The sequence below is a fragment of the Arachis ipaensis genome, chromosome B1 (genome assembly GCF_059453495.1).
Source record: "Arachis ipaensis isolate K30076 ecotype BB chromosome B1, ASM5945349v1, whole genome shotgun sequence".
Classification (NCBI taxonomy): domain Eukaryota; kingdom Viridiplantae; phylum Streptophyta; class Magnoliopsida; order Fabales; family Fabaceae; genus Arachis; species Arachis ipaensis.
The window spans coordinates 128,694,575-128,838,753 of record NC_142436.1 but is presented as its reverse complement, the minus strand read 5'-3'; the positions used below and the strand labels follow the sequence as shown (position 1 = coordinate 128,838,753).

At 37.3% G+C, this 144,179-nt stretch overlaps 2 protein-coding genes, 3 non-coding genes and 1 pseudogene across 5 annotated transcripts; 3 read left to right on the top strand and 3 right to left on the bottom strand.

Moving 5' to 3' along the window:
- Positions 1–491, top strand: part of LOC148578348 (protein FAR1-RELATED SEQUENCE 5-like) — a 1,631-nt pseudogene extending 1,140 nt beyond the window's left edge.
- A 79,683-nt stretch (positions 492–80,174) lies between these two features.
- On the top strand, positions 80,175–82,133 carry LOC107633981 (eukaryotic translation initiation factor 5A-2). The gene is made up of 5 exons (XM_016337571.3): positions 80,175–80,692; positions 80,974–81,096; positions 81,224–81,280; positions 81,589–81,663; positions 81,752–82,133. Exons 1-5 carry the CDS (start codon positions 80,570–80,572, stop codon positions 81,854–81,856), a joined length of 483 nt encoding a protein of 160 aa, XP_016193057.1. The 5' UTR covers positions 80,175–80,569; the 3' UTR covers positions 81,857–82,133.
- An 8,883-nt stretch (positions 82,134–91,016) lies between these two features.
- On the bottom strand, positions 91,017–114,279 carry LOC107611190 (uncharacterized). Its single transcript, XM_016313147.2, has 5 exons — positions 113,560–114,279; positions 92,262–92,466; positions 91,887–92,173; positions 91,681–91,693; positions 91,017–91,174 (listed from the first exon to the last, which is right to left on the bottom strand). The coding sequence occupies exons 1-5, from the start codon at positions 114,277–114,279 to the stop codon at positions 91,017–91,019; spliced, it is 1,383 nt and encodes a 460-aa protein (XP_016168633.2).
- LOC148578347 (small nucleolar RNA R71) lies at positions 100,853–100,960 on the bottom strand. Its single transcript, XR_015903328.1, has one exon. It is a non-coding gene; the product is annotated as a small nucleolar RNA R71 (small nucleolar RNA).
- On the bottom strand, positions 106,722–106,829 carry LOC148578346 (small nucleolar RNA R71). The gene has a single exon (XR_015903820.1). It is a non-coding gene; the product is annotated as a small nucleolar RNA R71 (small nucleolar RNA).
- Positions 114,280–137,576: 23,297 nt separating the features above from the next.
- LOC148578345 (small nucleolar RNA R71) lies at positions 137,577–137,684 on the top strand. The gene has a single exon (XR_015904074.1). It is a non-coding gene; the product is annotated as a small nucleolar RNA R71 (small nucleolar RNA).
- The last annotated feature ends 6,495 nt before the right edge of the window (positions 137,685–144,179 follow it).

Here is a 144,179-nt window from a genome sequence, read left to right as displayed (position 1 = left end):
GGAAAATATTAAAAGAGATTAAAAGTGTGGCAGCTTTGGATATTGTGTGGTTTGGTAGTTGTTCAACAACTTCAGAGTACAAGATCATCAAGTATGGAAGACCTGATCATGAGTACATTGTTTTATATGATCAAGATACTCAGAAAATGGTGTGTCAATGTCAAAGATGGGATAGTTATGGCATTCCATGTTCTCATATGTTTTGTGTGATGAAATGGGAACAGATCAAGGAATTGCCAGAAACTCTTGTATTGAAAAGATGGACTAAAGACGTTAAAAAATTTGACAATGATCAAGGTAACATAAATGGAAAACAGGATGAAGAAAGGAGCATTCTGATGCGGATAGGTGCATTATTAGTTGCTAGTTCTCGTATGTTATACTTAGGAGGCAGAAAATTCTCTCATTTTCGCTACACAATGAATGAAATTTGTAGAGTGAAGAAACACTTGGAAGCAAAATTGGAGCAGACTAAACAACTAATGTCATGATATTTTGAGTTAATATGTACGTTTTAACTTTGTTTCTTTATATGAAATTTATACTTTTGTTAATTTTGAACCAATTTTTGTAATTTTATATGAACAGACTCCAATAACTTTTTCTGTGGAGGTGAATGTTAAAAATATACACTTTTGGAGTGAGAAAAAGAATCTACAATTGTCTCAAAAAGATATAAAGTAAAGTCTATAATTCTGGTATGCACATTATTCAATTTAGTATTTAGTATATTTACAATTCAATCATTCTGGAATTATACTATTATGGACTATGTCTTTGTGAAGGTTCAAGTTCTACATTTTTTGGAGGAGATAGCAACCATACTTCTGCTAACTATAAAACTTCCTTATATGGTCCCATTCCCAGTCATATATGGTTGCTACAGGTAATTAAGATTTGTTGTCATTTATCTATCTTATGTTTAGTTTTCAAATAATATTTTCCCATGAATTTATATCTTTTGGGATTTAATAGCATATGAATGATTTAGTTTTTTATTTTGACAGGCTATGCAGAATACACCACAGTCAAATAAGGAGTGATTTTTGAGATTAATATCATGTAATAAACAGCTTTGTAACATGAAAAAAAGTATTTTTGGGACTAAAGACATCGATATTAAAGAAATACAAATATGTTTTGTAAATATTAGCTGAAGAGACTTTTTATTTAGAGACATTAATAAAAGAAAATAATGTAAGTCTATATCTGTAATTAACTGTTCGTGAATATTATTAAATTAATCTTATTTATTATTATTATTATTATTATTATTATTATTATTATTATTATTATTATTATTATTATTATTATTATTATTTGGCCAATAAATCTATCCTTTTATGCTTCATAATTTTTTATTAAGCACATTATATACATAATAAAAAACATATTATTATTAAACAAAAATATTATAGATTAGGACTATATTAAATAATTAATACTAACAACTTAATAGTACTCGGCATTAGTATGACTTTTTTTATAGTTAATGTACTTCATTTTAAAAAAAGAACAAAGAAAAAGTTACATCAAGGACAATATTCCACTGAATAGATTTTGTTAAAACCGAGTTGACATTGGATAAAAATACCTAATTTGATGGATGTAAGTATATAAATAACTAAAAATATTATTTATTTAATTTAGATTTTAGCAGAAATTAATGTTTCTCATATGTTCTATATATATATATATGATCAAATTTACAGAAAAAAATTTTAAAATACAATGATACATAGCTAATACAATAGTAAAAAAACATTTAATTTTTATAAAAAATAATATAATTACATAATAAAATAATTAAATAAACAATAAATATAAGCTTAAAATAATTTCTAATCAGGTTCTATTTGCAATTCTAAATATTTTTGGAGAAATTTTGTAATAAAAAATTTTAGAGTATGGTTTTATTCTTATCCATTAATATAGTACCTTAAATACTAATCCTTTAAAAGTACATCATAGGTCGATAGAAAGTAGATATTTTAATTAAGGATAATTTAATGCATGTGTATATGTAATTATTGTAACACCCTACCACACAGAGTCTTATGCTTAAGTCATAAAACAGAGGTGGCGAGGTATTACGACCTCTAAAAATAAAATTTAGTATATATAGTAGTCTGAAAAATATTTATAACTAGGAGCCTTTGAAGAAAAGGGGTAAATCAAAACTGTTAAATCGAAAAGCGCAATACTCCGATCGATAACGTAAACGAAACAGATATAGGATAAGTGTAAACCCCGCAAAAATCGGTAAATTATTAGTGAATAAATTGAATTTTAATTAGGAAAGATAAAAATGCAAAACTAATATTAAAATAGGATAGAGCTCGTCGAAACGAGAATTTCGATACTAATTTCAAAACTTTGGCCCAAAATCGGACCGGAAGGGCCAAACCAGTTGAACCGGGGCCCAAACCGAGCCCGTGGATCCAACCGGACCCAAACACTTAAATGAAACAGCAGCTTTCTTCTTCCGCATTAGCTGCTGGACGCCATAACAGCAAGGGAGAGGGAAGAAGAACCCTAACCCTCACCATTCCTTCCAACCACCATAACTTCCTCATCCGGGCTCCGATCGCCGCACCGTTCACGGTCACGCGCTCAGCGCGTTGAGCTCTACCTTTCTATCCGAACAATTTCACTGGTAAGTATCCTATTAAGTTCAGAATCTCTATCCCTCTTTCTTTGGTAAACTTGGAAACCTATGGTGTATCTTGTCCAATTTTTGTGTTCTAGGTTCAAGTTAGCTTCCGGAACTTGTGGGCTCAAGCTATTGAGCCTATGGGTATGGTAAGAATACCCTAACCCTAGCTCAATCTTGTATTTATGATGGAAAAACTGAAATTGGAGCATGTATATGTATTAGGTGTAGATTAAGTGGGTATATAAGTATTGGAATTGGCTTGGGAGTAAATGAAAGCTTGTTGGTGATCAAGCTTGGTTTGGGGGCTGTTTTGATTGAGCTTAGAGGGGCTGTAACTTTGATTTGTGAGGCTGCCTTGGGTGAACCAAGTGATCGGCCAAGGTATGGTTTAAGTTTCGCACGTTTAATATTTACGATGTTGTGAAAACTTAGGTTAGAGGAACCCTAGGATAAGTTGAATTTGTTAATGGCATTTAATGAGTAGCTTTGCATTGTTGTTGGTATAATTGTTGATGAACATATGTTGGATTTATGAGGTATTGAGGTTATTAATTGTATGCCCTTGGACTTGCTTATAATGGGTTGTGTTGGTGTTGATATAGAATGATGATTATGGTTGGTGTTTGCTATTGAAGAGTTGTTATGTGAGTGATGGAATATTGTGTGTTAAAGGTTGATATTGCATAAATGGAATGGTATTTGTGAAGGATTGTTTATATATGTACATGTGATATATGCTAAAAATAAGTTGAGATTTTGGCTCATTGGATTGGTTAAAGATAGCTTGAAATGATTGTTGATGAGGTGAGAATGGGTATGTTAACAAATGCATGTTTTATAGGTAAGGAATTATGAATGTGGTGTTGTAAACTTGCAGGTTTTGTGAGTAGAGAATGAGAATTGGTGAAAAATGGGGTTTAGGGTATTTTTGGTAAAATGTGAATTTTGATGAACTTTGGTAGTCCATATCTTGCTCTACAAATTTTGAATAATAATGAGGTTTGTTTTAAATTAAAGAGTGTTTTGTAAGCTTGAAATTGATATAAAGTTTGCGAAAAACCGAATTTTGTAGAGGAAGTTATGGATGCCGGAAAATTGGTGCGAAAAACTGAAATTTTAAAGGTTACAGCAGAACCAGGTTTCCCGATGTGTGCCCACGCACACAGTTGTGCGCGCGCACCCAATAGAAGCAAAAATTTTCCTATGCGTACGCACGCCTCTGTGCACCCGCACACCTAGTATTTTTCATAAAGTGTGCGTACGCACACTCCTGTGCGCACGCACACGCCAGGGCAAGTCTTTTGTTGGTGGCGCCAGCACAGGTGGGGTGCTCGCACAACAAGTAATGTGTGCACATGCACGCATACGTGCGTACACACACGTCCTGCTTTCTTTTTCAAGCTGTGCGCACACACAGGTGTGTGCGTACGCACACGCCCTATTTTTCAGCACCTTTATTTTTCTATTCTAAACATGGTTTTAAACTCTAAAACCCCTACTTTTGCCTTGTTAATCCTAGACCCTACTAGTAAGTTAGTAAATAGCAACAGTTAGGGGGTTTGAGGTAACTTGGGAGTGAAGAAAAAGGTAAAAATGGGGAGAAGTGTAAAAAAAAGGAGTTGTTAATGAATGAGGTTGAACTATAATCGCTTTAATGACTGATTAAATTATTATTATGAATATGAATTGGCTTATGAATAATGATATCTGAGATACGAGTTTTCCTGGGTAAAAATCGTGGCTCGCCACCACGTGTTCCAGGTTGAATCACGATACTCTGTTGACCCTACGTCGTAAGGGTGACCGGGCACGTATAAATTCCCGGGTATGGATAGCCCCCATTGAGTGATTATATGATAAATGAATGTGAACTCTATGCATAGACTCTTGGGGATGCGCGACGGGGGACAGTCTAAGGTTTTCAGACTTGTCGAGTTGGCTGGATAACCGACAGATGGGCCTCATCAGCCATAGGACAGGTATGCATCATATGCATTTGTTTGTGTGACTGCTATGCATTTCCTGGGTTTGCCTAATTGATATATGTCACTTACTATCTGTTATACTTGCTATTTGTACTATCTGCTCACTACTTGTACGTGAACTTGTTTGGTTGCCTGTTTCTATTGCATTCTGAATGATGGAAGGATGGAGGAAACGGAGAAAATGGTTTGGTGTTAGGTTAAGTTTGAACTTGAGTAAGTTAGGTAGAATTAGAACACCTACCTCTATTTATGGCTTCCGGTTAGTACCTAAGTTGGAACTGAATAATGGAGTTCTAGGATTGCCTATGGCATTCTCAGGACCTTATTTATTATACGCGTGGCACTTTTACCATGCTGAGAACCTCCGGTTCTCATTCCATATTGTATTGTTATTTTTCAGATGCAGGTCGAGAGGCTCCTCGCTAGGCGTCTGGATCCTGGAAAGCGAAGTAGTCCTTGGGTGTATTTTGGTTTCTATTTGTATATATGTATATATATGTGTAGCTTACTCTCCAAGTAACTTATGTATGCTGCTCCTCTTAGAGGTTGAGGGAGAGTTAGGAGTTTACTTTGATATTTTGATGTATTTTGGGGACACTTATGTATATTTATATGTATATATATATATCCTCTGGCCAGCCTTAGCTTCGCAGGCTGAGTCAGGGACTAGTTATGCTGTTCCTTGGCTTTCCTTTATCCTTTTGTTTATTGTTTTATCATGTTCCTATTAGGTTTCTTAGCGCGCAAGAAATCCCTTCCTTTAAGCGTTGCGCTTTTCATTTAGCGATTTTTGCTTACCCGTTTTGTTTCAAGGCTCCTAGTATATTGTCTTATTCTCTATTATGTATTTATTTTGCGGTCTAGAGGTCCGTAACACCACATTACCTCTTTTCTACGACTTAAGCGTAAAACTCTGTGTAATAGGGTGTTACAATAAGCTAACATGAGAAGATATACAAAAGAGTAGCAACAATACAGATATCAAGGCTCAGGACTCGGTTTGCGAAGATAACCTGTCTGAGCATAGAAGTATACATACATATATAGAGGGACTATCCAAAATAAAACCCAAAGGACAATATACAGAACCTATTTCTCCAAAATACCTTCTAAGAAGAGTCAATACAGTGTATATATGAATAGTGGAGAATATAAATATCTAAACAAATGTATAAGATCAAAATAAAATCCCGAGAGCTAAGGATCTTCGCCAAAATAGAAGTCTCTAGCATGCCTCAACGAGGAGCCTCACGTCCTGCATCTGAAAACCACAAAATTTGCATGGGTGAGAACCGGAGTTTCTCAGCATGGTAACAATGCCCAAATATCTAACATGTAATGTCCTAAAAAAGCCGAAGGCAATCCTAGAACTTCCAAATTATAATCAAAGTGTGTAAATATAACTAAACCATGAGAAATGAAAACAGGCAACTAACTAATGATCTTCGGTCTAACTAAATATCCCCTTTCCAAAACCTTCAAACCTCCCAACCACCAACAGTGATTCGATATGTAAGCACAATTATATCAAGCAAGGAAATACACAAGTAGGAAGCAAGTAAGACAATTAGGCAATTAGCAAGTAATGATGCAAACAATTAGGCATTCCAAACAAATCACATATAATGCATATGATGTATGCCTGTCCTAGTGGCTGATGAGTCTCATCTGTCGGTTATAAAGCCAATCCGACAAGTCCTGGTAGCTAACCATTGGACTGTCCCTCTGTCGTGCATCCCCAACTCGAGTTATCCATAACATAAATCATAATTCACATCGAACACCCTAAATGGTGTATATTCACGGGGGCGAGCTCATCCGAAACTTTCACAGTGTCCGGCCACACTTATGACATAGGGTCAGTAGAGTATCAAGTTTCCACCTGGAGCACGTGGTGGCTAGCCACTGCTTTCACGTAGGAAAACTCATATCTCAGATAGGTGGAGTGCAACAATTACAATATCAATAATTCAATTCAGCATATATGCATTCAATCTTAGCCATACATTAACATTCATCTCAACCATCCAGCTTACAAAAATCATAATTCATTATCAGCCATAACCATCATCACACACAGCCATTCGGCTCATATCATACTCATCCACTCGACTCATATCATACACAGCACTCCACCACCTTCCTCCATGACTCATATCATCATTAATAATTATAACTCATCATAATATCCCCTTTCTTCATCCACAAGTTACCCTCTTCCCTAGCTTTCTCTTAATCATTAGGCATTTTATATTGACCTAAGGCTTAAAGGATGAAATTGGGGGTTTATAAGCGTGAAACAACATCTCGGAAGGTTACAAGCTTGTTGGAAATGTGAAAGACTTGAAAACAAAAGCTTTAGAAAAGGACAGAGTCGTATGCGTGCGCACGCCCAGAAATATTTTTAAAAAGTGTGCGTGTGCACAGGCTTGTGCGTACGCACAGAAAGTAAAATTTTCATTGTTGAGTGCACGCACAAGGTGTGCTAGTGCCATCAATAGAATGTCATTCCCAACGTGTGCGTACGCACAGAGCTGTGTGTACGCATAGCTTGCAAAAACCTAAATGATTGTGTGCGCGCACGGGGCGTGCTAGCGCCCCCAGCAGAAGCCACTTCCCTGTGTGTGCGTACGCACAAGTGTGTGCGTGCGCACAGGTCCAGAATTCCACAGGGTGTGCGTGAGCACACAAACCAGAAATCACAAATTCTACAGAATTTGCAGAATTCATATTTCAAGCCCAAACTTTCAACGATCATACCTCCTTCCACAAAATTCGAATTTCTACCAAATTTAAACCATTTTAAAGCTTATAAAATTATCTTTCATTTGATATAAAAATCATCAAATTCCAAAAATAGTAGCTCAAGATATGATCCGTTGAAGTTCATCAAAATTCTATTTTTACCAAAACTCATAAATTCCCAATTTCTAAAACATACACTTCCAAATTCATTCAAAACTAACCAAAACTCAACCCTTCCAACATCAAGCATTTTCAAACTCTCATTCAATCATCAACCCACCAATTCTTCCACTTTAGCCAATCTCAATTCAATAATTCAATATTTAATCAACATTACACATTTTCAATTTCCAATCAATGCTCAATTCCATCAATCAATATATATCATTATCACATACAATTTTATATTCATCAACAAGAGCCTTAACTCTACCAACAACTAGGCATACCAACCCATATCACATACAACTTCACATGCCTTACCAATAATTATCACCATTCACAATCATTCTATCATTATCCACATATTTTCAACTTAATCCACATCATCCAACGACCATATCAACATTTTAGAATCCACTAATCACATACACTATGACACAATTTATTTCAACCAATCAACAACATCAATAGTTCAATTCCTATCTTAAGGTCTCTAGCCTAAGTTTTCACACCACATTACATTCTAGAAACAGGAAACCGAAACCATACCTTGGCCGATTCCCGTTCCATCCGGAACACTTCAAATTTTACCTTTTTCTCAACTTCCAATGTCTCAAAGCTCTCAAAATCAGATTTCCAAACACAAAGCTCCTTTCCAAGCTTTCCAAGATATCAATCAAGCTTCAATATGCACATACACACTTCCTAAACCATAATTATGATACCCAAACACAATAACTCAATACCCAATACCTTAAATTCAGAACTCTCACTAGGGTTTGAGATCTCTTACCTTACCCAAGGACCAAGGAGGCAAGAATAAGCCCTCCCCTCAAGTTAATTGGATCCTATAACATCAAAACTAAAAAATCTCAACACTTTACCTACTAAATTTTCGAAATTGAGGGCTGTGAATTCGAAGAGCAAACTGTGGCTTACTGATGTGTGAGCATCTTTCCTACCTTTTCCTAGTGAATTTGCATTTAATTTATAGAGTTTAATCAAGAATTAATTATCTTTTAGCCACTATGGATGCTACTTTGAGTCATGTGCAATTCTGTTTATTTTAGGTAGCATTCGGATGGATTTGATGGAGCTTCCACAGAAAAAGAGAAGAAGGCTATTGACAATTAGATTTTTGAAGGTAAAGAATTTTATAAGAATAATCGCGTTGTAAGTATAGTTTCTAAACCAGCAAAGAATCCTTTCGTACAAAAGTTTTGGTTGTCACAAGTAACAAACCCAATAAAATTTATAACCGAAGTATTTAAACCTCGGGTTGTCTCTCAAGGAATTGCAGGGAAGTATGATTTATTATTGGTTATAAAATTGTATCTTTTTGGGGTTTTTGGAATAAGGAACAAGGAAATAAATTGGCAAGAAAGTAAATTAATTATCATAAAAATCATTGCAAGGTATAAGAACTGAAAATTCCATCCTAGTTATCCTTATTAGGTGTGATGAGAATTGTTTATCGCTCCCACTTAGTTAACCCTTACTAAATAAAGGAAAGTCAAGTGGACTAATCAATTTGATCCTCAAGTCCTAGTCAACTCTTGTGGAAAGACTAGCTTTAGAGGGATCTAAATCAATCAGCGAATTCTAATTTTCAATCAACAGCTGAGTTTGATAACTCAAGTGTCACCAATTACTCAACCAAAGCAAAGGGGGAAAATCTAAATTAAATTGGAAGCATCAATAACATAAAGAGAAGAAAAGCAATCATAAATCTGAAATACCTCAATGTGTATTAATTAAGAAAATCAATCCTAACATGGAATTCATAAACCAATATTGGAAAAATAAACAATTTAAAGTAATAGAATAAATAAAAGTAGAAGAGAAATTAAATTAAAGGAACATTGAACCTGGAATGAAGAAATAACCATAAACTAAGAGAAATCCTAATTCTAAAACCTAAGAGAGAGGAGAGAGCCTCTCTCTCTCTAAAACTACATCTAAAACCTAAAATTGTGAATATAAAAGTTGTCTCTATGAATGAATAGATTCCCCCACTTTATAGCCTCTAATCTGTGTTTTCTAGGCCGAAAACTGGGTCAGAAACAGCCTAGAAATCGCCCCCAGTGATTTCTGATACGTATAGGTCGCTGCAAAGTCACGCGTATGCGTCATCCACACGTACGCGTGGATTGTATTTTTTCCAGGTCACGCATCCGCGTGATCCACGCATCCGCGTCACCTATCTTCAGGACAGTGATGAACTGGTTTTTCTGCCAGTAAAGAATTTTTATAAAATTATAATCGCGTTGCAAGTATAGTTTCTAAACCAGCAAAGAATCCTTTTGTACAAAAACTTGTTTGTCACTAAAGCAAACCCAATAAAATTTATAACCGAAGTATTTAAACCTCGGGTCATCTCTCAAGGAATTGCAGGGAGGTATGATTTATTATTGGTTATGAGAAAAAGTGTATTTTTAGGGGTTTTTGAATTAAAAAACAAGTAAACTAAATGACAAGAAAAATAAATTAATAATTATAAAGACTCTTGGCAAGGTATGAGAACTGGAAATCCCATCCTAGTTATCCTTATCAGGTGTGATGAGAATTGTTTATTGCTCCCACTTAGTTAACCCTTACTAAATAAAGGAAAGTCAAGTGGACTAATCAACTTGATTCCTCAAGTCCTAGTCAACTCCTATGGAAAGACTAGCTTTAGAGGGATCCAAATCAATCAGCAGTTTTCAATTCTCAATCAACTGCTGAGTTTGACAACTCAAGTGTCACCAATTACTCAACCAAAGCCAAAAGGGAAATATCTAAATTATTTATATCATAATTAGAAGAAAGCAATCATAAATCTGAAATACCTCAAATTGTAATGAATCAAATTAAACATAGGAATCCATAAGCCAATTTGGCAACATAAATAATTACCAAGTGAAATAGAGCAACTAAAGTAATAGAGTAAATAAAAGTAGAAGAGAAACATAAATTAAAGGAATATTGAACCTGGATTGAAGAAATAACCATAAAGTAAAAGAAATCCTAATTAAAAAACCTAAGAGAGAAGCTCTTCTCTCTCTAGAAAACTACATCTAAAACCTAAAAATTGTGAATTATGAATATTGTATTAATGAATGAATTGATTTCCCCATTTTATATCCTCTAATCTGTGTTTTCTTGGCCAAAAAATGGGTCAGAAACAGCCCAGAAATCGCTAGGGGCGAATTCTGATCCGTACAGGTCGCTGGTTTTTCTGCAAAACAACGCGTCCGCGTGATTCACGTGTGTGCATCATTTTTCTGTACGGCCATTATAGCGAATTATATATCATTTTGAAGCCCCGGATGTTAGCTTTCTAACACAACTGGAACTGCCTCATTTGAACCTTTGTAGCTCAAGTTATGACCGTTTGAGTGCAAAGAGGTCAGGCTGGACAGCTTAGCAGTTCCTTCAATTTCTCGTATTCCTTCCACTTTTGCATGCTTCCTTTCCATCCTCTAAGCCATTCCTGCTTTGTAATCTCTGAAAACACTTAACACAAATATCAAGGCATCGAATGGTAATAAGAGAGGAAAGATTAGCTAAATTAAGACCAAAGAAACATGTTTTCAATCATAGCACAAGATTAGGAAGAAAAATGTAAAACCGTGCAATTCAATGAATAAGTGTGAGTTTAGTGGACAAAATCCACTCAATTAAGTAGAAGATGTACCACGCAATATTGGTGCATCAGAAAGCTATGGCAAATTATATATCGTTGCGAAGCCCCGGATGTTAGCTTTCCTACGCAACTAGAACCGCCTCATTTGGACCTCTGTAGCTCAAGTTATGGTCGATTTAGTACCAAGAGGTCAGGCTGGACAGCTTTAGCAGTTCCTTCAGCTTCTTGTATTCCTTCCATTTTTGCATGCTTCCTTTCTATCCTCTAAGCCATTCCTTCCCTGTAATCCTTGAAATCACTTAACGCACATATCACGGTATCGAATTGTAATAAGAGAGGATTAATATTAGCAAATATAAGGCCAAAGAAGCATGTTTTCAATCATAGCACAAAATCAGGAAGGAAAACGTAAAACATGCGAATTGTATGAATAAGTGTGAGAATAATAGATAAAATCCACTAGATTAAGCATATGATAAACCCTAAAAATGGGGTTTATCAACCTTCCCACACTTAAACATTAGCATGTCCTCATGCTAAGCTCAAGAGAACTAAAAGAGTGAAGAGGAATGGTAGAGAGTATGAAATGCAACCTATCTATGTGAATACAACTACATGCTAAGATGTTTCTACCTACTTGGTTAAAAGTAAATAAGCCTTTCAAAAACAAATATGAACTGGATTTCACTAACTCAAATCATAAAAATGAAGTACAAATAGACTTGCAAGAAAAAGATAGCTCATGAAAGCCAAGAACAAAGAATCGAGCATCGAACCCTCATTAGAAGTGTATACTCTAATCACTCAAGTGTTTAAGGTTCGACTCTCTCAATTTTCTACTAATCTTGCTTTCTAAGGCTTGTTTTTCTTCTACCAATCAACAAAAGTTTAATGCACAAATACACATATCAAGAGGTCTTTTAAGGGTTGTAATGGGGTTAGGATCAAGGTAGGATTGTATTTGGCCAAGTGGACTAAAATCTGAATCCTTAATTAACTTAAACTTTTCCCACCTAATTTAAGACAATCCATGTAATCACAATACAAAATCTAACTATCCATTAACCATGTTTTCCACATATTCATGCATCCGATTTTGAGTACAGTACATATGCATTGCTTTCACCATTTAAATAAACAAGTTTCTTGGAGAGCAAGCTAAGTGCATAGGTACATATATATATACAATCATAAGCCTAAAAAAACCCAGGGACTACTCTGCTTCAAGATTCAGACGCCTAGCGAGGAGCCTCTCGACCTGCATCTGAAAATAACAACACAGTATGGGGTGAGAACCGGAGGTTCTCAGCATGGTAAAGGTGCCATGCGCATAATAAATAAGGTCCTGGGAATTCCAGAGGCAATCCTAGAACTCCGTCGTACAATTGTAAAATTTAATTACTAAACAGAAGCCATAAATAGGGGTAGGTAATCTAGACCTGCCTAAACTCATTCAATTTCAAACCTAACATAACACCAAACCATTTCACCCTTTCCTCCATCCCTCCGTCATCCATAATTCAGCAGAGACAAGCAACCAAACAAGTTCACACACAAGTAATAAGCAGATAGTGCAAATATCAAGTATAACAGATAGCAGAAGGTATATATTCAATTAGACAAACCCAGGAAATGCATAGCAATCAAAACAAACAAATGCACATGATGCATGCCTGTCCTATGGCTGACGAGGCTCATCTGTCGGTTATCCAGCCAACCCGACAAGTCCGAAAACCTTAGACTGTCCCCATCGCGCATCCCCATGAGTCTATGCATAGATTTCACATTCATTCATCATTCAATTCACTCAATGGGGATTATCCATACCCAGGAATTTATACGTGCCTGGTCACAACGTAGGGTCAATAGAGTATCGAGTTTCGACCTGGAACACATGGTGGCAAGCCACGGTTCTTACCCAGGAAAACTCGTATCTCAGATATCATTATTCATAAGCCATTTCATTTTCATAATCAATAGATAATCTTTTATCCAGCCATGGCATTAAACTTCATTTAACAGTCTCATTTTCTTCATATAACTCATCATTTTTCCTCTTACTTCACCCTCAAGTTATCTTATTTTCCTAGCTTCAACTAGCTACTGGGTTTAGTACCATACCTTAAGTCTAAAAGGGAGAAAATAGAGGTTTAGAAGTGGAAAATCTGGTTTAAAAGGTTAAAATCCAGTTTTGCAGCAAACGGGGGCCACGCGTACGCGTGGGTCATGCGCACACGTGCGTCACGCGTACGCGTGCGTCATGCGTATGCGTGATTATGCGCATTTTCCTCTCACGCACACGCATGGTTGCTCGCGCATGCGTCGTTAAAATGCCACGCCACGCGTACGCGTGGGTCACGCGCACGTGTGGATGGACGTTTTTCCAAAATTGGCAGAATGCCCAGAAAGCTGCTACAAACCAGATTTTGTTATCCTGTAAGCACAGTTTTTATACCAAACTTCCGTCGTCCATAACTTTCTCTACAAAATTCCGTTTTTCTTAAAATTGATATCGTTCAAAAGCTTATAAAACCATCTTTCATTTGAAATAAACCACAATTTCATCCAAAATTTGAGGAGCAAGTTATGGACTTCCAAAATTCACCAAAATTCACTTTTTACCAATCCACATCCAAACCTCATTTTCACCGAAGTCATGTTCCTTACCATCAAAACCTGCACCTCCATTATACAACAAGTTACATTTTATTGATCCTATCCACTATCACATTAATATTCATACCAATTCATAAAACCCATGCATTATTCAAAGAATTCACCCCTTCCAACCATAACTTTCATATCAAAATTCATTAGTCCATTACCTTCATTCATTAACACCATATCATAATTCACCTTCAACTAATAAAACAAGCCATACCACCAAATTCAATTAACTCATATCAACATCATCACCAACCTAACATTAATAATTACAATCACATATATTCAACATTACCAACAACTCATACTCATAAATTCCAATACAACTCAATCATAAATTTATCCTACATCATCACACAACTAATCATTTCATACATTTATCCATTTCAACTTAGCCTTTGGTCCCCTAGCCTAAGTTTTCACAAAACCTTATATGTTAGACACGCGAAACCTAAACCATACCTTGGCTGATCACTTTATTCAATCCAAGGCAGCCTCACAAGCTAGAACACAGCCCCCCAAGCTCAAAGAAACGAGCCACAAACCAAGCTTCAATCACCCATAAGCCTCCAAATACTCACTTTTCACTTCCAATGCATATATATGAACTTAATTCTTACTTAATACACACATATATTACAAACTAAGATTTTACCTAATGGATTCAAAATTAAATTTAAGGTTAGGGAAACCTTACCGCTCCCACACACGTAGCAACTCAAACCCAGTAAGCTCCACAAGCTAAATCGAACATAGAACATCAAAATTGGCAAAATCTCACTATAGGGTTTCAATTTCAAGAATAGAAAGGGGATAGAGATTCTGGAATGAAAATGGAGCTTACCGGTGAAATTAATCCAATAGAAATGTAGAGCTCGACGCGCTGAAATTGTGGCCACGAACGGTGCGGCGATTGGAGCTCAAACAGAGAAGTTATGGTAGTGAGATGATTTGATGAGGGTTAGGGAGTTCTTCTTCCTTCCCAATCTGTTTGGATTCGTTGTGTATGAAATGAGGAAGAAAAAGCTGCTGCTTCTTTTAAGTTATGGGTCCGATTGGACCCACGGGCTCGGTTTGAGTCCCAGTTCAACCGGTTCGGCCCTTCCGGTCCGATTTTGGGCCAAAATTTTCAAAATTAGTATCAAAATTCTCGTTTTGAGGAGATCTATCCTATTTTGATATTAATTTTATATTTTTAATTTTTCTAATTAAAATTCAATTTATTGAATAATTATTTACAGATTTTAGCGGGGTTTACACTCTGGAGGCCCAGAAATCGCCCCCAGCAATTTCCATTAAGTGAGTCACGTGCTGAGACTTGTGCGTATGCACAGGTGTATGCATACGCACACATGCTGATTTTCTTCTTGTGCACGTGCACAGGATGTTGTGCGCACGCACACTTGGCTGTGTGGTTCTTGTGCGTACGCATAGGGGGTTGTGCGCACGCACACTCCAATGTGTGCTTCTCCTTTGTTTTCTTCATTTTTTCTCCCAAATCCCTGCTTTTCTTCCACTCTTATCAAGCCTTTCCAACCTAATACACCTGAAATCACTCATCAAAACCATCAAGGCATCGAATGGGATAAAAGTGGGATAAAAGTGATTAAATTAAGCACAAAATAGCATGTTTTCACAATTAGGCTCAATTTAGGGAGAGAACACAAAAGTATGCTATTTGGGTTAATAAATGTGGGTTTAAGTGATGAAATCCACTCAAATCAAACCAAAATATATCGTCAAATATGGATTCATCAATTTTCCCACACTTAAACAATAGCATGTCCTCATGCTAATCACAATCAAAGGAGAAGGATAAGGAGGGAAAGCAATTTATTAAATGCAACTAACTACATGCATGTAACTATACTAAATGCTATCTATCTACATCTATACTATGGTTCCTATTGAGTTTGGTAAAAACAAATTAAAGAATTCCAATCAATCAAAAATAGAAACTTAGGGTCAAGACAAGAAAATATAGCAATATGATCAATGTCCAAAGATATTTTTTGAAATTTTCAAAATTAATTTCAGCAACTTGCAAGAAGACGAAAAATAAGGGATGGAAACATAGAATTGAGCGATCGAACCCCTCACCAGATGTGTATACACTCTAATCGCTCAGTGTTTAGGGCTTAATCACTAAATTCTCCTTTAATCATGTTTTTCAAAGATTTGCAAGTCATCTAACAATCAACAAATATTTGATGAATGTATGCAAATATCATGAGGTCTTTGGAGGGTTGTAATGGGGCTAGGGTAAGGGTAGGATTATTATGGTTAAGTGGACTAGAAAATTGGATCTTTGATTAGCTCAAGTATCCCACCTAATCCTATATCATCCTATATACATAACAAGACAACCTAACAACCCATTTATCCTCTTTCTCACATTCACTCATGCATTCTCTTTCTCATTCAACCACATATACATCCTTTATTTACATTCTTATTTTCATTTCTTTTTTTTTTCTTATTATTATTATTATTATTATTATTATTATTATTATTATTATTATTATTATTATTATTATTATTATTATTATTATTATTATTTTAAACAAAGTATGTACACCAAATTTTCTTTCTTCTTTTATCATATAAGAGATATGCATATGTTTTAATTAATAGATGCATGAGCGTTTACCCATTTTTCCAAAATTTCTCAATGAAAACCCAAAGTAAACTAACTACCAATGTTTTCCAACAAATTCCCCCCACACTTGATTAACACACACACTCAAACCCAAGCTAATCAAAGATACAATTGATGGACATAATGGTTTTTCACTTATAGCAAATGATGTGTTTAAAATTAGAACAAAGGGAAATTATCAAGGCTAAAAAGTGGTTACAAAGGTAGATGTAAGGATTGGCCATATGGGTTAAGGGAGTTCATTTCAAAAATGGCCTCAATCATACTAAATGCATTCAAAACAACAAATATAGGATATAAAGATTCAAGCAAATCTAAGATCACAATCATAAGAGGAGTATAACACACAAGAACAAAAACTGTGGTTGAAAATGTGCAACCACACAATTAAAGCTCAAATATCACTAAGTATTTTGTTCAAGCTCTTTTCTATTTTCCATAAAAAGAATACTTCAAGCAAGTTCAAAAACAAGTTTCCAAATCTAATCAATGAAACGCCCTAAAAGGGATTTCTTGAAAATTCTTTGTTGTTTTACCAAACTTATTTCCTATACTAGGTAACATGCAAATATCTACCAAGAATAAAACTATAAACAAGCTAAGATATATACAAGCAAACCAAGCAAAATGCAATGAAATACCAACAAATATTCACAAAAGACAAAGCTACTTAAAAACTAGAAATAAATGCAAAGTGTTGAGAAAGAGAGAATTTCCACCCCAAATTTGCAGGTCCTCCCCCATACTTAAACGTTGCACGGTCCTCCGTGCATGCACTCAATCCGGGAGAACGGAACTTGGGGGCTCCACCTTCAGCTGGTGGGCACCGGGGCTTGGGGTTGCTGTATAAACAAATAAACAATAATTGAGGAAAAGGTCATAGAAGTGTGGTATGAGAAAAGGCAATGTGCGTATTCTAAATGCGCATGGTTTAGAACACAACACATTGGTCAATTAAAAACAGAAACCACACAATTAAAAAGGAAATAGCATGTTCCTCAATCAAGTAGTCCTAGGTTACAAGTAAAGAATAAGCAAGAGATTAAAGAACACCAAACCTAGGTAACTGATAAACCCCAATTTCGTGGTTTATCTTGTGCTTATTTTAGGGGATTTTATCACTTTTTCCCACATTTATTCAATGAAATAGCATGGTTTTGTAATTCTCCCTTGAATTGTGCTTAAGTGTAAAAACATGCTTTTTAGGCCCTTAAATTGGTGATTTTAACTCACTTTAATTCTATTCGATGCCTTGATGTGTTTGTTTAGTGATTTCAGGTTCATAAAGGCAAGTATTAGATGGAAGAAATAAGGAGAAAAGCATACAAAGTGGAGAATGCATGAGGAAACAAGAATTGGGAATGCATCGATGGCACGCACGCGTACAAGGCGCGCGCGTGCAGAAGTGGCTTCCCACAGAGACGCGCGCGCGTGCATGTTGCGTACGCGTGGACGAAAAAACAGCCAATCGACGCGCACGCGCACATGGCGTGTACGCGCCGATACTCACACGTGACCCACTTAAAGGCAAAACGCTGGGGAGATTTCTGAGCTGCCCAGGCCCAAATCCAACTTGTTTCTGAGTATATTTCATGCAGAATTGAAGTCCAAGCAAGGGGGAGCAATTAGTTAGTCAACATGAGCCTTTAGTTAGTTTTCTAGAAAGAGAAGCTCCATCTTCTCTCTAGAATTAGGTTAGGTTAGGTTAATTTGTCTTGGATCTTGAATTAATTACTTGATTTCATCTTGTTTCTTTTACAATTTCTCATTTCTACATATTGATTTTCTTAGTTGTAATGTTAATTTCTCATTTTGGTCTCTTGTTTGTTGATGAACATTGTTGGATCTAATCTCCTTTTAATGAAATTTCATGTTTCTATATTTCTTTTACATTGATCTTGCTTACTATTATTGATTTCTCACTTATGATAGTTGTGGGTTTCCTTAATTTTAGCATTTTATGATGTTTACTTTTATTATACATTAGGTGTTTGATATAATGCTTCTTATAGTTTTGAGTAGTTCTCTTGACCCTTGGCCTAGGCTAAGGGGATTGAGTGATCTTGAGTCTTTGAGCTTCATTGAATTGGTAATTCCAGAACCCTTGGGGATCAATTTGATACCCATTGACTCCACCCTACTATTAAGATGATTAGTAGCTAGAGTGGAACTTATGGATTGATGTTGATCAAGCCATTTGACGTGCTCCAAGCCTAGGAGTACTCATTACATACTAAAGGCTTTAGTGAGTAGACTTAATGAGCTTGGTTCCCCTTAATTATCAATGTTTGAATTGTTGACAAGGATAGTGATCTCAAGTACCTAAGTCTTAGCCAAGAGTTCTTTATCTTGCTTCCTTTAATTACTTGCTTAATTTACTTTTTTTTCTTGTTCCTCTTATAACCCAAAACCCCATTGCCCCTTTAGAGTCAATAATTGACCACTTCATTGCAATTCTTTGTGAGACGACCCGGAGTCTAAATACTTCAGTTAATTCTTATTGGGGTTTGTACTTGTGACAAAACCAAATTTTTGATGTGGGAATTGTTTGTTGGTTTAGAACTATGCTTACAACGAAGTTCTTATTTCTATAAGAGAAATTCTAGACCATCGAGCAAATCTTGACTATCAAAATGGCGCCGTTGCCGTGGAGTTGTAATGGTGCTATGTTATTGGCTATCGTATATATTGTGAATAGCTTGAATTTTGGTTTGTTTGTTAGTTTTTGCTAGTGTAGAATTTTGCTCTCTTTGTTTCTTATTAGTCTTTGTTTTTATTTTCTCTTGACACTATGAATTCTCATTCTTTTGGTTATGAGTGTGGTTCAAACTATGTTGTAGGAAATAGAAGCTTCAATGAGGATGTGCATCGAGGATTTGAAAATCAAAGATGGGAGGAGCCCCAAGCTTATGGACAACCTTCTTGGCAACAACCTCCTCCGAACTCTCATGGGTATAATCCTAATCCTAATGCATACCAATCCAATGTGTGTGATGACCCTTATTGTGACTGTCAACCACAACCACCACATGCATATGAACCCCCTCCTCAAGATAGCCCCCCACTATACTCACAAGCCTCATACCACCATTTACCTCCATATGACCCTAGCCCATACCCACCATACCAACCACCATATGAACCATATCTAGAGCCACCACCATTCCAACATCAATACGCCCAAGAACCACAAAGTCCACACATACCACCTCAAGAATTTCACCAATATGAACCACCTTCCAATTACAACAACCTTCCCTCAAACAATGAACCCTCTATTCCACCGCTACCTCCCGATGAAACCTTCATGTTAGAACTGAGAGATCTTGAATCTCGTATCTTAAGGCGATAAGAGGATGATGAATATAAGTTTAAGGAGTTAAGAGCAAGGATGGCTAGCATGGTAGAAGCCGTGAGTCACCTAACATCCCACCTAAGCTCATGCATCCTAAGTACTCCCATTATTGAATGTGAAGAAACAATCAAAGAGCCTAGTAAGGGAGTGAACTTGAAGCTCCATGGTGAGGAAGAAGAGTTAAAGCAAGAAGTGCAACAAGAGGAGAAGGTAGAGATTAGTGGACAAAAGGAAGTAGTGGGTGGATGTTTAGGATATTTTGAGCACATAAAAGAATCTCAAGTTGAAGATCCCTCTTCCACGGAGTTTGGAAGGGATGTTAAAGAGGAGAGTGATGTTGCGAAAGTAGACAGAGAGTTAAAGGAAATTGATCAAGAAGTGGATTCCATCATTAGTAATTTTTTGTCCACATCGATTAATCCCCTTGATGATCTTGTTGAACCTTCTCCCAGTGGACTAGAATACAATGTTGAGGAGGATGTGCAACCTCCAAGGCATATTGTGAGTGAAGAATTGGGAGAAGTGTCCCAAGCAACAAATCCCCTTATATACGATGATTCCGCATCAACATATGACCTTTTCGAGTTTGAAGAGTCCTTCCCCAAGATGCTTAGACTTGATGATGAGGTAGACTTCACTAGACCTCCTATCTATGATGAGAGTGATGGGAAAGAGATAGAAGAAATTAGTGAAGAAGAATGCGAACTTAAGGAAGCTTGGAAAGAGGAGGAACTTGAAAAATCTTTCCAAGTGGTGGAAGCCTCTAGAAGAGGATGAACAGGAGTGGAGTAGGCTTTGTCAAGATCATTGGGAACTCCTCCACCTAGGTTGCCATCCAATCCTTCGTTTGAGTGGGTAAAACTTCTAACTCTCAGCTTTATTATCCCACTTGAATTTGGTTTGCTTGAGACGAATGGCCAACTTAGGGTGCTTTGTGGAATTAAGCGAAAGAGGAAGATGTTTAGTGGTTGGCGTTGTAAATCTAGGCTCATTATGGTTGGAAACTCAAAATTGAAGAGTATAGATTGGTGTGATGCTCAATTAAATGGGTCTAGGAGGATAGTTTGGTGCTTTCATGAGAATTCAGCTTTCTTGTCCCCCGGACAGAATCAAGGCGATCAACTAGAAGATGGGTGCGAAGATAAGATCAGGGACCCTGGATCACAACATGAAAACCAATTTTTAGAGCCCATATCTTAGAGAGAACCTCACCCAAGCTCAGTGAAGATGGTTGGAACTTCTGATGACCGATTGAAGGACAAGCACTCTTGGAGGTTCAAGGATGAGTACAAGCGTAAGCCACCTTGACAAGGAGCCTCCCAAATGTCCAACTTAAGGACTTAAACTAAAAGTGCTTGGTGGGAGACACCCCACCATGGTAAACTCTTTCCATTCTCTTGTAGATATAATGAATGAATGAATTGGGTTCCATTGTATATAGCTTCCTTACCTCCTTAGTATATTTTGCCCTGCTTGCTAAGTTGTTTATACACTCTATGCCTTAATTAGGGATGATTCTTTGAATTTGAGTTTTTGCTTGGATTGCAAGTTTCCTCAAATTGCTTGAAAAATCCCCAAAAATTCAAAAATATGTTTGATTTTGCATTTTAGCTGGTTTTAGAGTCCTAAAGGAGAATAGGAGGATTGTGAGCTCTTCTTGGTACTATTTTAAAAAAAAAACAAACACGCGCAAGCGCACAGAGCGCGCGCACGTCGGTTGTGCATTTTGCACTTTCAGGGCCAAGGACCAGAGAGTTGTGCCACTTTTGGGCCAACTCTGGGCCTTAATCCACGCAGATGCGTACGTGACGCGTCTGCGTCCCTTTGTGTTTCCCTACCTATGCGTAAGTGCACTTGGCGCCTCCGCGTCCCATCATCAATTAACTCATCCACGCTCAAGCGCACAGTGCGCGCGCGCGTCGATGCGTTTTTGCATCACCCAGGCCAAGGACCCGAGAATTATGCCAAGTCTGCGCTAATTTTGCGCCTTTGGCCCAGCTCACCCGCGTGGACGCGCACCGTACGCGTTCGCACCTATTCCCACATCTCCCATCCACGCGCAGGTGCATATGACGCTCCCGCGCCACTTCCTTATTTTCCTATCCATGCGGATGCGCACGGTGTGCGGGCGCATGGATTCAAAATTTCACTTACCCCAGGGATGCGAAAGCCCTAGCATTCGCGTTCCCTCACTCCACCCCATTCCAACGTCTCTTCTCCTTCTCCCTCCTTCACCATCATCTTCTCTGCAAACAACCACCCGGCCACCTCCGGCGACCACGTTCCGCCACCATCAACCGCCGCGCAACCTTCTCACCTTTCCCTCCCTCCTTCTTTCTCTCTTCCTCCATTTCCCACTCGCCCCAACTCCACTGCCATCAACAGCCGCGACCCCATTGTCGTCGGCAAGCCCTCACCGCGACATCAACCTTCGTTCAGCACATGTCTCCTCCATCTTCCTCTCTCCAATCAACTTTCTGTTCTGTTCATTTTCTACTCCCCAGGTCTCTGCTTTTCCCCTGTTTTATTTTAATTCGTTACTACAGCTAGTTAGTTAATTTTTGTTAACTTAGTTTAGTTAGAAATGCATGTTAGTTGATTATGTGGTTAGAGAATCTGAGCTTGATAGTAGATTTAAGTTTGTTTTGAATAATGCTGTTGTTTGGGATGTTGCTGTTCTAATGATTTTCCTGCTTTGTTTGTTGCTGTATGGTTTGCTCCTGTGCTAATTTGGCCTGTTTGATGTTGCTGCATACTGGTTTATTGCTGCTTTGTCTTGCCTGGTTGATGCTGAGTCTTGTTTTAATTTGAACCTAATCACTGGATTCAGTTAGGAGCATTTGTTTGGATTCATGTTGCTTGCTTGTGCAGTGAGAATTTTTGTTGAATGTATAAATTTAAGTTGTCTTTACTGCTGTTTTGTCCCATTTTGAACTCAATCACTTGAATCAAGATACTTAGTTGTTCAAATTCATGTTGAATGCTTGTGATTGGATGATGAATTCAAGAAAAAGAATGTTGCTGGATTGTTCCCTGTTGTTGTTTTGGGTGCTATATTTTTCTCGTTGTTCCGATTTGAGTTTAATCATTGAATTCAATCTGGTTTAAAGTGTTTGAATTTAGATTGCTTGCTTATTGAATGGTTCATTGTCGATGGAGTGATACTGTTTTTCTTGAATTCAAATTGAATTGTCAATTGCTCCACTTCAAGTTTTCGTCTTGTTCTTACTTCAAGACCCTATTGTTGCTGAATTCCTGTTTCATTTTGTTCATGGTGCTGTTCTGGTGCTGTGTTGTAAGCTAGTATTTCTGTACATTGTTTAAAAAAAAGAATGTTGTTTGTTGCTGGCTAGTTTGGTTTAAATTGCTTTTTGATGTTTAGTTGCTGAAGGATTGGCTTATTTCTTTGGATTCATATGAATTCAGACATGATTTCTTGTGTTTTTACTAGTTAATGAATTCATATGGAATCTGAATTGATTGATTGAAATTGGAAAATAGCCAATTTACTGCTGAAATGCTGCCAGATTTTTCCTAACCATGTTTTATGAAATAACATTGTTTTATTTGGTGCAATAAGCTTCTATTTGACGAAATACTGTGTCAATAGAATTTTATTTGCTAAATGGTTTTGGAAACTCCTCAAGAACTTGTTTACAAGTTTTGGTCATGCTTATCATACTCTTTGCTTGTTTATAATGCTGCTTTACTTCTATGCATTGAATAGTTTGAGTGAGTTTTCAGATTGACCATAACTTGAAATTCTTTTAAGATTTTTGTGCCTTTTTTGCATAAACTCACAAGTTTGAAGGTTTTTAATCTATGTGGCTGATTTGATTCATTCTGTTCATACCTAATTTGCATTAAGTCACATAGATCGTGAGATTTTCCATTCTTGTTCCAACTTGTGACTTTTATGCCTCATTGGATTTGGTGTTGAATGTTTCTTGGTTAACTTGTTTTTCAATATTTTGACTTTACCAACACCAATTAAGGCGAGCCTAGTGACCTTTACATTGATTAATGATTTGATCCCCATATACATGCTCTTGTGCAAATTTTCATATTTCATCATCAATGACTAAATGTCCCTCATGATTTTGAGTGTGCTTACCTTTCATACTTTGTGCACTTCTTTTAATTAAGCCAGTAACCGTCATGTCACTAACTTTTGAACCAGTTCTAACTCTAACTTGATTAACCAACTGATTTCTTCCTTTTGTTTGAACATAACTCCTTTACTCATTCTTTTGAATATGGCATTTCTTAGGCTTAATGAACAAAGCATTGTGCAATTGTGGTTTGAATTCTTGGTTTGTGACTTGATTTGAATTCTGAATTTTGTTACTTGCATTCCAAGAATTCTCTTTTCTTCACTCACTTCATGAGTATGTCTTACCTTGAGTGCTATACATCTACTTGGCTAGTTGCTTATATCATATCACATCTATTTTCAGGATGTCAGATAAAGAAAAAGCCATAGCTACTACCTCAAAGAAGAGGAAGCGCTCTAAAGCCTCTACCCCTTCTCCTTATGCCAACTATGCTAAAAATTCGCTGAATGACGTGGAAAAAGAGAATCAATTGTTACCATCTACCAACCCAATCAAGTTTCCCAATCTCTACTGTGAGCTTTGCTTCCCCAAATATCAGAAGACGAACCTGAACATTGAAAAGAAACTGGTCCTTTCCAACGACGTGAGACACGCCATCAATGCCCGTATTCTAGAATTAGGTTTGGATTTTATTGATAGGGATTTGGGGAGGATAAACATTTCGTGGGTGAAAGAATTCTACTACAACTTCTTTCGTGCCACTCTTGATTCAGTCCACCTAAGGGGTATGGAGATCTTGATCACTAAGGCAGCTATTGGGGAGGCATTGCTTTGCCGACCTCGTACTGATGACACATGCGCCTATCAGCAGGCAGAGGTAGCTATCCACTGCATGACCTTTGATTATGAGGCGCTGAAGTGCATGATTGCCACACCGGACGCCCCTTGGGTGATGGATTCTGGGAACAAGAAGCCCAAGGGGATGCTATTCACTTATCTGTTGAGAGAGGCTAAGACTTGGCAGCATATATTCACCCATTATGTCTTGCCCACCACTCACTTTTCAGAGATCCCGATGGATATGCTAGTTCTTATTGGCTGTCATGGAGGAGAAGGAGGTAGACTTCCCCCGGTTGATCAGGCAGAGCATGTGGCGCGCACACATTCGTGGTCTACTGCCATTTCCTACACTGGTCACCAGCATGATTGAGCTAGCCGATGTCCCATGGGAGGACGATGACGTGACACCACCACCCCAGATGATGACGACAAGGAGGTTACTATTCCGTGGGGTGGGTGGGTGCATGAGAAGCCCCCACCCAGACGCCGTTCTCGAGCTAGAATAGTGATGGAGGCAGCTCCACCTTCATCCTCCGCAGCAGCAGCAGGACCCTTCTCTGCTTCAGCAGCCGCAGCACCCTTACCACCACCGCCAGCACCTGAGCCGACATACCTGCTTGTACAACGCCTGTTTCACTTCATGGAGCGCAGCGAGCGTCACATCATGCGACGTCTCGATCGCGTAGACCAGGTGTTTGTATCACAGGGTATTGAGCTACCTCCGCTCCCAGACTCTCCCGCCTCCGATGAGCAGGATCAGGAGGAGGAGCATGTTGAGGAGCCGACTCAGCAGGAGGCACCACCAGAGACACAGGCCACCACAGAGGTTCAGCAGCTCCCTGAGGACTCACAGCCAGTACCACAGCCACAGCCACAGCCTGAGCCTGAGCCACAGCCCGGCGCGACTGTTGACCCCCAGCCCGTGCTTCAGCAGTAGCATCGAGGACGATGCTTCATCCTAAAGTGTGAGGAGGTCACCGTTCGTGACCGGTGGATAGCATTTGTGTGGTGAACTTTCGGATATTTATCTTCTAGTTTCCGCTACTTTATTTCATTTTGCACTTTATCTTTGAGATTACTTTGAGATTATTGTATATATTTGTTATCTTGGGATTACTTTATCTTAGTTGTCACATTTTTGCACCTTAGATGGTATACACTCCATATTTTGGTTGGATTTTTATTATATAGTTGTTTTAGCCCTTTTTGGTTGTGAATTGGAAAAACATTGTGAATTGTTGAAACCTAGTTGACCCCCTTTGTGTATGAAATTTGCTTTGATTGGAAAAAAGGGTAAACTAAGAAATTTTTTTTTTAGTTTTCCAAATCACAACATTGCATTATAATAAGCTTAGTCAATATGATGAAAATTTCCAAAAAATTCATTTCTAGGACATCACCCCAATTGGTTGAAAAAATTTTTTAGGACTTGCCTGAATTATATACTTTGTGGATCATGTTTTGAGCTAAGAACACAAGCATGTAAGTTTTGAGTCTAATTGTGTGGTTACATCATATAACCACTTATTTTCATTCTTGTGTGCATTATTCTCTTCCTATGAGTGTAATCTTTGATTTGTTTGATTCTTTATGTCTATTGTTTTGTGTATACATGCATTTATATGATTGAAGCCATTGTTCAAATAGCTCACTTACCTAAATAGCCAACATTTTATCTTCCATTGTTAGCCAATTTTGAGCCTATACTTAACCCATTTGTTCTTAATTGTAGCACATTACAAGCCTAAGTGAAAAACAATAAATGTCCCTTGTTTGGATCTTTGATTAGCTTAGGCTAGTGAGAGTATTCATCATTAGATTTTGGAAAAGTTGGGTACATTGGGTAGAGATAAAAGCATGTTTTGTAGTTGTGTGAAAATCTTGAGAATTGGGTACACACTTATATATTAATCATGTGTAAACCATATGCATTGATGCTCTTGTACATATTTTAGTAAAAAAAAATTGCAATAAAAAAGGGACAAAATGTCCCAAAGTTTAAAGTTCAATAAATTTAATGCATATGTGTTGTGATCAAAAAGAGAATGCATGAGTGTGTAGAAAAGTGAAGAATATATAGCTAGGTTATTTAGAATTGTATAGGTTGTCATAGGTTAGGTGGAAAGTTTAAGTTAATCAAAGATTCAAATCTCAAGCTCACTTGACCATATGCACCCTACCTTGACCCTAGCCCCATTACAACCTATGAGAAAGTCCTCGTGATATTCGTATGCATGCATAAAGTAATTGTTGATTGTTAGATGAGAAACAAATATCGGAAAGCATGATTAGGGGAGAATTGAGTGAATCAACCCCATACACTTGAGTGCCTAGAGTGGATACACATCCGGTGAGGGTTCGATCGCTCAATTACATGTTTCCACCCATGATCATCTTTTCTTGCAAGTTTGTAAAATCTTTCAATGATTCAATCCAATTGTGGTTTGCTTTGATTGCTATTGCCTTAGCCCTTGTGCTTGCAAGTGTATTCTTGGAGATTGATTTATTTTGACTGAGCCATTATATTCATGTAAATAGGTTGCATATAGATAGATTGCATTTAGTTAGTTTTCATTGAATGAATGTTGATACCCCTTTACTTCTTTCTTGATTTTAGCATGAGGACATGCTTAGTTTAAGTGTGGGGAGATTTGATAAACCCCGATTTCGTGGTTTATCTTGTGCTTATTTTAGGGGATTTTATCACCTTTTCCCACATTTATTCAATGAAATAGCATGGTTTTGTAAGTCTCCCATGAATTGTGCTTAAGTGTAAAAACATGCTTTTTAGGCCCTTAAATTGGTGATTTTAACTCACTTTAATTCCATTCGATGCCTTGATGTGTTTGTTAAGTGATTTCAGGTTCATAAAGGCAAGTATTAGATGGAAGAAATGATGAGAAAAGCATACAAAGTGGAGAATGCATGAAGAAACAAGAATTGGGAATGCATCGATGGGCGCGCACGCGTACAAGGCGCGCATGCGCGCAGAAGTGGCTTCGCATAGAGACGCGCGCGCGTACATGCCGCGTACGTGCGGACGAAGAAATAACTAATCGATGCGCACGCACACATGGCGCGTACGCGCCGATACTCACACGTGACCCACTTAAAAGCAAAACGCTGGGGGCGATTTTTTTGCTGCCCTTTATTATTATTATTATTATTATTATTATTATTATTATTATTATTATTATTATTATTATTATTATTATTATTATTATTATTATCCAAGTTTCCATTATATCCCTTGGCCGAATGACATCTGGGAAAGGAAGAAAGCCACCAACGTGGCTTAGTATGCATACATATAATTTTTAAACTTGACACATATTATGTTAGTCATTAAACATCATTATCAATTTTTGCTTCATTATTTCTTCTTGTCACCGAACCATAATCAAAGGAAATAAGAGAGAGACCGAAGCTTTGCAAGAGAGAACTGAGAGAAAACCGTGAAAAATCTCTAATCTTCTAGTCTCAATTTCTTGCGATTTATAACTCTAATAAAAAAATCTAATCCGATAAAAGTGTTTGTATCTTCCTCCTTTACGTGTTGGCGTTACTTTTGTCCGGTGGAAGTCGACGGTGACGTAGCTCTCCTACTCCTTGAGCTTGGCCAACTGGAGTTCTACGAGGCACGGAGAATTCCAGACGTTTATCCTTTCAGCAGCTCGGTCAGAAAGTTTCTCCGAAATTTCGAGTATTTCGATTACGTACAAAGGTAGGGGATTTATTTTTAAAGATAAACGTTTTTAATTTAGAATGCCTACAAAATTAATTGAATAATTGCAAATATATATATATATATATATAAAATAATAATGTTATTGAGTATGGATTATTGCTGTGAATGTGACTGTTTTCTGATTATTAAGAATTTCGCTGATTTGAGAAAAAGGCTGGTGAATTGTTGAGGAATAGGGAACCCGTAAGGGTGGTTTAGACTGAATTTTAGAGAAAATGCCACCGAAATTTTATAAAATCTGAGGTTTTATTTGAAAAGTTATTTTAAAAGATTTAGTTTTGGAAAATTAAATTATTTGAAATATATTTAGTTTAAGAAAAGATTTACTTTATTTTAAAGTTTGATTTATTAAGAAAAATATAATGTTTTAAACCCAATCTTTTAAGGATAGATTTTGTTTTAAGTAAAGATTTGAGCTCGGTTTATTAAGAAAAGGAATCTCTGCCAGCAGAGAACAAGGATTTAAAGAATATATTAATTAATGAAGTGTCTGCCACAGGAGAGCAGATGTGACATTGTTTGGGCCTTAGTGCCAAATGTAAAGTGGGGACGCCCACACACTGAAAACTGTTTTCCAGATGTACGCTTATTGATTTAGAAAGTCACACTGATGCGGCCTAGCCGTACGACTTATAAGCACACTGATGCATCTGGAAAGCCATATCTGGGACTTGTGCCCGGGTAATGTCGGGAGCGGGTAGGCAACCGACACATGAGCTCATGACCTGCGTTAGGGATAGACATGCATCATGTTGTTTGCACATTTGCATTTGATTGCGCTTGCTTGTCTTATTACTTTGTGATTGTATTGTTTGTCTTGTTGTGACTTGCTTGTACATTGAATTGAATCTCTTGCTTGCACTACTTGTTTGTGAGTGTATTAAAGTGATTACGAGTTGACATTTGACTGAGGATTAACTGTGTGGCTGAGAGACAGAAAATGTGACTAATTTTATATTTAAGTTTTGTTTTGAGTTAAGAGATTTTAAAAGGAGGTAATTAATTATCTAAAGTAGAACCAAGAGTATTTTCAAAGGGTTTGATAAAAACTATATTTTTATTGAGTAAAGTAAATTATTTGCACTTTATTTCATTACTTTTACGGCATTCACATTCCCTACTGAGAACGTGTGGTTTGTTCTCACCCCAAATCTTCCACCCTTTCAGTGACACAGGTTCGGAGATTCAGTAAGAAGCTGCAGACGATTAGTAGATTTACTTGTGATTCCTGTTGTTTTTATAGAGTTCTCTCGTCCTTGTTGCTTTAGGGTTTTTATTTTATCCAGAGGGATAGGTATTGTATTTGAGTTTTACATTGAATTTAATCGTATAACATCTATTATTATTAGTAATTATGTGATTATTATTATTTGAAGATCTTTTGTTATGTGATTTTAATTACTAAAATCTATTTTCTGAAATTTTCTTAAAAACGGAAACGCGATATCGACGTAAAGGCTCAATAGTAAATTTATAATAAAGGAAATCAGGTCCGTAACGCCTTACTTTTGGTACGATCATAACGTGCTAAAAGTTAAGGTATTACATTATGGTATCAGAGCTGTTCGTTCCCGTTAGAGCCTTGGGAATGGACTGACTATGCTTTACTGCACACTCTGAGTGTCTGTCATGCAGTAGGACTTGTCCCACTGACAAGAGTTTGAGTTTCAAATGCATGATTGTCTACTGATTAATTCTGTTAGCCAACTGTTGCATCTCTCATGGTATTAGGTCTGGCCAACTTAATACTAATGATTCATGTATATGGAAACACTAATGGATTATCATAGACGAGATAGAAGTAATAGGTAACGTGAAACATGGGGTTTGAGAATGTTAGAAGTAAAGTTTTAGGAAAACGTATACTCCTTATTCGTGCTAATGAGGTTTGAAGTCATCTCTTCCTTAATTGCTTGTAGTGGAATCCTTTGCTTTGAATCTTTTTCATCTTATATCAATTTTCGAGGACTAAAATGTTTATAAGTGGGATAGGATGTAAGACCCCAAATTTTTAAAAATTAATTTAATAAAATAAAATATAATTTAGTTATTATTGTTATTGTTATTATTGTTATTGTTATCCAAGTTTCCATTGTATCCCTTGGCCGAATGCCATCTGGGAAAGGAAGAAAGCCACCAACGTGGCTTAGTATGCATACATATAATTTATAAACTTGACACATATTATGTTAGTCATTAAACATCATTATGAATTTTTGCTTCATTATTTCTTCTTGTCACCGAACCATAATCAAAGGAAATAAGAGAGAGACCGAAGCTTTGCAAGAGAGAACTGAGAGAGAACCGTGAAAATTCTCTAATCTTCTAGTCTCAATTTTTTGCGATTTATAACTCTAATAAAAAAATCTAATCCGATAAAAGTGTTCGTATCTTCTTCCTTTACGTGTTGGCGTTACTTTTGTTTGGAGGAAGTCGACGGTGACGTAGCTCTCTTACTCCTTGAGCTTGGCCAACTGGAGTTCTACGAGGCACGGAGGATTCCGGACGTTTTTCCTTTCAGCAGCTCGGTCAGAAAGTTTCTCCGGAATTTCGAGTATTTCGATTACGTACGAAGGTAGGGGATTTATTTTTAAAGATAAACGTTTTTAATTTAGAATGCCTACAAAATTAATTGAATAATTGCAAATATATATATATATATATATATATTAATAATAATAATGTTATTGAATATGGATTATTGCTGTGAATGTGACTGTTTTCTGATTATTAAGAATTTCGCTGATTTGAGAAAAAGGCTGGTGAATTGTTGAGGAATAGGGAACCCGTAAGTGTGGTTTAGACCGAATTTTAGAGAAAATGCCGCCGAAATTTTATAAAATCTGAGGTTTTATTTGAAAAGTTATTTTAAAAGATTTGGTTTTGGAAAATTAAATTATTTGAAATATATTTAGTTAAAGAAAATATTTACTTTATTTTAAAGTTTGATTTATTAAGAAAAATATAATGTTTTAAACCTAATCTTTTAAGGAGAGATTTTGTTTTAAGTAAAGATTTGAGCTCGGTTTATTAAGAAAATGAATCTCTGCCACAGGAGAGCAGAGAACAAAGATTTAAAGAATATATTAATTAATGAAGTGTCTGCTACAGGAGAGCAGATGTGACATTGTTCGGGCCTTAGTGCAAAATGTAAAGTGGGGACGCCCACACACTGAGAACTGTTTTTCAGATGTACGCTTATTGATTTGGAAAGTCACACTGATGCGGCCTAGCCGTACGACTTATAAGCACACTGATGCATCTGGAAAGCCATATCTGGGACTTGTGCCCGGGTAATGTCGGGAGCGGGTAGGCAACCGACACATGAGCTCATGGCCTGCGTTAGGGATAGACATGCATCATGTTGTTTGCACATTTGCATTTGATTGCGCTTGCTTGTCTTATTACTTTGTGATGTATTGTTTGTCTTGTTGTAATTTGCTTGTACATTGAATTGAATCTCTTGCTTGCACTACTTGTTTGTGAGTGTATTAAAGTGATTACGAGTTGACATTTGACTGAGGATTAACTATGTGGCTGAGAGACAGAAAATGTGACTAATTTTATATTTAAGTTTTGTTTTGAGTTAAGAGATTTTAAAAGGAGGTAATTAATTATCTAAAGTAGAACCAAGAGTATTTTCAAAGGGTTTGATAAAAACTATATTTTTATTGAGTAAAGTTAATTATTTGTACTTTATTTCATTACTTTTACGGCATTCCCATTCCCTACTGAGAACGTGTGGTTTGTTCTCACCCCAAATCTTCCACCCTTTCAGTGACACAGGTTCGGAGATTCAGTAAGAAGCTGCAGACGATTAGTAGATTTACTTGTGATTCCTGTTATTTTTATAGAGTTCCCTCGTCCTTGTTGCTTTAGGGTTTTTATTTTATCCAGAGGGATAGGTATTGTATTTGAGTTTTACATTGAATTTAACCATATAACATCTATTATTATTAGTAATTATGTGATTATAATTATTTGAAGATCTTTTGTTATGTGATTTTAATTACTAAAATCTATTTTCTGAAATTTTCTTAAAAACGGAAACGCGATATCGACGTAAAGGCTCAATAGTAAATTTATAATAAAGGAAATCAGGTCCGTAACGCCTTACTTTTGGTACGATCATGACGTGCTAAAAGTTAGGGTGTTACATTATGGTATCAGAGCTGTTCGTTCCCGTTAGAGCCTTGGGAATGGACTGACTATGCTTTACTGCACACTCTGAGTGTCTGTCATGCAGTAGGACTTGTCCCACTGACAAGAGTTTGAGTTTCAAATGCATGATTGTCTATTTATTAATTCTGTTAGCCAACTGTTGCATCTCTCATGGTATTAGGTCTGGCCAACTTAATACTAATGATTCATGTATATGGAAACACTAATAGATTATCATAGACGAGATAGAAGTAATAAGTAACGTGAAACATAGGGTTTGAGAACGTTAGAAGTAAAGTTTTAGGAAAACGTATACTCCTTATTCGTGCTAACGAGGTTTGAAGTCATCTCTTCCTTAATTGCTTGTAGTGGAATCCTTTGTTTTGAATCTTTTTCATCTTATATCAATTTTCGAAGACGAAAATTTTTATAAGTGGGGTAGGATGTAAGACCCCAAATTTTCGAAAATTAATTTAATAAAATAAAATTTAATTTAGTTATTATTATTATTATTATTATCCTAGTTTCCATTATATCCCTTGGCCGAATGCCATCTGGGAAAGGAAGAAAGCCACCAACGTGGCTTAGTATGCATACATATAATTTATAAACTTGACACATATTATGTTAGTCATTAAACATCATTATCAATTTTTGCTTCATTATTTCTTCTTGTCACCGAACCATAATCAAAGGAAATAAGAAAGAGACCGAAGCTTTGCAAGAGAGAACTGAGAGAGAACCGTGAAAAATCTCTAATCTTCTGGTCTCAATTTCTTGCGATTTATAACTCTAATAAAAAATCTAATCCGATAAAAGTGTTTGTATCTTCCTCTTTTACGTGTTGGCGTTATTTTTGTCCGGTAGAAGTCGACGGTGACGTAGCTCTCCTACTCCTTGAGCTTGGCCAACTGGAGTTCTACGAGGCACGGAGGATTCCGGACGTTTTTCCTTTCAGCAGCTCGGTCAGAAAGTTTCTCTGGAATTTCGAGTATTTCGATTACGTACGAAGGTAGGGAATTTGTTTTTAAAGATAAACGTTTTTAATTTAGAATGCCTACAAAATTAATTGAATAATTACAAACATATATATATATTAATAATAATAATGTTATTAAGTATGGATTATTGCTGTGAATGTGACTGTTTTCTGATTATTAAGAATTTCGCTGATTTGAGAAAAAGGCTGGTGAATTGTTGAGGAATAGGGAACCCGTAAGGGTGGTTTAGACCGAATTTTAGAGAAAATGCCGCCGAAATTTTATAAAATTTGAGGTTTTATTTGAAAAGTTATTTTAAAAGATTTGGTTTTGGAAAATTAAATTATTTGAAATATATTTAGTTTAAGAAAAGATTTACTTTATTTTAAAGTTTGATTTATTAAGAAAAATATAATGTTTTAAACCTAATCTTTTAAGGAGAGATTTTGTTTTAAGTAAAGATTTAAGCTCGGTTTATTAAGAAAAGGAATCTTTGCCAGCAGAGAACAAGGATTTAAAGAATATATTAATTAATGAAGTGTCTGCCATAGGAGAGCAGATGTGACATTGTTTGGGCCTTAGTGCCAAATGTAAAGTGGGGACGCCCACACACTGAGAACTGTTTTCCAGATGTACGCTTATTGATTTGGAAAGTCACACTGATGCGGCCTAGCCGTACGACTTATAAGCACACTGATGCATCTGGAAAGCCATATCTGGGACTTGTGCCCGGGTAATGTCGGGAGCGGGTAGGCAACCGACACATGAGCTCATGGCCTGCGTTAGGGATAGACATGCATCATGTTGTTTGCACATTTGCATTTTATTGCGCTTGCTTGTCTTATTACTTTGTGATTGTATTGTTTGTCTTGTTGTGACTTGCTTGTACATTGAATTGAATCTCTTGCTTGCACTACTTGTTTGTGAGTGTATTAAAGTGATTACGAGTTGACATTTGACTGAGGATTAACTATGTGGCTGAGAGACAGGAAATGTGACTAATTTTATATTTAAGTTTTGTTTTAAGTTAAGAGATTTTAAAAGGAGGTAATTAATTATCTAAAGTAGAACCAAGAGTATTTTCAAAGGGTTTGATAAAAACTATATTTTTATTAAGTAAAGTTAATTATTTACACTTTATTTCATTACTTTTACGGCATTCACATTCCCTACTGAGAACGTATGGTTTGTTCTCACCCCAAATCTTCCACCCTTTCAGTGACACAGGTTCGGAGATTCAGTAAGAAGCTGCAGACGATTAGTAGATTTACTTGTGATTCCTGTTGTTTTTATAGAGTTCCCTCGTCCTTGTTGCTTTAGGGTTTTTATTTTATCCAGAGGGATAGGTATTGTATTTGAGTTTTACATTGAATTTAATCGTATAACATCTATTATTATTAGTAATTATGTGATTATTATTATTTGAAGATCTTTTGTTATGTGATTTTAATTACTAAAATCTATTTTCTGAAATTTTCTTAAAAACGGAAACGCGATATCGACGTAAAGGAACAATAGTAAATTTATAATAAAGGAAATCAGGTCCGTAACGCCTTACTTTTGGTACGATCATGACGTGCTAAAAGTTAGGGTGTTACACGTACTCTGTCATATTATTCGAGCAAGGATATTTTATTTCGAATAAAAATTCGGATGGAATCCATTCTAGTGAGATAATAAGAATTCCAACCCCCACACCATCTTTGTGCTTCGATCCATCAAAATATAACCTCCAATAATTGACTTCAATGTCGATTACATTTGCCCCCTGGTCATTCAGATTATTCGAATTATCAACAAGAAAATCAACTTTGACCTGACCTTTCACAGCTTTGGCCGAGACATATTGTAAATCAAACTCAGTCAAAGCTAACATCCATTTCCCTAAACGTCCTCGTAACATTGGAAATAACATATATTTGATAAGATCAGTTTGTGCTATAACCTTCATCGATTTAGCTACCATATAACATTTTAATTTCATACAGACATAGTATAAAGATAGACATAATTTTTCTACTGGGGAATACCTTATCTCGATGTTAGTTAAAACTCGACTAAGGTAATAAATTGCCCGTTCATGCCCATTCTCATCATTCTTGGGCTAACATGCACCCAATTGTATTTATAGATGCTACAATGTACAACTTCAAAGGCTCATGTGGACGAACATTCGCCATAATTGGAGCCTTAGATAAATATGCCTTAATCGAATCGAATGCTAGTTGATGCTCATTCGTCCATTCGAACTGTGAGTCATTCTTTAGTTTCACTAAAGAAGCAAACACTCAAGTTTGATAAAAAAGATTCGAAATGAACCTCCTAAGGTAATTCACCTTCCCTAGGAAGGATTGAACTTCTCTTTTCGATTTGGGTGCAGATAAAGCCAATATTGCATCTGCCTTATTCTTATCGATTGCAATTCCCTTTTTATGAACAACAAAACCTAGGAAGTTTTCAGCTGATACCCCAAAGAGACATTTTAAAGGGTTCATTTTCAATCCCTTCTTCCTCAGGGCAACAAATGCTTTTCTTAAATGATCAATATGTTGATTCACCGAAATCGATTTGACCATGACATCATCGATATACACCTCTATAAATTTTCCAATAAATTCATGGAATATAGCATTCATTGCTCGTTGATAAGTAGCATCATCATTTTTCAAACCAAAAGGCATGACTACCCATTCATAAGTGCCTCACGCCCCATGATAACGAAAGGAAGTTTTGGACACATCATCTTTAGCAAGGAAGATTTGGTTATATCCCAAATAACCGTCCATAAAACTTAAAATTTTGTTTCCCGCTACAGATCTGCAATTGGCATAAAATATTCATCCTTCGGAGTAGCATTATTTAAATCTCAAAAATCAATGCATACTCTTAACTTCCCATTCTTCTTCATCACAGGAACAATATTCGAAACCCATTCTTCTTATAGTACGAAGTGTTGATTTTGGGTCTCAAAATATTAATTAGTAAAGGGGCTTTGGAAATCCAGATATTAGGAGATTCCCAGTTGGTTTTGAAACAGTTATCGAAGGAGTTTAAATGCAATAATGAGAAGTTGAAAAAATATTTAACTGCTTGCGAGTTGTTAACCTCCTTTCGAAAAGTTTTCTTGGTTCACATTCTAAGGATTCATAATGAAATTGCTAATGAATTAGCCCAAAGTGCTTCTAGATATAGAATCAGTCCAGAGACTCTCAAAAAATTGTCTAGCATTCATCAAATATTAGTACCTGCGAATGAAAGAGAGGCTTTTTTTGTGGATAAATGGGAAGATGATGATTGGAGAAAGCCTATTGCTGAATATTTAAAAAATCCCAGTATCTTAGTTGAAAGAAAGATAAAATTGCAGGCGATGAGTTTTGTCTTAATGGTCGATGAATTGTATAAGAAAGGAATCGATGAAAGTTTGTCAAGATGTTTAAGTCGAGATGATCAAAATATTGCTTTGAACGAAGTCCATAAAGGGATATATGGTGCCCATCAAGCTGGAAAGAAGATGAAATGGGTGTTATATCGTAATCATGTGTATTGGCCATCTATGATAAAAGATTGTATCGATTATGCAAAGGCATGTCAAGAATGCCAGAAACATGGTTCGATACAACAAATTTCAACATATGAATTGCATTCGATAATAAAACCATGGCCATTTAGAGGTTGGGCTTTGGATTTGATTGGGTCAATTCACCCTCCTTCATTGAAACAACATAAGTTTATCTTGGTAGCAATCGATTACTTCACAAAGTGGGTTGAAGCGGTTCCCCTAATAGAAGTTGGTCAAAATGAAATAATAGATTTCATTGAGGAACATATTATCCATCGATTTGGAATTCCTCAAACATTGAGCACTGATCAAGGAACTATGTTTACTGGTCAACAGATTAAAAATTTTGCAGCCTCGAGGAATATCAATATGGTTACCTCAACTCCTTACTATGCACAGGCTAATGGGCAAGTGGAGGCAGCAAATAAAATTTTGATAAGTTTGATTAAGAAGCATATCGAGAATAAACCCCGAACATGGCATGAAACTTTAAGCCAAGTATTATGGGCTTATCGAAATTCACCAAGGGGGTCAACAAATACTTCACCCTATAAATTGGTTTATGGCCATGACGCGGTGCTACCACAAGAGATTAACTTGAATACTTTAAGAGTATCAAAACAGAATGATTTTTCAGTCGATGATTACTGGAATGCAATGTTTGACGAGTTGAATGAATTGGATTCAGAGCGAATCCTGACACTTGAGAATATGATTCGACAAAAAGAAAGCGTTGCTCGAAGTTATAATCATCGAATAAAAGAAAAGTATTTCAGTATAGGTGAATTGGTTTTAAAAGTTATTTTGCCAATGGAAAAGAAATCGAGATTTCTTGGCAAATGGTCCCATACTTGAGAAGGTCCTTCCAAGTGATAAGAGTGTATTCGGGGAATGCATATCGAATTAAAGATATCGAATCAGGAAATATAATTGATTCGATTAATGGAAAATACTTAAAGCAATATTTTTGTTTGCCAAATTGAAGTTGAGATGCAAAAGTCCGAAGGAAAATAAATTATTACAAATACTGAAATCACTACTGAAATCTTAGAGGAATGGGGTGCCAAGAGTCTTGCCAAGTCTGAGCGTAGTTTGCCCTGTTTTTGTCCAAAGTTAAAATTGTCTCAGCTTGCTTGAACTTTTTAAATTGGACCTTGTCAAGTTGTTTCTTATATTCTTCTTGCTTGGTCTCAATAGAAACAATTTCTTGAATAATTTGTTGTTGTTCTTGCTGGGCAGTGGTCAGAGGTACGGCTATTTCAGCCCGTCTCTCGCGTACTTTGGTAAGCTTTTCATTGATTTGGGCTAACTCTGTTTCGAGCTTTATCTCTTCCTTGTCATAAAAGGCTTGAATAGAGATAGCGTGAGAGATTCTCAGATCGAACTCTTCACGAGAAGCTTTTTTTGGTTGAAGAACAGAGGCACAATTATCTACTTCTGTTGTGATCTTAGCCTCTTCGTTTTTGATCTCTTGGAGTTTATTATGAAAAGCTACACTGTTGTTGGCAAGTTGTTTGAATTGTTGGATTATGGCAGAATACGGAGTAGAAGCCGAAAATTCAAATGGAGAATTCAAAAGATCAGATAAAAGTTGGTTGAGAAGGCCATCTTTGATCCATGTAGCAGGTGGATGATCCAAGAGTTTAAGAAGTGATTGAAGCTGTTCTCGAGTGTCAACATCCAATTCGAATAGAAGACTGGATGAAAATGGTCTAGGAAGTGTTGGTACGGGAACAAGCACTTCATCCTCTTGGATGACTTGATTTAAGACAGAGATCAGGTTAACCAAAGACGCACTTGTAGGTGTAGTAGAAGTGCCCAAGTCTCTAGATTCTTGATCAGGAGGGGGTTTGAAATTCAGCTTGTTGAGGGGGATTGGAGAATCCCTGGGGAGTTTTTAAGACTCTGGATCGAGGCGAATTTGAATTGGTAGTCTCAGCAACTTGAGAGACAGAGTCAGAGTCTGGGGCCACTTGGTTTTCAGCAGAAAGTGCAGCTTGATTGTTGGGTGAGGGTGGTCCAAGGATTTGAGTTTGTGATGGAGAATGTTGTGTATGGTCTTTTGTCAAATCAATCATCTGTGTCTCAGGAGGACGAGGAAAAGCAACTTGTAATGGTTCGAAAAATTCTATAGCTTGAATTGAATCATGAGACGTGGAGTGTCCCAAATCCTGGTGTTGTTACAGAAGTGGTTGATCAGGTGCCACAGGGAATGTGATTGAGTGAGCAACAGTGGTAGGCTGATATAAAGGTACACAGTTATAAGTTTAGATTTATTCTAATTCAAATGAAATATATATAGAAATGATTATGTTACCAGAATACGTCTTGGTTTTTAAATTAACTGAGCACCAGGGTCTGAATCAGCTGTATCCTCTGATTGAGAGGAAGCATCAAGAATGTTCCAGATGGTTTGCTAACTTTCATCAGAGCTTTCACTTGATGGTTGCAAACATAGCTGATGGAAAATCAAAATCAAGAATTGTTAAGTAGATATAATTTTTGAAATCTTCTAATTCGAAGTACATAAGTATATGTGAAATTAGTTACCCTTCTGGAAGTCCTGGTGGGATTCCGTCGGCTTTTGTGTTGTGGTTGTCGAGAAGAGGCTGTGGTGTCAGCTTTTCTTTTTTGAGATTTTTTGGAGAAACCTTCGGCAGTGAGGTTTGTTCGAATGGCAGATTGCTGGATTTCCTCTAAAGTACGACTGTACCTAGAGTAGTAAGTAGTCCACCATTCGAGATAAGACTTGGTGATGTATGAGCTGCGATCATAAACAAGGAAATTGAAATGTTCCCTTTGTTGTTGATTTGTTGATATGATGAAATCAAGTTCAATTTGAGAGGTTAGGGTGATGTGACAAAATGGTTTGTTGTTTCGAGGAAGAGGGGTTAGAATGGCCTGTGAGAAACCCAGTTGCTTAGCTGTGAAGTGAGGAGCGTACAGGATCACTTTTAATTTTTTCTTTTTGTGTTGGGGTAACCCTATAGGGATTACTTGAACATCTAGTAAATTTGCCCAATTCCGATTAGCCAGTTCACTTTCCTCAATATCATGTGGAAAAAGCAAGCGATCAAGCCATGCAGGACCACAATTTCGATGCAAAAAAGGGGCGAAATTGAGGTTTTCATTATAAAAATCTTTGCAAGAATGGAAGAGAGAAAAAACTGTCCAAAATCGGTCTTCGTCCAATTGTGTATCTAGGAAGTTTGGTTTGTAGTCAGCCATTCGAAATCCTTTGATGTGTTGCTTGTCGGTAGCGCCACCTCCAGGTTTTATCATAAACGTTTCGAAGATGGCATTAAGCCATAGTTGGAGAAGCCAGAGGGGACCACCAGTACTGATCAGACAATTGTTTCAGAGACAATGTACAAATTGCCCAAGCTTTTCGAAAACATGACCCAGAAGAAGCTTGGCCAAATTAAGGGTATTTCCTTCGTGAAGAAGAGCGGCCAAAGGAAGGAAAAATTTTGACATCTGTACACTTCGAGAATAGAAGACAATGACATTTAGCCAATAGAATAAAAAGGCTACATGCTCGTCATCTGTGACGGCAGTGCCCTCTTTGCCCATGTGATGAGCAATGAAATCACTATAAGAACTGATAGGGGCAATGTTGTAGTGGCGCTTGGGTTGCATGTCAGGTGTGCAGTCTGGAGGATTGATGGGAAGTCCTGTGATAGTGGCCACATCTAAAAGAGACATACCAATCATTCCACAGGGGAGATGGAAATTGTTAGTTGTCTTGTTCCAAAAATAAGTCACAGCCCCAATCATCCAGGGGAGTGTTGAAGGTGAGAAGTAGGAAAGCCTTAGGAGTTCCTGGATCCCCAGAGCTCCCCAAGCAACACTTTTTGATGGAGCAAGGCGTTGAAGCCAGCTGTAAAATCAGCTCCTTGAGGGTTAATTTTTGGGTTGTTCCTGAAGGGCTTTTGGTTGATGAAAAAGGAGATGTTGATAAACCACTATATCATGGTTTATCTTGTGCTCAATTGAGTGGTTTCATCAAGTCCTTGCATACTTATTCATATGATTTGCATGATTTTTACAATTCCTTCCTAGTTTTGTTCTATGGTTGAAAACTTGCTTCCTAAAGCCTTAATTTGTGTATTTTAAATTCTCCTTTAAAATTTGCAGAGTGCGAGTGCGCGTACCTGACGCGTACGTGTGGATTGGAGTTCTGTAAGACGACGCGTGTGCATGCCTGACGTGTACACATGAAAAGCAAAAATGACGCGTACACGTGACATGCGCGATCTACAGAAATAACAAAAAATGCTGGGGGCGATTTTGGGCTGAGTTTTGACCCAGTTTTCGGCCCAGAAACACAGACTAGAGCCAGAGAACATGCAGAGACTCAACACACATTCTCATTAGCATAGTTTTAGTTTTTTAGATCTGAATCTAGAGAGAAATTACTCTTCCTCTAGGTTTTCTTTCACATTCACATATTCTTAGTTTTATGCTTTTGCTTTGGATACTGAAGAGTCATCACCTCCATTGAAGATATTATTCTAGTTTGTTTCCTTATTCCATTACTATTCCATATTCTTAATTCTTGTTCAGAGTTACAATTGGATTATTTTTAGAATTTATTTATGCAAAGGATTACTTTTACCTTTAATTAATTTGTAGTTATTGTTTATCATGTCTTCCTTTTATTCCCTTTTTAATTCTATGCAAGTAATTTTCATGTCAATGGAGTAGACTGATAAACCCATATTTTATGATATATATTGTGCTCAATTCAAGAGATTTATTCAATCCTTCACCCACTTATTCATGTAAATTGCATGGTTTTACTTTTCCTTCCTTATTATGTGATATATGTGAAATACATGCTTCCTATGCTTTGAAATTATTTATTTTAATCACCCTTTATTACCATTCGATGCCGTGATTTGTGTGTTGAGAAGTTTCAGATCTTCTAAGGCAGGAATGACTTAAAGGATGGAAAGGAAACAAACAAAAATGGAAGGAAAGTACAAAATGGAGTTTTTGAAGAAACTGGCATCAACGCGAACGCATGGACGACGCGGTCGCATGCCCAGTGCGCAAAGGCAACGATGCGAACGCGTGACTGACGCGGACGCGCGCCATGAGTAGAACACAGATGACGCGTACGCATGACCGAAGCGAATGCGTGACAAGGAAAACTCCAGATGACGCGACCGCGTGACCCACGCAGACGCGTGATAGACGCCACGCACCAGAAATTACAGAAAATGCTCCCAGCGATTTCTGAAACCCTTTTTGGCCCAAATCCGAGTCCAGAAGGCACAGATTAGAGGTTATAAAGTGGGAGAATGCATCCATTCAAGGAGAGCTCTCGAATTATTCACTTTTCTTAGTTTAGATATAGTTTTTAGAGAGAGAGGTTCTCTCCTCTCTCTTAGGTTTTAGGATTAGGATTTCTTATTATTTCAGTTTAGTATTCCAACTCTTCATCAGGTTCAATGTTTCTTTTTAATTATTTTCTCAATTTAATTTATGAACTCTTCCATGTTACATATGATTCTCTTAATTAATGTTATTTGAGCTATTTCAGTTTATGATTGCTTTCTTTCATTTATATTACTGTTGCTTCCAATCTGAAGACATTTTTATTCGAGTAAGTTTACCTTTCCCCTTTTGGCCTTGGTTAAGTAATTGGTAACTCATGAGTTATCAAACTCAACGTGATTGATAATTGTTGTCTTTGCTAATTGAATTGAACTTCAATAACTCCAGTCCTTTCTTAGGAATTGACTAGGACCTGAGGATCAAACTAATTGGTCCACTTGGCATTCCCTTGCTTTAGTAAAGGCTAACTAAGTGGGATTAAAACTCAATTCTCATCACCATTGATCAGGATAACTAGGACAGGACTTCCAAACTCTCATACCTTGCCAAGAGTTTATTTTATAGTTATTTATTTATTTTATTTGTCATTTAAATTACTTGTTCGTTACTTTCAAAACCCCCAATTTACAAAACTCATACCAATAATAATAACATACCTCCCTGCAATTCCTTGAGAAGATGACCCGAGGTTTAAATACTTCGGTTATCAATTTTAAAGGGGTTTGTTACTTGTGACAACCAAAACGTTTGTAAGAAAGGACTTTTGTTGGTTTAGAAGCTATACTTACAACGGGAATTTATTCTGAATTCTAGACCACGCAAAAGTTCTCTCTTCAAAATGGCGCCGTTGCCGGGGAGTTGCAAACGTGTGCCTTATTATTGGTTATTCTAAATATTTTTTCTTTTATTTGTTTATTTGTTTTTGTTTTTCCCTTTTTATTTTTATTAGCTACTATGAATTTTCACCCCTCTCGCTTTGAATTTGGTTCTAATATTGTTGAAAGGAACGGAAGTTATAGCAGGAACATGCATCAAGGTCAGAGCAATCAAGGATGGATGGAGCCAAGAGGATCTGATCAATCCTTTAGGCAACAACACCCTCCAAGATATCATGGACGAAGACCACTTTACAATGCATACCAAGCTAATAGATATGGTGGACAACCTTGTAACTACCAACAAGGCCCACCCTGTGCTTATAGACCATCCTCTCAACGTATATTTGAACCACCACACTCACAAGTTCCTTTTCACCATTCACCACCATATGACCCTTATCCACCACAATCCCAATCCAATTACTCCCAAGAACCACCACATTCTTATTTTGAACCCTCTCCCCCAACCAATGAAACCTCACACCCACCCCAACCCCCAGTGAATGACAAACTTCGTGTTCTTCTTCAAGGGCAAGCAAATATAGAAAAGGGCGTACTGGAACTCACTACTGCCGTGACTGAGGTAGTAAATTTAATAGCTTCCCAATATCTAAGAACTCAAGGTACTCCCATGGTTGCATGTGGAGAATCAAAAGAAGAGCATAACATGAAGGAGACACTAGAGACCTTGGTGGACAATGAGGAGCATGGCTTTGTACTGGAACGAGTAGAGGAAGCCATGATAGTTGTAGAGGAGGAAATGGTTGAAGATTTAGGAGATGCTGAACCTCCATGGGAATCAAGAGCCGTAAAGGATTCCGCGGAGAAGTCCGAAATTGGTGCCAAAGAGGACAGTGCACAACCCCCACAGCATATGCCTTGTGAAAAATTGGACGGAACAGACCAAGAAGTTGATTCCATGGGCAGTGACGATCTTGAATCAAGCTCTCCTAGTCACGAACTCACATCCGCAACTGAATTCCTTAAGCCTGAAGAACCTTACCCAAGTGAGTACGAAGGTGACGTCGAGGTAGATTTCTCTCAACCTCCAACATATGACTTAAGTGATGAAGAAGACATAGAAGTCTTTGATCAGGACACAGTTGCAGCTGAAGAATTTTGCAAAGAAGTGGAGGAATTCACAAAAGATTACAAGGGAGTAGAACTTACAGAACCACTGGAAACACCTATCCCAAGGCCATTACCACCTAATACAAGCTTCAAGTGGGTACAATCCTTAACCTTTATCTTTAATTTTCCACTTGAATATGGTTTGCTTGAAACAGATGGCCAGCTTAGAGCTCTCTGCGGCTTTAAGAGTAAGAGGGACATGGCTCATATTCAGAGCTGGTGTACAAGATTCAATAAGGTTCCACGCTTCAATTCAAAGTGCAAGGATTAGTATCAAGTTCAATTGAATGGGTCTCAGAAGACGTTTGGTCATCTTGGTGAGAATACAATTTCTAAACCGCTCGGATGGAAGCATATAAATCAAGACAAAGGCGGATTTAAAAGCAAGGTTTGGGATCCTGGAATCTATTCTGACATTCGTCACCCCGGGAGCCTGAGAACCTGTCTGAAGCTGCTCAAAAGCTTCACTTGCCTAGTTTGGGACCCCGGAGGCTGTTGGCATTCCAAACATTGGTGGAGATTTCTGGATGAATTTAAGCACAAGCCCCCATAACAGGAAGCTCATCTAATGTCCAACTTAAGGACTTTAACTAGAAGTGCTAGGTGGGAGACAACCCACCATGGTATGATCGTTCCTGTTTCCATTTTATTTCGTTTTGTTTATTTTTATATTGTTTTATTTTCATTGAACCTGGATATTATTCGTAAGCATTTGCATTAGCATTACATACTGCATAACTGCATAATTGCATATAAAAAAAAGGGCGTGCGACGCGATCGCATCGCTAAAGCGTTCGCGTCAGTTGTGAAAAACAGCTCCCACGCGTCTGCGTCAATCATGCGAACGCGTGATCTAGAAATCGGCGTAAAAATCCAACGCCCAAAAATCTGGGCTGGAATCGTGCGGCTGTTGTGCGTTTAGCACAAAAGTGCGACGCGAACGCGTCACTTGCAAAACACCCATCCCACGCGAAAGCGTGAGCAACGCGTTCGCGTCGCATGGATTGCACAACACCCCAAAGGAGACAGAGAGTTATGCTGAAACGACGCTGGAATTGTGCGTTTAGCACAATTTCCAGTGATGCGGTCGCATGCCTCACGCGACCGCGTCATTCATCCCTTTACCCATTCCATACGATCGCGTCACTCACGCGATCGCGTCAACCCCTTTCTACCCTAGCCACACGACCGCGTGCCCCTCGCGTTCGCGTAGATTCAAATTCACTAACCCCAGTGACGCGAAACCCTACCCCCATTGCGCCCCACTCTCCTTCCCCAACCCCCTTTGTTCTCTCTCCCTCCTTCCTATGCACCCGCCGCCAACCACCCCTGACCACCGCACCAGCACCGACCACCCAGCCACAACCGCGACGCCCACCCCCTCCTTCTTCCTTCCCTCCCTTTCTTCTCTTTCTCTTCTCTTCAACCCTCCACCACCGTTGCCCCACCGCAGCCAACCACCGCCACACCAACCGCCATCACCGCCGCGCCTACCACCACCACCACCCTCATCCCCATTTTCTTAAACCACCCCCTCCACCGTTAACCCTACCCCCTGCCACCACGAACAGCCACCCACCACCGCACCAACCACCCTGTTCCGCCACCACACCGCCGTGCCCCTCCCAGCACCACCACCACACCCCCGCCATCTTTCTGTTCCCTAGCTTTGTTCATACGCCTACCAGGTTCCGCCGAACGCCATTTTTCTTTCATTTGTAGTTAGTTGCATATGTTTCCAATTATGTTCAAATTAGGCTAGTTAGAGATGCATGTTTGTAGTTGATTCTAGGTGGTTTGGTAGCTAGGATGTGGTTAGTGGTTTTAGGCCTGATTAATTGTGTTGTTCTTGCTACTTGTTTTATCATTTTCGCAATTCTGCTATTGCTGTGATGTTAGTACTGTTCATTTGCTATTCTTTACTGTTTCATGTTGCTTTTTACACTGCTTTTTCATGTTCATATTCCGTATATGTAATTGCAGCTTTACTTTAATTTATATGAACTATTCTGCTTGCTGTTTATTACCCGAGAACATCCAATTTTAGCCAGAATGCTGCCCAATTTTCTGTAAATTATTTTGATATTCATTCATGTTTTGGTTTTGGCAATTTGAATTTGGCACTCCTTAGCTTTTACCAAACCAATTCATGAATGCACGGGCCAGCATTCTTATTCCTCTGTTTTCCCGGTTAATAAATCACATTATTGATGATTAGATTTCACTTTTTCGCTATTTCTATATCTATATAAATCATCACCAACTTGATTTCCTTGCTTGAATATGAGTTGTCTGTTGCTTAAAATTGTGAAATTCTTGTTACTTAGAAACCAATCATCATGCCACTTACTCTGACTTTCTTTTTACTAACTCAATGATTTCCGCTTTCTAACCTCTTTTTCAATTTTACCCACTTTTAACTTTCTAACTTTCCCCTCTGCTTTCTGACTAACTCTTTCAACTTTTTCACTCATGGCATGATTATTGTTGCTCCTAATTAACAAGTATTCCACTCATAAATTATTTTGGATTGTGATTTCTCATCTTAGATTTTTACCTCCGAAACAATCCAAACTATACATTTCTTTAACTCATTTCATAATTCTACTGCTCCTTTGCCACTTTGTGCTTATCTTGTTATTTGCCTACTTGTTTTTCTGCTTTTATTATATCCTAGATTTCTGTTTTTCAGGATGTCTGGCCCTCAAAGAAAGGGAAAAGGAAAGGCAACAACTGGCAAACGGAAAAAAGGTGAACCCTCTATGTCTATCCTGGAGATTATGCATGATGACTCCTGGCGGGAAAAGTACTTTACCTCGCAGGAGAAGGCTGACCAGCTCCTCCCTGCCAATGATCCAATCAAGTTTACAAACCGATACTGTGAGCTGAAGTATCCAGTGTTTGCTACCTCCAGAAATCTGTACCTGGAGAGGACTCTGAAGATTCCCGAAGAACTACAGCAGTACACCTCCGATCAGATCAAACAAAGAGGCTGGTTCTTCTTGGAGAGAAATTTGACAGAGGTCAATGCTTCCTGGGTAAGAGAGTTTTACTGCAATTATTTCAAGACTTCCCTGGATGCAGTGCACCTCAGAGGGAAATAGATACTGGTCACTGAAGAGGCCATTGAGGATATTCTGCGCCTTCAGCCTAAGTCAGATCAGCCTGATGGTTACCAAAAGGCTAAAGAGGATATGAGGTTTCTGAGATTCGACTGGGATGCTGTTAAGGAGAGGATAGCCTTTGACCCTACTGTCCCATGGGTCATGGGTAAGAACACCACAATACCTAAAGGAATCAAGCTTATGTATCTGAATGATGAGGCTCGGCTCTGGCACCAGATCCTGAGCAACTTTGTTATGCCGAGCACTCATGAGACAGAGCTGCCTACCACTATGATCACCCTTCTCTGGTGTGTACTGGAGGGTAAGGACCTGTATTTGCCACGATTAATCCGGCACTTTATGGCCAGGGTCCATGTCAGAGGCACCCTTCCTTTCCCTTACCTGGTCACCCAGCTAGGCCGTCGAGCTGACGTGCCTTGGGAGGATGCTGATGAGAAGCCACCTGCTGCGGACTGCAAGAAGATTATCCCTCACGGCAGGAAGTTTCGGGCTTTAGGCTATACACCTCCATTCCTCACCGCTTCTGCTGAGATAGCCACGCCATCAGCTGCCCCCTCTTCTTCCACTGCTGCACCAGCCCTACCCACTGCACCTCCACCTGCTCCTGAGCCTATTTACCATTTGGTGCATCGACTCTACCCGCTTGGATCGTATGGAGCGTCGTAACAAGCGACGTTATGAGCACCTCAAGTTGATGATCCGATCTGGCGGCGACATCCCCTCCGAGCCTGACACCCCTTCTGACACATCTGAGGCGGAGGCGAGCCCTCATGAGGAGGAGACACATGCCCAGGCTGAGCAGGCAGGCCCGGAGCAGGTTGCGCCACAACAGAAGGAGCCACACCAGATACAGGCCGCAGATCCCGAGATTCCTATTCAGTCAGAGCCTCCGCTGCAGCAGACAGATCCTCCTACCCTTATCCAGTCTACAGATCCTCAGGCCACCACCGAGACTCCAGCAGCCCATCCTTCCGGTGATGACACTCCTTCACACCCAGCTTGAGTGAGCATCGAGGACGATGCTTTATTTTAAGTGTGGGGAGGTCGCCATCTCTGGCATATCTTTTTGGTGAACCACTACAGACTCTTTTATTTTATTTTGGTTATTTTTCTGTATTTTTATCTTTATTTTTATTTTTATCTTTCAGTACTTATACATTGTTCTTTTTATGTGTTTTTACTCTATTTTCTGCATTTTGCACTTTAGTTCATATTTTAGCCATTTAGTTTAGTTTGCAATTCTAAACTTATTAGTTATAGAATATGTGGATTAATTAGTATAGTTTACCCTTTTAGCATATGATAGTTTGGTTTAAATTGAAAATAAAAAGGAAGTAAACTAGAGACTTTAACATAATCAAAAACAATCCACACACCTTGTATATAGAACATAACATGTTAGTTAGTTAACAATATTTCATCAAGGAGGAACACTAAAACTTTAAAGCCACCCAAGAAATTTTACATTGGGAATAAGGGGAACTCTTAATTTCTACTTGCAAGACATGTATAACTGATATATGATTTTTGAGCTAGAGAACACACAGCCTGTGAGTTTTGAGCTTAATTGTATGGTTACATTCAAACCATAATTTTTATTCCTGTGTGTTTTGCCCTTCTTTTCTATTCTGGTGTTCTTTACCTTGTTTTAGTCTATATGTCCAATTATAGAGTATAGATACATACTAAGAGATGATTGAGGCCATTACTTATTTAGCTCACTTATCCCAAATAAGCCTACCCTTTAAATCACCCTTGTTAGCCCCTTTGAGCTTTTTAATCCCCTCTTGTTCTATAAACCACATTACTAGCCTTAAGCAGAAAAATAAAATAAAAATCCCAAGTTGAATCCTTGGTTAGCTTAAGATAGAAATTGTGTATTGTTTAAGTGTGGGGAACTTAATGGGAACATGGATGATAGAAACAAAGGTAGAAAGTTAAAAAGAATAAAGATATTTCAAAATATATCTCAATTTGGGAAGCATGCTCATGTGAAATCAAAACAATTGAATTACCATGTGCAATAAAAAAAATTATTTTCGATATTTAATTAAGGGGATACAAAAACTCCCCAATTACAAAATAAAAAGAATCAATGCACATGGGATAAAATTTAAGTTAATGCATGAGCTTGCAATACAAAGTGAGAAAAGTTGGGCAAATAGGTTAAGAAACTTTGAATTACAAAATATGTATGTTAGGTGAGATCTTAGACTAATCAAGGATTCACTTATTAGCTCACTTAGCCTTATATATATACCCTTACCCTTACCTTAGCCCCATTACAACCTTGAAAAAGACCTCATGATTTTTGTATGTCTGTATTCTATAATTGTTGATTGGTTAGATGAAGAACAAAGTTATAGAAAGTAAGGATAAAAAGAAGAATAGAGTGATTAACCCAATAAACACTGAGTGACTAGAGAATAAACACAAAATCCAGTGAGGGTTCAATAGCTCATCACCATATATCTCTGCTTGAATTGTTAATTGTCTTGCAAGTTTGAAAAATATGTTTACCCATCTCAATTGTAAAAGTGCTTTAACATTATCTAGGGTTTGGCTATGCATATATGATTCCTTGAGAATATGAATTAATTTAACTACATGTAAGTTTTATATACAAGTGAATAACAATTAGAATTGCATGATGCATTTAGGTAGTTGCATTTAGAATAGATTGCATTGTATGAGATTCCACCACTTTAACCTTACCTTATTCTTTATCTTGGATTTAGCATGAGGACATGCTATTGTTTAAGTGTGGGAAGGTTGATAAACCCATATTTTATGATATATATTGTGCTCAATTCAAGAGATTTATTCAATCCTTCACCCACTTATTCATGTAAATTGCATGGTTTTACTTTTCCTTCCTTATTATGTGATATATGTGAAATACATGCTTCCTATGCTTTGAAATTATTTATTTTAATCACCCTTTATTACCATTCGATGCCATGATTTGTGTGTTGAGAAGTTTCAGATCTTCTAAGGCAGGAATGACTTAAAGGATGGAAAGGAAACATACAAAAATGGAAGAAAAGCATAAAATGGAGTTTTTGAAGAAACTGGCATCGACGCGAACGCGTGACTGACGCGGACGCCCGCCATGAGCAGAACACAGATGGCGCGTACGCATGACCGAAGCGAACGCGTGACAAGGAAAACTCCAGATGACACGACCGCATGACCCACGTGGACGCGTGACAGACGCCACGCACCAGAAATTACAGAAAACGCTTCCAGCGATTTCTGAAACCCTTTTTGGCTCAGATCCGAGTCCAGAAGACACAGATTAGAGTTTATAAAGTGGGAGAATGCATCCATTCAAGGAGAGCTCTCGAATTATTCACTTTTCTTAGTTTAGATGTAGTTTTTAGAGAGAGAGGTTCTCTCCTCTCTCTTAGGTTTTAGGATTAGGATTTCTTATTATTTCAGTTTAGTATTCCAACTCTTCATCAGGTTCAATATTCCTTTTTAATTATTTTCTCAATTTAATTTATGAACTCTTCCATGTTACATATGATTCTCTTAATTAATGTTATTTGAGGTATTTCAGTTTATGATTGCTTTCTTTCATTTATATTACTGTTGCTTCAATCTGAAGACATTTTTATTCGAGTAAGTTTACCTTTCCCCTTTTGGCCTTGGTTAAGTAATTGGTAACTTATGAGTTATCAAACTCAACGTGATTGATAACTGTTGTCTTTGCTAATTGAATTGAACTTCAATAACTCCAGTCCTTTCTTAGGAATTGACTAGGACCTGAGGATCAAACTAATTGGTCCACTTGACCTTCCCTTGCTTTAGTAAAGGCTAACTCAGTGGGATTAAAACTCAATTCTCATCACCATTGATCAGGATAACTAGGACAGGACTTCCAAACTCTCATACCTTGCTAAGAGTTTATTTTATAGTTATTTATTTATTTTATTTGTCATTTAAATTACTTGTTCCTTACTTTCAAAACCCCAAATTTACAAAACTCATAACCAATAATAAGAACATACCTCCCTGCAATTCCTTGAGAAGATGACCCGAGGTTTAAATACTTCGGTTATCAATTTTAAAGGGGTTTGTTACTAGTGACAACCAAAATGTTTGTAAGAAAGGACTTTTGTTGGTTTAGAAGCTATACTTGCAACGGGAATTTATTCTGAATTCTAGACCACGCAAAAGTTCTCTCTTCATAGACTCCCAACTTGACATGGGGGTTGATTAAAAAGAGACACTTGAGTTGAAATGCTCAAGTGATTAGTTAAATTGGAAGTCGTTGGCTAATTCTCTATTTACTAGCGCTAGACCTTCCCAAGGGAGAGGACTAGGATTTGCGAATAAGAGTTAGCTCAATCACTTGACTTTCCTTTATTTGGTAAGGATTTACTAAGTGAAAACAACAACCTCTTTATACTACACTTGAGAGAATTCCAACAAGGATAGAACTTCCAATTAATCATTCCCCTAGTCAAGGCTTTTTATTTTGAATATATAAATCTCTTTTAATTTATAATTATTTATTTTCTGTCATTCAACTCTCAAATTTCTCGGAAAACCCCTGATTAATAAGATAGCACCCTTTTGTCAACTCGTTGGGAGACGACTTGGGACTCATACTCCCAGTATTTTTATTCTAAGTTTGTGACAACCTTTCTAAATTAATGAGCGGATTTTAGCTGGTTAAGAACTATACTCGCAACGCTGTTCTTATATTATAATTTCTTAATTAGCCGACTTACGCCCTCCATCAATTTTTGGCACCATTGCCGTGGAGTTGCAATTGTGTGCTAAATTATTAGTTGGTGTAAATATTTTTATTTTATTTATTTGTATATTTTATTTTATTTTATTACCATGAGTTATATATTTCTCTCATTGAATGACGCGTTCACTGCCTGATCCGAGCTTAGCCGCATTTGATCCTGAAATTGAAAGAACTCTTTCACGTATTAGGCGAGCTCGGTGTCGGTTAGCCTCTGAGGGTGGTGAAGTGATTATTATCGATTCACCAATCTCATCTCTGAACTGCCATCTGAGGAAGAAACAAGCTCCTCTACTACTGATTCAGTTGATTCACGTGCAGATAGTATAGCAGCACCTAGGAGGATTACTCTCCAGGAAGCTGGAGCCCCAGATTTTACACTGCAACCGTATCAAGTGCATCATCCAAATCTGGCTGCAGATTTTGAACTGAAGACTTCACTAATCAACTTGATGCCTAAGTTTTATGGCTTACCTGCTCAGAAGCCTATCAAGCACCTCAGGGATTTTCAGACAGCCTGTTCTACTATTAGGCGTTATGGTGCAAATGAAACTTCTATTCTGCTAACCGCCTTCCCGTTTTCTCTCAAGGGAAAGGTGAGGGAGTGGTACTACTCCCAACCTGAAGCAACTGTTACCAACCGGGATACGCTCAGGAGAGAATTCTTGGAAAAATACTTTCCAGCTGAAGTTACAGATAGATTGAGGAAAGAGATCTCCTGCATTGTTTAAGGTGAATCGGAGACTCTCTATGAGTATTGGGAGCGCTTTATGAACCTTCTAGACACATGCCCCCACCACATAATTGACAAGTTGGTGTTGATCAGCTACTTCACTCAAGGCATGAAGCCTCGGGATAAGACTGCATTGGATGGTGCTAGTAATGGTTCTCTGAAAAAGTACAAGACCGCAGATGAAGCATGGCAACTGATCAGCGATTTAGCTTAGTCCACTTGGAATCACAGGCATAGGAACATCCACTGAAAGATTGTTGCAGAGGCTTCCTCTAGCAGTGAGACTACTACTATCACACAAGCTATATGTGAAATGACCAACCTACTGAAGCAGATGCAATTGAATCAACAACAAACTCAGCCTCCCCACCACAACAAAGCCAACAGTTGGTCCCTCAAAGAGTATGCGGAGTCTGTGCTGATTATAGTCATTACACTGATGAGTGTCCGCAGCTCCAACAAGAAGACAATACCGTGGCAGCTACTCATAACTTCTATGACCGCCCGAATCAAGGATACAATCAACAAGGCGGCAACTACAACCAAGGTGGGAACTATAACCAAGGGTGGCAGGACAACTCCAACCAGGGTTAGAGAGATAATTCCAACCATGGCTGGAGGGACAACTATAACAGAGGAGGCAGAGACAATAATGGAAATCAGAGGTGGAATAACAACAACAGACAGCAGAATCAGAACCAGCCTTACAGAGCACCTCACCTAAGGCTGTCTCAAGGACCCCAGCACAACCAACAACAGGTCCCTCAGATTACTTATCCTCCTTCCTCATCGAATGACGAGATGCTTCGTTCTCTTGCACAAGGACAACAAGACATGCAGACTACACTGAACTCTACTTTAAATGGTCTGAATGCCACTTTACAAGCTCTCGTCTCCCAGATAGATTCATTACCTGCTCCCACCAACCAGCCTTCAAGCTCCAGTGGAATTCCTTCTCAACCCTTACCTAACCCAAAAGGTGGCATCAATGCCATTACTTTGAGGTCCGGAACCACATTGTAAGAGAGGAACCAGGAGGAGCCAAACCCACAAGAACACGCCCCAGTTGAAGACTTGGTTGAAGTGGAAGATGCTAAAGAGGAAGAGGAAGTACAAGATATGGTTGAAGAAGAAGTAGCTCAGCCAAGGAATGGAGCACCAAAGGACGCAGAAGCTGCAAGTGGCGCCATTCCTATTCCATTTCCACTCCTTGAAAGGAAGTCCAGGAAGCAGATGGAACTTGATCGCAAAATGGTAGAAATTTTCAAAAAGGTTGAGGTAACAGTTCCCCTTTTTGATGTTATTCAACAAGTACCTAAATATGAAAGTTTCTGAAAGATTTATGCATACATAAAGATAAAATTAATGAATTAGAAACTATTCTTTTAGGTAGTTCTATATCTGCTTTAATAGGAAGTATACCTGAAAAATGTAGTGACCCAGATCCATGCATGGTTAACTGTACCATTGGGGTGTAATATTTTCTGACTGCATGTACGATTTAGGAGCATGTGTTAGTATAATGCCATTGTCTATATATGATGCTCTGAGGCTCCCTCCCTTAAAAAGGTCGGTAGCTCGTTTTGTTTTAGCAGATAAAAGCATCATCACAGTGGTTGGAATTACTGAAGACGTGCTGGTGAGCATTAAGGGGCTCACATTTCCCATTGACTTCTATATCTTGGAAATGTCCCCTAATGACTCAGGAAGACCATCCTCAATCCTGCTTGGAAGACCATTCCTGAAGACCTCAAAGTTCAAGCTGGATGCCTTCTCAGGAACTTACTCCTTTGAGATAGATGGCAGAGCAGTGAGTTTCAATTTGAATGAAGCTATGAAGCACCCTCCAGAAGATCATTCCATCTTCCAGTGCGACATCATTGATGAAACTGTAACTGCAGCTCACCAAGAAGAAGCAGAAGAGAGGCACATGGAGCAAGGTCCAAGTGTGGGGACACCCTATGAACACAATGAGGACACTTTGCCATTATCACTAGTTCCAGATGATCCAGAGCCCAGCCATGAGCAGATATTAGAATTAAAGCCCCTTCCACCCCACCTCAAGTATGCATACCTTGAGGATAATCAGAAGCTCCCAGTTATCATTGCAAGGGAACTCACTTCCCAACAAAAGAAGTAATTGCTCAGTGTGCTGAGAAAACACAAGAAAGCAATTGGGTGGAGCTTGGCGGATATAGTAGGCATCAGCTCTCAAGTTTGTGAGCACAGAATATTTTTAGAAGAGGGAGCAAGGCCTGTCCGTCAACCCCAAAGAAGATTGAATCCCACCATCTTAGAAGTTGTCAAGAAAGAAGTGACTAGGCTACTTGAAGCAGATATCATCTATCCTATCTCAGATAGTGAATGGGTTAGTCCAGTACAAGTAGTGCCCAAGAAGTCTGGAGTCACAACAGTAAAGAATGAGCATGGAGAGCTCCTGACAACTAGAGTGCAGAATTCATGGAAAGTTTGCATTGATTACAGGTGTCTCAACCAAGCTACTCGCAAGGATCATTACCCCTTGCCATTTATTGATCAGATGCTTGATCGCCTGTCAGGTAAATCCCATTGCTGCTTTTTAGATGGTTATACAGGCTATTTTCAAATTCATATAGCTCCTGAAGATCGGGAGAAGACTACTTTTACATGTCCCTTTGGAACGTATGCATACAAAAGGATGCCTTTTGGCTTATGTAATGCACCTGCTACTTTCCAGAGATGCATGATGAGCACCTTCTCAGATCTTATTGAAAACTGTATGGAAGTTTTCATGGATGATTTTAGCGTATATGGTGATTCCTTTAACCTTTACTTGGATAGTTTAGCTAGAGTATTGGACAAGTGTGTTAGTTCAAAACTTGTGTTAAATTTTGAAAAATGTCACTTTATGGTAAAACAACGGATTGTTCTAGGACATGTTATCTCTAATACTGGTATTTTTGTAGATCCAGCAAAGGTAGATGTCATTTCTAGTTTACCTTACCCCTCCTCTGTGAGGGAAGTCTGCTTGTTCCTTGGCCATGCAGGTTTCTACAGGAGATTTATTAAGGACTTCAGTAAGGTAGCATTGCCTTTATCCAGACTACTGCAGAAGGATGTTGAATTCGAGCTAAGTAAGGACTGCATGAATGCATTTGATCAGCTAAAGATCGCCTTAACTCAAGCTCCAATTGTGAGAGGACCAGACTGGAGCCAGCCATTTGAGATTATGTGTGATGCCTCCAACCATGCAGTAAGAGTGGCGCTGGCTCAGCGCGAAGGTAAGGATCCTTTCGTAATTGCTTATGCATCTAAGACCTTAGACGCTGCTCAGTCTAATTACACTACTACTGAAAAAGAGCTTCAAGCTATTGTTTTTGCTCTGGATAAATTCCGAGCCTATTTACTTGGTACTAAGGTGGTAGTGTACTCAGACCATGCATCTCTAAGATATTTATTAGCTAAAAAAGAGTCCAAACCAAGGTTGATACGTTGGATACTGTTGCTGCAATAATTTGATTTAGAAATTAAGGATAGGAGTGGTAACCAGAATTTAGTGGCAGACCACCTGAGTCGCCTTGAGCACACTAAGGATGACTCCACTCCTATCAATGATGCTTTTCCATTTGATAGCTTGCATACAGTATCTAAAGTAGTTCCTTGGTACGCACCTGTAGCTAATTATCTAGTTAGCCATACTTTCCTTCCTAATTTTACTAAGCATCAGAGAGACAAGCTGAAAAGCGAGTCTAAATATTATATATGGGATGACCCATATTTATGGAGGTATGGTGCTGACCAGATAATTAGAAGGTGTGTGTCTCAATCAAAATTCCAGTCCATTTTAGAGGCCTGCCACTCCTCTGAGAGTGGAGGACATTTTGGCCCTCAAAGAACAGCTAGAAAAATTTTAGACTGTAGATTCTGGTGGCCTACTCTTTTTAAAGATCTTGCTGCCTTTTGTAAATTTTGTTCCACATGCCAAAGGTTTGGCAATATATCCAAGAGGGATGAGATGCCCCAACAGATTATGCTATTCTGTGAAATTTTTTATGTTTGGGGCATTGACTTCATGGGTCCATTTCCAAACTCTAGTGGTTACCTTTATATACTGTTAGCTGTAGATTATGTTTCTAAATGGGTGGAAGCAATTCCTACCCGTACTGATGATGCTAACACTGTTGTTTCCTTTGTTAGAAACCTTATTATATGTCGCTTTGGATCACCACGAGCAATCGTGAGTGATCAAGGCACTCACTTTTGTAACAGGAGATTAGCAGGATTATTGAAGAAGCATGGGATAGTTCACAAAGTAGCAACAGCATACCATCCCCAGACCAATGGGCAAGCAGAGGTATCTAACAGAGAAATAAAGCGCATTATGGAAAAGATAGTAAAACCTCATAGGAAGGACTGGAGCACCAGACTTGTTGATGCGCTTTGGGCGTATCGGACAGCGTACAAGACACCCATCAGGATGAGCCCCTTCCGCTTAGTGTACGGAAAGGCTTGCCACCTCCCAGTAGAGGTGGAACACAAGGCTTTCTGGACTGTGAGGGAGTGCAACATAGGATTTGAGAAAGTTGGAGCTGAAAGGAAGCTGCAACTAGCAGAATTAGAGAACCTTCGCCTAGAAGCATATGACAACTCTAGGCGATACAAAGAGAAGATAAATGCTGTGCATGACAGGCACATAAAAAGGAGAGAGTTCAGACCAGGAGAGTTGGTTCTCCTTTATAACTCCAGACTGAGGCTCATGCCAGGCAAGTTGAGATCAAGATGGGAAGGTCCCTACAGAGTAGAAAAGACAGAGTCATACGGAGTCTTTCACCTGCGTCATCCTTCTAGCTCCAAATTCATCAAGGTCAATGGACATCGCCTAAAGCTTTATCATGGTGAGAAGATGAAGGATCACAAAGAGCTAGAGGTCTTCCTCTTGGAAGACCCACCAACAAAAGCAGAATGAGCCTGAAGACCGTCCGACTTAAGGACGTAAAAGCAAAGTGCTAGATGGGAGACAACCCACCAGGGTATGATCGTTCCGTTTCAGTCTTAGTTTTATTTTATTTTATTCTACTTTATTTTCCTTAGTGACTCTTCTGATAATTTCTGCATATTCATCTGCATGCTGCATTTTGCATTCTACATAAAAAAAAAAGCACATGATGCGCAAGCGTCGCTGACGCGTACGCGTCATACGTGCATTCAAAACAAAGAAGAAAAGAAACAGAGAGTTGTGCGGGAGCATGGCTGGAGGCGTGCCTTGGGCACAAACACGCCCACGCGTACGCGTCCCTGACGCGTATGCGTCGCTTGCAAAATCAGCCCTCCACGCGTGCGCGTCATCCATGCGCATGCGTGACCCTGCGAATCGGCGTAAATGGGTGTATGGCCAGAGAGTTATGATGGTGTGGGGCTAGAATTGTGCTGGAAGCACAAGCCCTATCACGCGTACGCGTCCCTGATGCGTACGCATCGTTTTTCCAATTCAGGCTATTCACGCGTGCGCGTCCCTGATGCGCACGCGTCACCCCAAATTTTGGCAATATGCGTAATGAAACAGAGAGTTGTGTGTGTGCGCGGCTGCCTCCGCGCCAAATGCACAACCCATGTCACGCATACGCGTCCCTGACGCGCACGCGTCGCATGCGACGCACAGTTTTACTAGATCTGCGCCCAGAATTCTTATCTTTTCTTCCCCAATCCTAATTCTTTCTTCTCCCTTCTTAATTCTTTCTTCTTCCTTCTTTCTTCTTTATTCCTTCTTCCTTTTTACTTTCTTCTTTCCCTCCTCATCTTCTTCATCAAGGTTCTTTTCTTCTTCCCCTTTTACTTTTCCATTATTACTTTAATTTATGTTTTCTTCTTCCTTTTCTTTTTAATTTCATTATCTATGGTTTCTTTGTCTTTCTTTTTCTTTTTGCATTATTTCACTTGGTGTTAGAAATCTAATTGGGTAATGGTTTTCTTCCATAATTGCTTGTGGATTATTAAAGGAATTAATTGACAATTAATATTAAATTTTTGGGTTGCTTGCATGTTCAAATTTAATACTTCCAATAACATATTTACCATGCATACTAAGTGTTTGTGAAAAAGCCCGTATGGCATTGTGCATCTTTAATTATTCTATCCTTCTACTCTAATGCCTGTTTTTCACAAAACTCTTTAAATATTTTATTAATTTAATATAATTATCAATACAAACGTGATGGTTAGCTTGTTACGAGTGATAATACATTTTAGTTATTGATGCTTGATCTATGCTACTCATGTCTTTGCTGGCATGCCAATAAACATCTTGCATCTACTTGCCATAATATGCACTTGCTATATTTTCATGGATGAACTGATCACATATAGTTGCAACCATGTGTTAACGACATCCTTCTTTACTTTGGCATTAATTATCACTTGTACTGCCCTCTTCCTTGCTTTAACCCTTGGCTTTACATGTTACTTTCCTTTTCCCTTTTCAGAATGGCCACCAAGAAAGGTAAAGAGAAAGCTACTTCCAAACCATCGGTAAGGAGAGGAACAAAAAAAGCACTAGCTACGGAACCATCCTCAACAGCAGTCAAACCATCCACAAAGAGGGTCAAGAGGATCATTAAGGTCAATGACATAGAAAAAGCCTTTCCAGCAAGGGACACTGCGCGGTTCACTAATCGCTACTGTGAACAGATGTTCCCCATCTTGGCTGAGTTAAACTATAACAACGAGCACCTCCTCATCCTCCCAACCCACATTGTTGATTTTGTTGAGCCCCGGATTCAGCGCAGACAATGGGGATTCTTACAGCGACAGCCACGGCAGGTTAATCTCTCATGGGTAGTTGAATTCTACTCCAATTTTCACATGCCAACCATGCAGTCTGTCTATGTCCGTGAGAAGCAAGTCCCTATATCCGAAGGGGCCATTCAGCGAGCTTTAGATCTTCCCCCTGCTCCAGAAGGATTGGACTCATACCAAGAAGCCTCTTTCAAGTGCCAGACATACCAATTTGACTGGAATGCCATCTTCAGAGTTATAGCACAACCTGGCATCAGATGGATCTATGGATACCATCGATCCCGACCTAAGGGCATATTGGCTTCAGCACTCACCTTGGAGGCTCGAGTATGGGCACAGATTATGTCCCATTACGTCTTTCCGAACACTCATGAGTCCTCCTTCACTGCAGATATGGCTGTTCTCCCCTGTGTATCCTTACAGACCAGCCTCTCAATCTACCAAGACACCTCCGGCATGCTATGGGACACGTACAGATTGCGGACAACCTACCCTTTCTCGCCTTGGTTTCAGATCTAGTCTCAGCAGCCGGAGTCACCTACAAAGCTGGGGACACCAAGGCCATACTTCCACGGGATGATCAGTACGTCCCTAACGGGAAGTACATTAGACCTCCAACAGCCACTACTAGCCGGCCTGCAGAATCGGCTGGAGATATTCATTCTCCTTCCACATTACAATCACCTTCAATAAATCAATTGCTCCTTCAAATACTTGAGAGGTTGGACCGGCTTGACCAGCAGGCAAAGCGAAGATAGCGCCGTAACAAGCATCGATTTACGTACCTCAAGGAGCTGATTATTGGCAACCACCCACCTGAAGAAGACCTAGACACCCTGGACTCCACTTCATCCACCAGCACAGGGAGCCATGACAATCCCAATTGTAGAGACATTGCTACCAGCCCCCTTTGTTCCTGACTGATGGCACCGAGGACGGTGCCAAGCTTTAAGTGTGGGGAGGTCGGTCAGTACCTGACTTCCGGAGGTAATTTCTTTCTCTTAACACCAATAGGTTATTTTTCTTTTGTTAGGATAGGATAAATTGCATAGTACTAGGTGTTTGCATGCATGCTCTATTTGGTTGAAAAATAATAAGTTTCTTTTCAAAGACTCTATTTTGAAAATTTTCACTAATTTAAATCAAAATTTTTGTGTTAAATTTGTTTGAAGACTGTAAATTGGAACATGGTTTTTAAGTTAAGAACACACAACCTGTGAGAATTGAGCTTAATTACATGGTTACATTATTTAACCATAATATTTTATTCCTGTGTGTTTTCTTCTCTATGATTGTAATTTTTATTTTGTTCCATCCTATATGTCCAATGTTTAATGTGTTTATATGAATGCATATGATTGAGGCCATTATTTGATTATTAGCTCACTTATCCCAAATAGCCTACTCTTTCAATTACCTTTGTTAGCCACTTTAAGCCTTTTAATCCCCAATTGTTCTATATTTTACCACATCACTAGCCTTAAGCAGAAAAACAAATTAATTACCCCAATTGAATCTTTGGTTAGCTTAAGATAGAGATTGTGTATCAACTAAGTGTGGGAAAACTGTGGGAACATGGGATAATAGGGAAGTGTTGAATTGATAAAATATTAGGAATTTGGGCACCTACTCCTGTAAGACTAGAAAAATTAAAAATCCATGTGCATTGATAATGTTATGTTTACTTTTACTTTTTATTAAAAAAATAAAAAATAAAAATAAAAAATAAATAAATTCAATAAATAAATAAATAAATAAGGGGACAAAATTACCCCAAATGTTAAGTTTAATAAAAGATCAATGCATATGTGATAAAAATTAAAAGAAAAGTTGATGCATGAGTATGTGAAATATGCAAAAGTGGGAATTTTGGGTAGCTAGACATGATTTTAAAAGTATAAAGAGTGTATGTATAGGTAAGAGCTTAGGTTAATCAAGGATTCAATTTATAGCTCACTTAGCCATATATATATACCCTCACCTTTACCTTAGCCCCATTACAACCTTGAAAAGACCTCATGATGTTTGCATTGGTACATTAAATACTTGTTGATTGGTTAGGTAAAGAACAAAGTTTAGAAAGCATGACTAGAGAAGAGTATAGTGATTACCCTATACACTTGAGTGATTAGAGTGCACATATACTATCAGTGAGGGTTCAATGCTTGATTCTATGTTCCCTGCTCTCATGAGCTGTCTTCTTACAAGTTTACTTGTCTTTACTGTATGATTTTAATTAGTGATATCTTATTTATGTTTGTCTTGAGGAACTTATTTACTTTTAGCCAAGTAGGCAGAATCATCTTAGCATATAGTTGCATACATAGGCTGCATTTCATGAGTCTTACTTTCCCTTATTTAGTCTTTTGATCTCCTTGAGCTAAGCATGAGGACATGCTAATGTTTAAGTGTGGGGAGGTTGATAAACCACTATTTCATGGTTTATCTTGTGCTCAATTGAGTGGTTTCATCAAGTCCTTGCACACTTATTCATATGATTTGCATGATTTTTACAATTCCTTCCTAGTTTTGTTCTATGGTTGAAAACTTGCTTCCCAAAGCCTTAATTTGTGTATTTTAAATTATCCTTTATACCATTCGATGCCGTGATCCATGTGTTAAGTGTTTCAGGCTTTATAGGGCAGGAATGGCTTAGAGAATGGAGAGGAAGCTTGCAAAAATGGAAGGAACACAAGAAATTAAGGAGATAACCAGCGAGCATTGACGCGCACGCATGGCTCACGCGAGCGCGCGATATGGAGAAATTTGCAGCGACGCGTGCGTACGCGTGGATTGGAGTTCTGTAAGACGACGCGTGCGCGTGCCTGACGCGTACGCGTGACAAGCAAAAATGACCAGTGACGCGTACGCGTGGGTGACATGCGCAATCTACAGAAATAACAGAAAATGTTAGGGGCGATTTTGGGCCGAGTTTTGACCCAGTTTTTGGCCCAGAAATACAGACTAGAGCCAGGGAACATGCAGAGACTCAACACACATTCTCAATAGTATAGTTTTAGTTTTTTAGATCTGAATCTAGAGAGAAATTTCTCTTCCTCTAGGTTTTCTTTCACATTCACATATTCTTAGTTTTATGCTTTTGCTTTGGATACTGAAGAGTCATCACCTCCGTTGAAGATATTATTCTAGTTTGTTTCCTTATTCCTTTACTATTCTATATTCTTAATTCTTGTTCAGAGTTACAATTGGATTATTTTTAGAATTTATTTATGCAAAGGATTACTTTTACCTTTAATTGATTTGTAGTTATTGTCTATCATGTCTTCCTTTTATTCACTTTTTAATTCTATGTAAGTAATTTTCATGTCAATGGAGTAGACTCCCAACTTGACATGGGGGTTGATTAAAAGGAGACACTTGAGTTGGAATGCTCAAGTGATTAGTTAAATTGGAAGTCGTTGGCTAATTCTCTATTTACTAACGCTAGACCTTCCCAAGGGAGAGGACTAGGATTTGCGAATAAGAGTTAGCTCAATCACTTGACTTTCCTTTATTTAGTAAGGGTTAACTAAGTGAAAATAACAACCTCTTTATACTACACTTGAGAGAATTCCAATAAGGATAGAACTTCCAATTAATCATTCTCCCAGTCAAGGCTTTTTATTTTAATCATATAAATCTCTTTTAATTTATAATTATTTATTTTTTGTCATTCAACTCTCAAATTTCTCGGAAAACCCCTGATTAATAAGATAGCACCATTTTGTCAACTCGTTGGGAGACGACCTGGGACTCATACTCCCAATATTTTTATTCTAATTTTGTGACAACCTTTCTAAATTGATGAGCGGATTTTAGCTGGTTAAGAACTATACTCGCAACGCTGTTCTTATATTATAATTTCTTAATTGGCCGACTTACGCCCTCCATCAGATGTCCAGGGCTTGATTTATCAATAAATCCTCCCCTTGAGCACTGGGAAAGAATGGTAGTTTTTTGTTTGCCCTTTCTAAGGTTTCGACAGGCCCGAGGAAGCAGTGAACGTCTCCGCCCACTGTGAAAGGGATTAAAATTCTATTATCATCAACTTGAAGTTAGGGGTCGCCAATAATTTCATCGTTGACTTGATTTAGTATGTGAAGCACTGGTGGAGCTGGTGGTGCTACCTGGGGACCTTTACCCTTGTCCTGGGCAGCGGCGTGAGAAGAGGAAGCGGCCATTGCAGAACAGAGAAAAGGAAGTTTTGAAGGTTAAGGGTTACACAAGAAAGATTGGTGCAAAAGAAATTCAGAGAGCAAAGGTTCGAAAAATTGAGCAGGAGCAAAAATGTTGAATTTGAAGGAAGTGTTGTTGTGCCCGTTATTGCAGAAGGAATGCAAAAAGAGGTAACTTCCCGAAGAAGGCGAAGAGGTGGAGAGAGAAAGCGTATATTTCGGAAAACGTGTCGAGTGGATCAGTATTAATGGGGAAGTTAAATGGTAATTATTACTGATTTAAGAGATTGAAATTTGAATTTGGATTAAGTGTTTCATCTTTGAATAATGCCATCGAAGGCAAACACATTAATCCAAGGGGGCAATTTGTTGATCGAAAATATTTTCGATTGAAGTAAGTTGGTTTGAAGTAGTAAAGAGGTCCAAGATATAGGTGGTTTTTCGAAAAGATGCACATGCAAACATTGGCTGAATGTATTTGACACAAATTTGATTTCGAGACGCTCTATTGAATCAAACAGGCCTAATCGATCAAGTGCTCGAAAGAGGTAGTCGAATGGGTTAGCTCGAAAAGCAGATCGAGCGGTTACGTAAGTAGAGAAGTTGAATCCATTTACCACGTGAGGAATTTATGAGTAAGCATTGATCAACCAAAGGGCGGGAACAGTTACCAAAGAGTGTGCATTCAAGATTGCACTTTGTAATTAATTATCAGTTATGGAGGTAGATTATAAATACTAGAAAATTTTATGGAATAAAGGTTGGAACTTCGTTTCAGAAATTACTCACGCACTCTCACATCCCAGCGAATTTCTGAGTTTGTCTCGAGTCAATTATCTGTAGGATTCTTTCCATTTGTCTTTATCTTTCATTTAAAATTCCAGTAAACTTTATCTTTCAAGCAAGTTTATCTTTCAAGTCAATTTGTCTTTCAAGTACTCTTTAATTTCCATGTCCAATTTACATTTCAGTAAATTTATTTTTCAAGACAAAGCCCTTTGATTCAGTCGAAGGCACCTTTATTGCTTTATTTAAATTTAAATGCAACCTTTCCAATTCCAGTTAATTTTTTTTTTTTTGAAAACTTTAATTTTCATTTCATTTATCCTTTTATAAATTTCGATTTATGTTCCTTTTCGATTCTCGTCTAATCGAAGACACTTTGATGCACTTATAGAAAACTGGTACCTACAAAAAAGAAGTAGGTTTCGCTCCCAGACCATTAGAATCGAACCACCATCGATTTGCTAAAAATCGACAAAACAGATCTATACTCAAAAGCTCCTAAAATATTTTTTTATTTAACATAACTGTACGACAAATGAAAACACAAAATAATAATAATAATAATAATAATAATAATAATAATAATAATAATAATAATAATAATAATAATAATAATAATAATAATAATAATAAGAAGTTTAGATGGATACATAACATCCTTTAATTTATTCTTCTAAATTATGATTATTATAAGATAGTTGTCAAAATAATTTTTTAATACTTATAGTATAGGTAATTTTTTATCATTTGTTAACTCTTCTCAATATTTACTTTTGAACTTTTTGAAGTACTCTAATTTAGATTTCTACCTTTTCCTTGCCTTTATCTTCTTCATCCATAATTATAGTATTACTCTAAAATAAACAAAAATTGAAATATATCAATATTGACAAAGATGATATTAAACAAAAATATAATATTTTGCAATTAAAAGTACATAACTAGAGTACAAAATTAGAGTATAAGAATAGAACTACTCATGAAAATTAAGTGATTACATGCTTGACAATAAAGAAAAAGTTAAATATAGGAGTATAATAAAAAAGATAATAATTTTGATGACCATGACCTCTGAGAGAAATCTATACGAATAAGTTTTTATTAATTTTTTATTAACGCAACTATTTTTAAGACTTTTTTGTTTATTGTCCTTAATAATAAAAAATATACTATTTCATTGATAAAGAAATGTACAAATGTATTATCTCATACATAACATCGACATCAAGAGAAAAATTATTTAAATTAATCTATTGGAAAAATGAAAAAACAAAAAATCAATAATTTCTTATAATGTTGGGACAATACAATATAACCACCCATGCATTTTTTACAATAACATTTATAGGTTGTCTCCTAATTTTTTTTCCAATAATAAATGGCTTATATTAATCTCTGTTTGTTCGGATGAATGCAGTAGAAATTTTTGGAGTCCTGATTCTTCTAGAAAGGAAGATAAAAAACTCATGCATTGAGCCTATACCACAGAGATATGGATTTAGACCTAGAAGATATGGGTATATTGAGGGATAGATTTTTTCTGTTTAAATAAAATAAAGAAGGATCAATTTTATTTGATTCTACAAATTTGAAAACGTGAATCTCCTACACCTACTAATATATAAACCGTGCTATGATAGTGTGTATTAGATATTATATTAAACACCGATTTATGCATTAAATTCCTTCAAAAAAATATTCATAAATCGTTTTCAAGACACCGAACATCCGAAATTGTATATAATTCATCTTAGGAAACATGGTTTATTTTTTTTTTTGAATAATCCTAACCTCAATTAATTATACAATAAATCTTAGCATACAAAAGTGTTACAAGTCCTGAAGACAACTAACCCCCTAAATGCGCTCCTAATGTTACGTACCTTTCACGCGCTATATAACAGAATATTAATTTAAACAAAATCAATTAACGCGTGAATATATAACTTCCAATTTTTAAAAGATTTCATTTCCTTATTCGTTCTCCTTCTTGCCAAATTTCTTCGTTCTCCTTCTTGCGTTCTTCCCTTATCTTTTCGATCGTTCTTTTACCTGCGTTTATCACTGGTTTGTTCTTCGTCATTGATGTGAGTTTCTCTCTCTGTAACTCTAGCTTTGTTTTTTTCGATTTTCTGGTTTCTGAAATCAAAGTTTGAACTTGTTTTGAAGATAATAGATGATTCAACCTCAGATTGTCAGCTGAATCAGGGCGAAGTGGATTTTGAATTTGAATCGAACGAAGTTCCTGAGGTTTGATTTAGATTCAGCTAATTATGATTACTCTGAATTTGATGCAGTTATTCGTCTATGATTGTCTAGCTGAATAATTCGTGAACATTGACTGTGAAATTAATGCGTGAAAATAATCTGTGGATTGAATCTAATGTATTAGTTTTGATTAATTATCTGCAATTTATAGCAGACGCTCGGGTGTAGATCAGAACTTTTTGGGTGTATTTTAGGGAAGTTTGGGTGTATTTACAGTTTATGGCTTTTCTTGTTATTTTAGTTGACTTGTTGTCGTTCGGGTGTAGATCAGGAGTCCTTGGGTGTATTTTACTTCAATTGTTATTTTTTTATGAGGTGCAGAAATTCTATAGTATTTTTTTGTTTTTGACATGGTGTATTCTGCAGCCTCTCTGTGTTGTTAATGACCAGTTTGTTCCCAAGGTTGGAATGACTTTTACCACCCTTGAAGATGTTAGAAAATTTTACAAGGACTATGCCAAGGCTGCAGATTTTTCTACAAGAGTTTGGAGCACAAATAAGAAGGGAAACGAGATTAAGAATCAATTGATTACATGTAGCAGAGAGGGAAAATAGAAATCTAAAATATCTCCGACCGAGAAGACAAATTCCACAGTTGGTTTAAACTGTCCTGTAAGAATTTATATACACACATTGAAGGATGTTGGCGCTTGGATCATTTCAAAGGTTATGCTGCATCATTCACACCCTTGCTGTCCAAGTAAAGTAGAGATGCTCAAACAGCACAGGGAACTAAGCATGTCTGTTCGTCGTACAATAGAGAATAACGAGGAGGCTGGTATCAGACCAAGCAAAACTTACCAATCATTTATTGCAGCAGCCAGGGGTCACCGTGAGTTAAATTTTATTAAAAAGGATGTAGGAATTACATCACGAGAGAAGTGCGAAATGTTTCTGAACAAGAAGATGCAAAAGAATTTGGGAAATATTTGTTAAGAATGAAAGAGAAAATCAAAATTTCTTTTTTGAGCTCGAACTCGAGGACGATCAATCGATTAAGCTGGCTTTTTGGGCTGATGCAAGAAGCAGAGCTGCCTTTGAGTATTTCGGAGATGTTATTTCATTTGACACCACCTACAATACTAACAGATAATATGCTGTTCATGTTTATGATGCTAAATTAATGTTGTTTTATGAATCTGCTGCAGAGGTGTCTATTGGATATTTTTGGGTGTATAAAATCATTTTTTGGGTGTATGTAATGATTTTTCATTCTGCACTATGGTAATTTATTTCAGGTATAATTTGGTTTGTGGTTCTCCGAAAGAGATTCTCACCGATCAGTGCGCATCAACGAAAAGGACTATAGAGGCTTGTATGCCAACAACAATTCACCGTTGGTGTATTTGGCACATCATGAAGAAGATTCCAAGCAAATTAAACGGTACAAGGGACATGCAGAAATTGAACAAGAAATGAGTCAAGTTGTTTGGAACTCTCATACCAAAGACTTATTTGATAGGAATTGGAATGATTTTCTGCTCAAGTATGGTCTTGTGGACAACAAGTGGCTTTCAGGTAATGTTGTTTAAAATCTGCAGCAGATGTGTAAATTGCATTTTTTTGGGTGTATTATAGCTTTATTTGGGTGTATTATGCAGATCTTTACGAAGACCGTCATATATGGGTTCTAATTTATCTAGATCACCACTTCTGGGCAGGGATCAGAAGCACACAAAGGAGCGAGAGCATGCATTCATTTTTTAACAAGTTCATTACACGGAACAGCTCGCTTATTCAATTTGTCAAACAATACGATAATTACATCAGAAATAGGGAGCAAGCAGAGAGAGAATCGGATGCTGCAGATTTTCATACGGTCATACCATGTGCAACAAAATCCTCCATTAAAGCTCAATTTCAACATGTGTACACTCACCAAAAGTTTAGGAAAGTCCAAGCACAATTCAGAGAAAAGGCAAATTGCATCACAAGATTAACGAACTATGCTCTAGGCTATTCAGTATATGAAGTTGGAGAACAAGTTTGCAGCTCAATATTCAACAAGTTTGTGGTTACTTACGACTCAGTAGCAGCCGAGGTGAAATGCCAATGCTTATTATTCGAGTCAAGAGGCATATTGTGCTATCATGCACTAAGCGTGTTAAGCTTTGAACGAGTAACCCAAGTGTCACCGAGATATATACTGGAACGATGGAGCAAGAAGGTAAAGAGGCGACACACACACATCAAGAGCAGCCACGACGAGCCACTTTTGGAGCCAAGAAGCAAGAGGTTTGACGAATTGGTATTTCATTCGCAAAATATTTGTGAATTTGCATCAAAATCGGAGCTGACTGCTATTCTGGACCGTGCGTACAATGAGGTCATGGTTGAGATGGAAGAACTGAAAGCCAAAAGGAAGGGGACATGTTCGTTATCTCACGAAGATGCCAACTTGGAATCCATTAACGAGCTTCAAATCCCTCCAAGGGTTCGAACAAGAGGACATCCAAAAAATAGGTTAGGTTCAAAGTTGGACAAACAGATTGCAAATGCCTCAAAGAAAAAGAAAACAAAAGCTCTAAACGAGGTAAAAGTGATATTCTTTAAACTTGTGGTGATTGATTTTAATTTTCTTGTTAATATTTTTGCTAATATGTGAGTTTATTATATCCAGTTAAACCTCTTTGATGCTGCATCAGTGGTGCATCCAAATTCCAGCCAATATCAAGGACGTGTTATGAATTATCAGTTCAGGAAACCAGCAGCAGTGGATAGTTTTCTGGGTGTATAATTACAGAATATGGGTGTAAAGCTTAGTTTTTTGGGTGTATTTCTGAATTTTCTTGTATTTAACATTTTATATATATATATATATATATATATTTCAGAATCTGTTGTTTATGTTATAAATTATTGTTTGTTTTTTTATTATGGTTTAGGGTTTAGGGTTTAGGGTTTTAGGGTTTAGGGTATAGGGTTTTAGGGTTTGGGGTTTTATGGTTTTAGGGTTTTAGGGTTTAGGGTTTAGGATTTTAGGGATAAAGCATCAGAGGATAGATGTTTGGGTGTATATTCAACTTTCTTTGGGTGTAAAATGTCAGGTTATGGGTGTATATTTGGTTTGATATTTTTCTTCATATTATAGTACCTATAATTCAGACATTTTGAATACAGCAGAGAGAGCTTAATTATGGAAAGAAATTTTACAATAAACTAGATTATAATTGGCAAATTTTTACAGCATGTGTTCAGTTTCTTACAAGACTATAAAACAGTTAGATTAATCAGTGTCAATATCATTAGAATCTATCTGACAATATGGACTCAATAACAATGATGATGGCCTTGACAGTCTTATTGCATCACTTCCCCTAATGGCTTTAGCTTTGTCTTGATTCATTTCATTGAATAGAATCCAGGAAGCATATTCTACTCTATAGTGGTCCACCTCGTCCTGAAGTTTAAAAGAATTTTCTTTTTAATCAACTATGTTAATTTAGTAAGGTAATACAGAGTTATATAGTTTTTAAACACAATTACCTGGGTCCAGTTGTCCCACTCATACTTCCTCCTTTTAACGTTTTCGGGCTGAATTATCTCAAGCCACTTCATTACATAAATAGCACAGTCATAGCTGAAAAACAAGAAATAAATTAGCAAATTACATCTAGGAAAGTTTAATTTTCAGATTAAAAGATTTATACCTTGTCTTTTGGCCTGAGATGTTAATGTATAGTGTATGAATTTCGTGATCCTTTTTCTTCAAAGGTGCCCCCCAGCATATACTCTCATTCTTGAAATTACATATCCCTTAAAACACAAAACAAATCAGTAATATATGAATAAATTTAATAAAGGAACACACACAAAGGAGCACAAACCTACACCTTATATTGAACAGAAATACACCCAAATATTAAAATACAGAACACAGAACTAACTTACAGCGAATTTATTTATGTTCATTCTTTCATCGACTGGACAAGTCTTGTGATATGGGTCGAGTACAAAAAATTTTTTTTTCTTGTATCAGCCACCCATAACCACCAATCGTTTGAATGGCAAACAGGTGTAAAAATCTGAAGTATGTCCACATTGAACAGTGTTTTAGTTTATTTGGTACATAAATAAAGAATGGTAATAAGAAGCTTTAGAAACAAAAACTTACATAACGATGCGATGCTAATTTTTTAAGGTCCAAGAAGGGTATAAACATTGGGTAGTCTTCCACTCTGAATGGCTTATTGGTTTTAGGCTATAAGAATACCCCTTCTGGATGATTTGCAATGGCCATGTTCTGCAACAATTGTGAAACACCAAATGAATACAGAAAATACACCCAAATGAATACAGAAAATACACCCAAATGAATATAGAAAATACACCCAAATGAATACAGAAAATACACCCAAAGGAATAAAAAAATACACCCAAGATTTGTTGAAGTACAACTTACCACAATATCAGGGGAGAGACAGTATATTTCTTCTTGAAACTTTTTAATGTTTTTCTGGTTAAGGATGAGGCACATGGCAGAGACAATCTAGAAATAAAAGCCCAAATCAATTTTACATAAATCGATACTGCAGTTACTTTTCATGATAAAATCATTAATGTTATTCTAATATTACCTCAGCTTCTATATGTGTATCAGCTTTGAGAGATGCGAAGTGGATTTTTAACAAAATGTATTGATCTTGGGCATTGAGTGTGCACACAGCGTCATACTCATTAGTACGTCCATCTGCGTATGTTTTCACACGTGTGGCCCAGATGTAGCATTTCTCTTTCATTTCAGCACTCATTTCATTTGTCCTCGCAGGAGTTTCAAACTTTTCAAAACTTTCTTCACCACTTTGCTTATGAATAGGTGGAGTTTTACCTTCTGTTTTCACCCCACTGCCTGCAATTTTTTCCACCAGCTCCCCTAACTGTTCTATTAGTTTTGGCGTTTCAGGAGTTTTTGCCCTCTGCCCCTCTTGCGTTGCTGCACCCTCTTGCGTTGCTGCTTCTTCTTGGCTTGAATCAGTCAAGCCGAGGCTGAATGATGGCATCGGACCTTCTTTAGGAATGTACGATGCTGTTCGTGCCATCATCATCAGTGCAACAGCATCTTCTGGGGCTAGATTACTACGTGATGATATATAACGTACTATAAGAATAAGAATAGATGAATGATATTGAAAACAAAATTTTACTCTGCTGAACTTACACTTTAGATGGAGCTGGTGGAAGCGTGGGTGTGCTTTCTTCAGTTTTTGGCGGTGGTTCTGGAGTGCTGCAGTGTTACAAAACAATTGTGAGGATATACACCCCAACAAGGACAATATACACCCAAACAATAAACAAATATACCCCAAGATTATTCCTTACCTTTTTGTAGTTTCTTCATTAATTTTTTCACTTGGAGACTTTGCAGGGGTTGGTTCAATTTCTAGCACAGGGGTTGGTTCAATTTCTGGCACAGTGGTTGTTTGGGACAATGGTAGATAAACTTGAATCAAAACTCTAAATAAGAAGAAAAATAAAAGGTTAACAAAGCCCACAAAAATAAAATGGTTATAAGGTTGAAATTTTCTTGAAAAACTCACATTAAAAGCGCTTCAGTTTGTGACTGTGTCTTTACCCACACAACCATCATGTTCTCTTTAGCTGGCTCATTGGCTGACTCTTTAACTAGACTCAACCTGAAATACACTCAAAGAAAGTCAAAAATACACCCGAAGTAATCAAAAGAAACACAGGCTTTGTTTTTTTGAGAACTTACGTAGTTGCATTTTTTGCTTTTTTTTCCTGCCTTTTTTCTCTCGAATAAAACATTAAAGGGTTTTTTTCCTAAAAAAATATATATACAGAATTAGAAGCAGAAGGTAATAAAAGATAAAAGCAACCGGTATTAGAAAGAGAAATTACATGCTCTCTGCCGGTTTGTTTATGCTGCTTTGATTCGTGTGTCCTTGAGACAAAGAATCATCACTTTCTAAGTTTACGTCCAGTATTCTAAAGATGGAATAGATATCATTCAGTAAAAATACCATACGGTTAAATCAGGATAACAAGATTTTATCAAATAAAGGTTCTTACATCTCAGATGAGTCGTAGTGACCTTCTGTCGATCGCATGTCAGCTCCCTTCGCCTTGGAAAACCAGAAATAATTATTAGCAACGAAAACACCTTAAAATCGGTAATATACACACCAAACATTACAAACCCCTGTGCAGCAAATTTTTCATTATTTTTCTTCTTTTTAGATTCCCTCAACAATTCTTCTAATTCTTCAGTTCCAATTTCAGATCTGACAATATATGCATAAAACAACATGTTAACAAATATAATTTTGAACATAAATGGTAGTATAGCTTTACAAAGTATCCTACCCATGATAGGATTGAGTTTGTTCAGGAGATGAATCCTCAACAATGAGCTTGCTCTTTTTCTTTTTTTTTTTGTTTTTCTACTGGTGATGATTCTTCGCTTCTGAAAGTTAATAAGAAACGCACTGTTAATACAAGAAATTTTGAGAATAAACAGAAAAGAAAGCGATGAGAATTTCAGAACATTACTCATCATTCGATTCAGTTTTTGAATCGGAATCTTCCTGATTCTTCTTCCTTTTTTGGATTCAATTCTGGTAGGCAAACAATCATTATTAACAAAAAGACTAAAAGTGACAAAATACACCCTAAAAGTGACAAAATACACCCAAGTATGTTACTTACTTTTTAGCTGTTCGGGTGGGTTGTTTCCTTTTTGGTCCCTCTGAGTCTTCTTCAGTCTCAGAATCAGGGGAAGAATAGACTTCAGCTTCAGATGTTTCAGTCTCTGATGATGATGAACTTGCTTTCCTTTTTTGTTTTTTTTGTTTTTTTCTTTCTTATCTTTTTTCTTCATTTGTTTTAATTTCTCCTTTGTTTCGGCCATCTTTACAATTCCCTGAAACAGTAGAAATGTTAGTTAACAGCATTCACGTAAATAAAATACACCCAAGGTATTCTTTTCACTTACCATATGTTCATCCATTTCTGCTCTCATTCTTTCAACCAACTGCTCTCTAGTCTAGTTGGCAATCCAGGGTTGTGGAGGTCTTTCTTCTCCTTTCTTGTCTTTATTTTTTGATAGATGGAAGTAGACTATCATCAGGGCAAACATGCATCCGTCAATTGCCTTTTTCTTTTTTAGATTATAATCTGTTATGCCCTTGATGATGAAATTCAGAACATGTGCTCCCCAGTTTCCCTCTTTTATTATGTCCATCTTGAAAATTGGTGCCAGGTGCACAGGGGAGATTTTGTTTATTGTGGTTGGTAACAGGAACGCCATCTGTATATAGAGGATGAAAATCCTCTTGAACATGAGGCGATCCTGTTCATTATCAACAGCAATAGTCATCATCTCATCTGTCAGATTTTTTAGAGTCTTGCCCTGGAATCTTCTAAAAATATGTTTGTTCTCTTCAGAAAGTTCCTTATAACTGACTTTCTAAGGAAATAGATCTCCTACAAAAATAAAAATAACATAGTATGAAAATCACTTGAAATACACCCAAACATCACTTGAAATACACCCCAATATGGCTTATATACACCTATGTCTGTAATGAGTTATCTGACGCGTTGAGGCCAAGTGCAGCCCCTATTGTGCTTGGTCTTACTCTAAACGAACCGTAGCCGATTTCGAGTGTGTTTTTTCCTAATTTAAAGGAGTTAGCCAACTCCTTTAATAATTTGTGATGCACCCTTAGCGGCGGGATGTGCATCAGGCCACCAAACCCCAAATCCCTAACAATTGCTTTCTTCTCCTCGCTCATATTTCCGAATTTCTCACTCAACAAATGGGTTGCACACTTCAGGTCTTTGGTTTGCTGTAAACAAAGCAAAATTAGAGTCAGATATATTTCTATTATGAAAAACTAATTTGATCTAAGACATATATTTGTGCTTACATTTTTTTCAGCTTAGTTTTTGCTTGCCATTTTTACTGCAATAAAAAAGAGATGCTGTTAATATATAAAAAATACACCCATATATCAGTCAGATACACCCATAGATCAGCCATATACACCCAAACCGATTCTCATAAGTATTTAATTAGATCAGTTCAAAATGATTTTCAATTCACTCAAATATGCATAAATATACAAGGTCAAGCAATATTACAAGGTCAAGCAATATACACCCAAGGACAAGCAATATTAGAACAGTTGCAACAGTTGATTATATTACATTATATGAGTTCAGAAATATACACCCAACAAATTACGCCATATACACCCAACAATCAACCATATACACCCAACAAATTACGCCATATACACTCAACAAATTACGCAATATACACCCAAAAATCAGTTAGGAGAAGAACTAGAATAAGAAGAATAGTAAAACCTAGAACAAGAAGAACAGTAAAAACAGTAATATGAGATCTAGAACAAGAAGAAAAGTAAAACCTAGAAGAACTTAGAAGAACAGTAAAACCTAGTTCTTCGATTTCGAAATCAGCAACAAAAATGTGAAAAATCTACAAGATCAGTAAAACAGTAACTTACCTTGAATAATATTTCTTCGTTTTTTCTGGTGATTTTTGATGGAGAGTTCTATCTTTTGTTCTTGATTTCTTCTAATCTTCGCGACAAGTTCGAACATCTCTTCAGAATTGTAATTTGTTTGGAATGTGCCTTGAAACTTGACCGTTTGCGTTTTCTTTGAGGGAGAAGCTGAAGAGTGCGCCATAATGTGCGTGTTTTGGAAAGCGAAACCGTTGTGTGAGGCGCGTACGATTAACGCTCCATTCTAAGGAGTGAGTGCGCGTGGATTATTTTTGGGCTGGGCCAACTTGTAAGGCTTGTAAACCTTAATTGCTTGTATGTGTAGCAGGCCCGTTAATTATATATGTTTTGTTTATTTTGTCAAATAAAATATATCTTTAAAAATTTGTTTTGTTATTTGAGTTTTTTAAAATATATTTTGTTAAAATTATAATTTTAAAAAGTATAAATGTTTTTTTTTAAATAAAAGTAACATATTAAATTAGATTAAGTATGATGAGTAATATTTTGAAATAAGAAGGGAGAAAGCACTTGGGTATAGGACATAATTGATTAATTTAAATTAAAAAATTGTATTTATTTTTTTTAATATAAACTTGAGGAACAAATTTCTAGATTAATTACAAAACTTAATTGGCGTCGGTGATTTAAGTATATAAGATATATGATATAGCCATGATATTAGATTTTTCAGCGTTATATGAATTTTATTATAAAAATAAATTAACTAATTTAAATTGAGAAATTGTAGTTAATTGATTACTATGAATTTTTTTTAAACCAAAATTATAATTGAAAAATTATTAAAAAGAAACAAAATTATTTAGTATATTCGGATCAACTCAATGTTAATCACATTTTATTTTTCTATTATAAAATATAATAAAATTTTAATTCTCAAAACAATTAAAATCACGTTAATTTTTAGGATTTGATTTTTTATAATATTTTTATAAAATTTGCACAAAATTCACTTATCACATTGACTGAACTTATTTGTTTACGTAAACTTTGTTTATGAACTCAGCAAACTTTCTTACGTTTTAATACGATTTAAATTGTATTGGTATGTTTTTATTTTCCAATCAATTTAATTTTATTTAAATAATTCAAATTTTAAATTATAAAATTTGTATTATTTAAAAATTTAAAATTTAAATAAATATAATTTAAATTAATAATTAAATTTAATTTTATAAAATTATATGTATTTATATTATTGTATTTATATAATTAATTATATTTTTTAATTTAAAAAAAATAACGATTTGAAACCGTTAATTCTTAACTAAAAAATAAATACACTTATATTATTTTTAACTTAAAATTTATTAAATAAATGTACCCTTATTATTTTAATTTTTTATTTTAAATAAATATATTCATATTATTTTAAATAAAATTTAAAATTAATATAAGTAGGTTTATTTAAAATTTTAATATTTTAAATAAACATACTCTTATTACTTTAAAATTTTTAAAATTTAAATAAACGTACTCATATTATTTTAAATTATTTTGAAATTAATACAAGTAAATTGATTCAAAATTTTAGAATTTTAAATAAATATATTTTTGTTATTTTAAATAAATATATTCTTTTAATTTAAAAATAATATGAATGTATTTAAATAAATGTAGGCATATTCTTTTAATCGATAGGGTAGTGTGGGATAGGTTGTTGCACGTTAATCATGCTAGGAAGTGTGATATAGTTCGTTGCACGTAAATCGTGCTATCTCATAGTGGTTTAGGTGAAAAAAAAAATAAACCATTATATCTTAGGATGAATTATATATAATTTGGAATGCTTGGTGCTGTGTAACGATTTATGAGCATTTTTTGAAGGAGTTTGATGCATAAATTGTTTTAGATTGTAGTGTTTAATATAATATTTAATACACACTGTTCTAGCACGATTTATGTATTAGTAGATTTAGAATATTCATGTTTTTGAATTTAATCTAAGAGAATCAAATAAAATTAATCTTTCTTTATTTTATTTAAATAAAAAAGTCTAAAAATTATGTGCAGAGATAAATCATGTATTTATTTTTTTATTTTTTATTTTTTTTTAAAATAATTGTATTAGCAAATGAAATACGTGAAAAATATTAGCTTTGAAATTTGGTGTCAATGGTTTTGTGGGAATCGTGCTTAACATAGTTCGTTAGTATGAAGACAGACAAAACGAAAATAGAGATTCTTTACAAGTCTAAGAAAGATATCATAAATGTCAAGATAATTTATTGCAATTTTATGTAATGGAAGATAAAAATATAATTATGGTATAATGTGGACTAGTTGAAATTTTTGTATGATCTCTTCCATATTTGTTGCATGTCTCTTTAGTTGGTGGTGTTATAGTTTATTGTGATGATATGATGATAATTTAATTGTATGAATTAGGTCCTTTTTATTTGGTTGGATTTTTTTTATGGCTATCCTATTCTTGATGACAATGACAAAATAAATATTTTCATTAGTTGTTTTTTTTTTTTATTTTTGGTCAATTTTATTTTAAAAAATTTTAAAAAAATATTGTTGTAGACAAAATTAATAATATTATGTTCAATTATTTAAAGAGACCAACTTAATATTTTGATTATATATTTTTGTTTCATTGAAAATAAATTCTAGTTTCATTGAAAATAAATTTTAGTTTGTTATTTAAAACATAAAAGCGTACATGACAGTGAAATCATGATTTTTAGAGAAGTAAATTATCGTCTTATTATTTTAAAAAAATAATTTATTTATAGAATAATCTTAAAAATTCAACAATAATTTGCATGAAAATAGTTTATTAGTAAAATAAAAGTTAATTGATTGATTATCATGAAATTTAATTTAACAGTAAGTGAACATATTTTTACAGCTTAATTTAAAATTTGTTTACAGTTTAATTTAAAATTTGTGTTAGAAAAAAAATTTAGCAACTGAAAATGTAAATCATGGAAAACAAAACAAAGCTCATCAAGAAGATAGAAACAGAGACAAAAAAAAAAGACAGATGATACCATTTATGCTATTCTTATAAAGAAAAAAAAAACGTGAATTTTGTTTCTTTTGCAGAATAATAAGCTTTACTTTTTCAAACAATTTGTATACATATATTTGACAAAAATTAAATAAATAAAAGTTTAAAATAAATTAAAAAAAACATTGGTCAATAAGAATGAAGAAAAAGAATGTATCAAATTCATCTGTTAGGAATTTAGGAATAGCACGGAGAAAAAATTGAAATTATTTTAAAGGTAGTTATTTGATCTATTTAAACTGATTTTTTTAAAAAGACTATTTGTATAAAATAAATCGTTTTTTTTTTAAACAATATAGTAACATGTATCAACCATTCAGGAACAACTTCATGTGAAGTCAACTTTCTACTAAATTTAATAGGGACAAGTACTATTTTATCTTTAATATTTGAATTAAATTCTAATTCAATTTTTAATATTTGAAGCATTATATATTAATTCTATTTTAATTCTCTCATCAATTTTTTTTTAATTATTCTTTTTTTTTCAAAATTACCCTTTTTCATTATAATTTTCTTTTAGACACCGATAAAAATTGAATTATAATAATCATAGTGATAGTTATAGTTATGTGAGAAAAAAAAAAGATAATAAAAAGATATTTAAAAAAATTAATTTTGACAACTAAAAATTAACAAATTAAGGCATTTGGAATAAAAATAAAATGTTTTAAATATTATTAGAAATAAATTTTAATCACGATGTTAAAAACTAAAATAATACTTTAATATCTTCACATAAAGATATAAAATTAGATATTGAGACATGCTTTGTTACAAATTCAATCGAAAAATATATAGTTTTTCTTTTTATGCGAGATTACCAACCAAAATTTTCTTGATTGATCTTTGTTTAACCAAATGAATTTTTACTGTAAAATCAATTAACATGAAATGTATAATATTTGAACTTTAATTTTTTAGTTAATATTCAATTTAGTCCCTAAAATTTTAATTGTCTATATTTAATTCTAAAATTTTGTAAATATGCCTTTCATTAGCTTCTAAGACTATTTTCAGTACAAAAACATTAATAGATGTATGATATATTTAGTCAGATACGTTTTGGTTTTGACATTCAAATAGTCCAAAGTCGACATCGTATCAATTGTTTTATTATTTTGTTAGGTAAAATTTCAATAAACATGAATTATTTGAATACCAAAATTAAATCAATATCATTTTATAGAGTCTAGCGTAGCCTCCAGCTGTCTATGACAATGTTCTATTAACGTACGTTGAAAATTGGTTTAAAGACTAGTACGAGATATGTTCGCAAAGTTTAGAGACTAAATAAAGACAATTAAACTTTTAGAGAGTAAATTAAGATTCAAATACAAGTTTAGAGACCAAATTGAACATTAATTTTGCAAAAAACAACTTTGAATATCATCTTTTTTTTTCTGATCTTGAATTTTTTTTTGGACGTGGGTCTTGACTTTGAATATCATCTTGTGTTACGTTTCAGTTTCACGTTGTTTTTGGGTTACAAAGCAAAAGTTTAATTAGTTTTTGGGCTTCTTTTTCCGTTTTCTTCGTTTTCGGCTAAAGCGCAATCATGGTTATGCATGGTCTCGAATTGAAGAGAGCGTCTGTTTCAATTGGGCCTGAGCCCATAAGAATCAGCGTAGAAGGGACGCAGCTAGCTGCTGATATTTATGATCCAACGGACACTGGTAGACTGAATCCAACGGTGGTGATTGGCATACTAAGATCTGCAATTGAAAATGTGAAACCCTAGATTCCGTGGCGATTGCAGTGAATATAAACGAACAAAAGCAGAAAGAAAGATACATCTACTCTCTCTCCCTCTTCTCCTTCTTCTCATTTCTCTCTGACTCACTCCAAATTCAGTGAAATCACCGTTGGATATGTCGGACGAGGAGCACCATTTCGAGTCGAAGGCCGACGCCGGAGCCTCCAAGACTTACCCTCAGCAAGCCGGTACCATCCGCAAGAACGGTTACATCGTCATCAAGGGCCGTCCCTGCAAGGTTCTCCCTTCAGTTTCTTCATTTCCCTTTGTCAAATGATTAATTCACTGATTAATTGAATTGATTTATAGTATGGTTCTTCTTTCTAGATCTAGTCTGTGTGCTTTGTTTTTCTAGGGTTTGCTGATCTAATCTGTTGATGGTGACTTATTGTACTTGCTTGCGTGCTTGATTTGTTATTTGCATCCATGATTAATTGCTTAATTAATTATAGTGTTGTTATCTATTGAATTCAATTTGTGTGCTGTGTTATCGATGGGCTTTTTTTTATCTGTGGGCAGGTTGTTGAAGTTTCGACTTCAAAGACTGGAAAGCACGGTCACGCTAAGTGCCACTTTGTTGGAATTGATATCTTCACTGCCAAGAAGCTCGAAGATATCGTTCCCTCTTCTCACAACTGTGATGTATGTGTGCTCCTCATCGTTTTCTTTCTTTCTTTCCTTGCCACTTTTTGAGGTGTAATTTATTGTGTGTGCTCCATGAAGTTGCACATCATAATAACATTCGGTAATTACTATTTCTTCTTGTCAGGTTCCCCATGTGAATCGTACTGACTACCAGCTCATTGATATCTCTGAGGATGGATTTGTAAGTTTCCAAGAATTCCATTTGATTAATTGATTTACTCATATTGTTATTATTACTTATTACTATTATTATGGTTTTGTTAACTTGAATCTACTGATTAGGGTTACTGAAGTGGTAAAATTAAATTTATAAATTTTCAATGCACTGGAAACTGCAGAGATTTTATTTCTTCTATGAAAACTTACTGCATTAGTGTAATATTAAGGCATTTACATTCTAATGCATATTCCTTTTTACTGTCATTATTATTGTGGTTGTATTCTTAATGTGTGCTTGCATTTTCTTCGTCTTAAATGGTTGTATTGTAGGTGAGTCTGCTCACTGAAAATGGAAACACCAAGGATGATCTCAGGCTCCCTACTGATGATTCTCTCCTGTCTCAGGTTTGTACAATTTAATGCAATTCGTGTATGGATGTGTTATGTTCCTATAAATGGTGTATTTATGTGCATCAGTGATTGGTTGATGCAGATTAAGGATGGGTTTGCTGAGGGTAAGGACCTTGTTGTCTCTGTCATGTCTGCTATGGGTGAGGAGCAGATTTGTGCCCTGAAGGATATTGGCCCAAAGAACTAAAGATTTGATTCCATTTATGGCAACATTGGCAGTTTGTTGTTTTCATTTTAAGCAGAAAAAAACATATTTTTGTAAGCCTCTTTTATCATATAGCCTTTTGTTCAAAACCGGGCTTATAAATTCTCTCTAGTCAGACTAGTAGTCTCTTACCAGTGTTGTTTATGGATGTGGTGGTGACAGGATACTATATTCCATTTTTATGTTGTTTTTTTCTCTGTTGTCCTGTGACTTTCTTATAAAGAAGGAGGAGTCTATCATGAAGAGAAGTTTGTCCTTAGTTTTTCTTTTTATTTTTAACCCCCAATTTGACTGTTATGCCCTTTATTTGCCTGCGCTGTTGAAACCTCCGTACTAAATAAGGTGTAATATAAAATTGGAATTTCCTCAGTAGTAGCTCAAGTGAGAGCATTTATCATCCATAATTCGATGAAACACGTTTTCAAGCAATTATTATTATCTTTTGTATTAATTTCGGATTCTGAAGTTACGGACACCGCCTATGGCAGAGTGATGAGTATTGCATAGTTAACCACTCGTAACGAGTTGAATTTTTTCATTGTGTCCCGTTAGGAAGAGTTTCATTATTGAGATACTACTCGAATATTGGTGCTGCTCTCATACCTGAAAATTTTCCTAACAAAATTAGTGTACATCTCAGCCAGCCCATGTACTCGAAATAACCGTTCCCTCGTGATATTGATATTCCCTTTTATTGTAGTACTTTACTAGGAATAATCTTTCAGATCATTTTTGATAACTTCTTGTCATGTCTTTTCAGTAGCTCTTTATGATCATTCTAAACAACACTACTGGTTACTTTGTATTTGTACCACCAAGTGCTATAGTATGGATGTGAAAAAACATACATACATGTAGAAATAACGCGTTTCTCCCTGTGAATGACACCTGCCCCTGGTGCTGCTGAATTGAGCAGTAGCTGCGCTGAAGATTTTGCAGAAAAAGGCAGCTTTAACTGCATGCTCCTCCAATTTGTCGGATGATTAGCTGAGTTTAACAATGGCATGAAAATGCTAAAGACTAACCATTTTTTGTGGGATATTGGGCCAATCAAATTGTATACAAATGCATTCAGTAGGCCGAAGGATGGCCTTCTCATGAAGATGTTATGCTGAGTTTTTGTTGTTGCTATTGTTATTAGGTGAACTAGTGTAAGAGCGTAGTCCATAGCGCGGGGTTGTGCACTAATTCAATATTGCATATTGTTGTGCATTAATTGCTGGTAAAAACATCAAATATATCATGCATATAATTCAAATAATATATTACTTATAGCTATTCGCTGGCAGAGAAGTGCTTGTATACAAAATTGAAGTAAATTTAATTAGGTCAAGATATTTTATAAACAATTGTATTTAATTTGTTGGGCAATGTTAACTATTAGAGATCTAACAATTGTGAATCAATATTATTATCATTGTCAACTTTAGCAATTGTGAACCAACCTGGTCAATGTAAATTCATCATATTTTTAACAATTAAAGAGATATTTAAATAAAATTGATTAAAAATATTATAAAATCAGATTAGAAAATTGAGATAGTAATTTTAAAATCAATAGTAACTAATTAAAACAATTTGAGTACATCAAATCTTATATATGAACACCTATATCTAATATATATAGGAGATATTTAAATCTGAGTGAAAAATTAATAATAACTTTAATTTCAACTTGTAAAGAATAAACATTATAGTTGTATACTTTCACATCATTAGCTATTATAGTAAGTCTTTTTTCTAATTATTTATATGTGTGCACTCTAACAACTATTTAATATTTTAAACCATAATTAATATATACATCTAACCAAATTCAAGGGATACTTTAGATTAAAATAAATATTAAAACACGTTTAGAATAAGAATCGTTTGATCATAACTCAAATTTTCAATCAAGTTTGTATGCTTCAAAAATTATTCTAGTTCCACTTTTTTGAAATATTCCAAACTATCATTCAACCAAAATAAACATCATATATAGAGCTCCTAAATTTAACCAATTAACTTTTTTACCATTCCATTTTTTAGAGGTATTCAACCTTCTTTATAAAAGTTATTACGTGAATTATAACATGGTGATGTTGTTTATAGAGATTCCTTATGCATCCATAGATGGCTTACACGTGGTAGTATAAGAATTAGTGCGACAGTTGGTTGCACGTGTGTCTGGACTTGACTTTTGTCCAATGTATTTTCTTGTAACCACTTTTTTTAAGGAAAAATGGATGGAAAGAAAAAGAAAGAAAAAAAATGAGAAGAAAAATGATTATTTTTTATTATTTGGTTCATAAGAGAAATGGGAGAGAAAGAAAAAGGGATGGAAAAAAATTAGTGGGATCCATCAATTTTATTTTCTCTCCAACATTAAAAAAAATAGAGAGAAAACTAATTCTCTCTCTCTACTTCCAATATTACCTCTTTATCTTTTTCAATATCTTTTATAATATAAGAGTAAAATTATCTTTTTATAACATATTCTCCTTCTTATTTTCCGTCCATCCAAACACATTTAAGGAAAATAAAAATTCACTCAATTTCTTTCTTTTTCTTTCTTTCCTTTCTATTTTTTTTCTCTCTATTTCTTTCCTTCCAACCCAACATAGTCAAAGATCCAATTGAGAGCAAGAAAGTGAATTACTAATGGGCTATGGGTGTATTTGGGATCCACGCTGGGGAAGAGAGAAACCCGTTTGAGTGTCTTGAATGTCTCATTCTTATGTTTGGCAATTTTGTGAAACTTTGAACCCAGAATTGCTTTCACCTTTGAACGTACGAGCAAAACATGAAGCAAGTGGGACAACGCTGCAACCTTCTTTTCTCTCTATTTCTTTCCTTCCAACCCAACATAGTCAAAGATCCAATTGAGAGTAAGAAAGTGAATTACTAATGGGCTATGGGTGTGTTTGGGATTCACGTTGGGGAAGAGAGAAACCCGTTTGAGTATCTTGAATGTCTCATTCTTATGTTTGGCAATTTTGTGAAACTTTGAACCCAGAATTGCTTTCACCTTTGAACGTACGTTCATGTGAAGCAAAACATGGAGCAAGTGGGACAACGCTGCAACCTTTACATCTTACCCGCGTACTCGGAGCAAGAGGACAATTTCACCCTTGCCTCTTACTCAGGTGGTGTTACAGTTCTCAATTCGGAGCAAGTGGTGACAGAAATCAACCCTTGCATCTTATCCGGAGTCTCGAACTTTTCCAGAGTAAGTGGATAACACCACTGTATTTTACCTGGCTTATTGACTCTTACCCGGAGCAAGTGGATAAAACCACTGCATCCTATCCGGAGTCACAACATATACTCGAAGCGAGTGGACAATGCCACCGCTTCTTACCCAGTCACATTTGTCACATTATCATTCAATTCATCTCTCAGTCAATTACAATTCATTAGTATCATCATTGTCATAATCATGTTTCATTTATTCTCACATTCTTCGAGCTAACTTCAAAACCGTTTTCGAATTTAAACTCTTTTCAAAAGACAAAGGAAAATCATTTATTAGTTAAACCCCTCGGCAAGACCTCTAGACTTTAGGGGGCGACAACCAATCTCGTTTCAAAACTAACTCATTTAAACTCAAACATAATTCACTTTTTTCTTAAATAAATCAAAATCAAGTAAAATAATTCTTCAATCCAAATTAATCAAAGTAAAACTTCTCAAAATTCTTCTAGAAATTTCGGCAGCACCTTCCCTAAAACTCGGACTTTGCCATCCTTCTCTGATCCCATCCAAATCATTTCTCAAACTCTTTTCAAACCATTTCCAAAATCAAGTTATTTTCATATATCAAACCATATCCAATTCTCAGAATAATTTCTGATAAACCAAACAAAATCAACTCTAATCTTCTCAAATTATTCTATCATAATTCAAAAACCAATTTCAAGAAACCAGCCCAACAATAACCAACTCAACAAAACTGAATCAACAAATCAGAATAACCAGCATCCTCAATAATTCAATAATTCAATAAGATAAACAATATCTTTTCTCTCTCAACAACTGGCGACGACGACTTGGCATGGCGGCGGTCGAAGCTCAGCGACTACGGAGACAAGGCGCGACGGCTGTAGCTCCTCCCTTTCCTCTTCAAAGGACATAGGGCTCGTCGAAAAGGATTTATCGATAAGGGAGATAGTTCAATTGACAAGACTTATCGAAGGAAGAAAGGCTATCGAAAGGAGAAGAATTGACAAGTGAAGATAATTGATGGTAGTTAATATCATTCAAAGCACGGGAACAATTACCTAAGAATTAATGCACATGGGAAATACATTGGAATTTGATTGGTCGAAGAGTCTTATAAATAGCCAAAGATTGAAAGGAACAAGGGTCGGAATCTCATTTCAAAAAACACTCTCACAGACTCATATCCCCAGCGAATTTCTGAATCTACAAATAGCTTTCTTTTCTTAGGGTTCATTTCATGTCTTTTACATTTACTTTACTTTCTTTATAATTTTTCCTTTTTATGCAAATCTATTGCTTTTTTTTAAAATTTTTAGTATTTGTATTTGAATTCAAAGTCTGTCGATTTGGTCGAAGGTAATTTATTATTTTCTTTAAATTAAATGTCATTGCTTTCATTTTTAGCCATTTTATTTTCCAAAATTATTTTCTTTACATTTCATATTTTTCTTTGTTATTTTAATCAAGTAAAAGGAATTTTGATGCACTTTTGAAAATTGGTACCTACAAGAGGAGTAGGTTTGTTAAAAATTACTAGATATCGAACCAACCTAGATTTGTTAAAAATCTGCATAACAAATTAGCACGCTTGGTGGGACAGTTTTAAAAATTAAGTATGTCAAAAGTTTCTGTAACTATCTAGTGTATGCAACTTAGAAGTGAAAGAATTATACATATGGCAGAAGAAGTTTCTAATACTAATGGTGAGTCATCTGCAAATGATAATATTTCTATAGTTGCACAAACTTTGGCAGAGATAACGCCGCGTTCAAAAGGTAGTATGTTAGGAGAGAATGCGACGGTTACTAATCCCCCAGTTGGGAATAGTGGGCGGAATCCACGCCCACGAATTGCTCTGACACAAACAGAATCGCCAGTAATCATTGGTTGGCCTTCCTTCGGGTTATACTCCACCAATGGGTGGTTATGCTCCTCCAATTCGATTTGAAAATTCATCAGGAGTAATTAACAATCCAGTACCTCCATTATATCCTGAGTTTACTCATGATTATCAAGTGGGTTTCACATTGAATGGTCCTGGTTCGATGGCTACCTTTCGACAGCATGTTGATAAAAGTCATCATGACTTGTTCAATTTATTGACTTAGAAAATGACTACCATTTTGAACTCTATGATGGCTGATCATGAGTCAAAGTTCGAGTGTCTTGCTAGACAAGTTGAGCGGATTGCTCAAATTGTTGATTACGATGAAGGTGACAAGCAAAATGTGCAGGTAAATCTAGAGGATGTGATGAACATGCCCAGAAATAGGAATGATGATATGCACCTTGAGGAAGTTATTCCTCGAGTAGTTTGATGAGATCAAAATGCGAATGAAGTGTTGGCTCGAATTCGAGTCAATCAACATGGTGAGCAATACCAAGTTAGTAGAATTGTTGAGGATGTTCTTAACAGAGTCGGATTCAACATGGATTTTATGAATCGATCATATTTTGTTTCTGCTCTTCTTGCTATTGTACAAGCAGCAGAGGTTCCTAGGGGTGTAAAAAAATCCTAAGACAATAACAAAGTTTGCAGGAGAAGTTGGTGAATCGACTACCGAGCATATTGCTCGATATATGGTCGAATTGGAAAATCTAGCAAATGTTGAAAACTTGAAAATGAAATTTTTTCCTTCTTCTTTAATGAAGAATGCATTTACTTGGTTTTCTAATCTTAGGCCTAGTTGAATTATAACTTGAGCACAATTGGAGAGTGCTTTTCATTTTCAATTTTATAGAGGGAAATTGAATGTAACAGTCAGTGACTTGGTGGCTTTGAATCGTGATAATGGAGAATCAATTAATGACTTCATGATTCGTATTAAAAATGCTCAAAGTCGGTGCTATGTGGCCCTTCTTGAAAGCGAAGTGGTAAAAATAGAAACTATGGGGTTAGGTTTTTACATGCGTCAAAAGTTGCTCAATATCCATATACCTGACTTGGCTCATTTGGCTGAAAGAGTTCGTCAAGTGGAAATTCTTTGAAAGGAAAAAGAAAGATTTAAAAGTGAGAAAAGGCTAAAAATAAACCCTTTTCTCGAAAAGAAAAGATTTCATATATCAAAATAGAATCCTCAAATGAGGAACCTGATTTTGAATTTCCTGAAGTTGATTTGACTGAATTAAAAAAAGGTCCACTTTATGTTTGTTCTTTGCTTAAAAAAATCACAATTGTTGATAAGTCTAATGATACAAAGCATAAGAGTGGAAATAAGTACAGTTTCAATATTTCAAAATCAGATCAAATATTTGATGTGTTGCTTAGAGATAAACAATTGGTTTTGCCGGAAGGCAAGACATTGATTTCGATAAAAGATTTAAAGAAAAAATCCTATTGTAAATTTCATCAAACAACTAGCCATTCGATTAATAATTATGTCCATTTTAGGGACTTGATTTAAAAGAAATTATGGAAGGAAGATTGAAGTTTGATAATGGCAAGAAAGATATGAAGGTTGATTCTGATCCTTTCGATGCTGGTGCAAATTTTGGCAGAGCCCTTTTTAGAAAGTAACATGGTTGGTTTTACTTATGAATTTGATACTGCCTTGAGGGATTTTGAAACCAATGTTCAAGCAGTGTATCCAGGTGTTGGTGAAGGGTTGTTGGAGTTTCTTATGCAACAAAAATTAAAGAATCGAGATGTGTCTTTGTGTCCTCGGTGTAATGTTGTGTTTGATGCCGACACTGCAACTATATTTGAGAAAGAAAGAATGAAAAAAGAATTAGCTCATAAGGAGGAACAAATTTGTCAGAGGCAACTTCCTCGATATTAAGAGGGACAAAGTTCTTGAGTTTCTCAAAGGAATTTTTCCCCTTTGATGAGTCATTCGCAAGTCTTAGGTGTGTAATGGATAAGAAATTGTCAGGAGTTTCGTAATTGAGATGCGCATTATAGGTGTAATCCTCAAAGGGGTCATCGAGGTTTTAATTGAGGTTGTTATCCATATCCTTGAGAAAAAACTAGAGGAAATCGAGGTGGTAAGTATGGACGACAGATGATGCAAAAGGAATTATTGAATTCCAAAGACAAGGGAGCAACCCCTTCCATTCATTCCCGAATATTTTTTTCGTCTGATGGAGAAACTGTTCCTAAAGGGATTCCTTCACCAGCTAAATTTGAAAAAGGCAATGCTGTTGTTGTAGCTCCAGTTGATGATAAAGAAAAGGGTGTTGACTTGGACAAAGAATATTTCGATGAAGGAGATGACAAAATGGTAAGCACTATCTCAATTATACCAACTGAGTACTTGCGGGAATATAAAGGGAAACCGAATGAGTATTATGATGTGAAAGACGAAGAGGCTTTTGCTTTTATTTTTTCAGAGGACAAATTGGAATATTTCCAAACGCCAACCGAAAAGCAAAAGTCACACCTTCGACCATTGCATGTTTCAGCTTACATGAGTGGTATTTGTGTTAACAAAATTTTGGTCGATGGAGAGGCAACAATTAGTTTATTGCCAGAACGGATGTTGATCAAGGTAGGGAAGCATTTTGATGACCTGATCCCTACTAATATTTTAGTAACTGATTATAGCAGTATATTGACCCCTGCAAAAGGGTTAGCGACTCTCCGAGTGTAGGTGGGGTCTTCGTATCGAAATACTGTCGTTGTGGTTATATCTTCAAATGCTAGTTATAATGACTTGCTTGGACGAGATTGGATCCATGGCGTTGGAACTGTACCTTAGACCGTGCATCAGAGCATTCTTCTTTGAAATGATGAAGAAAAATCTGAAGTGATAAAAGCATATTCGAGCCTTTATGTGGAGCAGATACATGTCAATTTTAAGGTGTATAATGAAAAATTGAAACTACTTAATGTCGACAAGGTGTTTAATTCTTATAATTGTGAAGGCTATTTTCTAACTTCAGAAGAACTTAATGTGAAGTTTCGTCAGCCAACACTTTATTTTCCTCCTATTGGGTGGGAGTAGTTGTTCTTAAAAGACAATAGTTCGAGGATATTTTGTCATGGCCAAAGAGCAAGATGTCTCAAATTATTTAGTTTCTTTAAAAATTATTTAAGTAATTTTAACTCCACAGAAAATTTTTCTTTTGCTAGAAGTGATTCTTCTAATAAAGTTGAATCACATAGGAATTTCAATTTAGTTTTTTTTTTTCAATTCCTAGTACAAATTCAACTCCTAAGGTCGAATCTAGGTGTAATTTAGGTTCTACTTGTATTTCCATTCCTAGGATTAGTGTTATTAACTAGTGTTGCATCGATGTATCTCAAAATCTTTGTATTGAAAATTATTCAATACTAAAGTAAGTGTCCGTACGATGAGGCGGCTAATTAGGATAAAAGAATGACGTAGCTGGGGAAGGGTATGTCTCCCTCCCTTTATCTGTACTCGTCGAGTGAGCCTTTTATTTAGGCCCATGTGTTTGGAAGCATCAACTAGCTATCCAGACCCTCACTAGGGGATGACTTCACGAGAGGTGAGTTAGCTCGGGCGGGTCGGGGACCTGCCAGATTCGGAAGTAGGTCGGGTGGACCTCCGGTCCTTATTGGGCTGGGCCAGAACACCCTGCAACTGGCCAATTAACCGGAGGGCGATTTCCTTCGATAACTTCTGGGGCCTCACTTGGTATATACATATATTGATTTATACTCTCTACAGCAAGGTTCTGAAAAATGAACCGGTCATCGAACCGCTCTAGCTACTGGTTCACTGGTTCATAGGTTCAACCGATTCGACCGTGGTTGAACCGAAAAAATCGTTTTATAATAAAATAATAAATAAAATATAAATAAACACATAAAAATATAATTATACTCTAATGTAAACTTTAAAATATCATTTAATTTAAAAGTACTACATAAACCAGAATGTTATAATCTCATTCAAATATAAATTCAAAAGTCAAAAAACAAAACAACCAATCAAACATAACATAGCAACATCAAAATGATCCAAGTTTGTCATCAATCATCAGAATCCTCCATAACTTGCTGCAGATTTGTGTCATTGATATCATCACCTTCATTTCCACTACTTGGACCAGAAAAAGCAAGTGGTGCAGCATAAAATGTACTACTACTACCACCACCACCACCTTGATCTAAATCAGCATCAATCTCATCTAACAAAATATAACACATTATCAATAAATTAAAGATCAAAGCTATTGTAATTTATTGTCTGATCAATAAACTATAATACTCACCAAGCAAGTCTTCAATATTACTTGGAAGATCAGGCTCTTTTTCAACAACCTCTTTCCTCACCCAAAAATCAACCATATCAATACTTTCAATATCGATTGGATCATATTGCAACTTTTGCTTTCTTTTTTTCCTTTCCTTCTTAACAAATTAAATACAATATATGATAAGCCTAGTATATTAACTATACAAAATCTAATGATATGAAATAAAAGGATGAAATATATATTACCTGGATTTAAGACGCAAATTATATGTAACATACACAATACCACTTAGCCTATCATGCTCCAATCTATTCCTTCTTGTTGTATGAATTTGATCAAAAAGACTTCAATTCCTTTAACACCCTGAAGAAGTAGATGCTTGGCTAAGAATGTGAACTGCCATGTTTTGTAAACATGGAGTAGAACTACCAAACAACCTCCACCATTCATCTACAAGTTACAATCCCATATCTCAAGTATCAGTTATCAAATTAAGGAAACCAAAACATAAAATAAGCAAATAACTAAAGCTTATTATCAAACATATATTATTAGCAGGTTGAAGTCTTTTTGCAACTGGAACAGCTTCAGGCCTATCAAAGCTTTACTTTCGATCTCTATATAAGTGTATTTCTTTCATTACCTCAAATGAATCTAAATTATTAACCTTGCAATGCAATGTAACAAGATCAAGTAAAGCTCGCATGACATCAGGTGCTTCTCTATAATTTTCAGAAAAAAAGCAAGCAAGATTTAAGAAATAAGCTGCTGCGTGAAGACTTTTTTTCAAGTGTTTGTCCCATCTTGAGTTGATAATCTCTGTGTAAGGTTGATATGCAGTCTTCCTTTGCTTGAACATTTCTTTGATTCCATTTTCTGACCTCAGCATACCTTCATAAACAATCCCCAATGATGGTTTATTATCGGCATCTACCAATCAACGGACTCACAATTTGGCATGCAGTAAAACAATCATCCCAAAATTTATTGTCTAGGATAATTGCACTCACAGCTCTACCATTAGCACTCCTTCCTAATTTGTGTCCGGTAAAGTGTGTATCAACAACCAATGATTGTAAATCCGATTTGCGCTCAAAGATACTCATCAATGTGAGGAAGACAGTGGCAAAACGAGTTGCACATGGACGAACAATCTCTCTCCAATCAGTTCTTTGTCTTAGCCAGGACAAGAACACCATATGATTATACACAAACACGGTAATCTTCAAAACATGTGTTGCAAGGTTAGAAATATGTGGCATGCTGCTTGATGAGCGGATAATTTATACGCTTTTTGACATTGTTTTTAGTATATTTTTAGTAGGATCTAGTTACTTTTAGGGATGTTTTCATTAGTTTTTATGTTAAATTCACATTTCTGGACTTTACTGTGAGTTTGTGTGTTTTTCTATGATTTCAGGTATTTTCTGGCTGAAATTGAGGGACTTGAGCAAAAATCAGATTCAGAGGTTGAAGAAGGACTGCTGATGCTGTTGGATTCTGACCTCCCTGCACTCAAAGTGGATTTTCTGGAGCTACAGAACTCGAAATGGCACTCTTCTAATTGCGTTGGAAAGTAGACATCCAGGGCTTTCCAGCAATATATAATAGTCCATACTTTGGCCAAGAATTGACGACGTAAACTGGCGTTCAACGCCAGCTTTCTACCCAAACCTGGCGTCCAGCGCCAGAAAAGGAGCCAAAACCAGAGTTGAACGCCCAAACTGGCACAAAAGTTGGCGTTCAACTCCAAGAAGAACCTCTACACGTGCAACACTCAGGCCCAGCCCAAGCACACACCAAGTGGGCCCCGGAAATGGATTTATGCATCAATTACTTACTTATGTAAACCCTAGTGACTAGTTTATTATAAATAGGACCTTTTACTATTGTATTATGAATCTTTTGATCATCTTAGGATCTTAGGATCATCTTTGAACGCATTGTTCTTAGACCATGGGGGCTGGCCACACGGCCATGCCTGGACCTTTCACTTATGTATTTTCAACGGTAGAGTTTCTACACTCCATAGATTAAGGTGTGGAGCTCTGCTGTTCCTCAAAGATTAATGCAAAGTACTACTGTTTTCTATTCAATTCATCTTATTTCACTTCTAAGATATCCATTCGCACCCAAGAACGTGATGAAGGTGATGATTATGTGTGACGCTCATCACCATTCTCCCCTATGAACACGTGCCTGACAAACACTTCCGTTCTACATGAAATAAGCTTGAATGAGTATCTCTTAGATCTCTTAATCAGAATCTTTGTGGCGTAAGCTAGAATGATGGCGGCATTCAAGAGAATCCGGAAAGTCTAAACCTTGTCTGTGGTATTCCGAGTAGGATTCAATGATTGAATGACTGTGACGAACTTCAAACTCGCGATTGTTGGGCGTTAGTGACAGACGCAAAAGGAGGGTGAATCCTATTCCAGCATGATCGAGAACCGACAGATGATTAGCCGTGCTGTGACAGAGCATGTGAGCATATTTTTCACTGAGAGGAGGGGATGTAGCCACTGACAACGGTGATGCCCTTGCATAAAGCCAGCCATGGAAAGGAGTAAGACTGATTGGATGAAGATAGCAGGAAAGTAGAGGTTCAGAGGAACGAAGGCATCTCTATTCGCTTATCTGAAATTCTCACCGATTAATTTACATAAGTATTTCTATCCCTTATTCTATTTATTATTCGAAAACACCCTTATCAATTTACATCTGCGTAACTGAGATTTTCAAGGTGACCATAGCTTGCTTCATACCAACAATCTCCGTGGGATTCGACCCTTACTCACGTAAGGTATTACTTGGACGACCCAGTGCACTTGCTGGTTAGTTGTATTGAAGTTGTGAACCATGGTATTGGCACCATGTTCTTGGCGCCACTGCCAGGGAAAGAAAGAGCCATGAATTTTACATAATCAAAGTGTAATTACGATTGCGCATACCAAGTTGCTCACGTTGCCAGGGATTGTTTGAGCCTGGACATCACAATTTCGTGCACCAAGTTTTTGGCGCCGTTGCCGGGGATTGTTCGAGTTTGGACAACTGACGGTTCATCTTGTTGCTCAGATTAGGAAATTTTCTTTTTGTTTTGTTTTCAAAAATTTTTCAAAAATATTTCTAAAATTTTCTCATCTGTTTTCGAAAAAAATGTTTTCAAAAAAATTTTAGATTCAAAATTTTTAAGAATGAATTCTAGTGTTTCATGAAGTATGTTGAAGCCTGGCTGGCTGTAAAGCCATGTCTAATTCCTTTGGGAATGAGTATGTCAGGCGTGTCATGTCTGAATTACATGTTGAAGCTTGGCTAGCCATTGGCCATGTCTAGTGTTTTGGACCGGAGCTTTCATTGAAAGCTTGGCTGGCTAGTGAGCCATGTCTAATTCTTGGACTGAAGCTTTAGACTAAGAATGCAAGATTCCTGGAATTCATGTTAAAAATTTTGGAATCCTTATTTTTTTTCCTTTTTCATATAATTTTCGAAAAAAAAATCCAAAAAAATTAGAAAATCACAAAAATAAAAAATATTTCTCTATTTCTTGTTTGAGTCTTGAGTCATGTCATAAGTTTGGTGTCATTTGCATGTGCATCTTGTATTTTTCGAAAATTTCATGCATTCATAGTGTTCTTCATGATCTTCAAGTTGTTCTTGGCAAGTCTTCTTGTTTGATCTTGATGATTTTTTGTTTTGTGTCTTTTATTGTTTTTCATATGCATTCTTGAATTCTTAGTGCCTAAGCATTAAAGAATTCTAAGTTTGGTGTCTTGCATGTTTTCTTTGCATTAAAAATTTTTCAAAATTGTGTCTATGATGTTCATCTTGACATTCATAGTGTTCTTGGTGTTCATCTTGACATTCATAGCATTCTTGCATGCATCACATGTTTTGATCTAAAAATTTCATGCATTGCATCTTTTTAGTGTTTTTCTCTCTCATCATAAAAATTCAAAAATCAAAAAAATATCTTTCTCTCTTTCTCTCTCATAAATTCGAAAATTAGATTTGACTTTTTCAAAAATTTTTAAAATCTAGTTGTTTTTATGAGTCAAATCAAATTTTCAATTTGAAAATCTTATCTTTTTCAAAATCTTTTTCAAAAATAAAATCTTTTTCAAAATTCTTAGTTATTTTCGAAAATTCCAAAAATATTTTTCAAAAATCTTTTTCTTATTTTTATATCAAATTTTCGAAAATAACATAATCAATTAATGTTTTGATTCAAAAATTTGAAGTTTGTTACTTGCTTGTTAAGAAAGATTCAAACTTTAAGTTCTAGAATCATATCTTGTGATTTCTTAGGAATCAAGTCATTAATTGAGATTTTAAAAATCAAATCTTTTTCAAAACTAATTTCTATCATATCTTTTCAAAAATATCTTCTTATCTTATCTTTTTCAAAAATATGATTTCAAAATATCTTTTCTAACTTCCTAACTTCTCACCTTTTCAAAATTTGTTTCAACTAACTAACTAACTTTTTTGTTTGTTTCTTAACTTTTTCAAAACTACCTAACTAACTCTCTCTCTCTCTAATTTTCGAAAATATCCCCCCCTTTTTCAAAAATTTCTTTTTAATTAGCTAATTATTTTTATTTTTGATTTTAAAAATTTTCGAAAATTACTAACATTTTTCAAAAACCATTTTCGAAAATCACTAACTCTTTTTCAAAAATATTTTTCGAAAATCCTCCCTCTCCCATCTTATTCTATTTATTTATTCATTTACTAACATCTCATCTCACATCTCAACCCTCCTCACAGTTGTGTTTCTTCCATTACATTACATTCTTTATCTCCCCCTCTTTTCTTCTACTCACACAGGTATCCCTATACTGTGGTATAAAGGATCCATATTATTATTATTTTTTCTGTGCCCTCTTCTTTGTCATATGAGCAGGAGCAAGGACAGGAATATTCTTGTTGAAGCAGATCCAGAACCTGAAAGGACTCTGAAGAGAAAATTAAGAGAAGCTAAATTACAACAATCCAAAAATAACCTTTCAGAAATTTTCGAACAGGAAGAGGAGATGGCAGCCGAAAATAATAATACTGTAAGAAAGATGCTTGGTGACTTTACTGCACCTAATTCCGATTTACATGGAAGAAGCATCTCCATTCCTGCCATTGGAGCAAACAACTTTGAGCTGAAACCTCAATTAGTTTCTTTGATGCAGCAGAATTGCAAGTTTTATGGACTTCCATCTGAAGATCCTTTTCAGTTCTTAACTGAATTCTTGCAGATATGTGTGATGAGCGGATAATTTATACGCTTTTTGGCATTGTTTTTAGTATGTTTTTAGTAGGATCTAGTTACTTTTAGGGATGTTTTCATTAGTTTTTATGATAAATTCACATTTCTGGACTTTACTATGAGTTTGTGTGTTTTTCTGTGATTTCAGGTATTTTCTGGCTGAAATTGAGGGACTTGAGCAGAAATCAGATTCAGAGGTTGAAAAAGGACTGCTGATGCTGTTGGATTCTGACCTCCCTGCACTCAAAGTGGATTTTCTGGAGCTACAAAACTCGAAATGGCGCCTTTCCAATTGCGTTGGAAAGTAGACATCCAGGGCTTTCCAGAAATATATAATAGTCCATACTTTGGCCAAGAATTGACGACGTAAACTGGCGTTCAACGCCAGCCTTCTGCCCAAATCTGGCGTCCAGCGCCAGAAAAGGATCCAAAACCAGAGTTGAACGCCCAAACTGGCACAGAAACTGGCGTTCAACTCCACAAATGGCCTCTGCACGTGTTACACTTAAGCTCAGCCCAAACACACACCAAGTGGGCCCCGGAAGTGGATTTATGCATCAATTACTTACTCATGTAAACCCTAGTGACTAGTTTATTATAAATAGGACCTCTTACTATTGTATTAGGCATCTTTGATCAGTTGTATGCTATCTTAGATCACAATAGGGGGCTGGCCATCTCGGCCATGCCTGGACCTTCACTTATGTATTTTCATACGGTAGAGTTTCTACACTCCATAGATTAAGGTGTGGAGCTTTGCTGTTCCTCAAAGATTAATGCAAAGTACTTCTGTTTTCTATTCAATTCTTCTTATTTCGCTTCTAAGATATCCATTCGCACCCAAGAACGTGATGAAGGTGATGATTATGTGTGACGCTCATCATCCTTCTCCTTTATGAACGCGTGCCTGACAAACACTTCTGTTCTACATGAATTAAGCTAGAATGAATATCTCTTAGATCTCCTAACCAGAATCTTCGTGGCGTAAGCTAGAATGATGGCGGCATTCAAGAGAATCCGGAAGGTCTAAACCTTGTCTGTGGTATTCTGAGTAGGATTCAATGATTGAATGACTGTGACGAGCTCCGAACTCGCGATTGCAGGGCGTTAGTGACAGACGCAAAAGGATAGTAAATCCTATTCCAGCATGATCGAGAACCGACAGATGAATATCCGTGCCGTGACAGGGTGCGTGAGCATATTATTCACTGAGAGGATAAGATGAAGCCACTGACAAGGGTGATGCCTCCAGACGATTAGCCGTGCCGTGACAGGGCATTGGATCATTTTCCCGTGAGATGACCGAAAGTAGCCATTGACAGTGGTGATGTATCACATAAAGCCAGCCATGGAAAGGAGTAAGACTGATCGGATGAAGATAGCAGGAAAGCAGAGGTTCAGAGGAACGAAAAGCATCTCCATTCGCTTATCTGAAATTCCTACCAATGAATTACATAAGTATCTCTATCCCTATTCTATTATTTATTATTCGAAAACATCTTCATCACTTTATATCTGCCTGACTGAGATTTACAAGGTGACCATAGCTTGCTTCATATCAACAATCTCCGTGGGATTCGACCCTTACTCACGTAAGGTATTACTTGGACGACCCAGTGCACTTGCTGGTTAGTTGTATCGAAGTTGTGACAATTATGAATTAAGATCAAAGCACCAAGCTTTGGAGCCATTACCAGGGATTGTTCGAGCCTGGACATCACAATTTCGTGCACCAAGTTTTTGGCGCCGTTGCCGGGGATTGTTCGAGTTTGGACAACTGACGGTTCATCTTGTTGCTCAGATTAGGTAATTTTCTTTTCGTTTTCTTTTCAAAAATTTTTCAAAAATATTTTCAAAATTTTCTCATGTGTTTTCGAAAAAAAAAATAATAATAATAAAAATGTTTTCAAAAATTTTATTCAAAATTTTTAAGAATGAATTCTAGTGTTTCATGATGATTTGTTGAAGCCTGGCTGGCTGTAAGCCATGTCTAATTTTTGGACTGGGGTTTCAACTTGTCATCACAAATGAAGAGATTCTCACACACTGATTTGTTCTATACATGAAAAGTATCCATACCTGCTGAAGCTTGGCTGGCCATTGGCCATGTCTAGTGTTTTGGACTGGAGCTTTCATTGAAAGCTTGGCTGGCTAGTGAGCCATGTCTAATTCCTGGACTGAAGCTTTAGACTAACATGGCAAGATTCCTGGAATTCATATTAAAAATTTTGGAATCCTTATTTTTTATTTTTCATATAATTTTTGAAAAAAAAAATCCAAAAAAAAAAACTAGAAAATCATAAAAATCAAAAATATTTTCTGTTTCTTGTTTGAGTCTTGAGTCATGTTATAAGTTTGGTGTCATTTGCATGTGCATCTTGCATTTTTCGAAAATTCATGCATTCATAGTGTTCTTCATGATCTTCAAGTTGTTCTTGGTAAGTCTTCTTGTTTGATCTTGATGTTTTCATGTTTTGTGTCTTTTCATGTTTATCATATGCATTCTTGAATTCTTAGTGTCTAAGCATTAAAGAATTCTAAGTTTGGTGTCTTGCATGTTTTCTTTGCATTTAAAATTTTTCAAAAATATGTTCTTGATGTTCATCATGTTCTTCATAGTGTTCTTGGTGTTCATCTTGACATTCATAGCATTCATGCATGCATTCATTGTTTTGATCTAAAAATTTCATGCATTGCATATTTTTCATGTTTTTCATAAAAATTTCAAAAATAAAAAAAATATCTTTCCCTTTTTCTCTCATCAAATTCGAAAATTTGAGTTGACTTTTTCAAAAAATTTTTAAAATTAAGTTGTTTCTCATGAGTCAAATCAAATTTTCAATTTGAAAATCTTATCTTTTTCAAAATCTATTTTCAAAAATCAAATCTTTTTCAAAATTATTAGTTATTTTCGAAAATTCCAAAAATATTTTTCAAAAAATCTTTTTCTTATTTTTATACCAAATTTTCGAAAATAACATAATCAATTAATGTTTTGATTCAAAAATTTGAAGTTTGTTACTTGCTTGTTAAGAAAGATTCAAACTTTAAATTCTAGAATCATATCTTGTGATTTCTTATGAATCAAGTCATTAATTGTGATTTTAAAAATCAAATCTTTTTCAAAACTAATTTTATCATATCTTTTCAAAAATATCTTCTTATCTTATCTTTTTCAAAAATATCTTTTCAAATATCTTTCCTAACTTCCTAACTTCTTATCTTTTCAAAATTTGTTTCAACTAACTAACTAACTTTTTGTTTGTTTCTTAACTTTTTCAAAACTACTTTCTAAAATATCTTCTTATCTTATCTTTTTCAAAAATATCTTTTCAAAATATCTTTTCTAACTTCCTAACTTCTTATCTTTTCAAAATTTGTTTCAACTAACTAACTAACTTTTTGTTTGTTTCTTAACTTTTTCAAAACCACCTAACTAACTCTCTCTCTCTAATTTTCGAAAATATCTCCCCTCTTTTTCAAAAATTTCTTTTTAATTAACTAATCATTTTTATTTTTTATTTTTGATTTCAAAAATTTTCGAAAATTACTAACATTTTTTAAAAACCATTTTTCAAAAATCACTAACTCTTTTTCAAAATAATTTTCGAAAATTATCCCTCCTCCATCCTATTCTATTTATTCATTCATATCCTAACATCTCATCTCACATCTCTTCCATTCGTACAGTTGCATTTCTTCCTTTACATCACATCCTTTATCTCCCCCTCTTTTTCTGCTCACACAGGGATCCCTATACTGTGACATAAAGGATCTCCATTATTATTATTATTTTTCTGTGCCTTCTTCTTTGTCATATGAGCAGGAGCAAGGATAAGAACATTCTTGTGGAAGCAGATCCAGAACCTGAAAGGACTCTGAAAAGGAAACTAAGAGAAGCTAAAATACAACAATCCAGAGATAACCTTTCAGAAATTTTTGAACAGGCAGAGGAGATGGCAGCCGAAAATAATAATAATGTAAGGAAGATGCTTGGTGACTTTACTGCACCTAATTCCAATTTACATGGAAGAAGCATCTCCATTCCTGCCATTGGAGCAAACAACTTTGAGCTTAAACCTCAATTAGTTTCTCTGATGCAGCAGAACTGCAAGTTTCATGGACTTCCATCTGAAGATCCTTTTCAGTTCTTAACTGAATTCTTGCAGATATGTGATACTGTTAAGACTAATGGAGTAGATCCTGAAGTCTACAGGCTCATGCTTTTCCCTTTTGCTGTAAGAGACAGAGCTAGATTATGGTTGGATTCTCAACCCAAAGACAGCCTGAACTCTTGGGATAAGCTGGTCACGGCTTTCTTAGCCAAGTACTTTCCTCCTCAAAAGCTGAGCAAGCTTAGAGCTGATGTTCAAACCTTCAGACAGAAAGAAGGTGAATCCCTCTATGAAGCTTGGGAAAGATACAAACAGTTGACCAAAAAGTGTCCTTCTGACATGCTTTCAGAATGGACCATCCTGGATATATTCTATGATGGTTTATCTGAGCTATCAAAGATGTCACTGGACACTTCTGCAGGTGGATCCATTCACCTAAAGAAAACGCCTGCAGAAGCTCAAGAACTCATTGACATGGTTGCTAATAACCAGTTCATGTACACTTCTGAAAGGAATCCTGTGAGTAATGGGACGCCTATGAAGAAGGGAGTTCTTGAAGTTGATACTCTGAATGCCATATTGGCTCAGAATAAAATATTGACTCAGCAAGTCAATATGATTTCTCAGAGTCTGCATGGAATGCAAGCTGCATCCAACAGTACTCAAGAGGCATCTTCTGAAGAAGAAGCCTATGATCTTGAGAACCCTGCAATAGCAGAGGTAAATTACTTAGGTGAACCTTATGGAAACACCTATAACTCAACATGGAGAAATCATCCAAATTTCTCATGGAAGGATCAAAAGCCCCAACAAGGCTTTAATAATGGTGGAAGAAACAGGTTTAGCAATAGCAAGCCTTTTCCATCATCAACTCAGCAACAGACAGAGAACTCTGAACAAAATGCTTCTAATTTAGCAAATCTAGTCTCTGATCTATCTAAGGCCACTGTAAGTTTCATGAATGAAACAAGGTCTTCCATTAGAAATCTGGAAGCACAAGTGGGCCAGCTGAGTAAAAGGATCACTGAAATCCCTCCTAGTACTCTCCCAAGCAATACAGAAGAGAACCCAAAAGGAGAGTGCAAGGCCATTGACATAAGCGCCATGGCCGAACCTGAGAGGAGAGGAGAGGACGTGAATCCCAAGGAGGAAGACCTCCAGGGACGTCCAGTGATCAATAAGGAGCTTCCCTCTGGGGGACCAAAGGACTCTGAGGCTCATCTAGAGACCATAGAGATTCCATTGAACCTCCTTATACCCTTCATGAGCTCTGATGAGTATTCCTCTTCAGAAGAGAATGAGGATGTTACTGAAGAGCAAACTGCCAAGTTTCTTGGTGCAATCATGAAGCTGAATGCCAAATTATTTGGCATTGATACTTGGGAAGTTGAACCTCCCTTGTTCATCAATGAACTAAGTGATCTGGATCAACTGATATTGCCTCAGAAGAGACAGGATCCTGGAAAGTTCATAATACCCTGTACCATAGGCACCATGATCTTTAAAGCTCTGTGTGACCTTGGTTCAGGAATAAACCTCATGCCCCTCTCTGTAATAGAGAAACTGGGAATCTATGGGGTGCAAGCTGCTAAAATCTCACTGGAGATGGCAGACAGCTCAAGAAAACAGGCTTATGGACAAGTAGAAGATGTATTAGTAAAGGTTGAAGGCCTTTACATACCTACTGATTTCATAGTCCTGGATATTGGAAAGGAAGAGGATGAATCCATCATCCTAGGAAGACCTTTCCTGGCCACAGCAAGAGCTGTGATTGATGTTGACAGAGGTGAAATAGTCCTTCAATGGAATGAGAACTCCCTTGTATTCAAAACTCAAGGATCTCCCTCTGCAATCATGAAGAGGAAGCAGAAAAAGCTTCTCTCCAAGCAGAGTCAACCAGAGCCCCCACAGTCAAACTCTAAGTTTGGTGTTGGGAGGCCACAACCAAACTCTAAGTTTGGTGTTGAACTCCCATATCCAAACTCTAAGTTTGGTGTTGGAGAGTCTCAACAAAGCTCTGCACATCTGTGAGGCTCCATGAGAGCCCACTGTCAAGCTATTGACATTAAAGAAGCGCTTGTTGGGAGGCAACCCAATGTTTATCTAACTCTATTATTATTGTTTTTCATATTTTCTTAGGTTCATGATCATGTGGAGTCACAAAATAAACAAAAAAATCAAAAACGGAATCAAAAACAGCAGAAGAAAAATCACACCCTGGAGGAGCATCTGTCTGGCGTTCAAACGCCAGAACAGAGCATAGTTCTGGCGCTGAACGCCCAGAATGGGGGCATCCTGGCGCTGAACGCCCAGAACAAGCATGGTTCTGGCGTTCAACGCCAGAAATGGCAGCAAAGGGGCGTTGAACGCCCAAAATGGGCACCAACCTGGCGCTGAACGCCCAGAGTTGTGTGCAAGGGCATTTTGCATGCCTAAATTGGTGCAGGGATGTAAATGCCTTGACACCCCAAGATCTGTGGACCCCACAGGATCCCCACCTACCTCCACTCACTCTCTTCTCTCTTCTCAATCATCCTCTATTCCCAATAAACACTCATCCCTTCTGTCTTCCATTTACCACTCACACCCATACACCCACTTACCTTCAAAAATTCAACATCTCTTCCCCACCCAATCCCACCCATATGGCCGAATACACACAGCCATCCATCTCCTCCATATCCTCTTCTTCTTCTATTCTTTCTTCTTTTGCTCGAGGGCGAGCAACATTCTAAGTTTGGTGTGGTAAAAGCATAGCTTTTTTATTTTTTCCATAACCATTGATGGCACCTAAGGCCAGAGAAGCCTCTAGAAAGAGGAAAGGGAAGACAAAAGCTTCCATCAAGGGTCTATAGCTCAGTGGTAGAACATTTGACTGCAAATCAAGAGATCCCTGAGATACCTCAGGGGATACATTTTCTTCCACACAATTATTGGAAGCAACTAAGGGTGGAACATCAAGAGCACTCCTTCATCCTTCATGAAATCAGAGAAGATCTAAAAGCAATGAAGGAAGAGCAGCAAAGACAAGGAAGAGACATAGAAGAGCTCAAGGACATCACTAAGGTGGATTCATTCCTTGTTCTTGCTTTCTCTGTTTTTCGTTTTCTATGTTATGTGCTTATCTGTGTTTGTGTCTTCACTACATGATCATTAGTAGTTAGTAACTTTGTCTTAAAGTTATGAATGTCCTATGAATCCATCACCTCTCTTAAAATAAAAACTGTTTTAATCCAAAAGAACAAGAAGTACATGAGTTTCGAATTTATCCTTGAACTTAGCTTAATTATATTGATGTGGTGACAATGCTTCTTGTTTTCTGAATGTATGCTTGAACAGTGCATATATCTTTTGAAGTTGTTGTTTAAGAATGTTAAATATGTTGGCTCTTGAAAGAATGATGACTAGGAGACATGTTATTTGATAATCTGAAAAATCATAAAAATGATTCTTGAAGCAAGAAAAAGCAGCAAAGAACAAAGCTTGCAAAAAAAAAAAAAGGGCGAAAAAAAATAAAAAAAAATAGAAAGAAAAAGAAAAAGCAAGCAGAAAAAGCCAATAACCCTTAAAACCAAAAGGCAAGGGCAAATAAAAAAAGGATCCCAAGGCTTTGAGCATCAGTGGATAGGAGGGCCTAAAGGAATAAAATCCTGGTCTAAGCGGCTAAACCAAGCTGTCTTTAACCATGTGCTTGTGGCGTGAAGGTGTCAGGTGAAAACTTGAGACTGAGCGGTTAAAGTCAAGGTCCAAAGCAAAAAAAGAGTGTGCTTAAGAACCCTGGACACCTCTAATTGGGGACTTTAGCAAAGCTGAGTCACAATCTGAAAAGGTTCACCCAATTATGTGTCTGTGGCATTTATGTATCCGGTGGTAATACTGGAAAACAAAGTGCTTAGGGCCACGGCCAAGACTCATAAAGAAGCTGTGTTCAAGAATCATCATACTGAACTAGGAGAGTCAATAACACTATTCGAAATCTGAAATTCCTATAGATGCCAATCATTCTGAACCTCAATGGATAGAGTGAGATGCCAAAACTATTCAAGAGGCAAAAAGCTATAAGTCCCGCTCATATGATTGAAGCTATGTTTCATTGATAGTTTGGAATTTATAGTATATTCTCTTCTTTTTATCCTATTTGATTTTTAGTTGCTTGGGGACAAGCAACAATTTAAGTTTGGTGTTGTGATGAGCGGATAATTTATACGCTTTTTGGCATTGTTTTTAGTATGTTTTTAGTAGGATCTAGTTACTTTTAGGGATGTTTTCATTAGTTTTTATGATAAATTCACATTTCTGGACTTTACTATGAGTTTGTGTGTTTTTCTATGATTTCAGGTATTTTCTGGCTGAAATTGAGGGACTTGAACAGAAATCAGATTCAGAGGTTGAAAAAGGACTGCTGATGCTGTTGGATTCTGACCTCCCTGCACTCAAAGTGGATTTTCTGGAGCTACAGAACTCGAAATGGCGCGCTTCCAATTGCGTTGGAAAGTAGACATCCAGGGCTTTCCAGCAATATATAATAGTCCATACTTTGGCCAAGAATTGACGACGTAAACTGGCGTTCAACGCCAGCCTTCTGCCCAAATCTGGCGTCCAGCGCCAGAAAAGGATCCAAAACCAGAGTTGAACGCCCAAACTGGCACAGAAACTGGCGTTCAACTCCACAAATGGCCTCTGCACGTGTTACACTTAAGCTCAGCCCAAACACACACCAAGTGGGCCCCGGAAGTGGATTTATGCATCAATTACTTACTCATGTAAACCCTAGTGACTAGTTTATTATAAATAGGACCTCTTACTATTGTATTAGGCATCTTTGATCAGTTGTATGCTATCTTAGATCACAATAGGGGGCTGGCCATCTCGGCCATGCCTGGACCTTCACTTATGTATTTTCATACGGTAGAGTTTCTACACTCCATAGATTAAGGTGTGGAGCTCTGCTGTTCCTCAAAGATTAATGCAAAGTACTTCTGTTTTCTATTCAATTCTTCTTATTTCGCTTCTAAGATATCCATTCGCACCCAAGAACGTGATGAAGGTGATGATTATGTGTGACGCTCATCATCCTTCTCCTTTATGAACGCGTGCTTGACAAACACTTCTGTTCTACATGAATTAAGCTAGAATGAATATCTCTTAGATCTCCTAACCAGAATCTTCGTGGCGTAAGCTAGAATGATGGCGGCATTCAAGAGAATCCGGAAGGTCTAAACCTTGTCTGTGGTATTCTGAGTAGGATTCAATGATTGAATGACTGTGACGAGCTCCGAACTCGCGATTGCAGGGCGTTAGTGACAGACGCAAAAGGATAGTAAATCCTATTCCAGCATGATCGAGAACCGACAGATGAATAGCCGTGCCGTGACAGGGTGCGTGAGCATATTATTCACTGAGAGGATAAGATGAAGCCACTGACAAGGGTGATGCCTCCAGACGATTAGCCGTGCCGTGACAGGGCATTGGATCATTTTCCCGTGAGATGACCAAAAGTAGCCATTGACAGTGGTGATGTATCACATAAAGCCAGCCATGGAAAGGAGTAAGACTGATCGGATGAAGATAGCAGGAAAGCAGAGGTTCAGAGGAACGAAAAGCATCTCCATTTGCTTATCTGAAATTCCTACCAATGAATTACATAAGTATCTCTATCCCTATTCTATTATTTATTATTCGAAAACATCTTCATCACTTTATATCTGCCTGACTGAGATTTACAAGGTGACCATAGCTTGCTTCATACCAACAATCTCCGTGGGATTCGACCCTTACTCACGTAAGGTATTACTTGGATGACCCAGTGCACTTGCTGGTTAGTTGTATCAAAGTTGTGACAATTATGAATTAAGATCAAAGCACCAAGCTTTGGAGCCATTACCAGGGATTGTTCGAGCCTGGACATCACAATTTCGTGCACCAATGTGATACTGTTAAGACTAATGGAGTAGATCCTGAAGTCTACAGGCTCATGCTTTTCCCTTTTGCTCTAAGAGACAGAGCTAGATTATGGTTGGATTCTCAACCCAAAGACAGCCTGAGCTCTTGGGATAAGCTGGTCACGGCTTTCTTAGCCAAGTACTTTCCTCCTCAAAATCTGAGCAAGCTTAGAGCTGATGTTCAAACCTTCAGACAGAAAGAAGGTGAATCCCTCTATGAAGCTTGGGAAAGATACAAACAGTTGACCAAAAAGTGTCCCTCTGACATGCTTTCAGAATGGACCATCCTGGATATATTCTATGATGGTTTATCTGAGCTATTAAAGATGTCACTGGACACTTCTGCAGGTGGATCCATTCACCTAAAGAAAACGCCTGCAGAAGCTCAAGAACTCATTGACATGGTTGCTAATAACCAGTTCATGTACACTTCTGAAAGGAATCCTGTGAGTAATGGGACGCTTATGAAGAAGGGAGTTCTTGAAGTTGATACTCTGAATGCCATATTGGCTCAGAACAAAATATTGACTCAGCAAGTCAATATGATCTCTCAGAGTCTGCATGGAATGCAAGCTGCATCCAACAGTACTCAAGAGGCTTCTTATGAAGAAGAAGCTTATGATCCTGAGAACCCTGCAATAGCAGAGGTGAATTACTTAGGTGAACCTTATGGAAACACCTATAACTCATCATGGAGAAATCATCCAAATTTCTCATGGAAGGATCAAAAGCCTCAACAAGGCTTTAATAATGGTGGAAGAAATAGGTTTAACAATAATAAACCTTTTCCATCATCCACTCAGCAACAGACAGAGAACTCTGAACAAAATACTTCTAATTTGGCAAACTTAGTCTCTGATCTGTCTAAGGCTACTGTAAGTTTCATGAATGAAACAAGGTCTTCCATTAGAAATTTGGAAGCCCAAGTGGGCCAGCTGAGTAAAAGGATCACTGAAATCCCTCCCAGTACTCTCCCAAGCAATACAGAAGAGAATCCAAAAGGAGAGTGCAAGGCCATTGACATAAGCAAAATGGACGAACCCAATGAGGGAGAGGAGGACGTGAATCCCAAGGAGGAAGACCTCCTGGGACGTCCAGTGACCAATAAGGAGCTTCCCTCTGAGGAACCAAAGGACTCTGAGGCTCATCTAGAGACCATAGAGATTCCATTGAACCTCCTTATGCCCTTCATGAGCTCTGATGAGTATTCCTCTTCTGAAGAGAATGAGGATGTTACTGAAGAGCAAACTGCCGAGTTTCTTGGTGCAATCATGAAGCTAAATGCCAAATTATTTGACATTGATACTTGGGAAGTTGAACCTCCCTTATTCATCAATGAACTAAGTGATCTGGATCAACTGACATTGCCTCAGAAGAGACAGGATCCTGGGAAGTTCATAATATCTTGTACTATAGGCACCATGATCTTTAAGGCTCTGTGTGACCTTGGTTCAGGAATAAACCTCATGCCCCTCTCTGTAATAGAGAAACTGGGAATCTATGGGGTACAAGCTGCTAGAATCTCATTAGAGATGGCAGACAATTCAAGAAAATAGGCATATGGACAAGTAGAGGACGTATTAGTGAAGGTTGAAGGCCTTTACATCCCTGCTGATTTCATAGTCCTGGATACTGGAAAGGAAGAGGATGAATCCATCATCCTAGGAAGACCTTTCCTGGACACAGCAAGAGCTGTGATTGATGTTGACAGAGGTGAAATAGTCCTTCAATGGAATGAGGACTCCCTTGTGTTTAAACCTCAAGGATCTCCCTCTGCAACCATGGAGAGGAAGCAGAAAAAGCTTCTCTCAAAGCAGAGTCAACCAGAGCCCCCACAGTCAAACTCTAAGTTTGGTGTTGGGAGGCCACAACCAAACTCTAAGTTTGGTATTGAACTCCCATATCCAAACTCTAAGTTTGGTGTTGGAGAGTTTCAACAATACTCTGAACATCTGTGAGGCTCCATGAGAGCCCACTGTCAAGCTATTGACATTAAAGAAGCGCTTGTTGGGAGGCAACCCAATTTTTATTTATCTAACTATATTTTTCTTAGTTATATGTCTTTATAGGTTCATGATCATGTGGAGTCACAAAATAAATATAAAAATTAAAAACGGAATCAAAAACAGCAGAAGAAAAATCACACCCTGGAGGAGCATCTGTCTGGCGTTCAGCGCCAGAACAGAGCATGGTTCTGGCGCTGAACGCCCAAAATGGGCAGCTTCTGGGCGCTGAACGCCAGAACAGGCATGGTTCTGGCGTTCAATGCCAGAAATGGCACACAAATGGGCGTTGAACGCCCAAAATGGCCACCAACCTGGCGCTGAACGCCCAGAGTTGGGTGCAAAGGCATTTTTACATGCCTAATGGGTGCAGGGATGTAAATCCTTGAACACCTCAGGATCTGTGGACCCCACAGGATCTACTCAGGATCTGTGGACTCCACAGGATCCACTCAGGATCTGTGGACCCCACAGGATCCCCACCTACCTCCACTCACTTCTTCTCACCCCTCTTTCACACAACCCCATAAACACTCTTCCCCAAAAACCCTTCACCAATCACCTCAAACTCTCTTCCCCATCACCTCTTCACCACTCACATCCATCCACTCTTCCCCATAAACCTACCTCATAAACTCCACCTACCTTCAAAATTCAAAACCAATTTCCCACCCAAACCCACCCATATGGCCGAAACCTCTCCCCCCTCCCTTCCCTATATAAAGCCCTCCATTCTTCATCAAATTCACACAACACACCCCTCTACACACTTCTTGGCCGAAACACATCACCTTCTCCCTCTCCTCCATTTCTTCTTCTTCTTCATCTATTCTTTCTTCTATTGCTCGAGGGCGAGCAAAATTCTAAGTTTGGTGTGGTAAAAGCATAAGCTTTTTGTTTTTCCATTACCATTGATGGCACCTAAGACCGGAGAATCCTCTAGAAAGGGGAAAGGGAAGATAAAAGCTTCCACATCTGAGTCATGGGAGATGGAAAGGTTCATCTCCAAAGCCCATCAAGACCACTTCTATGATGTTGTGGCCAAGAAGAAAGTGATCCCTGAGGTCCCTTTCAAACTCAAAAGAAATGAGTATCCGGAGATCCGACATGAAATTCAAAGAAGAGGGTGGGAAGTTCTAACAAATCCCATCCAACAAGTCGGCATCCTAATGGTTCAAGAGTTCTATGCTAATGCATGGATCACCAAGAACCATGATCAAAGTAGGAACCCGGATCCAAAGAACTATGTTACAATGGTTCGGGGGAAATACTTAGATTTTAGTCCGGAGAATGTGAGGTTGGCGTTCAACTTGCCAAACATGGAAGAGAACGCACGCCCCTACACAAGGAGAGTCAACTTTGATCAAAGGTTGGACCAAGTCCTTATGGACATATGTGTAGAAGGAGCTCAATGGAAGATTGACTCCAAAGGCAAGCCGGTTCAACTAAGAAGATTGGACCTCAAGCCTGTAGCTAGAGGATGGTTGGAGTTCATTCAATGCTCAATCATTCCCACTAGCAACCGGTCTGAAGTTACTATAGACCGGGCCATCATGATCCATAGCATCATGATTGGAGAAGAGGTGGAAGTTCATGAGATTATACCTCAAGAACTCTACAAGGTGGCTGACAAGTCCTCCACTATGGCAAGGTTAGCCTTCCCTCACCTCATTTGCCATCTATGTTACTCAGCTGGAGCTTTCATAGAAGGAGACATTCCTATTAAGGAAGAGAAGCCCATCACTAAGAAAAAGATGGAGCAAGCAAGAGAGCCCATTCATGGAGCTCAAGAGGCGCAGGAAGCTCATCACCATGAGATCCCGGAGATGCCTCAAATGCACTTTCCTCCACAAAACTATTGGGAGCAAATCAACACCTCCCTAGGAGAATTGAGTTCCAATATGGGACAACTAAGGGTGGAACATCAAGAGCACTCCATCATGCTTCATGAAATTAGAGAAGATCAAAAAGCAATGAGGGAGGAGCAACAAAGACAAGGAAGAGACATAGAAGAGCTCAAGAACATCATTGGTTCCTCAAGAAGGAAACGCCACCATCACTAAGGTGGATTCATTCCTTGTTCTTGCTTTCTCTGTTTTTCATTTTCTATGTTATGTGCTTATCTATGTTTGTGTCTTCATTACATGATCATTAGTAGTAGTAACTTTGTCTTAAAGTTATGAATGTCCTATGAATCCATCACCTCTATTAAATGAAAAATGTTTTAAATCAAAAGAACAAGAAGTACATGAGTTTCGAATTTATCCTTGAACTTAGTTTAATTATATTGATGTGGTGACAATGCTTCTTGTTTTCTGAATGTATGCTTGAACAGTGCATATGTCTTTTGAAGTTGTTGTTTAAGAATGTTAAATATGTTGGCTCTTGAAAGAATGATGACTAGGAGACATGTTATTTGATAATCTGAAAAATCATAAAAATGATTCTTGAAGCAAGAAAAAGCAGCAAAGAACAAAGCTTGCAGAAAAAAAAAAAGGCGAAAAAAATAGAAAAAAAAAGAGAAAAAGAAAGCAGAAAAAGCCAATAACCCTTAAAACCAAAAGGAAAGGGAAATAAAAAGGATCCCAAGGCTTTGAGCATCAGTGGATAGGAGGACCTAAAGGAATAAAATCCTGGTCTAAGCGGCTAAACCAAGTTGTCCCTAACCATGTGCTTGTGGCGTGTAGGTGTCAAGTGAAAACTTGAGACTGAGCGGTTAAAGTCAAGGTCCAAAGCAAAAAAAGAGTGTGCTTAAGAACCCTGGATACATCTAATTGGGGACTTTAGCAAAGCTGAGTCACAATCTGAAAAGGTTCACCCAATTATGTGTCTGTGGCATTTATGTATCCGGTGGTAATACTGGAAAACAAAGTGCTTAGGGCCACGGCCAAGACTCATAAAGAAGCTGTGTTCAAGAATCATCATACTGAACTAGGAGAATCAATAACACTATCTGAACTCTGAGTTCCTATAGATGCCAATCATTCTGAACCTCAATGGATAAAGTGAGATGCCAAAACTATTCAAGAGGCAAAAAGCTATAAGTCCCGCTCATATGATTGAAGCTCTGTTTCATTGATAGTTTGGAATTTATAGTATATTCTTTTTTTTATCCTATTTGATTTTCAGTTGCTTGGGGACAAGCAACAATTTAAGTTTGGTGTTGTGATGAGCGGATAATTTATACGCTTTTTGACATTGTTTTTAGTATATTTTTAGTAGGATCTAGTTACTTTTAGGGATGTTTTCATTAGTTTTTATGTTAAATTCACATTTCTGGACTTTACTGTGAGTTTGTATGTTTTTCTGTGATTTCAGGTATTTTCTGGCTGAAATTGAGGGACTTGAGCAAAAATCAGATTCAGAGGTTGAAGAAGGACTGCTGATGCTGTTGGATTCTGACCTCCCTTCACTCAAAGTGGATTTTCTGGAGCTACAAAACTCAAAATGGCGCGCTTCCAATTGCGTTGGAAAGTAGACATCCAGGGCTTTCCAGCAATATATAATAGTCCATACTTTGGCCAAGAATTCATGACGTAAACTGGCATTCAACGCTAGCTTTCTACCCAAACCTGGCGTCCAGCGCCAGAAAAGGAGCCAAAACCAGAGTTGAACGCCCAAACTGGCACAAAAGCTGGCGTTCAACTCCAAGAAGGACCTCTACATGTGCAACACTCAGGCCCAGCCCAAGCACACACCAAGTGGGCCCCGGAAGTGGATTTATGCATCAATTACTTACTTATGTAAACCCTAGTGACTAGTTTATTATAAATAGGACCTTTTACTATTGTATTATGAATCTTTTGATCATCTTAGGATCTTAGGATCATCTTTGAACGCATTGTTCTTAGACCATGGGGGCTGGCCACACGGCCATGCCTGGACCTTTCACTTATGTATTTTCAACGGTAGAGTTTCTACACTCCATAGATTAAGGTGTGGAGCTCTGCTGTTCCTCAAAGATTAATGCAAAGTACTACTGTTTTCTATTCAATTCATCTTATTTCGCTTCTAAGATATCCATTCGCACCCAAGAACGTGATGAAGGTGATGATTATGTGTGACGCTCATCACCATTCTCCCATATGAACACGTGCCTGACAAACACTTCCGTTCTACATGAAGTAAGCTTGAATGAGTATCTCTTAGATCTCTTAATCAGAATCTTCGTGGCGTAAGCTAGAATGATGGCGGCATTCAAGAGAATCCGGAAAGTCTAAATCTTGTCTGTGGTATTCCGAGTAGGATTCAATGATTGAATGACTGTGACGAACTTCAAACTCGCGATTGTTGGGCGTTAGTGACAGACGCAAAAGGAGGGTGAATCCTATTCCAGCATGATCGAGAACCGACAGATGATTATCCGTGCTGTGACAGAGCATGTGAGCATATTTTTCACTTAGAGGAGGGGATGTAGCCACTGACAACGGTGATGCCCTTGCATAAAGCCAGCCATGGAAAGGAGTAAGACTGATTGGATGAAGATAGCAGGAAAGTAGAGGTTCAGAGGAACGAAGGCATCTCTATTCGCTTATTTGAAATTCTCACCGATTAATTTACATAAGTATTTCTATCCCTTCTTCTATTTATTATTCGAAAACACCCTTATCAATTTACATTTGCCTAACTGAGATTTTCAAGGTGACCATAGCTTGCTTCATACCAACAATCTCCGTGGGATTCGACCCTTACTCACGTAAGGTATTACTTGGACGACCCAGTGCACTTGCTGGTTAGTTGTATCGAAGTTGTGAACCATGGTATTGGCACCATGTTCTTGGCGCCACTGCCAGGGAAAGAAAGAGCCATGAATTTTACATAATCAAAGTGTAATTACGATTGCGCATACCAAGTTGCTCACGTTGCCAGGGATTGTTTGAGCCTGGACATCACAATTTCGTGCACCACTGCTTATATCTTTTGGAATAAGATTCAAGCAATGAGCAGCACAAGGTGACCAATGAATATTTTCAAATTTCTTATTAATAAGCCTACCAACAGCAACATAATTCGCGACATTATCTGTCACTACATGAACAATATTATCAGGCCCAATCCATTCAATCACCTCTGAAAACAAGTCACACAAGCTTGAAGCATTTTTAACCATACTTGAGGCATCTACAGATTTCACAAAGCACAACCCTTTCGAACAATAAACCAAAAAATTAATCAATGTTCTTTGCCTTTGATCTGTCCAACCATCAGCCATGAGAGTACATCTAGTTTCTTTCCAAGCAGACCTATAGCTATCAACAACCATTTGACACTCCCTTTTGAGATCGGCTAATAAGTTAACCCTCAATGTATCATAAGAAGGACCTTTATAACCAGGCCTAATGCCAGAAACACCATCCAACATATCTTGAAAAAAGGGTGACATAACCGCATTGAAAGGAATCCTACAATCCAAAAGCCATCTAGCCACTCGCTTATCAACTTCATGAAGCGCCTCTTTGTTTTGAAACACGCTTTTCAGACTTGGTTGACTTCCCGGAGTTGTTCTTGGTGCAAACATAGGAGGAATAATGGTTTTTGCTTTCTTTTTTGGATGGCCTCCAATAACCTCCTTAGTTGGTAACTGACTCGGAGTTTGTTGTTCATCTTGCGCTATTGCTTCATCAATTGCATCCTCACACTCATCAGTACCCTCTTCGTTGAAACTTACTTTCCTTTTACTAGTTTTACTTTTCTGAGTCTCTTTCAATAAACCTTCCATTTATTTTTCTACATCATATGGGACCTTAGAACACTTCTTAATGTCTCCACCTATCTTCCCCAAATGCTTTTTCATTCTATTAATTCCCCCGCCCCCAAAAGTACTCAGACAAAATAAGCATTGGTAATGCAGTTTTCCATTTATATTTTGTAAAGCAACGTATCTCCAAGCAGGATCAGTTTTCCCCGAACATTAGAAGTTTGTGACTGACTTTCGCTAGTCGTGGGAGGAAGAGAACGTTCATTCGAAGCAGAATTATTTTTCGCATTATTATTCCTAGGTAGTTCTTGGTTGATACTTTCATACATACGTAAACATTACCAGCAATCCAACCCAATAATCTCAACTCTCAAGTTCACAACAAACAACATCCAAAATTATTCAAAATTATTCACAATTATTCAACAAACAACAAAATCCAGTTCAGTAAGCAAAGCAAAATCAAAGAGCTACTCAATCAAAGAGTTCACAGTTTAGCAGTTCATCATGTCACAAAATCCAGTTCAGTTTAGCAGGATCAGTTCAGAGTTCACAGTTTCAGAGTTCATCATGTCACAAAATCAAAGAGCTACTCAACGAACAGAGTTCACAATATCAGAGTTCACATAATCAGAGTTCATCATGCAACAGTTATTCAATGATTCAATCAAACAATTATAAGTTCATAACTAAAAAAAAATTACCTGGAACTCTGGAAGCTCGAAGGCACCTTCAAGGTTTCAACAGAACATGCAATAGGGAGAGTGGGACTTGGGAGACAGCGACGCCGAGTGAACTGACAAGTGGTGGAGCACCTTTAAGGGACGACGGCTGCTGCGCGATGGAGGTGGCTGTTCCAAGTTCCAATAAACGACAATTGCTGCGCGACGGAGGTCACTGGTCAAAGGAGGTGACTGCGCGACGGAGGTGACTGTGCGATGGAGGTGATAGCTCGACAGAGGTGTGATAGATGAGATTTTGCTTGATGGTCTAAATTTTCTTCTTATAGAAAAGAATTACTTCGTTGTAAGCATAGCTCCAAACCAACAAACAATTCTCACATAAAAAATATTGGTTGTCACAAGTACAAACCCCAAATAAGAATTAACCGAAGTATTTAGACTCCGGGTCATCTCATAAGGGATTGTAATGAAGTGGTCAATTATTGGCTATGAAGGGGCAATGGAGTTTTGATTTATAAAGGGAGCAAGAAAGAGGTGAATCAAACAACTAATTAAAGAAAGTAAGATAAAGAACTCTTGGCTAGATATGGGAAACTGATATCACCATCCTTGTCAACAAATCAATTATTGATAATTATGAGAAACCGAGCTCATTAGGTCTACTCACTAAAGCCTTAAGTACGTAATGTCTACTCCTAGGCTTGGAGTACGTCAAATGGCTTGATCAACATCAATCCATAAGTCCCAACCTAGCTACTAATTAACTTAGTAGTAGGCTAGAGTCAATGGTTATCGAATTGATCCCCAAGGGTTCTAGAATTACCAATTCAATGAAGTCCAAGGACTCAAGATCTCTCAATCCCCTTGGCCTAGGCCAAGGGACAAGAGAACTACTCACAAACTATAGGAAGCATTCTATCAAACACCTAATGTGCAATAAAAGTAGACATCACAAAATGCTAAAATTAAAGAAAACCCACAACTATCATAAGTGAGAAATCAATAAGAGCAAGCAAGATCAACACGAAAACATGAAAGTGCATTAAAAGGGAATTGGATCCAACAATATTCATCAACATACAAGAGAGCAAAATGAGAAATTAACATTACAACTAAGAAAGTCAAGATGTAGAAATGAGAAATTGTAAAAGAAACAAGATGAAATCAAGTAATTAATTCAAGATCCAATACAATTTAACCTAATCCTAACCTAATTCTAGAGAGAAGAGGGAGCTTCTCTCTCTAGAAAACTAACTAAATGCTCATGTTGACTAACTAATTGCTCTCCCTTTGCTTGGACTTCAATTCTGCATGAAATACACTCAGAAACAAGTTGGATTTGGGCCTGGGCAACTCAGAAATCGCCCCCAGCATTTTGCCTTTAAGTGAGTCACGTGCGAGTATCGGCATGTACGCACCATGTGCGCGTGCGCGTCGATTGGCTATTTCTTCATCCGCGCGTACGCGTCATGTACGCGTGCGCGCCTTGTACACTTGCGCGCCCATCGATGCATTCTCAATCCTTGTTTCCTCATGCATTCTCCACTTTGTATGCTTTTCTCCTCATTTCTTCTATCCAATACTTGCCTTATGAACCTGAAATCACTCAACAAACACATCAAGGCATCGAATGGAATTAAAGTGAGTTAAAATCACCAATTTAAGGGCCTAAAAACCATGTTTTTACACTTAAGCATAATTAAAGGGAGAATTACAAAACCATGCTATTTCATTGAATAAATGTGTGAAAAGGTGATAAAATTCCCTAAAATATGCACAAGATAAACCATAAAATTAGGGTTTATCAAATCTCCCCACACTTAAACTAAGCATGTCCTCATGCTAAAATCAAGGAAGAAGCGAAGGGGTATCAACATTTATTCAATGCCAACTAACTAAATGCAATCTATCTATAAGCAACCTATTTACATGAATGCAATGGCTCAGTCAAAATAAATCAATCTCCAAGAATACACATGCAAGCACAAGGGCTAAGGCAATAGCAATCAAAGCAAACCACAATTGAATTGAATCATTGAAAGATTTTACAAACTTGCAAGAAAATATGATCATGGGTGGAAGCATGTAATTGAGCGATCGAACCCTCACCGGATGTGTATCCGCTCTAGGCACTCAAGTGTATGGGGTTGATTCACTCAATTCTCCCCTAATCATGCTTTCTGAGATTTGTTTCTCATCTAACAATCAACGATTACTTTATGCATGCATACAAATATCATGAGGACTTCCCCATAGGTTGTAATGGGGCTAGGGTCAAGGTAGGGTGCATATGGTCAAGTGAGCTTGAGATTTGAGTCTTTGATTAACTTAGACTTCCCACCTAACCTATGACAACCTATACAATTCTAAACAACCTAGCTATCCATTCTTCACTTTTCTACACACTCATGCATTCTCTTTTGATCACCACACATATGCATTGATCATTATTGAACTTCACCTTGGGGCACTTTGTCCTCTTTTTATTGCTTTTCTTTTTCTTTCTTTTCTATATATTTTCTTTTTCTTCTTATATATATATATATATTTTTTTTTTCTTTTTGTTTTTCTCATTTTTTTATTTTTTTTTTCAAACTAAAATATATACAAGAACATCAATGCATATTTTTTTTTTCAAACTAAAATATATACAAGAACATCAATGCATATGGTTTACAAATGATTAATACATGAGTATGTACCCAATTCCCAAGATTCTCAACACAAATACAAAAACACACTTTTATCTTTACCCAATGTTCCCAACTCTCCCAAAATCAAATAATGAACACTCTCACTAGCCTAAGCTAATCAAAGATTCAAATTAAGGACATTTATTATTTTTCACTTAGGCTTGTAATGTGTTACACTTATGAACAAATAGGTTAAGCATAGGCTCAAATTGGCTAACAATGAAAAAAAAAGGTAGGCTATTTGGGTAAGTGAGCTATTTGAACAATGGCCTCAATCATATAAATGCATGTATACACAAAGTAATGGACATAAAGAATCAAACAAATCAAAGATTACAATCATAGGAAGAGAATAATGCACACAAGAATGAATATAGTGGTTATAAGATGTAACCACACAATTAGACTCAAAACTCACATGCTTGTATTTTTTGCTCAAAACATGATCCACAGAGTGTATAAATCAAGCAAGTCCTAAAAAAAAATTTCAATCAATTGGGATGATGTCCTAGAAATGGATTTCTTGAAAATTTTCATCATATTAACCAAACTTATTCTAATACAATGTTGTGATTTAAAAAAAAATTCTTAGTTTACCCCTTTTCCAATCAAAGCAAATTTCATACGCAAAGGGGGTCAACTAGGTTTCAACAATTCACAATGTTTTTCTAGTTCACAACCAGAAAGGCTAAAATAACTATATAATAAAAATCCAACCAAAATATGGACTGTATACAATCTAAGGTGCAAAATGCGACGACTAAGATATAGTAATCCCAAGATAACAAATATATACGATAATCTCAAAGATAAAGTGCAAAATGAAATAAAGTAGCAGAAACTAGAAGATAAATGTCCGAAAGCTCACCACACAAATGCTATCCACCGGTCACGAACGGTGACCTCCCCACACTTTAGGATGAAGCATCGTCCTCGATGCTACTGCTGAAGCATGGGCTGGAGGTCAACAGTTGCGTCGGGCAGTGGCTTAGGCTCAGGCTATGGCTGTGGCTTTGGCTCAGGCTGTGGTACTGGCTATGAGTCCTTAGGGGCTGCTGAACCTCTGTAGTGGCCTGTGTCTCTGGGGGTGCCTCCTGCTGAGTCGGCTCCTCGACATGCTGCTCCTCGTGATTCTGCTCATCGGAGGCGGGAGAGTCTGGGAGCGGAGGTAGCTCAATGCCCTGCGATACAAACACCTGGTCTATGCGATCGAGACGTCACATGATACGACACTCGCTGCGCTCCATGAAGCGAAACAGGCGCTGTACTAACAGGTATGTCGGCTCAGGTGCTGGCGGTGATGCCAAAGGTGCTGCAGCTGCTGAAGCAGAGTAGGGTCCTGCTGCTGCTGCGAAAGATGAAGACTGAGCTGCCTCCACCACTGCTCTAGCTCGAGAATGGCATCTGGGTGGAGGCTTCTCGTGCACCCACCCACTCCACGGAATAGTAGCCTCCTTGTCGTTGTCATCTGGGGATGGTGGTGTCACGTCATCGTCCATCCAAGGGACATCGGCTAGCTCAATTATGCTGGTGACTAATGTAGGAAATGGTAATAGGCCACGGATGTGCACTCGCCACATGCTCTGCCTGATCAACCGAGGGAAGTCTACTTCTTTTCCTTCCATGACACAGCCAATCAGAACCAGCATATCCATCGGAATCTCGGAAAAATGAGTGGTGGGCAGGACATAATGGGCGAATATCTGCTGCCAAGTCCTAGCCTCTCTCGATAGATAAGTGAATAGCATCCCCTTGGGTTTCTTGTTGCCAGAATCTATCATCCAAGGGGCATCCGCTGTGGCAATCACACGCTTCAGCACCTCATAATCAAAGGTCATGCAGTGGATAGCTATCTCGGCCTGCTGATAGGCGCATGTGTCACCAGTACGAGGTCGGCAAAGCAATGCCTCCCCAATAGCTGCCTCAATAATCAAGATCTCCCTACCCCGTAGGTGGACTGAATCAAGAGTTGCGCAAAAGAAGTTGCAGTAGAACTCCTTCACCCACGAAGTGTTTATCCTTCCGAAATCCCTATCAACAAAGTCCAAGCCCAATTCCAGAATACGGGTATTGATGGCGCGTATCACGTCGTTGGGAAGGACCAGTTTCTTCTCAATGTTCAGATTTGTCTTCCGATATTTAGGGAAGCGAAGCTCACAATAGAGGTTGGGAGATTTGGTTGGGTCAGTGGACGGTAGCAGCTGATTCTCCTTATCCATGTCATTCAGCGGATTTTTAGCATAGTTGGCATAAGGGGAAGGGGTAGAGGCTTTAGAGCGCTTCCTCTTCTTTGAGGTAGTAGCTATGGCTTTTCTTTTATCCGACATCCTAAAAAACATATGTGATATGATATAAGCAACTAGCCAAGTAGATGTATAGCACTCAAGGTAGGACATATTCATGAAGTGAGTGAAGTAAAGAGAATTCTTGGAATGCAAGTAACAAGATTCAGAATTCAAACCAAGTCACAAACCAAGAGTTCAAACCACAATTGCACAATGCTTGTTCATTAAGCCTAAGAAACGCCATATCCAAAAGAATGATCAAAAGGGTTAAGTTGAAAACCAAAAGAGAAGTTAGTTGGTTAATCAAGTTAGAAGTTAGAAAAATGGTTCAAAAGTTAGTGATATGACGGTTACTGGCTCAATAAAAAGAAGTGCGCAAAGTATGGAGAATAAGCATACTCATATCCATGAAAAAGATGCATCATTGATGATGAAATATGAAAGTTTTGCACAGAAGCATATAAATGGGAAGTAAATCATCAATCAATGTCATGGTCACGCAGTTTTGCAACAATTGGAGTTGAAAGAGTAAAATATACATTAGTGTAACCGAAGGCAAGTTGAAAACCATTTTGAATTAAAAAGGGTTGCACTAGTGAATGCACCAAACATTTCAAGTGAATAAACTATATTTAAGGAGTTCAAGTTAAGGTCAATCGGTAAGCTCAGTTTGAGTCGAAAGTCATTTGACTTAACTTGAATCGTGAAAGCACGTGAAGGTTCAAATTGGTGAGTTAGGCAAGGTATTATTTGTCACAGAAATCCGACAAACAATGCCTTGAACTCACTATTCAATGCATATCACGAAAAACACAAATTAGTACGGAAATGCCAACCATAGTAACCTAAGAATTGAGCTTGTTGAAGTCAGGTAAAACTCAACTTGAAAAGTGTCAAGTTCAAGTATTAGGTTGCAAGTTAAGAACAAAACAATTTTCTAGAAATTTGGGCAGCATTCCGGCAGTAAGACGGATGTTCCCGGATAGCAAATAACAGCAAAATTCGCATATGAATCCAAGAATGCAACAAAATATGGTAAGAGCATGGATTACATATTTTCAAGCAGCAGTAAAGCAAGGCAGATAAAACAGAAATCAGTACAGCACACTAACCATCATTTGGCAAAGCATTCAATATGCAGAAAATAAACAAGAACGGAGCACTTATCAGGCCTAGATTCCTCTAACCACATCCTAACTACCTAACCGCATACAATTCTATCTATCCTAACATGCAGAATTCAATAGCTAATCTATTCTAACATTAACTAACAAAATTAATTAAAAGAAAGCGAAGAAATAGGACTGAAGCAGGGGAACCTAGAAACAAGGCAGAAGCAGAATTGGAAATAGAAGGGGATAATGGAAGCAGCGGAGGAAGGCAGAATTACCAAGGATGGCGGCCTTCCTCACGACGAAGCCGGAAAGCAGCGCGAGCAGAGAAGAGGTGTGAAAGCGGTGAAAACAGAACAAGTGGTGGAGGCGTGGTGTGTGTACAGAGCAAGGGGAAAGGGGAGAAGAGGTGTGATCGGTGATGGGTGTTGGGTGCTCGCCGGCGGCAATGGATGGCCACGGTGGAGAACAAAGAGGGGGGGGGAGTGGCGAGAGTGGGTAGTGGACTATGAGAGTGAGAAAGAGAGGGAAAAAGAGAGAAGGAGGGAATAGAGGTGATGGCGGCGGCAACTGACGGCGAAATGTGGACGCCGGTGGTGCTCGTCGATGGTTGCAGAGAGGATGAAGGGTGATGGTTATGGAGGGAGAAGAATAGGGAAAGACGTTGGGGCAGAAGGTGGAAGAGTGCGCGACTGCACTAGGGTTCTCGCGTCCCTGGGGTTAGTTAATTTGAATCCATGCGTGCGCGCACCATGCACGTCCGCGTGGGTGGGAAAAATAAGGAAGGGGCACGGAGGCTTGATGCGTGGCAGAAATTAGGCCAATTAAGAGATTGTAACATAAGAACAGCGTTGCGAGTATAGTTCCTAACTAGCTAAAATCTGCCTCATCAATTTAGAAAGGTTGTCACAAATTTAGAATAAAAATATTGGGAGTATGAGTCCCAGGTCGTCTCCCAACGAGTTGCCAAAAGAGGGTGCTAATTTATTAATCAGGAGTTTCCAAGAGATTTTGAGATTTGAATGACAGAAAATAAATAATTGTAATTAAAAGAAAATTATATATCCTAATTAAAAAGCCTTGACTAGGGGAATGATTAATCGGAAGTTCTATCCTTGTTGGGATCTCTTAAGTGTAGTATCAAAAAGGTTGTTGTTTTCACTTAGTTAACCCTTACTAAATAAAGAAAAGTCAAGTGATTGAGCTAACTCTTATTCGCAAATCCTAGTCTTCTCCCTTGGGAAGGTCTAGCGTTAGTAAATACAGAACTAGCCAACAACTTCCAGTTAATCATCACTTAAGCCTTCCAACTCAAGTGTCTCCTTTTAATCAACCCCATGTCAAGTAGGGAATCTACTCCATTGACATGAATATAACGCTCATAGAAATATAAGAAGAAGACATGATAAATTAAATAAAATAGGGATTGAAAATTAATTAAAAATAAAAGTAATCCTTTGCATTAATAAATCCAAAATAATCCAATTACCACTCTAAACAAGAATTAAGAATATGGAATAAATAAAAGAGCAAGTAAGGAAAAAACTAGAATAGTATGTTCACCGGAGGTGATGACTCTTCAATATCCCAAAAGCAAAAGCAATAAACTAATAAAAAGTGAATGTAAAGAAAACATAGAGGAAGAGTAGATTCTATCTAGATGCAGAACTAAAACCTAAAAACTATCCTAATGAGAATGCGTCTTGAGTCTCTGCACGTTCCCTGGCTTTAATTTGTGTTTCTGGGCCAAAAACTGGGTCAAAACGCGGCCCGAAATCGCCCCCAGCGTTTTCTGTTATTTCTGCAGATTGCGCATGTCACGCGTACGCGTCAGTCACGCGTACGCGTCGCTGGTCGTTTTGGCGTGTCACGCGTTCGCGTCAAGCACGCGCACGCGTCATCTTGCAGAACTCCAATCCACGCGTACGCATCAGGCACGCGCACGCGTCGCTGCAAATTTCTTTATATCGCGCGCACGCGTGAGCCATGCGTGCGCGTCGATGCTCGCTGGTTATCTCCTTAGTTTCTTGTGTACCTTTCATTTTTTTGCAAGCTTCCTCTCCATCTTCTAAGCCATTGCTACCCTATAAAGCCTGAAACACTTAACACACGGATCACGGCAATGGTATAAAGGAGAATTAAAATACACAAATTAAAGATCTCTATGAAGTAAGTTTTCAACCATAGAATAAAGCTTAGGAAGGAATTGTAAAATCATACAAATCATATGAATAAGTGGGTAAAAACTTGGTGAAACCACTCAATTAAACACAAGATAAACCATAAAATAGTGGTTTATCAACCTCCCCACACTTAAACATTAGCATGTCCTCATGCTTAGCTTAAGGAGATAAAATAAATGAGTAGGGAAAAGTAAGACTCATGCAATGCAATGCAACCTATGTATATGAATGCAACTATATGCTAAAATGATTTTTGCCTACTTGGTTAAAAGTAAATAAGTTCTTCAAACATAAATCAAATTCCACTAATTCAAATTATATAGTAAAAAAAAAGTAAACTTGTAGGAAGACAGCTCATGAAAGCAGGGAACATAGAATAAAGTATTGAACCCTTACTGATGGTGTATATACACTCTAGTCACTCTAGTGTATAGGGTAATCACTCTACTCTTCTCTAATCATGCTTTCTAAACCTTGTTCTTCACCTAACCAATCAACAAGTATTTAATGTACCAATGCAAATATCATGAGGTCTTTTCAAGGTTGTAATGGGGCCAAGGTAAAGGTGAGGGTATATATATGACTAAGTGAGCTATAAATTGAATCCTTGATTAACCTAAGCTATCACCTAACATACTCTATACTCTTTTTAAATCATGCCTAGCTACCCAAAATTTTTCCACTTTTGTATTACATACTCATGCATCAACTTTTCTCTTAACTTATATCACATATGCATTGATCTTTTCATTAAACTTAACATTGGGGTAATTTTGTCCCCTTATTCATTTATTTAATTACTTAATCACTTGAATATTTTTGGATTTTTTTAATTAAAGTAAAAGTAAAAATAAATTTATCAATGCACATGGATTTTTAATTTTTCTAGTTTCACATGAGTAGGTACCCAATATTTCAAATAATTTATCAATTGTATAACACATTCCCTTGTTAACCTATATTTCCACAGTTTTCCCACACTTAATTGATACACAATCTCTATCTTAAGCTAACCAAAGATTCAATTTGGGGTAGTTACTTTGTTTTTCCGCTTAAGGCTAGTGATGTGGTAAAATATAGAACAAATGGGATTTAATAGGCTCAAAGTGGCTAACAAAGATAAGTGGAAGTGCAAGCTATTTGGGATAAATGAGTTAATATTCAAACAATGGCCTCAATCATATGCATGCATATAACACATTAAACATTGGACATATAGGATGGAACAAAATATAGATTACAATCATAGAGAAGAAAACACACAAGAATAAAATTTTTATGGTTAAATAGTATAACCATGTAATTAAGCTCAAGTCTCACTGGGTTGTGTGTTCTAGCTTTAAACTATGTTCCAAATACAACTTCCAAACAAGTTTAACACAAAAATTTTGATTTAAATTAGTGAAATTTTTCAAAAATAGGATTTAAAAAGAAACTTATTATTTTTCAACCAATTAGAACATGCATGCAACTACATATTACTATGCAATCTATCCTATCCTATCAAAAGAAAAATAAATAAATATCCTATTCTATTGGTGTTAAGAAAGAGAAATTACCTCCGGAAGTCAGGTACTGACCGACCTCCCCACACTTAAAGCTTGGCACCGTCCTCGGTGCCATCAGTCAGGAACAAAGGAAGGCTGGTAGTAGTATCTCCACAATCGGGACCGTCATGGCTCCCTGTGCTGGTAAATGAAGTGGAGTCCGGGGTTTTTGGGTCTTCTTCAGGTGGGTGGTTACCAACAAGCAGCTCCTTGAGGTATGTAAATCGGCGCTTGTTACGGCGCTCCCTTTGCTTTCCCTTCCGGTCAAGCCTGTCTAGCCTCTCAAGTATCTAATGGAGCAGTTGGTTTGTTGAAGGTGCTTGTGATGTGGAAGCAGAAGGAATATCTTCGGCCGAGTCTGCAGGCCGGTTAGTAGTGGCCGCTGGAGGTCTGATGTACTTCCCGTTAGGGACGTACTGATCATTCCGTGGAATCATGGCCTTGGTGTCTGATGAGAGAACTTTTGCGTGGTCTAGAAATTTGCGGATAAATCCTCGTTGCAAGTATAGTTTCTAAACCTTCAAAAGTCCTTTCATACAAACGTTTTGGTTGTCACAAGTAACAAATCCCTTTGAAATTGATAACCGAGTATTCAAACCTCGGGTCATCTTCTCAAGAAACTGCAGGGAAGTATGTTCTTATTATTGGTTATGGAGATTGTAGATCTGGGGTTTCAAGAATGATGAATGAATAGGACAAATAATTTAAATGGCAACTAAAAATAAATAAATAACTGTAAAATAAACTTTTGGCAAGGTATGAGAAATTGGAAGTCCAGACTTAGTTATCCTTATCAATAACAATGAAAGTTGAATCTTAATTCCACTCAGTTAACCTTTACTAAAGCAAAGAAAAGTCAAGGGACTAATTAGTTTGATCTTCGAACCCTATTTATTTCTTAAGAAAAGGTTGGGATTATTGAAGTTCAGTTCAATTAGCAAAGATAACAGTTATCAATTATGTTGAGATAAGATAACTCCTGAGTTACTGATTTCTTAACCAAGGCCAAAAGGGAAAAAAAGTAAATTTGCTGGAATAAAAATGCCTTCAGATATAAAGTAACAATAACATAAATTAAAGAAAGCAATCATAAACTGAAATACCTCAAATAACATTAATAAGAGAAATTATAATCTAACATGAAGAGTTCATAAGCCAATTTGGCAACATAAAGTATAGATACGAATAAAAGCAGTAGAATAAAAATATAAAAGGAATATTAAACCTGAGATTGAGAGTCACTCCTAAAACTAGAAGAAGTCCTAAATCCTAAGAGAGAGAGGAGAGAACCTCTCTCAAAACTAATCTAAATCATGAGAAGTAACTAAATTGGCGAACTCCCTTATGAATGGATGCATTCCCCCACTTTATAGCCTCTAATCTGTGTGTTCTGGGCTGAAAACTGGGTCAAAAGCAGCCCAGAAATCGCCCCATGCGATTTCTGTTACGTTCAGGTCGCGGGCAAGTGACGCGGAGGTGTCGTCCATGCGGCCGCGCGGGTTGAGGTTCGCAGATGCGACGCGGACGCGTCATTCACGCGTTCGCGTCGCCTAACTTCGGGGCAGATTTGGCAAATTATATATCAAATCAAAGCCCCGAACGTTAGCTTTCCAACACAACTAGAACCGCGTCGTTTGGACCTCTGTAGCTAAAGTTATAGCCGTTTGAGTGCGAAGAGGTCAGGCTGGACAGCTTAGCAGTTTCTCCAACTTCTTGTATTCCTTCCACTTTTGCATGCTTCCTTTCCATCCTCTGAGCCATTCCTGCCCTGTAATCTCTGAAAACACTTAACACACATATCAAGACATCTAATGGTAATAAGAGAGGATTAATAATAAGCAAATATAAAATCAAAGAAGCATATTTTCAATCATAGCACAAAACCAGGAAGGAAAATGTAAAACATGCAAATAGTATGAATAAGTGGGTAAAGAGTTGATAAAAACCACTCAATTGAGTACAAGATAAACCATAAAATAGTGGTTTATCAACCTCCCCATACTTAAAGAATAGCATGTCCTCATGCTAAGCTCAAGAGAAGCTATAAAGATGAAGAGGAATGGTAGGATGTATGAAATGCAATCCTATCTATATGAATGCAACTACATGCAAAATGTTTCTACCTACTTGGTTTAAAAGTAAACAAGTTCTCCAAGACAAATACAAACCAATTTTCACTAATTCAAATCGTACAATAAAAAGCAAGTAAACTTGTAAGAAGACAGCTCATGAAAGCAGGGAACATAGAATCAAGCATTGAACCCTCACTGGTAGTGTATATCACTCTAATCTCTCAAGTGTATAGGGTTCTCTAGTCATGCTTTCTAAACCTTGTTCTTCATCTAACCAATCAACAAATATTTAATGTACCAATGCAAACATCATGAGGTCTTTTCAAGGTTGTAATGGGGCTGAGGTAAAGGTAAGGATATATGTATGGCCAAGTGAGCTATAATATGAATCTTTAATTAACCTAAGCTCTCACCTAATATACATATACTCTATATACTTTTAAATTCATGCCTAGCTACCCATAATTCCCACTTTTGTATAATTCCCATACTCATGTACCAAATTTTCTTTAATTTTTATCACATGTGCATTGATCTTTTATTAAAATTAATATTGGGGTAATTTTGTCCCCTTATTTATTTACTTATATTATATATATTTTTTCTTTTTCTCTTTTTTTCTCCTTTTTTTTAAAGCTGAAAAATAAACATAACTTATCAATGCACATGGATTTTTAATTTTTCTAGTCTCACATGAGTAGGTACCCAAATTCTCAATATTTTATCAAAGTAAAAACTTAACACATTCCATTATGAACCCATGTTCCCATAATTTCCCCACACTTAATTGATACACAATCTCTATCTTAAGCTAACCAAAGATTCAATTGGGATATTTAATTATTTTTCTGCTTATGGCTAGTGATGTGGTTATAGAACAGAATAAATGGGGATAAAAAGGCTCAAGGTGGCTAACAAGGGTGATGTAAAAGGTAGGCTTATTTGAGATAAGTGAGCTAATAACAAGTAATGGCCTCAATCATATGCAAGCATGTAAATACACTAAATAATGGACATATAGAATGGAACAAAGCAAAGATTGCAATTATAGAGAAGAAAACACACAAGAATAAAAATTTATGGTTAAATAATGTAACCATGTAAATAAGCTTAAAATCTCACAGGTTGTGTGTTTTTTGGCTTAAAAACCATGTTCCAAATACAACTTCAAACAAGTTTTAACATAAAAATTTTTCAATTAGTGAAATACTATAAAAATTTCTTGGAAAAGAAAATATTACTTCAACCAAGTAGTAACTGAATGCATAAAATCAAATAAATATGCAATCAAACATGCAAATGTAACAACTAACAAGGAAAATAAAATATTGGTGTTGATAAGAAAATACTAACCCATGGAGATCAGTATCGACCTCCCCACACTTAAAGATTGCACCGTCCTCGGTGCATGCTGAGATGTGCAGGTAGACGGGTTGTTCCAACTGATGCTTTCCTTCAAAGATTGTGCAGGTGGACTTGTTTGTCTCCCCTTTTAGAATTTTTTCCTTTCCCTTCTTTGGTGGCCATCCTGAAGAAGAGAAAAAGAAGAAAAGTAACCCAAAATTAAAGATAGAAAATAAATAAAATATGGGTGTTAATGCCAGATAATAAGGGTCTCAATTACATAGAAGCTTCAACATGTACGTGAGAAAAACAATAGAAGCACATGGCATACCAATGGTGCAAAATTTGCAACAATGGGGAAGAGAGTGAGGAATGAGAGAAAATATAAATTCATGTCAATGCAAAAGTAATACAGATATAAAAAATTGGCATTGATTTAAATAATATTACTCAATCAGAATTAAACAAGTCACTAAGCACCAAGAAAATACCAGAAAAGATGTAACAGTGGAATAGGAACATTTGAACACCAATGGTAAAATAATAAAAATATGCAATGAATGAAAGTATGCAAATAAATTAAATAAAATAGAATGGAAGAGAAAAAAATAAGAAAGGAAGAAGAAAGAAATAAGAAAAGAGAAAAAATAAGGATTTGGAAAAGAAAGATATAAGATATTTTGAATGAGTTGTGCGGCGCGAGTGACGCGGCCGCGTGGGGCACGCGGTCGCGCGAATTGTGCTTAAACTGATTGACGCGGTCGCGTCGGTAACGCGGTCGCGTGACCCATTTTATGCGACTGGCGCGAGGGCAGCCTCGCACTCGCACAACTCTCTGTTCAAAATCATTAATTGCCAAATTTTAAGTGACGCGATCGCGTGGGGCATGCGATCCCAACGCGATCGCGTGAGTAGGCTTTAGAAGGATATGACGCGGTCGCGTGGGTCACGCGACCGCATGGGAAGGATTATGCGTTCAGCACCAATCCAGCACCACTCTCGCACAAGTTTCGGGTGTGCACCACTTTGACGTCGAAATCCTGGTCACGCGGCTGCGTGGGACACGCGTTCGCGTGGGAGGCCATTATTTCCATATGACACAGTCGCGTCAGCGACGCAGTCGCGTCAGCGACGCAGTCGCGTGGGACGATTTGTGCCATTGGCACGCCTCCAGCGCTGCTCCTGCGTAACTTTCTGTTCATTATTCTCTCCCAATACCTGCGAATTTTTTTATGTAGAATGCGGAATGCAGTATGCAGAATGCAATGCTTAATGTGAATGCTATGCATGATTCCAGGTTCAATAAAATAAAAATAAAATTCAAAAACAAACAAAACTAAATAAAATTAAAATTGCAAAAGGAACAATCATACCATGGTGGGTTGTCTCCCACCTAGCACTTTTATTTAAAGTCCTTAAGTTGGACATTAGATGAGCTTCCTGTTATGGTGGCTTGTGTTTAAATTCATCCAGAAATCTCCACCAATGTTTGGAATGCCAACAGCTTCCGGGGTCCCAAACTAGGCAAGTGAAGCTTCTGAGCAGCTTCAAACATATTTTCAAGCTCCCGGGGTGATGAATATCAGAATATTTTCCAGGATCCTAAACTTTGGTTCTAAATCTGCCTTCGTTTTGATCTATACTTTTTCATCCGGACGGTTTGGAAATTAGATTCTCACCAAGATGACCAAACGTTTTCCAAGATCCATTCGATTGAACGTGATACCAATCCGTGCACTTCGAGTTGAAGCGTGGAACCTTATTGAACCTTGTGCACCAGCTCTGAGTGCGAGCCATTTCCCTCTTACTCTTAAAGCCGCAGAGAGCTCTAAGCTGGCCATCTGTTTCAAGCAAACCATATTCAAGTGGAAAAGTAAAGATTAAAGCTAAGGATTGTACCCACTTAAAGCTTGTATTGGGTGGTAATGGCCTTGGGATAGGTATTTTCAGTGGTTCTGTAAGTTTTACTCCCTTGTGCTCTTCTGTGAATTCCTCCACTTCTTTGCAAGATTCTTCAAATGCATCTGTGTCCTGGTCAAAGTCTTCTGTGTCTTCCTCATCACTTAAGTCATAGATTGGAGGTTGAGAGAAATCTACCTCTGCATCATCTTTGTATTCATTTGGGGAAGATTCTTTGATCTCAGAGAGGTCACTTGCGGATGCAAGTTCATCACTAAGAGAGCTTGACTTGTGACTATCATCATCAAGGAAATTTGTGTCCTGGGTTATTCCGTCTAGTTCTTCATAAACGACCTGCCTTGGGGATTGTGTACTGTCCTCCTTAGCATCAACTGTAACGTCCTTGACGGAGTTTTCCTCAGCTCTGAATTCCCATGGAGGTTCAGCGTCTCCTAGATCTTCAACCAACTCTTCTTCTTGCGTAATGACAGCTTCTTCTACTTGTTCTAGTACGAATTCATTCTCTGTCTTGTCCACTGGAGTTTCTAGTAATTCCCTCATGCTACACTCTTCGTTAGATTGTCCACATGGAGCTGTGGTTGGTCCTTGAATGTTCGAACGTCTAGAAGCTAATTGAATTACTGCTTGCTCCAGTTGTCGAATGGTTGTTTGAAGCTTATTTACTGCTTCCTTGAGGCGAACCTCTGATTCTCGGGGTGATAGATTTGGACATGAAACATAGGAAAATAGTGGTGCTTGGGAGTGATTGGATTGGAACTGGGGTAAATAGGGATCATGTGGTGGTGAATGGTGAAGAGAAGCTTGTGAGTGTGGTGGTTCGAGGTTATGTTGAGAGGTTGGTCTATAGGCACGGGGTGGGGCTTGTTGGTAGTTACAAGGTTGTCCACCATATCTATCAGCTGGGTATGCGTTGTAGAGTGGTCGTTGTCCATGATATCTTGGAGGGTGTTGTTGCCTAAAGGGTTGATTAGATCCTCTTGGCTCCATCCATCCTTGATTGGTCTGACTTTGATGCACATTCCTGCTGTAACTTCTATTTCCTTCAACAAAGTTAGAACCAAACTCAAAGCGGGAAGGGTGAGAGTTCATAGTAGCAAGTAAAATTAAAAAAGGAAAAACAGAAATAAATAAACAAGTAAAAGAAAAATATTTACAATAACCAATAATAAGGCACACGTTAGCAGTTCCCCGGCAACGGCGCCATTTTGATGAGAGAACTTTTGCGTGGTCTAGAAATTTGTGGATAAATCCTCGTTGCAAGTATAGTTTCTAAACCTTCAAAAGTACTTTCATACAAACGTTTTGGTTGTCACAAGTAACAAACCCCTTTGAAATTGATAACCGAGTATTCAAACCTCGGGTCGTCTTCTCAAGGAACTGCAGGAAAGTATGTTCTTATTATTGGTTATGGAGATTGTAGATCTGGGGTTTCAAGAATGATGAACGAATAGGACAAATAATTTAAATGGCAATTAAAAATAAATAAATAACTATAAAATAAACTTTTGGCAAAGTATGAGAAATTGGAAGTCCAGACTTAGTTATCTGGTGCACGAAATTGTGATCTTTGGTAATGGCTTCTTAGGCCAGATACTCTGATCTAGTTTTACAGTCTGTCACAACTTCGATACAACTAACCAGCAAGTGCACTGGGTCGTCCAAGTAATACCTTACGTGAGTAAGGGTCGAATCCCACGGAGATTGTTGGTATGAAGCAAGCTATGGTCACCTTGCAAATCCCAGTTAGGCAGATATAAATTGATAATGGTGTTTTCGAATAATAATTAATAGAATAGGGATAGAGATACTTATGTAATTCATTGGTAGGAATTTCAGATAAGCGAATGGAGATGCTTTTCGTTCCTCTGAACCTCTGCTTTCCTGCTGTCTTCATCCAATCAGTCTTACTCCTTTCCATGGCTGGCTTTATGTGATACATCACCACTGTCAATGGCTACTTTCGGTCATCTCACGGGAAAATGATCCAATGCCCTGTCACGGCACGGCTAATCGTCTGGAGGCATCACCCTTGTCAATGGCTTCATCTTATCCTCTCAGTGAATAATATGCTCACGCACCCTGTCACGGCACGGCTATTCATCTGTCGGTTCTCGATCATGCTGGAATAGGATTTACTATCCTTTTGCGTCTGTCACTAACGCCCTGCAATCGCGAGTTAGGAGCTCGTCACAGTCATTCAATCGTTGAATCCTACTCGGAATACCACAGACAAGGTTTAGACCTTCCGGATTCTCTTGAATGCCGCCATCATTCTAGCTTACGCCACGAAGATTCCGGTTAGGAGATCTAAGAGATATTCATTCTAGCTTATTTCATGTAGAACGAGAGTGTTTGTCAGGCACGTGTTCATAGGGGAGAATGGTGATGAGCGTCACACATAATCATCACCTTCATCACGTTCTTGGGTGCGAATGGATATCTTAGAAGAGAAATAAGAAGAATTGAATAGAAAACAGTAGTACTTTGCATTAATCTTTGAGGAACAGCAGAGCTCCACACCTTAATCTATGGAGTGTAGAAACTCTACCGTATGAAAATACATAAGTGAAGGTCCAGGCATGGCCGAGATGGCCAGCCCCCAAAACGTGATCAAAGGATCATAAGGTAATCCAAAGATGCCTAATACAATAGTAAGAGGTCCTATTTATAATAAACTAGCTACTAGGGTTTACATGAGTAAGTATTTGATGTATAAATCCACTTCCGGGGCCCACTTGGTGTGTGTTTGGGCTGAGCTTAAGTGTTGCACGTGCAGAGGCCATTTGTGGAGTTGAACGCCAGTTTTTGTGCCAGTTTGGGCGTTCAACTCTGGTTTTGGATCCTTTTCTGGCGCTGGACGCCAGATTTGGGTAGAAAGCTGGCGTTGAACGCCAGTTTACGTCGTCAATTCTTGGCCAAAGTATGGACTATTATATATTGCTGGAAAGCCCTAGATGTCTACTTTCCAACGCAATTGGAAGCGCGCCATTTCGAGTTCTGTAGCTCCAGAAAATCCACTTTGAGTGCAGGGAGGTCAGAATCCAACAGCATCAGCAGTCCTTCTTCAACCTCTGAATCTGATTTCTGCTCAAGTCCCTCAATTTCAGCCAGAAAATACCTGAAATCACAGAAAAACACAAAAACTCATAGTAAAGTCCAGAAATGTGAATTTAACACAAAATCTATTAAAAACATCCCTAAAAGTAACTAGATCCTACTAAAAACATACTAAAAACAATGTCAAAAAGCGTATAAATTATCCGCTCATCACAACACCAAACTTAAATTGTTGCTTGTCCCCAAGCAACTGAAAATCAAAATAGGATAAAAAGAATAGAATATACTATAAATTCCAAACTATCAATGAAACGGAGCTTCAATCATATGAGCGGGACTTATAGCTTTTTGCCTCTTGAATAGTTTTGGCATCTCACTTTATCCATTGAGGTTCAGAATGATTGGCATCTATAGGAACTCAGAGTTCAGATAGTGTCATTGATTCTCCTAGTTCAGTATGATGATTCTTGAACACAGCTTCTTTATGAGTCTTGGCCGTGGCCCTAAGCACTTTGTTTTCCAGTATTACCACCGGATACATAAATGCCACAGACACATAATTGGGTGAACCTTTTCAGATTGTGACTCAGCTTTGCTAAAGTCCCCAATTAGAGGTGTCCAGGGTTCTTAAGCACACTCTTTTTTTTTTGCTTTGGACCTTGACTTTAACCGCTCAGTCTCAAGTTTTCCCTTGACACCTTCACGCCACAAGCACATGGTTAGGGACAGCTTGGTTTAGCCGCTTACACCAGGATTTTATTCCTTTAGGCCCTCCTATCCACTGATGCTCAAAGCCTTGGGATCCTTTTTAATTGCCCTTGCCTTTTGGTTTTAAGGGTTATTGGCTTTTTGCTCTTGCCTCTTGGTTTTAAGAGCTTTTGGCTTTTTCTGCTTGCTTTTTCTTTTTCTTTCTAATTTTTTTTTCGCCTATTTTTTTTTCTGCAAGCTTTGTTCTTTGCTGCTTTTTTTTGCTTCAAGAATCATTTTTATAATTTTTCAGATTATCAAATAACATGTCTCCTAGTCATCATTCTTTCAAGAGCCAACATATTTAACATTCTTAAACAACAACTTCAAAAGACATATGCACTGTTCAAGCATTCATTCAGAAAACAAGAAGCATTGTCACCACATCAATATAATTAAACTAAGTTCAAGGATAAATTCGAAACTCATGTACTTCTTGTTCTTTTGAATTAAAACATTTTTCATTTAAGAGAGGTGATGGATTCATAGGACATTTATAACTTTAAGACATAGTTACTAACTACTAATGATCATGTAATGAAGACACAAACACAGATAAGCACATAACACGAAAAACAGAAGAAATAAGAACAAGGAATGAATCCACCTTAGTAATGGTGGCGTTTCCTTCTTGAGGAACCAATGATGTCCTTGAGCTCTTCTATGTCTCTTCCTTGTCTTTGTTGCTCCTCCTTCATTGCTTTTAGATCTTCTCTGATTTCATGAAGGATGATGGAGTGCTCTTGATGTTTCACCCTTAGTTGCTTCCAATAATTGTGTGGAAGAAAATGTATCCCCTGAGGTATCTCAGGGATCTCTTGATTTGCAGTCAAATGTTCTACCACTGAGCTATAGACCCTTGATGGAAGCTTTTGTCTTCCCTTTCCTCTTTCTTAGTAATGGTGGCGTTTCCTTCTTGAGGAACCAATGATGTCCTTGAGCTCTTCTATGTCTCTTCCTTGTCTTTGTTGCTCCTCCTTCATTGCTTTTAGATCTTCTCTGATTTCATGAAGGATAATGGAGTGCTCTTGATGTTTCACCCTTAGTTGCTTCCAATAATTGTGTGGAAGAAAATGTATCCCCTGAGGTATCTCAGGGATCTCTTGATTTGCAGTCAAATGTTCTACCACTGAGCTATAGACCCTTGATGGAAGCTTTTGTCTTCCCTTTCCTCTTTCTAGAGGTTTCTCTGGCCTTAGGTGCCATCAATGGTTATGGAAAAAACAAAAAAGCTATGCTTTTACCACACCAAACTTAGAATGTTGCTCGCCCTCGAGCAAAAGAAGAAAGAATAGAAGAATAAGAAGAAGATATGGAGGAGATGGATGGGAGTGTGTATTCGGCCATATGGGTGGGATTGGCTGGGAAAGAGATGTTGAATTTTGAAGGAAAGTGGATGTTTGGATGTGAGTGGTAAAGGGTTAATAGGGAAGAGTGTTTATTGGGAATAGATGATGATTGAGAAGAGAGAAGAGAGTGAGTGGAGGTAGGTGGGGATCCTGTGGGGTCCACAGATCCTGAGGTGATCCTGTGAGGTCCACAGATCTTGAGGTGTCAAGGCATTTACATCCCTGCACCAATTTAGGCATGCAAAATGCCCTTGCACACAACTCTGGGCGTTCAGCGCCAGGTTGGTGCCCATTTTGGGCGTTCAACGCCCATTTGCTGCCATTTCTGGCGTTGAACGCCAGAACCATGCTTGTTCTGGGCGTTCAGCGCCAGGATGCTCCCATTCTGGGCGTTCAGCGCCAGAACTATGCTCTGTTCTGGCGTTTGAACGCCAGACAGATGCTCCTCCAGGGTGTGATTTTTCTTCTGCTATTTTTGATTCCGTTTTTAAAATTTTTTTGTTTATTTTGTGACTCCACATGATCATGAACCTAAGAAAACATGAAAAACAATAAAAATAAGAATTAGATAAACATTGGGTTGCCTCCCAACAAGCGCTTCTTTAATGTCAATAGCTTGACAGTGGGCTCTCATGGAGCCTCACAGATGTGCAGAGCTTTGTTGAGACTCTCCAACACCAAACTTAAAGTTTGGATATGGGAGTTCAACACCAAACTTAGAGTTTGGTTGTGGCCTCCCAACACCAAACTTAGAGTTTGACTGTGGGGGCTCTGGTTGACTCTGCTTGGAGAGAAGCTTTTTCTGCTTCCTCCCCATGGTTGCAGAGGGAGATCCTTGAGTTTTAAACACAAGGGAGTCCTCATTCCATTGAAGGAATATTTCACCTCTGTCAACATCAATCACAGCTCTTGCTGTGGCCAGGAAAGGTCTTCCTAGGATGATGGATTTATCCTCTTCCTTTCCAGTATCCAGGACTATGAAATCAGCAGGGATGTAAAGGCCCTCAACCTTTACTAATACATCTTCTACTTGTCCATAAGCCTGTTTTCTTGAGCTGTCTGCCATCTCTAGTGAGATTTTAGCAGCTTGCACCCCATAGATTCCCAGTTTCTCTATTACAGAGAGGGGCATGAGGTTTATTCCTGAACCAAGGTCACATAGAGCCTTAAAGATCATGGTGCCTATGGTACAGGGTATTATGAACTTTCCAGGATCCTGTCTCTTCTGAGGCAATGTCAGTTGATTCAGATCACTTAGTTCATTGATGAACAAGGGAGGTTCAACTTCCCAAGCATCAATGCCAAACAATTTGGCATTCAGCTTCATGATTGCACCAAGAAACTTGGCAGTTTGCTCTTCAGTGACATCCTCATTCTCTTCAGAAGAGGAATACTCATCAGAGCTCATGAAGGGCATAAGGAGGTTCAATGGAATCTCTATGGTCTCTAGATGAGCCTCAGAGTCCTTTGGTTCCTCAGAGGGAAGCTCCTTATTGGTCACTGGACGTCCCAGGAGGTCTTCCTCCTTGGGATTCATGTCCTCTCCTCTCCTCACAGGTTCGGCCATGGCGCTTATGTCAATGGCCTTGCACTCTCCTTTTGGGTTCTCTTCTGTATTGCTTGGGAGAGTACTAGGAGGGATTTCAGTGATCCTTTTACTCAGCTGGCCCACTTGTGCTTCCAAATTTCTAATGGAAGACCTTGTTTCATTCATGAAACTTACAGTGGCCTTAGATAGATCAGAGACTAGATTTGCTAAATTAGAAGCATTTTGTTCAGAGTTCTCTGTCTGTTGCTGAGTGGTTGATGGAAAAGGCTTGCTATTGCTAAACCTGTTTCTTCCACCATTATTAAAGCCTTGTTGGGGCTTTTGATCCTTCCATGAGAAATTTGGATGATTTCTCCATGTTGAGTTATAGGTGTTTCCATAAGGTTCACCTAAGTAATTTACCTCTGCTATTGCAGGGTTCTCAGGATCATAGGCGTCTTCTTCAAAAGATGCCTCTTGAGTACTGTTGGATGCAGCTTGCATTCCATGTAGACTCTGAGAGATCATATTGACTTGCTGAGTCAATATTTTATTCTGAGCCAATATGGCATTCAGAGTATCAACCTCAAGAACTCCCTTCTTCATAGGCGTCCCATTACTCACAGGATTCCTTTCAGAAGTGTACATGAATTGGTTATTAGCAACCATGTCAATGAGTTCTTGAGCTTCTGCAGGCGTTTTCTTTAGGTGAATGGATCCACCTGCAGAAGTATCCAATGACATCTTTGATAACTCAGATAAACCATCATAGAATATATCCAGGATGGTCCATTCTAAAAGCATGTCAGAAGGACACTTTTTGGTCAACTGTTTGTATCTTTCCCAAGCTTCATAGAGGGATTCACCTTCTTTCTATCTGAAGGTTTGAACATCAGCTCTAAGCTTGCTCAGCTTTTGAGGAGGAAAGTACTTGGCTAAGAAAGCCGTGACCAGCTTATCCCAAGAGTTCAGGCTGTCTTTGGGTTGAGAATCCAACCATAATCTAGCTCTGTCTCTTACAGCAAAAGGGAAAAGCATGAGCCTGTAGACTTCAGGATCTACTCCATTAGTCTTAACAGTATCACATATCTGCAAGAATTCAGTTAAGAACTGAAAAGGATCTTCAGATGGAAGTCCATGAAACTTGCAGTTCTGCTGCATCAGAGAAACTAATTGAGGTTTCAGCTCAAAGTTGTTTGCTCCAATGGCAGGAATGGAGATGCTTCTTCCATGTAAATTGGAATTAGGTGCAGTGAAGTCACCAAGCATCTTCCTTATATTATTATTATTTTCGGCTGCCATCTCCTTTTCCTGTTCGAAAATTTCTGAAAGGTTATCTCTGGATTGTTGTATTTTAGCTTCTCTTAATTTTTTCTTCAGAGTCCTTTCAGGTTCTGGATCTGCTTTAACAAGAATGTTCTTGTCCTTGCTCCTGCTCATATGACAAAGAAGATGGCACAGAAAAAATAGTAATAATAATATGGATCCTTTATACCACAGTATAGGGATCCTTGTGTTAGTAGAAGAAAAGAAGGGAAGAAAATCTGAACTCGGATTTTTGGAGAGTTGAAGGAAAGATGTTAGTATATCAATAAACAAATAGAAGAAGATGAGAGGGGGAAGTGAATTTTCGAAAACAATTTTTGAAAAAGAGTTAGTGATTTTTGAAAATAGTTTTTGAAAAAGGTTAGTATATTTTTTTTTTTTAAATTTTTTTTATATAAAAAATAAAAATAATTAGTTAATAAAAAAGAAATTTTTGAAAAAAAGGGAAGATATTTTCGAAAATTAGAGAGAGAGAGTTAGTTAGGTAGTTTTGAAAAAGTTAAGAAACAAACAAAAAGTTAGTTAGTTAGTTGAAACAAATTTGAAAAGATAAGAAGTTGGGAAGTTAGAGAAGATATTTTGAAATCAAATTTTGAAAAAGATAAGATAAGAAGATATTTTTTTGAAAAGATATGATAGAAATTAGTTTTTGAAAAAGATTTGATTTTTAAAATCACAATTAATGACTTGATTCATAAGAATTCACAAGATATGATTCTAGAACTTAAAGTTTGAATCTTTCTTAACAAGCAAGTAACAAACTTCAAATTTTTGAATCAAAACTTTAATTGATTATGTTATTTTCGAAAATTTGGTATAAAAATAAGAAAAATATTTTTGAAAAATATTTTTGGAATTTTCGAAAATAATTAAGAATTTTGAAAAAGATTTGATTTTTGAAAAAGATTTTGAAAAAGATAAGATTTTCAAATTGAAAATTTGATTTGACTCATAAGAAACAACTTGATTTTAAAATTTTTTTGAAAAAGTCAACTCAAATTTTCGAATTTGATGAGAGAAAAAAATGGAAAGATATTTTTTTGATTTTTGAATTTTTATGATGAGAGAGAAAAACACTAAAAATGATGCAATGCATGAAATTTTTAGATCAAAACAATGAATGCATGCATGAATGATATGAGTGTCAAGATGAACACCAAGAACACTTTGAATGTCAAGATGAACATCAAGAACATAATTTTGAAAAATTTTTAATGCAAAGAAAACATGCAAGACACCAAACTTAGAATTCTTTAATGCTTACGCACTAAGAATTCAAGAATGCATATGATAAACATGAAAAGACACAAAACAAAAAATCATCAAGATCAAACAAGAAGACTTACCAAGAACAACTTGAAGATCATGAAGAACACCATGAATGCATGAAATTTTCGAAAAATGCAAGATGCACATGCAATTGACACCAAACTTATGATATGACTCAAGACTCAAACAAGAAACATGAAATATTTTTTTATTTTTATGATTTTCTAATTTTTTTGGATTTTTATTTTATATTTTTCGAAAAATTATTTAGAAAAAGGAAAAATAAGGATTCCAAAATTTTTAATATGAATTCCAGGAATCTTGCCATGTTAGTCTTAAAGCTCCAATCAAAGGGTCTGGCATGGCTTAACAGCCAGCCAAGCTTTAACATATAATTACATGGGCTGGAGTGATTAGTTGAATACCAATCCCAAAGTAGTTTGGGTATGGCTTTACAGCCAGATATGATTCAACATATTTCATGAAACACTAGAATTCATTCTTAAAAATTTTGAAGCCATAGAATAATTTATTTTTGAAAACATTTTTTTTTCCTCTTTTTTTTGAAAACTTTTTTTTTTCGAAAACAAAGAAGAATTTTTGAAAGATTTTTGAAAAATTTTTGAAAACAAAACAAAAAGAAAATTACCTAATCTGAGCAACAAGATGAACCGTCAGTTGTCCAAACTCGAACAATCCCCGGCAACGGCGCCAAAAACTTGGTGCACGAAATTGTGATCTTTGGTAATGGCTTCTTAGGCCAGATACTCTGATCTAGTTTTACAGTCTGTCACAACTTCGATACAACTAACCAGCAAGTGCACTGGGTCGTCCAAGTAATACCTTACGTGAGTAAGGGTCGAATCCCATGGAGATTGTTGGTATGAAGCAAGCTATGGTCACCTTGCAAATCCCAGTTAGGCAGATATAAATTGATAATGGTGTTTTCGAATAATAATTAATAGAATAGGGATAGAGATACTTATGTAATTCATTGGTAGGAATTTCAGATAAGCGAATGGAGATGCTTTTCGTTCCTCTGAACCTCTGCTTTCCTGCTGTCTTCATCCAATCAGTCTTACTCCTTTCCATGGCTGGCTTTATGTGATACATCACCACTGTCAATGGCTACTTTCGGTCATCTCACGGGAAAATGATCCAATGCCCTGTCACGGCACGGCTAATCGTCTGGAGGCATCACCCTTGTCAATGGCTTCATCTTATCCTCTCAGTGAATAATATGCTCACGCACCCTGTCACGGCACGGCTATTCATCTGTCGGTTCTCGATCATGCTGGAATAGGATTTACTATCCTTTTGCGTCTGTCACTAACGCCCTGCAATCGCGAGTTAGGAGCTCGTCACAGTCATCCAATCGTTGAATCCTACTCGGAATACCACAGACAAGGTTTAGACCTTCTGGATTCTCTTGAATGCCGCCATCATTCTAGCTTACGCCACGAAGATTCCGGTTAGGAGATCTAAGAGATATTCATTCTAGCTTATTTCATGTAGAACGAGAGTGTTTGTCAGGCACGTGTTCATAGGGGAGAATGGTGATGAGCGTCACACATAATCATCACCTTCATCACGTTCTTGGGTGCGAATGGATATCTTAGAAGAGAAATAAGAAGAATTGAATAGAAAACAGTAGTACTTTGCATTAATCTTTGAGGAACAGCAGAGCTCCACACCTTAATCTATGGAGTGTAGAAACTCTACCGTATGAAAATACATAAGTGAAGGTCCAGACATGGTCGAGATGGCCAGCCCCCAAAACGTGATCAAAGGATCATAAGGTAATCCAAAGATGCCTAATACAATAGTAAGAGGTCCTATTTATAATAAACTAGCTACTAGGGTTTACATGAGTAAGTATTTGATGTATAAATCCACTTCCGGGGCCCACTTGGTGTGTGTTTGGGCTGAGCTTAAGTGTTGCACGTGCAGAGGCCATTTGTGGAGTTGAACGCCAGTTTTTGTGCCAGTTTGGGCGTTCAACTCTGGTTTTGGATCCTTTTCTGGCGCTGGACGCCAGATTTGGGTAGAAAGCTGGCGTTGAACACCAGTTTACGTCGTCAATTCTTGGCCAAAGTATGGACTATTATATATTTCTGGAAAGCCCTGGATGTATACTTTCCAACGCAATTGGAAGCGCGCCATTTCGAGTTCTGTAACTCCAGAAAATCCACTTTGAGTGCAGGGAGGTCAGAATCCAACAGCATCAGCAGTCCTTCTTCAACCTCTGAATCTGATTTCTGCTCAAGTCCCTCAATTTCAGCCAGAAAATACCTGAAATCACAGAAAAACACAAAAACTCATAGTAAAGTCCAGAAATGTGAATTTAACACAAAATCTATTAAAAACATCCCTAAAAGTAACTAGATCCTACTAAAAATATACTAAAAACAATGTCAAAAAGCGTATAAATTATCCGCTCATCATTATCCTTATCAATAACAATGAAAGTTGAATCTTAATTCCACTCAGTTAACCTTTACTAAAGCAAGGGAAAGTCAAGGGACTAATTAGTTTGATCTTCGAATCATATTTATTTCCTAAGAAAAGGTTGGGATTATTGAAGTTCAGTTCAATTAGCAAAGATAACAGTTATCAATTATGTTGAGATAAGATAACTCCTGAGTTACTGATTTCTTAACTAAGACCAAAAGGGGAAAAAATAAATTTTCTGGAATAAAAATACCTTCAGATATAAAGCAACAATAACATAAATTAAAGAAAGCAATCATAAACTGAAATACCTCAAATAACATTAATAAGAGAAATTATAATCTAACATGAAGAGTTCATAAGCCAATTTGGCAACATAAAGTATAGATACGAATAAAAGCAGTAGAATAAAAATATAAAAGGAATATTAAACATGGGATTGAGAATCACTCCTAAAACTAGAAGAAATCCTAAATCCTAAGAGAGAGAGGAGAGAACCTCTCTCAAAACTAATCTAAATCATGAGAAGTAACTAAATTGGCGAGCTCCCTTATAAATGGATGCATTCCCCCCACTTTATAGCCTCTAATCTGTGTGTTCTGGGCTAAAAACTGGGTCAAAAGCAGCCCAGAAATTGCCCCCTGCAATTTCTGTTACGTCCAGGTCGCGGGCACGTGACGCGGAGGCGTCGTCCATGCGGCCGCGCGGGTTGAGGTTGCAGATGCGACGCGGATGCGTCATTCACGCGTTCGCGCCACCTAACTTCGAGGCAGCTATGGCAAATTATATATCAAATCGAAGCCCCAGACGTTAGCTTTCCAGCACAACTGGAACCGCGTCATTTGGACCTCTGTAGCTAAAGTTATAGCTATTTGAGTGCGAAGAGGTCAGGCTGGACAGCTTAGCAGTTTCTCCAACTTCTTGTATTCATTCCACTTTTGCATGCTTCCTTTCCATCCTCTGAGCCATTCCTGCCCTGTAATCTCTGAAAACACTTAACATATATATCAAGGCATCTAATGGTAATAAGAGAGGATTAATAATAAGCAAATATAAGATCAAAGAAGCATGTTTTCAATCATAGCACAAAACCAGGAAGGAAAATGTAAAACATGCAAATAGTATGAATAAGTGGGTAAAGATTTGATAAAAACCACTCAATTGAGTACAAGATAAACCATAAAATAGTGGTTTATCAGTGTCCCCAGCTCTGTAGGAGACTCCGGCTACTGAGACTAGATCTGAAACCAAGGCGGGAAAAGGTAGGTTGCCCGCGATCTGTACGTGTTCCATAGCATCCCGAATGTGTCTTGGTAAATTGAGGTGTTGGTCTGTAAGGATACACCAGAGTAGAACAGCCATGTCTGTAGTGAAGGAGGACTCGTGAGTGCTCGGAAAGACGTAATGGGACATAATCTGTGCCCATACTCGAGCCTCTAAGGTGAGTGCTGAAGCCAATATGCCCTTAGGTCGGGATCGATGGTATCCATAGATCCATCTGCTGCCAGGTTGTGCTATAACTCTGAGAACGGTGTTCTAGTCAAATTGGTATATCTGGTGCTTGAATGAGGCTTTTTGGAATGCGTCCAATCCTTCTGGAGCAGGGGGAAGATCTATAGCTCATTGAATGGTCTCTTCAGTTATGGGAACTTGCTTCTGACGGACATAGATAGACTGCATGGTTGGCATGTGAAAATTGGAGTAGAATTCAACTACCCATGAAAGGTTAACCTGCCGTGGCTGTCTCCGTAGGAATCCTCATTGTCTTCGCTCAATGCGGGGCTCAACAAATTCAATAATGTGAGTTGGGAGGATGAGAAGGTACTCATTGTTATAGTTCCTTTCAGCCAGAATGGGGAACATCTGCTCACAGTAGCGGTTAGTGAACCACGCAGTGTCCTTTACTGGAAAGGCTTTCTCTTTTTCATCGACCTTGATGATCCTCTTGATTCGCTTTGTTGAGGGCTTTACTGCTGTTGAAGATGGCTCTGCCACTAGTGCTCTTTTTGTTCCTTTCCTTGCCGGTTGTTTGGGAGTAGCTTTCTCTTTACCCTTTTTGGTGGCCATCCTAAAAAGGGAAAAGGTAAGTACATGTAAAGCTAAAGGTTAGAGCAAGGAAGAGAATGGGGCAAGTGATAATCAATGTCAAGGTAAGGAACGATGACTTGTATCACATGGTCATGACTACATGTGATCAGTTCACCACTGGAAATATAGCAAGTGCATGTTTTGGCAAGTAGATGCAAGATGTTTATTGGCATGTGGTGCACGAATTGTGAATCACACTTTTCACAACGCGTACCACTAACCAGCAAGTGCACTGGGTCGTCCAAGTAATACCTTACGTGAGTAAGG

What these genes read in the sequence shown, in the direction of transcription:
- LOC107633981 (XM_016337571.3), top strand. Translation starts at nt 80,570, where the DNA reads ATGTCGGACGAGGAGCACCATTTCGAGTCGAAGGCCGACGCCGGAGCC. An exon ending in CCTCTTCTCACAACTGTGAT is followed by an intron (nt 81,097 to 81,223) that starts GTATGTGTGCTC and finishes TCTTCTTGTCAG; the next exon opens with GTTCCCCATGTGAATCGTAC. An exon ending in ATATCTCTGAGGATGGATTT is followed by an intron (nt 81,281 to 81,588) that starts GTAAGTTTCCAA and finishes GTTGTATTGTAG; the next exon opens with GTGAGTCTGCTCACTGAAAA.
- LOC107611190 (XM_016313147.2), bottom strand. Translation starts at nt 114,279, where the DNA reads ATGGAAGGTTTATTGAAAGAGACTCAGAAAAGTAAAACTAGTAAAAGG. An exon ending in ATGTCGCGAATTATGTTGCT is followed by an intron (nt 92,467 to 113,559) that starts GTTGGTAGGCTT and finishes CATGTTTTGAAG; the next exon opens with ATTACCGTGTTTGTGTATAA. An exon ending in ATTAGGAAGGAGTGCTAATG is followed by an intron (nt 92,174 to 92,261) that starts GTAGAGCTGTGA and finishes GTTGATTGGTAG; the next exon opens with ATGCCGATAATAAACCATCA.